Source organism: Arachis hypogaea, chromosome 15, assembly GCF_003086295.3.
Source record: "Arachis hypogaea cultivar Tifrunner chromosome 15, arahy.Tifrunner.gnm2.J5K5, whole genome shotgun sequence".
In the NCBI taxonomy this organism is placed as follows: domain Eukaryota; kingdom Viridiplantae; phylum Streptophyta; class Magnoliopsida; order Fabales; family Fabaceae; genus Arachis; species Arachis hypogaea.
The window spans coordinates 5,025,413-5,169,591 of NC_092050.1; the positions used below are offsets into that span (position 1 = coordinate 5,025,413).

Here is a 144,179-nt window from a genome sequence, read left to right on the forward strand (position 1 = left end):
GATAAAGTATAATTTTTATCTTTTAAAATTTATTAAAATTTTTTTAAAATATTTTAATTAAATTTTATTTTATTTTTATTTTTATTTTTTATTTATATTAAATATATTTTTGATAGTTAAGTTTTCAAAAAAATTTATGATTAATCTAATAATAATATATATGATAATTATATCTGATTTATTTGTATTAAAAATTATTTTTATAAAATTATTATTAAATTGATTATAAATTTTTAAAAAAATTAGTCATTAAAAATAAATTTGATGTAAATTAAAAATTTTTAGAATAAAATTAAAATAAAATAAAATTTAAAAGTATTTTTAAAATTTTTAATAAATTTTAAAAATAAAAAATATATTTTACTCTTATTTTAATGATCTGATGAGTGGCCTAACGGTTAACATACTTTTAAGAATGGTATTTAGTATTTACTTTAGAAAATGAGAGAGAATTGATGATATATATTACCTTATATTGATTTCCATATAGTAAATATCCTCCTAACTCAAGATTTAATATATATATATATGGTTCGGTTGAAATTTATATATAATATTCAAAAACCATTTAGAAACAATATTATTTATTTAAATTCTTTCAAGTTTTAAGGGATTGAGCATCTCATGTTGGAACAAAAAACAAAAAGAGTTAACCCTCTAAATATGAAACAAATCCTTTGAGATGATAAACATCTATTTGAAGTTAAAATGTTATTTTTTTTCTTTTTAGAAAATTTATCATTCCCCAAATTATATTCACACTGCTTTTGAGTTTTAAAAATATCTTTCAAAGATATAAGCAATTGGACTTTAACTGTCATTTATATTTATAAAAAAATGATAATGCCTATCACACTTATTTTAATTTTTTTTTATAAATTCATATAAAATACAATTCACAAAATTCATGTGAAGAATGACATTATCATGTGCTAGTTAAATAAGATAAGCATTCTCATATTTTAAAAAAAGAGCTACTTAGATCAAGATATTTAAAATATTTTTTAAATATTTTTTATTAATTAAATTTTAATACATATAATTAATTAAATTGTGTTATTTTTGTCAAAATTGGATGATGAATTGATTTGGCTAAAAAATTAATAAACCAAACTTTGAATCGATCTAAATTAATATTCTTTTTTATAGAAAATGACTACAATAACTCTATTATAGAAATAACTAAAATATTTTTATTATATATATATATATATTAATTTTAAAAATCCTAAATCCTAATTTTATAATGACACAGAAAAAAAAGGGTTAAAATTTAAAATTTTCAATATATATATATAAGAATATTTTAATCTTTTTTATAATAGAGATATTATAATTATTTTTTATAAAAAATATTAATTTAGATAATTTAAAATATAATTTATCAATTTTTTTTAAATTAATTTATTTGATCTAATTTTAATAAAAATAATATTATTTAATTAAATATATGTATTAAATTTTAATTATTTAAAAATATTGTTAAAAAATATTTTAAGAGTCTTAATCTGAATACATTGAATATATATAAACTGTGTAAATATATCCACGTGTATATATATATATATATATATATATATATATATATATATATATATATATATATATATATATATATATCCACGATAAAAGATTGATAATAATCAGTTAATCACACGTTGGATGGGTATATCACATATATTTCACGTGGTCGAGTGAAGTGTTCAAGCGATTGCTCCAATCCACCTAAAAAAGAAGAGAGTATGTTGCACCAGCATTATCATCGTCATTATCAAACTTTTATCGTGGAAGACTCTGGAAGTGGAAGTTCCATTAATCCGAGTAAATGTATAAAATAAGAATTAACGACGAAATGCTTACATTAATCTGATCTAAAAGATCATGTTTCTTATTCTTTTGCTCTACTATTCTCAATCTTATCAACTCTTTATTACTTGACTAGAAAATGTGTTATTTACTTTTAACGTACAAATATAATGGGTTGAAATGAGTTTTAACCCGTTAATATGTTAGAATTTAACGAAATAAATTAATTGTAAAAACTAAAATTGTCATTTTCAAATTTTACGGAAAGAAAAGAGTTACGGTGATTAACTCGGTTGGAGAATTATTTAAGCTCATTTTTTTTCATATAGAAAGAATGATGGTGTAGTACAATAAAATGGAGGTGTACAAAAAAATTTTGCTGTTATAAATTTATAATGTCAGCTCGGATCGCAACTTGTGTTTTACTTTTCTTATTGTTTTTTATTTTTTTTTATTTATCAAAAATAACCAAACGCAACTTGCGTTTTATGTTTTTTAGAGTTTTCAAATTTTTTTTGTTATTTTATTTAAGTCTAACCGCAGCCTGTATTTATGAATGCACGAAGTTTAATGTGTTTTTAGGTGTTAGAAGCCTTTTTTTTTTTGAAGCTTCAAAATGCAGAAAAAAATATTTTAATCGAAAACTTTGCTTATAAATACGAAAGGAGACTCATCTGAAGCTCCTCCCTTTACTTCTATTCCTATTACTCTTTCTTTCATATATCTCATGAGTTTTTTTTTTCATTTACTAGTGTCAAAAAAGTCGGATTAAGTGAGATTGAGATTATGAAAGGTATTGCAAATATGCGTGTGTATTATAATGGTGAGATTACACCAAACATATACGAAGGAGTGACTTTTGTATGTGAATATTCGTTTTCATTTGCTATTCCATGTATCATGAGTTTTGTAAAGTTGCAAAATGGTCTTTGTGAGAACATAGAAAATCACATTTCGAAAAGGGTGAGCAACAATTTGTACAGAAATCCTGTACAAGTATTTGGTAGGCTGATACAGTTTCAATTAATGTCCATCGCTGATGACGCATGCATGCATAGTTGTAAAAACCGAACCGGTGATCAAACCGGTCAACCTACTGGTTTACTGGTTTATTGGTTCAACCGATAAATTACTGGTTGAACCGATAAAACCGGTCTCATATAAATAAAAAATATAAAATAATCAAAAACTTAAAATTAAAATTTGAAATACATATCTACATTAACATTTTAAGAAAAATCAAGTCTCAAATTCTAAAAATAACTAATAGAAAAACGTAGAATTTATCAGTACTACTACAGTAGTATCTTAATTTGACACAATAAGAGTAACAATTCATTCATAAAGCTTGTCATCTAACTATAATATCAGTAGATTTTAACACTAGCATCAAAACAAATAATTTTAATAACAATACTAGCATTTAAATAGATCAAGCAAATTAATAAATTTTTAGTAAACTTTATATTTATATTAATAATGGCACATAATTAAAATATAATTAACACAAAAAATAAAAAATTAAATTAAATTAGTTATTTATAATATTATATAATTGAATGTATACTATATAATTATTATTTGACATACGTAAGAGTAAGGAACATGGTAGCTTAGTGGAAAAGGAAAGAGGTTGCATTCCCAATGCTCTAGGTTCGAACCTTTGCTTAAGCATTTTGACAATTTTCACAACAAACCGGTTTAGTTAGACCGGTATTTCGATCGATTTTTTTGGTTCTTACCGGTTTACACCGGTTTTCTTCCTTAAACGGTCCAAAAGGTAAATCGAACCGACCGGTCCGGTTCAGTTTTTACAACTATGCATGCATGCAGTGGATGTTCTATATTTATTAAGAAACCCAATTTCACATGTCGATGATAGAGCTGTACGTTGAGTTTGAGCAACATATGGGGATGGATGCGGTTGGCAACGATGTCAACGTTGATCAACTCAGGGATATAGATTGGGAAGAAAATAACGACAATGAAGAGGAGTTTGAAGCCAACTATGAAGTATTGAAGTCGATGACAAAAATGATGACAGAGACTTGGCAGGCAATCCGGCGGTACAAAATGAGACGCATGCGATTGCAAGTCAGCACCCCTTGGCGTTTCGTCGTCTTTTATGCGGACTCTAGATCTCGAAACCATGCATGCCTCGGCATTTTTTGAGTATGCGAATATCAGTATGTTATCTTATGGGTATTAATTAAAGTTAACACTACCATTTATTTTATTTGCATTGTCCGACTGACGGTGGTTTGCATGTTGTAGGTGAAGGCAACATTGCGGCTGAAGACGGTGAGTTTAGTGTCGGAATGAAATTTGGTTTTAGAGAGTCGGTCATATCTGCAATCAAAAGCTACACTATCTCTAGAGGAGTTGATTACACTGTTTATAAGTCTGAGCCGCAGACATTCTATGCGAAATGCAAGGGTTATGGTACAGGGTGCGATTGGCATATACGAGCTAGCTTGATTCGAAAGAAGGGGTGTTGAGAGATCAGGAGACACATCTGTGGTATGTAGGGCTCAGCTGCCTGAGGTGGTTGTGGTTCCGGTATGTACGGTTGTTGTTGATCCCACGCCGGCCACTACTTTTGTTGCTCATATACCGGAACATGTTGATGGCCATAGGCCGGTGCCTGAAATTGCTGGGCATATGCCAGGTCCTGAAAATGCTACTCATACCCTAGCATCTGGAACTGGTGCTCATATGCCGGAACCTAGTTTATAAATAGTAATAATTAATAACGGAGTCAATAATAACAATTGACAACGGTAACGTTAATGATAATAAATCTTAATGATACCTAAAACCCTTGGTCATAGTCCAGTGCCTGATACTAGTGCTCATGACCCAGCACCTGAAATTGCTGCTCATGAAGGGAAATTTGCTGCTGAGGTCCAGCTGGTTCTTCCTGTTGTTCATGTGGCTCATTCGCGTCAGCCTCTTCACCTGAAACTCTATTTGACAGTCGTAGGTGATGCTCGTACTACTGTGTGTACCAGTCGTAGTACTAGTACACCTTGAGAGGATGAAAGTCGACAATCTCGTCCCCTAACTGCAATGTGTTATAGTGGCCAGATATCCACAAGTTAACCCATTGAATGTTTCTCTCTTTTTCTAGTCATGGTTCTGTGGGCCTGTCAACCGCCTGTAATGATTATGACCAATCTCGAATGCTGAGTTTGTTGGAACCTGTTGCAGGCCGAATTGTCGTCTAACTCGGTCTGTCGGGTGCCACTCTATACACTCGAACGACACTAATGATGACTTTGTGGAGCACATAAACAAATTTACAATGAGGTACTCCAGAAGCTCCACTCCCATATACGGCCGCCATAAAAACTACACATTAGTAACCACGAGGTCGATTAGTAAAATTATTATTCTAAATAAACAACCTAACATAAATGGTTAAAACTTACATCGTTGATGTCAACAAGTCCTTGCCTAAAATGCGCATTAGGATTCCGTATATATCTTGTATGCGGTGCCAATGACTCCACCTAAACAAAATCAGAACGATTGCAATAAGAACAACAACAGCGACAATAATAATAATAATAATAATAATAATAATAATAATAATAATAATAATAATAATAACAATAAAAAACAATACCGTCGTGCAAGTGGAACACTAACCTGGACAACCTGATCGCGGGGAATAGGCGCTAGGAACGGCATACGCTCCCACGTCCAAACAAAAAGTAGTATGAGTGACACATCCATCTCTCTATAATTGTATCGTGATGCATGACACAACGATCTGTATAGATGTGTCAGACTGGCTGCCCCCCAACTGTATAGTGAAATCCGGTCAAAATTTCGAAGTAGAGACAGAAACTTCAACTTCAATGAAGTGGTAGACTTATCTAAAAACACAACCGTTCTGAGCACGCAGAAAATGTGAGCCCAGACGTACCGCTTAATGGACTCCTGCGTGTCACACGGCTAAGTGTCTCTGCACCGCCGAACCCATGCAAGATTCACCTTACCCAAGACGTGATCTTGCGGACCGAACTCCCGACCAAACAAGTGATGCAGTTCTCCAATAAAAACTGAAAACTGCTGTCTGTTCTATCCGTGACAAACTCTCCATTAACCGAGAGGTCAAGAATATGTGTCACGTCTTCCAGCGTTACTATCACTTCACCGACTGAAAGATGAAACATGGAAAGTGAAACGTGTTGAAACTTAGTAAATGCTAATGACGTTGCAGCTACTTCATTAAAGGCTTCTGACGAGTCTAATTTTCTGAACAATAAATTTTTGATAATCTACAAAAAGAAAAAAATAATTATTAATATTGCTTCATAACTATTAACAACAATAACAATCACAATAATACTAATAAAAATAATTTCTTAACAATAACAGTTAACATAAGATATCCAAAAAATAATAATAACAACAAAATAATAATAACATAGTAATAATAATAGTTTCTAACTAATAGTATCATAAAAAAAACTATTGTTGTTGTCATAGACATTATTATAAACATGTGACAATATACTAATCATAACTAAAACATTAACTACTCCCATAAATCGAAAACAACAACAACAACAACAACAACAACAACAATAATAATAATAATAATAATAATAATAATCATAGTAATAAATTATTAAAAAAATAAATTAGTACACAGTACTATTTATTATTAAAAAACAATAATAAATTATTATTATTATCATAAACAGTATAATAATAATAATAATAATAATAATAATAATAATAATAATAATAATAATAATAATAGTTAATAGCGTACATGACGATAATATTCATAATAAGGTTACTATGATAATAATAACAATAATAATAATAATAATAATAACCATAATAAACTTTCTAAAAATAATACTCGGTTAATAATCTATTAATTATTACAGTTATTATTATATTAAAATAATAATAACAATAAGATAACGATAATTTATTAAACAGTATTATTATCTTAAAAAATAATAATAAATTATTAAAAAATAATAATAAATTAATAAACAGTATTATTTGTTATTAAAAAATAATAATAAATTATTATTATTATTATCGTAAATAGTATTACAAAAATTAACAATATTAGTTAAAACATAAATAAAATTAACAACGAAATTATTAGTTAAAGCATAAAAAAAAACATAGAAATAAATATATTTATTCATTATAAAATTAAAAAAAATGGGTAAGTGAATTTTTTTCAATTATTATAAAATTAAAAAAAATTTATTATCGTAACTTGTGTTTTGCATGTTAGTGACTTTAGTAGATCCACATTTGTGAATTACACACCGTGCAATAATATATTTAGAGATTACTATTTTTACTTTCATTAATTAATTAATTTTTAAATTATTTAAAAGCTCCACAATAATTATGGTCGAAATCAAATAAAAAAAATGAGATCAGTATATATGTATAAAATATTTTTATGTTTAAGTTAGTAAGTATTTTAAAAATATAATAATTTTATGAATATATATAAAATATTAAAAGTAAGAATATAAAAATAATATATAAAATATAATATCTAGAATTTGATATTTCTTCTTTGTTAAAAGGTAAAAATTAAAGGTGTCTTTTAATTTATAGATGCAAGATAAATAGTATTGAAGTTATTATATGACTGTTTGATTATTAAGTTAGTAATGATGGTTATTAAGTTAGTCCGCATAAATCCATTTATATGCATCTTGAATAATAATTAATCAAGTCAAGTTATAGTTCATAATAAATAAAAGAAAAATAACACTAACAATACAAAATTTTAGTTACATTTCGTTTCCTCATATGCTAATGCTATTTTTATTTTATTTATTTAATTTTCTATTTTTTATTAATAGTATAAGATCAATTTTTCACAATAAATTATAACGTCTATATATATATATATATATATATATATATATATATATATTTGTCAATGTTCTGAAAATCGGTTCGAACCGGCCGGTCGAACTGTAAACCGTTGATAAATACAGTTCGGATAGACAACAAAATCGACAAATTCAGAAATCAAAATTAAACCGTCAAACTGGTTGGAAACCGGTCAGTCAAACCGAACCATGATCCGGCCGATTTTTGAAATTGGCTAGCATTAGCAAAATGTTGCGTTTTGCATGCTGAAGAAGGGGCCAAGGGGGATGAATCCGAGTCTCACCCACAAACCCACTCACACCTCTCCTCTCGAGCCTCTACAGTCCACCCTCACCTCTCGCTCTCAGTTCGCACATCTCCGGTCTCCACCTTGAGCTTCCGGCGCAACTTCCATCCAGCCCCGCCGTCGCAACGTCCGTGGAGCCACTACCACTGTTCGCGCAACCACACTCCATTGCCAAGTCAGCCCTCGAAAATCACAGCCATCGCTAGTGCCACTTTTCGTCGCGCAGTTAGGGACCGCCGGCACTAGCTCTGTTCAACCATTCCACCCCCTTCGGCCTCCTCTTGCCAGCCACTGTCCCTGTCCCCGCCAGCTTTGCTTTTTTCCAGACTTCCAGCTTCTAACCCTAGGTATGAATTTTGATTTTTGTAATAATAATTGTTGAAGCATTGATTAATTGTTGAAGGATGATTAATTGAATAATTTTTTATAATTATTGTTAGTTCAGTTCTGTTCAAGCCTGTTCGAAGGTTACTTTGAAGTTTTGTGAAATGTGAAGTGTGAACTGTGAACTGTGAACTGTGAACTGCGATTTTTTTATTTTTCTCCCCTAAATTTGGTTTTTTTATGCTCTGTTTAGAAATTATTGAATGATTATTGAATATTTTGTGTTTTTGTTGAATGATTATTTGATTGTTAATTAGCATTGGATGCTCTGCTTTGTTTGTATACTATTTCTATACTGTGTTTGTGATTTTTTTGGGTAATTCAACAAATTAAAAATAAACTAGCTGTTTAATAATATTTTCTTCCATTGTTAATCTAGGTAATTCAATAGGAAGCAGATATAAAAGCAGAGCTTTCAAGTCTGCGCGAGTTGCTGTCCATGTCCTGGTAAATGGATTGCAAGTTAATGTTATTTCCTTTAGTTTTAATGTTGGATTTTGAAACTAACCCTAATTTCTTCCTTTTCAGAAATCAAAAATAAAAAATCAAAGAATAGAAAAGAAGCAGGTATTATCAGTTAAATTCAATTCTGAGTATTATTGGTTGGACAATTATGAGAACATTATTACTGCTTGTGAGCTGAAAACTTTAGATTTAATTGATTTTTGTCTGGTAATTATTGGTTGGACAATTATAGTGTTTAGAATTTTTAATTTGTTCTGTTTGGAATATGAAGGATGAGCTTAAGAGAAGCTTGCTAGAATCTATTGTTGAGATAATAGTATGCCCAAGATCCAATCTATTATGATTGGCTCTCGTGCAAGTGGAAGATTGTTGGGAATAAGTAGTATGACCACAATCCAATCAATCATGTGTCAAATAATTTGTTATTATTATTATATTAAAATGTTAATATAATAAGGTTCTTGATTAAATTTAGAGATTTATTATTGTGATAGTGATCATAATATTGAGAGATAAATCTTTTATAATTTAATCTAAATTGTTTTTGGTCATAGGATTATTAAAAAGGACATTAATAATCCGGAAAGACCAATATATATATAATGGTCCTCATTGGATGAAGATTAATAGATCTCATTTATTAAATTATATATATAGATGGTGCATATAGAGACATGACTATTGAACTGACTCACTTTAAACATGAAGTACATAGAGTACTAATATTTGTGCGTTGAGAGAATCTCATCCTCTATCCAATAGAATATCAATTAGATAATTAGAGATTTTACTTTAAGCTCTTATAATAAAAATACTCAATATCTTTATTATTGGTCAAACCAACCCTTAAGAGCAATTTTGATACGCATCCTCAATACTCATATTGAGCTTTTTCAAAAAGATCACAAACCTTAATCATATTAAGGCCAATTATAAATTGTTTGTAATAAAATAAATCTCTAAAATTGCTTGTAAAAACAATTCTCACTAAAGCCATTTGGCTAATGGCATTCCAACTTCTAAAGTTGTTTAATTCAAAATATATTGTCCAATACTCCCACTAGTTTAAATAAAATATTTGATAGTCATACTATCTTACTTTGGGTACCATACATCTTCTCAAGATGTTCAATAATAAATAGTGGGTATATGCATTTGAAAATAGAACTCATGGTTGTTAAAACAACCTATATTATAGTAAAATAATATTTTAGATACTTTACAAGTATTGACTATTCCATCACCAATTTTATTAGACAGTATTATTTCAATAGGATTATCATGTCCATGAAACCCTTTTATACATAAGAACAATTATCAATGTATAGCCAATTTATTACTTTCAAGTATGCCATACGAAAAATGGACATATTTAAAAAATTTAAAATATGAAGGTAAATCAAGAAATCTATATTTCTGATAAAAAAATTATTTAGAATCGCGAATGAGTACCTTGGTTGTCAAGTTGTTACTCATATCTATTCCAAATAAACATGATTAAATTATATCCCATATAATTATAATCTCAAATAATTATCTGGTTGTCAGACAATTATTTAACTGAATTATATTTTATACCCCTAGATTGTCTAAGTTCAAGTATAAAATTAATTATCCTTAACATCATCATATGCATAAATAAACTCTATCTTTGAATACAAGTCTCCTGGTTGTCAGGTTCTTGTAAACAAGAGATAAATTTATTTTTGACAAACTCCTACCTTTTAGGATTTATCACAATTGTTAGAGAATTTCAACTAGTATTCATGGATTAAATTTTATACTCCCAGGTTGTCTAGGCAAAATATAAAATTAAATCCCTAATACATCAAATGTATATACTGATTATTATCTTGAAAATAAAAATCCTGATTGTCAGGCCGCTCTTTATTATCAAGAACATTAGAAAAAACTAATTTCTAAAACTATAGTGTTCAAAACACATCAATCAAATCAAAATTTGATTTTTCATGTACTAACGTTTAGCCTTAAAAAATTATCATCAAATTTGACCTTTATATATATAAGAAACAAACAAAAGATATTTTTGCATCTTATTCCTTTTATTGTGATCAAAATCACAATAAATTTAATAAATAAATAAAATCAAACAAAATATTTGATTATAAATATAACTTTTATATTAAAAGAATAATAATTTAATCACAGTTAAATAATTAAAATAAATTAACTATTAATTTATTAGAAAACCATCTCAATGGAAATAAATACATCACATGCTTAAAAAAATAATTTGAATTAATTCTATTAATTCACAAACTTTAAGAAAATAGGAATAAAAATTTAAATACAAAAAAGCCAAAGCTCTGATACCACTGAAGGATTACCATGTGTTCATAACACGCAGCAGAAGAAAAAAAAGTAATCCTTAAAGATCTATTTTGTGCTTAAACTTTATTCCAATAATAAATATATAGTAGATCGGATCTAAATACCTGTGTACGCTAGTAAAAATCACTTTCTCCTTCGATAGTATGAAGGCGCTATGCTATCCACATCGAGACCAACCTTTGCTGTCAACTCTTTGACTAATGGATATCTGATCTAAATTGAGAACCTATTTGCAACTCTTTGCACGTCATAAAATTCTTTTCCAAGAATTAGGCTCACATACATTTATGTGCGTAGAGGTAAAGGAATAAAACTCTTGTTATTCTCTCTGTTTCCTGTATTCTTGGCATACATATATATAGTATGAGATTTGTTACTGATTTTAAATTTGAATATCAATTCAAATTTAAATCATATATTAAAATTCTAAATATGAATCCTTCAAATTTATGAATCATATCATAACTCAATTTGAAATAAAATTAGTTAGGATCTCATCCAAATTTAGAAATAGAATAACTAATTATTCTCAAATCTCATTTAATATTCTCAATTATCATATTATTATTATATTCTTGGTGCTAGCAAAGAATATAATAATATTCAATTTGAATTAATATAATTATTTATTTGATCAAATCAAAATAATAATTAAATAATTCTACAGCAAAGATTAGAACACTCGTTAGTATGTGACCCCATAGGTTCAATACTAAGCGGATAGTAAATTAGTCATACTAAATTTGCTAATCAAGGTTGGCGTCTAACAACACTCCTCAATGACCCGATAGTATGAAGTAATATATTTTTACTAAGAACCTCAGAAGAACAAAGTATAATTCCTTCCATCTTTCCAGCTCTTGGTTAACCTTTAGAGTATGGTTTAATTGTCAAACTCTAACTTGTTACCATTATTATAATGAAATGTGAATGACCTAAGAAACTCATTTCTTCATTCATTCAATCCCTTTGGCCAAGGTTTTATTCATTTCATTCATTATAATCATAGAGCTCAAACTCTTTACCGAGAGTTGACGGATTCCTTATTGACTGATCATTAATTCTACAAGTATTTAAATCATACACAATATCCATTCAACTACCACCATAGGTTATTAGGTGTCCGGAATCAAAGTATAATAAATACGTTGTTAATTACTATGATAGTCGCAGGTCAAAGAAAACTCTATTACCATGTTCATCTTGAGAATATCCTATTGACAAATATACGGTAATTATAACCATTAGGAATTCTCAAAGTGAGTCAGTTCAATAGTCATGTCTCTATATGCACCATCTATATATATAATTTAATAAATGAGATCTATTAACCTTCATCCAATGAGGACCATTATATATATATTGGTCTTTCCGGATTATTAATGTCCTTTTTAATAATCATTATGACCAAGAGTAATTTAGATTAAATTATAAAAGATTTATCTCTCAATATTATGATCACTATCATAATAATAAATTTCTAAATTTAATCAAGTACCTTATTATATTAACATTTTAATATAATAATAATAACAAATTATTTGACACATGATTGATTGGATTGTGGTCATACTACTTATTCTCAACATCTATGATGTTAAGGACCCCAACATTGAGTTCATGTTCAAGTTTCGCACCCATTTCGGAGGGGGCAAATTCACTGGTTTTGAAAGTCCAAATTCTTTTGACAATGCATATTATAAGATTCTTTTGGAGAAGTCTTGGGCAAATTCAGGTAAGCTCATAACTAAGTTAAAAGATTGTTCTATGAGTCAATTATTTGTTTAATGAAAATGAAGGAGTTGAAGGCATAACATGCCTTCAAGATTCAATAACTAGCTTATTTTGATGATTTGTGCACGGATCTTAATGTTAGAAAAAAATTTCAGTTTCTTTGGCATCATTTTTTTTGGTAACAAGCTATAAATGACATGAACATCTGTAATTGATTTGATTGTGTGCTCAATTTTTCGGGTAGACCAAATATGTTCAATCTTTTTTGTTACCTTTTGGTTTTATGAACTTTTCTTGTCATTCTCAAATGCTGGTTTTGTTCTCTCAGGTGGTATGTCAAGTATGATTGGCCTTCCTTCATATCTCAAATGCCGGTTTTGTTCTCAAATGCTTCAATATTAGGATTAAATTATTATATAAATGGGTAAAACAATTTAAGATTAGAAGCATAATGTTCAATTTTAATATTTAGATATTTTTTTATCATTTAACTTTTGAGTTTGTATTTTGATAAAGATCATATGGTTTTAGTTGATGACATTTCATGTAGTGTTTTAAATTTGAAAGATATTTAAAGATTTATATTAGACTATAATTATATTGTAGGATGTTTATTTATAAGTTATTTATTATTTTATTTTAAAATGATTTTTCGGTCAAACTACAGTTGGATTGGTTGAACCAATAAACCAATAAACCAGTACTTAGAGCAATTCAATGATCGGTTCGATTTTCAGAACCTTAATTTTTGTTACAAAAGTATTAATAGAATTCACAATAGGATAATATTATAATAATTTTAAAATATTAAAAATTTAAATAAAATATTTAAAATATTATAAAAAAAACTTTGAAATTTAATCTAAACGTTAAGGATAGAAGTCACGTAACCATATTTTACTCTATTTTATTTTGCACAAACAACTAATTATATATACCCAATGTGTTAAACTAAAGATTGCATTGATGTGTATATTTCATAAGAAAAATAAAAGGTAAAATATAATTTTTTATTTCATAATGAATTTTATAAAAAGGCTTTGGTTAATAAAAGAGAAGGAATATATAAATAGAATATAATTATTTATTTATTTTTAATTTTTATTCAATACTTTTAATATTTTAAAGCAGTAAAAATTCAAATAAACAAATTCAAATTCTTAAATTTTTTAATGTTTGTATTTTCATAGAAAAAAAAATTCAGTTTGGCTTCTTGCATCAAAGATAAGTATTTTGCTAACGCGAATAAAATCATAAGTAGGGCCATTTAGATCAACAAAAATAATCCAAATAAAATTATTCAACAAAATTGCAAATACAGTAGTACTTGTTATTTTATAATATTGACCAGATAAAATATCAGAATAATAGGAAAATTTGGTCCTAAAGAATTTTGTGATAAATTTATAGATTTCTGAAAAAATAAAAGTATTAAATAAGTTAAGAAAATTTGATGATAGAAATATAGATTTATAAGAAAAAAGTTGCTAAATAAATCCTTGAAAAATTACAAAGATATTCTTGTAAGTCTTTAGTAGAATTAGATTAAAGAATAAGAAGGATAATAATGTTGTGTCCAACGTCAAAAGTGTTGAATAACCTATACAAGATTGCAATTTGTGAATAGAAAGTTAAGGATGAGATGTGTCCAATTTTTTTTAGGAATTTATAGATCTACTATTAAAATTCTATTACAATTTTTTAAGATTTTGTACTTGTTTTTCTTCAAAAGGCTAGTATAGCAAAATTTTCTACAAACATATTTTATATTTTATTGTTCTAAAAAAAATTAACATTTTTATTATTAGTTTTATTATTCTACATGTTTTTATAGTTTTATTAAATTTTTTATTATGGAAATTTTATATCTTTTCTTTTTAATTGAATCTCTATACTATTTAATTTTTTTCAATTAAGTCTCTATTAAAATTAAATGTCAAAAAAATATTAATAAAATATAAATTTACTTATTTACTCGTACTCTACACTTATAATATAGTTCATATTAAGTGAGGATTCCTCCCCTTCTCATTTCTCTTCTTTTATTATTATGATAGCACATATATAGGTATATAAATCTAAGCCAAGAAACATCTCTTCTCTTCTCTTTGGGATGCTCTATATGAAGTAGTTCCAACCTCAAAAAAAAAAAAAATACCTATATTTATGTGGAAAAGCAGCAACTATATTCTCTTCATATGCTACAACCGCCACATCCATCTCCATCTTCTATTTTTACTTGTTCTTATTCTTCTTGTGCTTCTTGTTCTTCATGTTTTTGATATACAATCATTTTTTTTTGCGTACTTTTACTTATATTTTTTTGTTGACCATAAACACCATTCCCAACCTTTAATCTATTGAATTTCTTTTCTTGTTGAATTTCTGTTGAATTTCTAGAGAGGAGCTATATTCGCCAAGACAATCGGACACTTCTTCAATTTCATCTGAAATCAGATAATCTTCATCAGAATCATCGGAACTACCTTTCTTTGACTAACCATATTCATAAAGCTGCGTTTGCCACTAATTTTTCTTATCTCCTTATCATTTGTTCTTCCACACTAAACAAAAACTTAATCGAGTGTATAAATAATGAAAATTTCTCAAAACAAAAGAACGAATGAAATCACATCAAATTAAGTCATCCATTTTTTATACGCATTGCGCACTACAAGAAAAACGCTGAACACTGTCGAATTATTTTGTCCGACGATAATTATCGATAGATTTTACGTCAGAGTTTGCAGTAAATACAATGAAATAAGCGGTTTGTTACTAGGGGATATTTACGACGGTAATTTTTGGTGCTATATTATGTTTTGTGACTCCCATTTACTGTCGAATTTTTTCACTGGTAAATCTATTGCAAGCAATTTTTTCACAATTAATAGTCAAATTAAATTTTATTTTTATAAAATTAGTGTGCAAATTCTAAATACCAGAAATCAACTAATGATTTTATTAGATATCAAGGGTCTGAATATAATAAAAAGTCAAAGAAGTAAAATACAATGGCATAGATATAAAATAAATAAAATTCCTAAACCATACGGATCCCGGTAATCATCGTTGTCGTCGTCGTTTCCTGCTGAAGCGGCGGACTAGGTGATGATGTCAGTGCTCTAGTAGCATCATCGCTGCTTCCAGCGCGCATTTGCTCGTTGTACACCACCATTTGGCCTCGCAAACGTTCTAGCCGCTCCAGGTCCTCTCTCACCTGCAGCTCGAGGGAATCGGTGGCTCCCACGCATACAAGAAACTCATTGTATCTCACGTCAGACTGCTGAGTTTGTTGGTGAAGCTCCTGTGTGAGCTTTTGCACTTGCCCCTTCAAATCAACGACTTTCTCAAGATCGGCAGGGCTGGTGGCAGAGGTAAATGAAACCGCTAATATGGAGGTGTAAAGGCCACTAATGAATAACGACCCCAACCCGTAGACACGATTCTTTTAGGGCTCAGAGGCGGAGTTGCGCCAAACCCTATCAGAATTGATGACTGAGGCCTCGGAGCTTAGATCGTCGCCACTAGGATGGGATTGCTGGGTCTCAACCTCCATTCTATGCGTGTAGTCCTCCTGTGTATAACACATTGTGATTAGAATGACAGTTAATTAACTTTAAATTGAATACATTTCAAACTTAAAATTAATTGAAAACTCACATAATAAGCCGCAGATCGCTCATCATCAAATCTTTCCTTGTTGAATGTATAGGTATACTTGAAGGTCTCTACTAATGTCACCTCACGCTCTAACTACTTCGACTACATATATTGAAACCCAATAATAAAATAAATCAAGTAACAATTAATTCAAGTAATAATTAACAAAGATTAGCAAACTATATACCAGCCTACTCTTCGTTTTCATGAAAGTCACCAATCCACCGGTATACTTTGATGACCTCAGCGATACCTTATTAGCTCTGTTCGTCAGACAGCGACGCCTAAACCTCTCATCTGTACTAAAATAGTTGTCCAGTGCCCTTTTAATATTCAGACGGATCCAAATCGTGAGGTAGTTGTGCCCCTTATGAACGTCCCACATCATCTGTTGAAGTCGTCTAGCTATCCAGTGGTCATAAATCTTCCTAATCATGAGATTACATTCCCAATACCATATAAAATTTTTCTTCACAAAGTAATTCAACAATATTAAAATACAGTTAATTCAACAATATTGGGTTCTTGTCACCCACTTTTGAAACCATCATTCTCTGGTTTCAGCAGTGATCTTTATGTAGCTCAGTCATGCATTGTCGTACATGGACTTAATCACATTAGAGAGTTCATATGTACATGCATTGTTGTTTGGTGCAAATCTATCAATAAAAAACTTAAAATTAGCAAACACATAAAATTTAACAAATTCAAAATAGATTTTGAAATAAAAAACATTAAAATAGCACTCATGCCGACCTGCCATCAGGCCAAATCCTGATCCATATAGGTGGTGGAGGGACATCCGGTTGTGACGCATTAGAGGATTCCCGCGCTGTGGTCTCTGTCACTAGAGTTGGAGGAGGTGTAGTTAGGAGTGGAAACAGGCCAGGCCAGGCCAGACTTTGTTCTTAATAGGCCTGACCTGTCAAGTAGTTAATTGGTTTGAGTTTGGCCTACAGTCTACTATAGATTTTTTTTTTAAGTACTAAACCTGACCTGTTATTCAATCTGGCCTAACCTAAAGCCTGTTAAAAGGCTTGATAATTTTTTTTACAAAAATAAAAATATTATTTAAGAAAATTATTTTTTAATAAACATATTTATATGTAATATGTCATATTTAATATTTATAACAAATTTTAAATTTTAAAGTATTTAAAATATACAAAACTATTTATAATTAAATATAATAAATTTAAAATATCTCATAATTTTGTTAATAATAAAAAAATTATTTATATATGTAATTATGTATTAACAGGTGCAGGCAGGCCTGACATGCCAATAAGACTAATTAGTGAGTCTGAGTATGGCCTATTAACATAATAAGGCTTTTATAAGAGTTTGAGCCTGTGTCTATTTTATAACAGGTCAGGTCAGGCCAGGCCAAGCTAAACACAGGCCAGGTTACAAGTCCCTGGCAGGCCGCCTGGCCTTTTTCCACCCCTAGGCGTAGCAGAAGGAGCCACGTAGTTGGGGTTTGGGACCATGATGAACTGTTGGTTTGGTAGACCTGCTTGTGACATCACAGGTGTCGACAGGGTAGTCGGAGTAGCAGATGATGACTTAGAAGTCCTAGGTATACTGGTGAAAATCCTCCCTCTACCACGACCATGAGGCCAATTCATGACACATATGCTACCTATCGTCATGTCTACAAAGAGAATACCAATTAATACTAATCAGTATATAGAACACAAATCGTTCAACATTTATATTATTTAAAAAAAATTGACATAACCTAAAATTGGACATATATCCACCTTTACGATTTTCAAAAATCCAACCAACCTCAATTCACAACATTAATAAAAATTCAATTAAATTCACTAAATCTAAAAATATTAATACATATACAAAAGACAGCAACAATTTATGGTGAATTTGTGCAAAAGTAAAGTTTTAAGGTGTGATATGTTGTAATTGAAAGTAAGTTCACAAACAAACCAATGTGACATTATATCACTATATACATACCAAAAGCTCAATTATTACAAGAGGCATATTATCGAATACTTTGGCATTCAAAAATATCAAACATATCAAATAGCACAACCAAGTATTCTTTCAACTTTAATTGACTATAGAAGTCAACATTAACAATATACTAGCTGCAGTAATTCACAGTATTTTCAGTGAAATGTTCAAACAAATAATTTTAATCGATCAATTCATTCACAATTCCAAACACTTTTCAACAACTTGAAACCTAATAGTTTAAATCTAACCTATCTTATAACTTAAATCCTCTAAAACTAAAAATTAAATCTAACTCGAGCATAATACTAATTAACAACTAAAATCTATAATAATACCAAGGATAACTAAAACAAAGATTGAAATTAATATTAAAATGAAGAAGAACCTGAAATGCACGAGTAGAGAAGAGAACAGAGGGGCGGCGGCAGCGACGACAGTAACGGCGGTAGCAGCGACAACAATATCAACGGTAACAACGACAACGGGAGAATGTTGGAGGGTTGGCGAAAGTGGGAGAGGGTTAGAGAGAGAGTGGGTTATAAAGGAGGAGGCAGCGTGGGCTGCCGGTGGCAGCCGGGTTGATGGAGGCAGGGATAGGGTTAGAGAGGGCGGGAGAAGAGAGGGTAGAAAAAGAGAGAGAGAGGGGCCGGGGATTCGAAATGAAGGAAAAAATATTTCGCATTTTGAATTTTATGACTTGTTATCATCGGATTTACTGGTCGATAAATCCGACGGTAAAGCATTACGGGTCACCAAAACACCGCGTTCCACTAATTGAGTTTATCGGCAGAAAAATCCACCGGTAAATCCCACGTTAAATTTCGTGTCTATTTTTTTTCCGTTTTTCTTCCACTTATTACCGGCGAATTTACCGTCAAAAATAAAAATCCTCCGATAATATTTTGACTTTACGAATTCAACATCTAAACTGTCGGTAAAGCCAACACTAATGTGCGACATTAAATCTGACCGTATTTAACGTTTTTTTGGTAGTGTACGGTTTCATAGATTTATCCTTGATGGCAGCTTCATAGGCAAAAACGCAAAGCAGAGGTGGGGTTCATGGCATGGTCTTCTACCCTTAATCTTTAAATATTTATTTTTTTAATAAAATATTCTATTATTTCAGACGTTTTTTTGACGGTAGAGACTTAGTTAAAAAAAATTAAATAGTACAAGGACCCAATTAAAAAGAAAAAATATAAGGACTCAATTAAAAATTCGATGAAACTATAACAGAATAATTAAACCTTCATTATTTATTAAAAATACTAGTAGACTATCAGAATTTATTATGTTTAGTCATCATTTAATTATTAACTAAATTTTTTTAGTCTAATAATCTAACAACATACTTTATAATATATTTTTAAACATAAATAATTAACTGATGGCAAAAAATAATAAATTCTAATGATCTTTTAATATTTCTCTTATTTTATTACTCAAAATATTAATATTTCAATGTCAACGCCGTGTCTTCGATTTCGTCTGAATGAAGTTAGATATAATACTAGCTCGTAGTAATAGTAATATATATTATTAGTTAACTACCTTTCATTGATGGCCCATATGAGACTTTGGAGTATGAATGTATGATAAATGTGAATAAGATGAAGAATAACAGCTCCCTCTCCAAAAGTCCACTTAAGGAAATTTTTTGTTTAATTATTTGTTTTCGTACGGTGACCTGGTGAAGCGATGCTCAATATTTAAGTAACTAAATATTTCTTAAATGAATACTTATAATCTAAGTCCACTTTATACTTTATATTTATGGGGAGCATGTCGCACGATCGAGCTCATGAAACTTCAAGAAATTTCTCTCCTATATATATACATTTAATTATAACTAAAAATTGAAAAAAAATAAATAAAATAAGAAGTTATAAACGTACAACATATTATAATTAATTTGGATTGATTGATAGACTTAGTTAATTCATTTATTTATTTAAATAAATATAAAAAATTTGAAATCTTATGCATGTAGTTATTATTGTCAATAATAAATCTTTAATTAAAATTCAGATTTACGGTGAATAATTAGTCCTTAATTGTTGTTGGAGAATACAATGAAAAATAAAAAATCAGGCATACTATAGGATTTTTTTCTTTAATTTCATGAGATTGGATACTTATATAATATATATTTGATTATTTTCTAAAATTACTGTTATTTCATTTAATTTTCTATAAAGTGTTTTTTTTTTCAAATTAAAATTTTTTAATTAAATTGTTATAATAGATACAAATTTTTTTCAACCTAATTTCTAATCTATTTGTCATCAAAAGAAATGATCTAAAAATATTTAATTTCTTGTAATGACAATTCTTATTATTAAGAGATCCGAACTGAAATTTTTATCTAATTATTACAACCTATTATAATATACAAATCTAATTAAAAATTAGTAAAACCATAAGAATATATAAAGTAATAATTAATCCTATAATGGACGTATACTGTAAATTTGTAAAGTTGTGTTTATTTACAAAAAGAAGACACTGAAATAGAAATACAAAGACACAAAATCGAATTTAATAGAAGAAATATTGATAGAAATAGTGTGTTTAGAAACACTGAATTAGTATATTTTGTGTCCATTCTAAAAAGAAAGACACAAAAATACTAACAAATGACATAACTTATTTTTTATTTTTTCTTTTATTATTTTTGTTAATTAATTTTTTATAATTATATTTTTTATTATTATATTTTTTGTCTCAAATTTTTTGAATGAAAAAAAAAGAAAATAAATTAAATTTTCATAATTTATTTTATTTTATCATCAAATAGAATACAATAACACAAAATTTTGTATTTCTATTCTTTAATTTATATCTTATTCTCAGTGTATTATCTTATCCTGTTCTCAGAAATAAACACAGGCTAATTGATTAGCTAGCACATAATTATTTGAAAGAACAATTAATAAAGACCAATTAATATCCATGACTTGTATGATCTATTTTTTTTTTTAATCCTAAACCAACTCTTTCCCTAATTTAACGTGTTAATATAAGTTTCATCTTACGGTCAATCTAGCTAGCTAGTATATATGCTAGGGACTAGGGTTTTAAAGGTTGATAATGAAATCTACTACTTTTAAGTTTTAATATAGTTAGTATAATCAGTTATTAAAGTATATTTTTTAAAAGAAGTTACAAATTAACACATAAATTAATTAACATAATCTTTTTTATCCAAGCTGATAACGAAAACCGTTAATTAACTTCCATCACAAAGAAAACAAAATAAAAATGAAAATGCTGAAATTAAAGAAGAAAAAACGAATCTCATTGATGGTATGTGATGGGCTATAATTATAACGCTGAATTATTGAGTAGAGAAGTGTCGTGTATGGCCGGTGGATGTAGACATTTCATTTTAGACATTATACATGTTTTTCATAATTCTTTATGTACGTTTATACTTTATACTATATTTAAATTTTTAGAACAAATTATTTTACTATATGATAAGAATTTTAGCATAAAACAATAAAAAAACATACAAAATTTATATAAATTTAAAATCAAAAGTTTTACACACACATAGATATAATTATTCATATATCTTTATCTTTTATAATAAATGATTTCACGAATTTAATTAGGTAGTGCTGCAAAACTAGTGGAGCTAGCAATGCAAAAGCGAAGAGCACTATGTATAAGAAGTGGCGGAATGATAATTAAAGTGAATATAATGATTAAAGAAGAGAGCCAACCAGTGAGGAACTTGTTAGGTGTTAATTTTCGTCCAATTATTTATATGAATTGAGCATGTGTTTTATTTTACTCGAGGATCGATTATACCCATGATATCTACTATTTGATTTATTTATCACTGTCTTTTAATTTGTCCATGACAAAGAATTGTTTCTAGACTTCAATCTGTGTAGGATGTTAAATTCTTAAAGAGAAATGTAAAAAAACAATTACTAGAAACAAGAGACTAAATTAAAAGAAGAATCTGTATATTATCGAGTATATTGTGAAAAATATAATATACAAGAAGTATATATAATTATTAACAGGATTAAAATTATAAAAGTATAGAATCTTATAATTAATACACAAATACAGATACGTTATATAAATACAAATGATACTAATTAATCTAATTTAATTTTAATTATTTTCTTAACAACAATAATAACTAATATATATGGTGAGTTTAAATGAGTTAATAGTAGTAATTATAAAATTTATTAATATATTAAAATTCATATATAAATTTTATATAAAAATATAAAAATGTTAAATATTACTAAAAACATATTATTTATGTAAAACATCTATTTTTTCGCTTGTTAACTTCTATATATTTGTGATTAAAAATCAATCACGTAAATCAAATGAGCGTAAGTGACAGCAACTATTCCAATGAACAAATATCTTCTGTTTTGCAAAAGAAAAATTACATGTACTAACTCTATATGTAGCTAATTTATTAATAATCTCTTAAAATAATTTTATTTTAAAATTTTAAAATATGTGACTTTTTCATTTCTCTTCACCTTCTTTTAAACAACGTAAAAATTACCGTATTTTGAATTGTTCTATTACTATTTTTTATCCTTTTCTTCTTTTTTTTGAAGTAGTTTTCATAAGGAGTAGATCTTTTTCTGTGAAAAAAAAATTAAATGGTGTGAAGTGTTTAATTTAATCTTTCATTATTCTTTTTATCCTATTTATTTTTAGTCCTACTTATAAAATTAAAAATGAGAGACCACATTTTATTTTTTTAAGTGTCAAAAAAAATAGAAAAGATCCATTTCCATTTTCGTGCTCTTTCTTATTTTTAGATTTTTTTTAGTAGTTTGAGATGTTTTTTTTTGTCTAAATTTTAAATGTGTCTTTTTTTTTATAGATTTTGGATATTTATTTTTTTTATGCTTTAGATATTTCTTTTTTTTAGTTTTAGATGATTTATTTTAATGATTTTAAATTTTTTTTATTTTCGAATTTTTTTCTTATGTTTTAGATGTTTTCTTTGTTATGTTTTAAATATTCTTTTTTCAATAATTTTAAATGTTTCGTTTTATTAAATTTTAGATGTTTTTAAAACGATTTGGATATATTTTTTTTATTTTGTTTGACTTTGGATTTTTTAACATTTTGGATGTTTCTTTTTATTAAGTGTTTGTTTGGGTGTCATTATTTTAATAAAAAAAATTTCAATGAAAAAATATCTTTTTTATTTTTTAGCGTGTTTGGCAAATTTTTAGTAGTAAAAGTAAAAGCACTACAAAAATAAAAAACATCTTTTTTGAGAAGCTGTAATTTACATTTTTTTTAAAAGATTTTTTTCTCTTAAAAAAAAGATGTTTTTCATGTAATAAATAAACAAAAAAGTACTTTTATATTATTATACCCAAACATAATTGATAGATAAAAAGATCTTTTTGCATGAGATATCCAAACATAAAATTACTTTTACTTTTTCATAAGATCTTTTAAAAAAAGATAACTCAAAAAAAATTTTTTTAGAAGCTCACCCAAACAAACTTTAAATTTTAGATGTTTCTTTCATTAAATTTTTAGATATTTTTTTAAATAATTTTAAATATTTTTTTTCGTGATTTTTTAGACATTTCTTTTAAACGGTGAGACAAAGAGAGGGACGGTGACCAACGACAAGACACTTGTAAACGCAATAACGACGACGGTAAATGAATGAATCGGCAGCGATATTCTCCGATGACATAAATAGAATCGTAGCTTCATTTACGCATTGTGGTTGGCAGAGCAGGATCCGACGCAGCAGAACGTTTTCTTAATAGTGCAAAGTGGCTCAGGACGTCATAAATACTTGTTGTGGTAGAATAGTGTCCCAATAAAAAAAGTAGTGAGAGAAGAAAGAGAATAGAGAGTTTCAGGGCACCCAATTCGGTAGTTTCAGAAAGTTTAGACTATTAAATAGTTTCATAATAAAACATATTTTTTAAATTTTTTAATAATTGTTAAGTAGTCTTTATTTAATTTTAATTACAAATTAATCTTTTATATATTATTTAATTATAAAATCTATTTTTTTATTTTATAATTTATTATTTTATCATTCATCTATCATATTTATTAATAATCAAGAACAAAAACAATAACGGATTAGATCTTCCATTAATTGTAATAAATATTTTGGCAATCTTAATCAATTAGAATTTTATCATTGATCTGTTACATCCGTAAACGCTGGTGAAATCGTACTTTTTAGAAATTCAATAGATTGGACATACAACATAATTAGTTGAATTTCTGGATTTTCCAAAATTCAATCGATTGGAATTGCTACACAATCGATTAAATTTTGCAAGGCACGTAAGTTTTTTCTAATTCAATCGATTGTTCTTGTTACCCAATTCATTGAAGTCATCAAAGCAATATGAGTTTTCACAATTTAATGGATTGGTTGTGTTACCCAATCGATTTAAGTTTTCAAAACAATATGGATTTTCACAATTCAATCGATTGAATTGTGCATTGCTTTATATATTACACAATTCTAAATTTTCCTGCTTGTGTTATGAGATATTCTCCACATCCAAGTAATTTTGGCATCCAAGTTCATCCAAACAATTTTAGGTCACGCACTTTTTTCGCTTTCTTCTTTCCTCACCTTCTTCTCCTCCTCCTCCTCTTCTTCTTCTTCTCTTCTCCCTCGCGCTCTTCTTCTTCTTCTTCTTCTCATGCTCGTTTATGCACGGAACGTCTTCTTCTTCGCCTTCTTCTTCGCGTTCCTCCTCCTCCTTCTTTTTCGCGACCCCTTTTTCTTCATGTGTTTTTTTCTTATCGTCATAATTTTATTGTTATTGCTGCTGTATTTTTTGTCTTTTCCTCCTTCTCTCCCTAGTGAAGAAGCAGTAGAAGGTGAGGAGGAAGAGTTTTGAATTGTACAGAACAGAAATGAACCGAACATGTTATTATGGTGAAATAATTGTATAGTACTAAATGAATGGAATATTATCCATTATATAAATTCAAATTCGAATAGCTTTCTGCATAATAAACTGAAACACGTACTCATGGTGAAACAATCATATAGTACTGAATGAACGAAACATAATCCATTATATAAAATCAAATTCAAATAGTTTTCTGTATAATGAACCGAAACACGTACTCATGGTAAAACAATTATGTTGTACTGAATGAACGAAACATAATCCATTATATAAAATCAAATTGAAACAGCTTTCTGCATAATGAATCGAACACCTACTCGTGGTAAAACAATTGTATAGTACTGAATAAACAAAATATTATTTATTATATAAAATCAAATTTAAACAAATTTCTACATAATGAACTAAACATGTACTCATGGTGAAACAATTGTATACTATTGAATGAACGAAACATAATCCATTATATAAAATCAAATTCAAATAGCTTTCTGCATAATGAACCGAACACGTACTCGTGGTGAAACAATTGTATAATAAATGAACGAAACATAATCCATTATATAAAATCAAATTCAAAACAGCTCTGTCTATAATTTAGAGATTATCAATTCAATTCAGATTCATAACACCTGCGTCCATTCAATTCAATTAAATTCAATTTAGCAACTGCATTTCATTGAATTCGATTGAACAAATAATCCATTAGCAAAATGTTGGTGTTGTTGGTGATGATAATAACAAAAGAGGAGAAGAATAATAGAAGGAGGAGGAGGAGGAGGAGGAGGAGGAGGAGGTATACATGAATTTGAAAGAAGAAAAAGAATAAGAAGACGAAGAAGAAGAAAAAGTGCAGGGAAGAAGAAGAAGAAGCGCGGGGAAGGAGAAGAAGATAAAGCGCGTGCAATGACGCTCTTTTAATGAGAGTAGTTTTTGTTGGTGTTGGACCTACTTGGATAAAACTTTGATGAAAAAATACTTGGATATGTAGCATAGCTCAAAAATTATTATCCTATTATTCATCTATCTTATCTTTAAAATTCTATCCTTAATTTTTAAATTTTTATTTTGATTTAGATACTACTCTAATCTTATCTTTTTCTTTAATATTAAGATCATAACGTGGTGAATAATCCATCATCAATACTCAATCCTACAATTGGAGTCGTTTATCAATCTCTTTGATTATAAATTTTTTCATTGTTTTTGTTCATCGTTTATCCATCTACTTAATATCCCATTTTTCTTCATTGTTTATCTATCTCTTTAGTATCCAATATCTGTCGTTGATTATGCGATCATTATAGTTGTAATAATCAATAGAGATCCAATTACTTTTTTTATTGTAATGTTCAGAATAAACACTATAATAAACTCTCAACGTTTTGATAGTATTTATATAGCCAAATAGATTATATTCCATGGTAAATCGAATTAGATGAATTCGATTTTTGGAATTGGTTGAGCGTTATAGCAAATCGAATCAATTAGTATTTTATCAAATCTCTAAATCGAAGCAACTAGTTACGAATTATATCACAGGTACTCACCTTTGAGAACAAAAATATTTAATAAATATTTTAGGACTAACTTAAAATATTACTCAAAATTATAATATTTTAAATATTATTAAATATTTAACGACCAAATCTAGCAGCAATTCAAACACTAATATTGGATACGTTTATTTGTGCTTCTTAAAAAATAAAAAATAAAAAACACAACCAATCAATTAGGTAACACAATCAATTGATTGAATTGTAAAAATTCATATTACTTTGATGATTTCAATTGATTGGGTAACAAGAACAATTCATTGAATTAGAAAAAATTCACATGCCTTGCAAATTAAAATTCAATCAATTGTGTAGTAATTTCAATCGATTGAATTTTGGAAATCTAGAAATTCAATCGATTGTGTTGTATATCCAATCGGTTGAATTTTTAAGAGACACAATTTCACTGGCGTTTACGGATGTAACGGATCAAGGATAAAATTCTAATTGATTAAGATTGCCAAAATATTTCTTACGATTAATGAAATATCTAATTTGTTATTGTTTTTGTTCTTTTAATTATTAATAAACATGATAAATAAATAATAAAATAATAATTTATAAAATAAAAATAAATTTTATAATTAAATAATATATAAAAAATTAATTTATAATTAAAATTAAATAAAAAATATTTAACAGTTATTAAAAAATTTAAAAAAATATTTTATTTTAAAACTATTTAATAGTTTAAATATTTTGGGACCATCCAATTTTGTGTCGGATTTTAATGTATTTTTCCACTGTAATATTAAAGTAACTTTAGGTGATGAATTTGAATAATCATTTATTTTTAGTTAATTTGTTTATAATTCAATTAATAATTAATTGTAGAATTGATACTTTAATTAATTACCTAACATGATTGTTTACAAAATTTTTGGTCTACCACTTCCCATGGGACCGCCATCGTTACAAGAAATATAATCATATATTCAACTAAGTAATATGTCAAATAAGTCAATACGCAATTCTATCCAATATCATATTTGATGGCTGCTGCTGCTAGCTGGTCTTATCCGGTGTTAAATAAATGTATTCAGTGGCGGATAATTAAGTGTGTGTATATACATAGCAAGAAATGGAGGAAGGGAAGCTAGGCTTGAACCTATATCTTGAAAGTAAATAAGTATATTTAAAGTTCACATAGGTAGCATTTGAAAGAAATAGAGATTGAAATACTGAGATTGGGAGATAGAGATTAAGAGATAAATATTAAAATAAATTTTAGTATTGTGTTTGATATAAAATATGAGACAGAGATTGAAATAAGAATGAAGTTCTAATTTAATTTGAACAAAAAATAAAGTTAGAATTAATTAATTGAAATTAGGGTATTTTAAATATAAAATATTATTAAAACTTCAGTCTCTATCTTAAAAAATTCTAATCTTTTGTGTCCTCACTTTTTCGAGATAGTAAAATACTGAAATTTTAAAGATACAAATTAAAATTTTAGTATTAATCTCTAGACTAACAAATATAATATTGAATACCAATTTTCCAGTTTCTGTCCCAATACCTTAAAACAAATGTTACCATATAGTTTAATGACTTAATGGAAAATGGATCATCTCTAGTAAAAAAACATTTGAGAGAATAAAATGTGATCTTTCACCTTTAATTCTCTAAATGGGACCAAAATTAAAAAAAAAAAACAATAAAAGATTAAATTAAACACTTACCAAGTATTCAATTTTTTTTTACACTGGAGATAATTCACTCCCTCTTTAATGCTACTTGTTTACTTTTAACTTTTAAGATATAACTTTAGAAGATAATTCACTCCCTCTTTAATGGCCCGTTTGAAAAACTTTAGAAGTAATTTTTTTTAACTTTTGACTTATGAAAAGTAGTAGTATTAATGTCTGGTGCAATTTTCAAAACCAAATTGCAACTTTTTAAGAAGCTATTTAGGAGCTTATAGAGAAGTTAAAAAATGACTTCTCTCATAATACTTCTACTTTTCATCACATTTTTATAAAATAAGTACTTATAGAGTTAAAAATCCAAACACAAAATAACTTATTTATAAGTTATTTTTAACAGAGTCATTTATTATTTAAGTTATTTTATCAAAAAGAACTTAATTAAATTGGTTACCCAAACTGAGCCTTAGTCTTTTTCTTTTCGTATTCTAAGCGTTCTTTTATTTTTAAGATATAGGTTAGTTTGCAATTCTAACTATATAAAAGAAAAAAAGTTCAACTACATAATTACTTTTTTTCAATTAATATCAACTAATTTTTTTAATTATATATTTTAAATTTTAAATCTTAAATGGCATACCCTAAATTTTATGTCTAAATTCTAAGTTCTTTAAAAATAAAGTTTTAAAAAATATTTTATAGTAAAAGATTTGACTAATATTTAACTGCTTAAAATTTCGTTCCCTATATTTTTTCCATATAAAGATAGTAACATTGAAAAATAAAAAATAGACATTCACATTATTTATCATGTAGAAAATCAATAGGTAAATTTATTATTATCTTAATTTTTTATTTGTTTGACTTAAATTTACGTTTTATGTAAAAAAAAAAAAACTTTACTTATGATTAAAAGAGAGAACTTTTACTTTATTCTTTTAAAGAGAGGTTGGTTAACAAATACCCTTTAAATAAATAAAAAGAAAAAATTATTTATCAAAAAAAATCAAATTATTTGTATTTTTAGTATCTCTTTTAATATATTAAATATATTAAAAAAAATAAAATATTATTTTTATAATTCTTTTTCAATTCATAGATTTTTAGTGTTGTCTATACTCCATTTAACTTTTCTGTAGCCACTCCCTCGTTATTTTCCTGTTTTACCCTTTACTGTTTCATCACTCTCACTGCATCATTTTCTATATTAGTGGCGTTCTTTTTCACACTCTGTTACAGTGTAATCGTGTCTATTCTATTCTCTTCTTTGCTGCCACGTCCTCTACCTCATCTATTGTTCTGTATTTTGATTTGCCATGCTATTCTCTATTGTATTATTTTGAAAGAAATCACTGTCTTATTGTTTAGATTTTTTTATATAAAATTTTACTGTTTTATATAATATGAATACTTTTAATTCTATTGTTATGAATATTATTAGAGAAATAGAAATTAGAAGGCCCACAAAAAATAGAGCCCTGTGAGAATAAAAAGCAATATTCTCTCATGATAAAAAACGAAAACAGGGATAAAGACAAAGAACAAATCAAAGAATAAGATAAAGAGCCAATTTCACTTTGTCCCGTTGACATTCCTATCTTAAACATCTTTTTACCCCAACTTAAATTATCTTCTTCATTAACGTTGACAATATACTCTTCTTCCTTCATATTTCTTCTCTATCTGCCTCTCTATGAACATACAACATTCGTTGCCATGTTGAGTTTGGATCTACATTTAGACTGATCAATCAATTGAAATTGTAAAATTTGAATAATTAGAATTACTCTTGCTTAACCTTAGCAGAGTACTTGAAATCCTAATAGGATACTTAACATATCTTCTATCATTAACAATAAATCAAGACATTAATCAAAAGACACATGGTTAATAATCATTGCGCGCAAGCTTTAACGATCCATGAAAATATTGGAGTCAAATATAAATAACAATCTAAAAATAAATATGAGCTGTCTTAGTTTTTATATTATGATAAAATTATGAAAAAAAAATATTATACTTTATATTTTTTTATTGATTGAATCGTAAATTATGAAGATAAAATTAAATATATATAGAATATTAGTCTATAAAAAATAAAAATAAATAAAGATAAGAATAAATAAAGATAAGATAAAATAAAATAATAAAGACTAAAATTATAATTGAATTTTTATATATTCTATTAGGTTGAATTTGTGGACTGTAAAATTTTTTTATTATTATTATAGACTAAAATAAAAAAATGGTTTAATATTTTTTTCCTTAAAATACTAACTCACCCCAATAAAAGCCAATTTTTTATCCAAAAACCACAGTTGAAATATTAAATTCTATATAGTGCACCAAATTTCAATCCCCCTAGGAAAGTTGGACTAAATTCAAATATCCGCCACTCACTGTGTTGGCCGATATGCCTTTTGAGTTTTGACGAAAATGAACAAGAAAGGAGAATAATAAATATCTCTTTTTATTTTCTTTTGACGGGAATAACTTAGTTTCATTGTTCTCCCTTTTTATATAAGGCAAAGTATGCAGCATATATTAAGCGCTTGTTGTTCAGAATTCAACGGCACCCCGGCGGCATTTTCAGAATGTCAATGCCGTGCTCATATCCTCATAAATGCATTAGCAGTTATCATGATCTTAGATTATCTTCGATACTAGATCTAATTTTAATTTTATTTTAAATTTTATATAATGATATATAATATATAAGATCATATGTTATGAATAATAATTTAAAATTAAAAATAAAATTTATCTTTTAATATTTAATTTTAATTTAGTTAAAATTTTATATTATTTTTAAGAATGTAGTTAACATGATAAATTTACTATTTATAAAAATTTTTAAATATTTTTATTTAATAAATATAAAATTAACACATTAAAAATTTAATCTTTTTATATTTTTAATAATTTTTTTTGAACTTAATACATACTTTTAGGGTACAAGATAGACAAATTTTATTTTTAATTATTTTATCAATATAATTATCATACGAGTGACAAAATTTTATTGGTTTTTCATCAAAGTGATATTAATAATTTCTAAAGTGATACTGGTTTTGTTTTATTAATAAACTCTAATAAAAATTTCAATTCTAGATCAATTCTTTTTTAAAACTATTAAAAGTGATACTCTAAAAATACTATATCAAAAATGCTCTTAACTACAAAAAAGTTATTTACACTTTTTTTTTACAATATTTTAATGGATTTGGCTGACATATATTTTAAGTTTTTTATTAAGTTCATAAAAAAATAGACACACAAAAGAAAAAAAAAAGTTTCGTGTAATATTAGAGTTTATAACCAAGTTTAGAAAAGATTAATTAATTAAAGTATGGTCATAATCAATTTGAGTGGTCAACTCACTCGTCTGCTTAAACAAGTGTTAGATGTTTGAATTGTCTCGTTTTGCGCATGTAGCAATTCGTTGGTCAATAATAAACCCTTAAATGAAACTCAGATCTGTGACAGAACGGTCATTAACCTCTCAAGTTAGGGAATAATACGTAGTGCAACAAAAAATATTAAAGTATGGTCATCATCTACGTACTAGATAACGAAACTAAGATAGATTTTCCGGTTTGTTTTTCTGAGTTTTGGCCTTTGACGCAAGTAATTGATTTGAATTGTTCTATTTATTATTGTGGTGTTCAATGTTCAAACCCTTTTTAGTGCAATATATCTAACGGATCAAACTTTTGCGCCTAAAATATGAAATGTCTAATGTATATATTGGATGCTTAGGTTGAGCTATTGAAATATGTTAACTTTAGAAGTGACATGTCAAATCTCCTCCCTTTAATCAGATTGTTGAAGGAACAACGAAATTGCGTTCTTACGTACTGACAAGGTCCGATTAGTTTGGAGTGAAAGCAAAGAATGTAGTTTAATTTGACTTCAAAACATTTTCAATAATAACGACCAAAACAATATCACTATTAAATGTTATTAATATGTTATTGTTTTTTACGTAAGCAATATCTCATCAGCTATGTATCTATCAAAAGAATATCAATAGCTTTGAGATTTTATTATATTAACTTGCCCTGAAAATATACATTATTTTAAATTTAAATTACACAGTTTATGAATAAGGTTTATAGGTCATATCTTCTGATTGTATTGTTGTTGAACTTTGCTAAGAGGAATAAAAACTGGAACTCTTTCCCGTTTTTCTCTAAAGTGCCGGTTATTCTGAAATATGCAACATACCAGCTGTTGATTATAAAATAAATTGTTTGAAAACAGCTTTGTTATGTTTTTTTTCCTAATCAATCAGAGTTCTGCTGGATAAATAATGGAAATACGAATAACATGAATAATAGCACGCCTTATCTTTTATAATTAGAGTTTTACTATTTAAATTTTTTATTAAAAATATCGTATTATCCTAAAACAAAAAAGTTAAAGATTAAAATAATTTTTTTGATTTATTTTAATGTTAATACTGTGATAAAAATTATTTATTTTAATGTTAGTGTTAAAATCTATTGATATTATAGTTAGATGATAGATTTTGTAAATTAATTGTTATTTTTATTGTGTTAAATTAAGATATTATTGTAGTAGTATTAACAAATTTTATATTTTTTTATATTAATTATTTTTAAAATTTGAAACTTAATTCTTGATAAAATATTAGTGAAAATATATATTTTTAATTTTAATTTTTTATTTTTAATTATTTTATATTTTTAATTTACATAAAATCAATTTTATTAATTTAATTAATAATTTATAAATTAAATTAATAAACTAATAAATCAATAATTTGTTCGATTCAACTACCTGACAACTATAATTGATGAGATCTTTTTTCATTTTTAGGAGGATTTTACCAGATAGACAATAACTTTTACAAATAATATGAACAATAGGCTTTAAAATTCACCTAATAAAATAAAAAATATTATACCCCAAATTATCTCCTAAATCTTAACATTAGTATAACTATTTGTACGCCTAATGAATTGAATATCCAACCATTGTTAACATAAATAAATTAAATAAAAAATCATCCAATTAAAAATAATAAACATAATCATCTGTATACCTATTAAATTAAACATGCAATATATCCATTATTCACATTATTTTATATTCTCATTATCAATTTATATTTTTTCTTTTTAAAATTTTTGGAGCAAAGAAGGAGAGGCCATTAGTGGCGTCCTCTGTGTAAGGCAACACTTCAATTTGATGACGCGAGCACCCCAGTTCTTAGGGCCAAAAAAGTCATTTGATGTGAAAACGAGTAACAGCGTTATGTGGTCGCAGACTTTCGTGAATGAGACCCACACCCAAACTTAAACTCGGGACGCGGTCCATTTTACTTCAAAACACTACTCTTATTTTTTTAACCACCTCTAATTATTCAAAATAAAGTCAGACCCCACCACTAATTTCCAAATTCCCATACACACTACCATTTCAAATATGTTCGTTATAAAAATCTATCTATATGTACTACGTAATTATGACATAATTGAAGGGCATTGACCAAAACACGAAATTATACACCCATCTCTTTAAATACACCTTGAAACATTCACCTTCTTGGATTTCAAGCGCACACTAGTTCATTCATATCATAAAATCTTATTTGACGCTGTCTTCCCCCACCTCCATTCTCAACAACAAAACTAAAACAACGAACTCCATCTTGTATCAAAGAAGAAGAAGATGATGATGATGCAGATGTGCTCCACCGTGCCATCAGTTCACAACATCCATAACAAGTTGCAGGCAACAAGGTGCCCCAGTTTCAGATGCCGCGCCGCCTCACCTCTCAACCCTGCAGCTTCCGTCAAGCCCTTCGTTTCTACCGAGTCAACTCGCTTGCACCTCTCTAACCTCGAAAAGCTCCTCGATACCCAAAAGCCCCTCCAACAACAACACAATAAAATCACAAGCACTGACGATTTATCATCGTCCACGGAGAAGAAAGCAAAAAGTTTCCTTGAAGGACTCAACTTAGGGAGATTGTGGAGTTCGGAAATGAAAGCAGCCGCCGAGGATATGTCCCCGCGAAACCTCCACCGCCTGCAGCGCCTCCTCTCCAAGACAGCCGAGTACTCGCCGCGAAACGTCCTCGGCAGCCGGTGGAGGGAGTACCACGGCAGCAATGACTGGAAAGGGATGCTCGATCCGCTCGATGAGAATCTCCGCCGGGAGGTTGTCCGGTACGGCGAGTTCGTCCAGGCCGCCTACCAAGCTTTCCACTCTGACCCCGCCATGTCCACGGAGGCCCCGCCAGAGCCCCGCCACGTAGCCCTCCATGACAGGACATATAAGGTCACCAAGAGCCTCTACGCCACGTCATCTATTGGGTTGCCCAAATGGGTCGATGACGTGGCACCGGATCTCGGGTGGATGACCCAGCGCTCTAGCTGGGTCGGGTACGTCGCAGTTTGTGATGACCAAAGAGAGATCGCACGGTTGGGAAGGAGGGACATCGTGATTGCCCTTCGCGGAACTTCAACTTGTCTGGAATGGGCCGAGAATCTTCGAGCCCAGTTGATTGATCACCCTGATGATAACAAGGAAGATGATAACCAAGGAAGGCCCAAAGTGGAGTGCGGGTTCTTGAGCCTGTACAAGACACGTGGTGCTCACGTGCCTAGCTTAGCCGAGTCTGTGGTGGAAGAAATTAAGCGGTTATTGGAGGTTTACAAGGGTGAGAGCCTAAGCATCACAATCACAGGCCACAGTTTGGGGGCAACGCTGGCCTTGTTGGTGGCCGATGAGATAAGCACGTGCAGCCCAAACATGCCACCAGTGGCTGTTTTCTCCTTTGGTGGGCCTCGAGTGGGTAACAAGGCCTTTGGAAACAGAGTTACGGCCCGTAATGTGAAAGTGCTGAGAATTGTGAACTCGCAAGACGTGATTACGAGAGTGCCTGGAATATTTGTAAGCGAGGAGGTAGAGGAAAAAATAAGGAACTCCAAGGTTGGTGGTGGTGTCATGAACATGCTTGAAGAGAATACACCGTTGGCTTACTCACACGTGGGGACCGAGCTACGTGTCGACACCAAGATGTCGCCTTATCTAAAGCCGGATGCTGACATGGCATGTTGCCATGACCTGGAGGCTTACCTGCACTTGGTGGATGGTTTCCTGGCATCTAATTGTCCATTTAGAGCAAATGCTAAGAGAAGCCTGGCTAGATTGATGCAGGATCAAGGCTCTAATGTCAAGAAATTGTATGTTAGCAAGGCAAAAGCCTTGACTGTTAATCTTAAGAGACAAGGATCTATGTCCATGTCCATGTCCACTTGTTTGCCGAGTCCATCTTAAACCACTCCAATAATATTTATGTGTAATTCTTAGATGAAAACAAAAAATGTGAATATATTTTATTTGAGGATGTTACACATACACACAGGTTGTGCTTTTTGTCTTCCACATAATTCTGACAAATATGTTATTACTAAAACTCACATACATATAGTTATTTTTAGACGAAGATTATAGTTAAAAATTATTAAATAATTTAATATATTGACTAAATTATCATTTAAAAATTCTCAACTTTTAAATTTCTTTCATTCATAGAGGATGACAGAAACTCCAGATATGCACTTTAGATAAAGTATATGCTGCTATTTCCCTCAGTTGAACTAGTACGTACTTGCATATCAGCTTCCTATACTATGCATGGCGAACAACAAGGGTTAGGTTTTTTCCCACTTAAGTTTAGGAATCTGGAATCTCTCACGAGCAAATGTGGTTCAGGGTTTATCAAATTAGGAAATGGAAGGCGAAGCAAGCACAACATTTTAGTAGCCAAGAGAGCATCGTCGAGTGTTGATGAGCCACATGTAGTGTTACGTACTTGTAACTAATTGCGCCATTAAGGAGACTCACGGAAGAACTAACGAAACTCAATGTAAAAGGTTCTAATAGCTAGATTTATATGACATTTAAAATTTTCCAAAGCCTTAAAATTAAAAAAATAATAATTGAACTTACATATCCTTTTATTCTAACATGTTAAATTAATAGAATAATTTTTTGCATTTGGGAAACTTATATTTCAGTATTGCGCTTATATATATATAATCGCAGCTATATCTAGTACCCTCCAAAAATTTGGGTGATTATAGGTCTAAAAACGGCACATACTTTAGCAGTAGAAACAAACCTAAAAGGACAAGCATATTGTGGTAGTTGAATTCTTTAAGGGGAATTAAGGAAGGAACCATACATGCCATTTTTTGATTGAGTAGTTTAGTTTCTACATGCCTATGGAAATCCTGCACGTGAAAATGAGATGAAAGAAGTAAAATAATGCGAAGAAGAGACTACAAGAGGAGTGGCATCATGATTACTGTGACGTACTGGGTTGGATTCGCACTTGAATCGGAGCGTTTTAAATGTGAGGTTGGCTTCTACGGTTATCGGATCAATCATCTCTAACTTTTTCAAACCTGTCTCCACATGCAAAACACTAGGCCTTTAATTAAGGTTGTGAATATATTTATGATTTTGTTAGATAGATAATAACTTTTTGTAAATAATGTGAATGATAAATTTTAAAATTGACCTAATTAATAAAATGAAAAATACTTTAATCTTAAATTATTTTATATATTTTAACATTAAAATAAACATCTGTACACTTAATAAATTGAATATGAATAAATCAAATAAAAAAATAACTATCTAACTAAAAATAATGAACATAATTATTTGTATACCTATTAAATTAAATATCCAACATATTCATTTTTCATATTGTTTAATATTCTCATTGGATACTTATATTTTTCTTTTATTTAACTGTTTACAATGTCATTTTTTAGGTATCAATGGTTGAAGTATCTACCTTTAATTAATTCCTTCACCCAAACTCTACCAACCGCCGCGTGAAAGGAAGCAGAAATGTAATATTTTGATATATTCAATAGAAGACTTTTTATATTATTTCAAAAACAGAAAATAGTTAGCAGTATATATAGTTTTTTTAGGAAGTTACTTTTATTTTTGACCCAAAGTGGGAACATTACGAAGAATTTCCTGTACATGACATCACCAAAGTAGTTAGGAGGATATATCGTTACAAAATATCATAATAAGAAATGTAATATATGTGTGTGTGTAAATTTTTTATATGTTTCAAGAGAAAATGAATGTTTTCCTTATGTACTATTTATTTTGTTAGTTTAATATTAATTTCAATTTTATTAATATTTTTAAAATTAAAATAAAAAATAGACTATAATATTGATGTAAAAAAACAATTAATTGATCAAAATAACAACACTTACTTATTCTTGGAAGTTGAAACACCTGTAAAATTTCTCACACATAATTTATTTTGATACACCTTTTATATTTTTAAATAGAATTTTATGATTTTAGCATGCAAACATTTTATATAAAAAATGAATTATATTATCATTTTCATTAGTATTAGTATATACGAGACACGGTTGAAAAAACCTAGAGTAAGAGTCAAATATTTCTACTTATATGACTCTACTAAAACTTTTTAAATAACTTTGAGTAATTTCATTTTCTTAGATCTAAAAAAGTTGACGTTTATTTAAATATAAGAATCTTGATTACAATAGTAAACTTAAAGAGGATAATGATTTAGGTGTAATTTATTTGTCAAATGTGAATAAACAATATACCTATATTGAACAAATAAATATTGTTGAATATGATGGCACCTTCCTAGAAAAAGTGGTAGGAAAGGAAGAAAGAAAGGGATATAGGAAAAAGAGAAGAAAAATGAAGTTGAGAAAAGACTGAAAGAGTTGGACTCATTCTAAAGCATTCAAGATTCAATAACATCACTCGGCTGCTTCAGGCTGAGCATGGAAACCGATGAAGACCTTCCCACATATGATCCCCTCTCGTGTGTTTCAAAGAGGGAGCGCTCTGGTCTCAGATCAGCACAGAAGGCTGTCCACCTCATCCCTCTTCTCGTTCTTCTCTGCGCCATCATCCTCTGGTTCTTCTCTGCTCCTACTCCTTCACCGCAAAAAGGTTCGTCTCGGATTTATTTATATATGTTCGCATGAAAGTTCGTTGGAATTGGATTTTTATCAACAGTTGTTAACTGATTTTGAGTTTTGACCTAAGTTTTTTCCTTTCCTTTTATTTAATTTTTTCAGCCTGAGGAAGCTGAAGTGGAATCCTGAAGATGACAAGAGCAGTTGAAGTGCTATTTCATTTTGTCAAATGATTTTGTGGTTCGCTTTTGATTAGATTAAATGATGGCTTGGATGGACTAGTTTAGTTTTAAAATGTAAACAAAGAAAATCATAGATATGGTTCTTAGTTCAGAAATACTCCAATCTTGATTGTATTCTTATCTATAATATATGGCTTTTATTGTGTTGAGATTGAAAGCTTGTATTTGAGGTGTATCTGAGATATTTCTGGCAACTGAAACAAAAGCTTGCAATTGCATTAATGAATACAGGCATGTCTCTATCTTTACATTGATTTAATGTATTATACATTCAGGTGTTGGATTTAGTAGAAATAAACTACTATTTTCTCCCATTATCATTCTTCTTCATAGACTCTCAGGAGTAAAATTTGTATGCTCCAACAATGGTCCAAGCCTTACTAACTTAGGTATGACAATGTTGTTCCTAACAGAACACACCAATGGATTCTCCCACTGCAATATGGAACCCACAAAGTATGCACGAACAGTGAGAGGAAACACTCGGGGCCATCTTTCACTGCCATATGACCTCAAAGCTTCTTCAACTGATGAGTGGTCCTCATTAGACTTGATGGCCCTTGCAAGCTTCTTAGCAAGAACCACAGCATCCTCAAGTGCACAACATGCTCCTTGCCCCAGATTCGGAGTCATCGGATGCCAAGCATCTCCGACCACCACCACTTTACCAGCAGAAGCAGGTGGACTTACGGCCGGCCAAAGCCACCGATCTACCAGCGGAGTCTTGCTGACAGTCTCGTCGGCTGTAGCGTCCACTATGTCCAAAAGCTCCGAAGGCCAATTCTTGACTAGTTCTTTAGCTTCCTTCTTAAGAACACTTGGATCAGTTATTTTTGGACCTGCCATTCAACTCAAACTATTTTTCAAATGAACCAAGATAACTTCAAGATTCAACTTTCATAGATTGTTGGTATAAAATATGTCTATATAGATAATCTAATTATGTATAGAGCTATCATTTAGGACCTGGGGATGAACTGTTAAAGCAGATGAACCAGTAAACTTTTGTTGGAGAAACAGGAACATATCCTGCACGCACTCCTCTACCGTAGATATAATTTACTCTTGGTTCATAAGGCTGTCCTTCTGAATAAGAAGCAAGTCCACGGAAAGCACAATGACCAACATAATTTGCCTCAGAAAACCCCATCCACTTTGCTATTGGTGATCGAATCCCATCACAACCTATCAAAATCTAATTATTCATGAGATTAACTTATTAGAGAGAATCATAATTGGCCATCATATTTCAATCACATAACTAATTACTCATTTCGTTGTTACTGCTACTTTTTGTTACATTCTTGGATCAATATATATGGAATTTAAGCTGAGCTAATTAAACCAGAATATACACTACTAACCTTTGCAAGAAGCTTAGACCCATCTGCAAGTTCCAACAAGGTTTCTCCATCTGGATTTGATTCAATCCTTGCTAGCTTTGAAGAAAACTGAATTACATCGTGGGAGAGCTGGGCAGCTAAGGTTTCCAAAAGTACTCGCCTTTCCACAGCTCGCACCTCTTGGCTGCAGCATACCCCTTCTTTAACAATTTGATAAACAGAGAAACTTATAGTATAAACTAAGCCACCAAAAGGTAAATTAAAAAAGCTTGGGATTTTTTAGTCGAGCCTACCTTTGATCCTCTTGTTTAAAAGTGAAGGAGCGTAGTTCTCTGCCATCTTCAGACTTCACCACCATCCTGTACAGCTGATAATATGAACCAGATCAAGCTCAGCTAATAATAATTAAGATTGAATAATAGTGATTACTATAATAATGTACCCTTGAATTTCCAAGAAGTGAGGTCTGAGATAATGAGCGATTCCAATAGCATCGAGTACCCTCCAGCCGTTCTTGAAGAGGGTGAGGGAAGTGCCACCGGTTCGAAGGGAGTCAGCCTGCTCAAGAACGAGGGACTTAACTCCAAGCCTGTGAAGGGAGACAGCAGTTGCAAGGCCAGCAATGCCAGCACCCACGATAACAACATCTTCCTTCCGGACTTGAGCCTTCATTTCAGATTTGCTTCTGTGGTGGTTCTGGTACTTCTGTTTTCGGAGTTGGAAGAACAAATTAGATGTTGTGGCGTGAGAAGAAGAAGGTAGAAGAGGTTTGGGAAAGGCAAGAGACGCGGTTGTTGTTGATGATGTGGCCATGGATGAAGCAAAGGATGATTGTTGAATCGTGAATGCTGGCTATGCCAACCAACATACAGAGGTCATAGGAGATAGTAACGGTGCATGTGTGGCTGCGTGTTCAGCCTTCCGCCGTAGAAACGAGTGGTGACTGCTCACTCAGGATCATTTCTTCATTTTTTTTTCTCTTTTGGAAAATACTATTATATTTACCAGCATTTCTCCATGAAAAAAATTAGAAATTATTTATTTATTTATTTTAAATAATTAATCATGTTATTAAACAAATTATATAAAATAATATATATAAATATATGTTTTTTTTCATGTTTTTAAGTTTTAACAATTCTTCATAATTTCCTAAGCTAACAAATACTTTGGAATTTTTTATTTAAATAAATAAAATAAAATTATTAATTACCGAAATAAATAATTTTAAAATGTATCTCGTTTACACAGAGTTGTGTCTCACCGGCTATAAAAGGATGTCTAATCATTGGTATTTTTCACAAACTTTTTGTATCATATTCCTCACAAATACAATGCATGGCCAGTAATAGTCCGTACATAGTTGTGCTTGTGTATCCCAACTGCCGTATGAGAAATGGCGACAACGGGGTGACCTATGTGCCGGACGACCTACCTCTCGCACCACCGCCCATTCATGTTGCCATTCCAGTGGATGAGGCAGAGGAGGGCGACGAGGAGTCGGACAAGGATTACGTGGCGGACAGTGGTGAAAGCGAATCGTTTGGTAGTGGGGATGAGAATGAGTGTTCCGGAGACACCCGTTCCGCTGCGAACCGCCATGTCCTGCCTCCACCTCTTCTGATACCGGCGCTTTCGGCAGTTCCATCTCACTATCACAGTCTTGATTTGCACGCCATGCACGAGAGGACTCCGGTTCTTGACACGGGTGAAGAGGATTACAACCTAGATGGAAGTGGAGAGTTTCGGGTTGGCCACAAGTTTAGAAGCCGAGAGACAGTGCTTCAGGGTGTGAAGAACTACAGTATTCGGAGGAGTGCGGAGTACTGAGTGATAGAATCGGACTGGATAAAGTTCCATGTGCAGTGCCGACAAACTGATAATGGGTGTCAATGGAGCCTCCGTGTGGCACTTCGACAGAACCTTGAATACTGGTAATATTAAGTTTATATGTGTCTTTCAATACTTCATTACGATATCGTAAGTAGTTGTACAAAGTGCCCAAAGCAATCATGTGTTTTTGTGTTCAGGGAGGTTCGGAGGGTGGGTGGAGTGCATGCTTGTCTAGCCCCCACCATGTCTCAAGACTATTGTCAGCTAGACAGCAGTCTGATATGCCGGGTCATCTTGCCATTGATTCAGTCTAACCCGTCTGGCAGCATTCCAGTTTTGCAAAGTGCGATCCAAGCGAGCTATCACTTCAAACTATCGTACAGAAAGGTGTGGATGGCCAAGTAGAAGGTAATTGCACAACTCTATGGGGATTGGGAGGAGTCGTACAATAAGGTTCTCAAGTTGCTTCAGGCCATGCAGAGCTATTTTTCTGGTACCATTTGTGACCTCCGCGTCAAACCATTCTACGATGGGCACTTCCTGGTACGTGACTGCAGTATGTTCGACAAGGTATTTTGGTCTTTCCCGTCATGTGTAGAAGCCTTCAAGCATTGCAAGCCCTTTGTCTCTGTAGATGGTACGCATTTGTATGGCAGGTATGGTGGTGTCTTACTTATTGCGGTGGCGCAAGATGTGAATAGCAACATTCTGCCTATTGCCTTTGCCATTGTGGAGTCCGAGAGCACCGAGTCATGGTCGTTCTTCCTAACTAATCTGAGACGCCACGTGATGATTGGATTTTTTACGGTTTAGAATTTCTCAAATAAAATCTCGTCGAAGTATAGTTTCTAAACCAAGCAATAATCCTTTCATACAAAAATTTGTTTGTCACAAGTACAAACCCCTAAAATCTATAAACCGAAGTATTTAAACCTCGGGTCGTTCTCCCTAGGATTTACAATAAAGTGTCTTGTTATTGGTTGTGAGTTATAATTGGGGTTTTTAAGATTTTAGACAAGAAATATAAATGGCAAAGAAAATAAACTAACAACTAGCAAAGCTCTTGGCAAGATATGAGAACTAGAAGTCCTATCCTAGTTATCCTCCTCAATTGTGATGGCAAATTGTCCATTGCTCCCACTTAGTTAACCTCTAACCATGGAGGAAAGTCAAGTGGATGAATCAATTTGATTCCTCAAGTCCTAATCAACTCCTAAAGGAATGACTAGCTTTAGAGGCATTCAAATCAATTAGCAACTTCTAATTATCAATCAACAAAGGAATTAGATAACTCAAGAGTCACTAATTACTCTACCTAGGCCAAGAGGAACAAAACCTACACTAAAATCCAACCAAGCATTTCATCAAACACTTGGAAGGCACAAAAGAAAAGCATAGTAAATTGAGAATAAGAATAGAATCTAACAACAATTATTGCAATGAATTAACAACAACAATCAAGGAAATCACAATTATCATGAATTACCTCAAATTGCATTATTGAAAGAAAATAAAAGAACAACAATCTATCCAAAACAAAATGAAGAATTACAATTATTAAAGCACATAACTAGAAAGAGGAAGAGGAGAAGATTAAGAATTGGTAAAGGAAAAATGAATCAAAGCATGAATTAAATCTAGATCTAAGAAGGGAGATTAACCTAAACCTAATCCTAATTCTAGAGAGAAGTGAGAGAGCTTCTCTCTCTAAAACTAACTCTAAACTAATCCTAATTATGCTATATGCTTCCTAAGATTCAATAATGATGATGATCACTTCCCCTCAATCCTTGATCCTTTTATTCCTTTCTCCTAGCAATTGGCGCCAAAAATGGGTTCAGAAACCCTCTCAAATCGCCAGGCACGTGTTACTTTAATGAAGTCATGTGCGGTCATCGACGCGTGCGCCGGTACGCGTGCGCGTCCCTGGCCGATTCTACAATGTGCGCGCGAGCGCCTTGTGCGCGTGCGCGTGCTTGGCTAAGATAAATTCTTTTGTCTTTTGTGCTTCTCTCCATTTGCATGCTTCCTTCCTTGCTCCTTTGATCCATGCCTAGCCTATTTCAATCCTGGAATTACTAGCAAACACATCAAGGCATCTTATGGAATCAAAGAGAAATTAGAATTCATCAAAATAAGGCTTAAAAAGCATGTTTTTACACTTAAGCATAAATATGGGAGAGATAACAAAACTATGCCAATTCATAGGCTAAATGTGACAAAAGGTTATCAAAACACTCTAAATTCAATACAAGATAAACCCTAAAAATGGGGTTTATCACCACGTCACCCCATAAGACGGCTCGCTAGTTATCTCCGACAAATCTCAGGCTATCAAGGTAGCGCTTAGTGCCGATGACAGCGGTTGGCATCCCCCTAGAGCCTACCATGCTTACTGCATAAGACACATGAATGCGAACTTCATGACACGGTTCAAGTCAGCCGAGGACAAGAGGTACCTCATTAACGCTGCTTATAGTCCAAGCAAGGCCGGTTACGAGTGGTACATAGATGCGTTGAGAGGAGTCTCGCCAACCATGGTTGAGTGGGCTTGTAGCATCGGGCATACTGTCAAAGGGTCTCAGGATCGTCGATGGGGGGGCATCTGTCAGACACGATCATGCAACCAGACCAGCTTCAGCGTGAATGACTCCTTCCTCTGTGCCGCCTGCTTTGCCGCCACTGGAGGCCTGGCACCAAGCAGCTGCTCCACCATCACCCACGTCTCAGTGTTGTACCACCGACCAAAGTCATGAAGGCACCCCCAACGGAGTTTTTGTGTGCACGTAGGCTCAGGTGGTACGCCACGTCCTGCAGGGTGATAGTGACCTCACCCCACGGGAGATGAAACATGTGTGTCTCCGGACGTCATCGCTCCACAAGTGCCGAAATCAGGGAATCGTCAAATGTGAAGTCCCTGAGCGGCACCGTGTCGCCGAATCCGGCCTCAACCAGATACGGGACGATGGCGTCAGGTGGAGGAAGGGTATGGGTGACTCGCCTGGGCAATAGAAGGCGAGGCCTCTGCAGAATGAGAAATAAATTTTTTACCTATAAGTAGATAATAATACATTTTTCTACTCTACTTAAGAACAAAGTACTATTCCTACTTAGGAACATACTACCATGTGTCTACTCTATAGCTGTCTCTAACTTACTTATGTCGGTAAGCAAATCATAATTAAGTCATACAAATCTTACATAAGCAAATATTATTCTAGTTTCATCATACAGTCCAACCCCTAAAGTATCTTACTCAGTGCTTGTCACTACGTCACTACCCTAACAATGTTCACATGCTATAAGATTAACCAAACATAACGCAACTAACCTCAAAGTCGGCCGTCCCAACGTAATGCGAAGTCTCGTTTAGTCTGTTGATGTCACCGTCGTTGCCCGCCTGGCGTGCCATCACCGTATCGGACTCAAATATGGTAGAAAACGGTTAAAAGATGGGAGAAAGAGTTTGACTAAGTCAAAGTAGGGTACAGGAACAAACTATAAACAACTTATACTTATAACCGCCGTTCAGCTCGTTTACAGTGTAAACGAGATACACCTAATGTCATCTCATTTACAGTATAAACGAGATATGACTGGAGAACGTAAAATGGTAAATATTTTTAAAATTATTTATTTCGATAATTAATAGTTTTATTTTATTTATTTAAATAAAAAATCTAATATCTTGAGATTACTAAACTTTTTATACCAATGAACATTCTCTAGTATTTTAGACTATTACAAAGTGAATATAATTTATTATTTTTAGTCCATTATTAATTAATAATATTTAAATATATTGATTAAAAATATAATATTAGACTGTTAAACTAAACATACTAATATAAATTAAAATGGTTGATCTTAAACTCTTTTATTTTAGAGTTTAGATTATATACTTTTCAATTTTACAAAATAACATGAATATATAAAAGGAAGCATTACATAAATATTAACAAGCATGTCAAAATATGAAATAATGATTATTTTTTATATCTATACCCATATATTACCATAATTATTAATTAAATCTTCATGTTAGAAAATAAATTAGAATCAATTAGCATCATTTATATTTATATAGAATATCTTTATATTAATTATAGAATTATATGTTTTTATTATTTTGATTCTTCTAGTGCGTATATATATATATATATATATATATATATATATATTATATATATATATATTATATATATATATATATATATATATATATATATATATATCATCACATAATTCAATAATATACAAATTCTTTTTTCAGTTTACTCTCTTGTTTCTAACATAGTATCAGAGTCATGGTATCTTTCTTGAAAAGGATAGGTTATTTTTTTAATATAAAATTAGCGTATTTTTCATACTTTTTTTTTTGTGCCATTTGTTTTCCTTCTCTTTTGTCAATACTTTGATACTTTCTCACCTCACCGATGAGTTCATTCACTACTTACTTATTCTCATTAAGAAATCATATGTTTTTCGTCACCTTCCGATAATTTGTCATCTCTGCACTTTGTCACTTTTTCAGGCAGTTTGCCATCTTTTTAGTAGTTTTTCAGCAATTGACCACTCTTGCGGCATTTTCGTCTGCCCTTTTCTTGTGGTAGTTTCGTCTGTGTTCTCTTCCAACAGTTTCATCTACACTTCCTTTCAACAGTTCCGTCTACACTTTTCTTGTGCCAGTTTCATCTGTGTTTTTTTTTGCAGTTTCGTCTACGTTTCTTTGTAGCAGTTTCGTCTGCATTTTTTGTGGCAGTTCCGTCTGCGTTTCCTTCCGACAGTTCCGTCTGCACCCGTGCATTTTATCAGTTTATGCATTTTTTTATTTCGTTGTTTTAAATAAGTTTCAAACTTAGTTGTCACTCGAGTTTGGGAGGATGTTAGAGTATAATTCGGATCAATTAGTATTATTTAGTATATCTGAATATTTATTATAGAATATTACGTATTTATTTCTTTAATTTTTTTAGCACCTATAAATACCTTTTTATATTGTATCATTCTATACAACTTAAATACACACAAATATTTTTCTCTATTGTTCTCTCTTATCTGATGGCTCTATTGACTGCTATAGGGCACGCTTGGTTGCTCAAGATTGTACCCAAGAGTATGGTATTAATTATTAAGAGGCTTTTGCTCCTGTTGCTCGTCTCACATCTGTTCAAGCTCTTCTTGTCATTGTTGCAATTAAAAAGAGGTCTCTCAGTCAGATGCACGTGAAGAATGCATTTCTTAATGGAGATTTGAAAAAGAAGGTCTATATGAAATCACTTCTAGATTATCCTTGTCCTTTTAGGAAAGTCTGGCTCATTTGCAAGACACTTTATGGTCTTAAGCAAACTCCTCGTGAATGGTTTGACAAGTTTAGCACCACTATCTACAATCTCGGTTTCACTTGCAGCCCTCATGAGAATGCCCTTTTTATTCGTAAAAGTGAATGTGGAGTTGTTCTTCTACTTTTGTATGTTGATGACATGATCATTACTGGAGATGATGTTGATGGTATCTCTGATCTCAAAACCTCCCTTCATCGTACTTTTGAGATGAAAGATGTTGGTTCTCTGATAAACCCCATTTGTATGGCTTATCTTATGCTTGATTTAGGGGATTTTATAACCTTTTACCCACATTTATGCAATGAAATAGCATGGTTTTGTATATTCTCCTTTAATTGTGCTCAAGAGTGAAAACATGCTTTTTAGATCTTAAAATAGCTAAATATAATTTACCTTGATTCCATTAGATGCCTTGATATGTTTGTTAAGTGATTTAAGGTTTAGGAGGCAAAGATTGGATCAAGGGGATGAAGAAAGAAAGCATGAAAAGTTGGAGAACTCATGAAGAAATAAAAGAACCGGAAAGCTGTCAAGCCGACCTCTTCGCATTTAAACGACAATAACTTGAGCTACAGAGGTCCAAATGATGCGGTTCCAGTTGGGTTGAAAAGCTAACATCCGGGGTTTCGAAACGATATAAGATTTGCCATTGTTGCATTGCGCATAGAAACAAAATTTTGTTTGAAAGGATTTGTGTTGGTTTAGAAACTATACTTCGACGAGATTTCATTTGGAAAATTCTAAACCGTCAAAAATCCAATCATCAAAATGGCGCCGTTGCCGGGGAGATGCAATGGTGTTGTGTTATTGGTTATTGTACATATGTGAATATTGTGAATAGGTTTATCTTTTGTTTGTTTCTTAATTTTTGTTAGTTTTATTTTGTTCTCTTACTATGAATTCTCACTTTGGCTTTGAATTTGGTTCTAATTGTGTTGTAGGAAATATGGACTTTAATGGCAACATGTACCATGGATGGAACCAACAAAGATGGGAGGAGCCTCAAGGAATTGATCACTCCTATTGGCAACAACCTCCGGATACTTATAGGTATAATTTCTATCCTAATGCATGTCAATTTAACGGCTATGATGACTATTTTTGTGACACTCAACAACCACCATCATATGCCTATGAATCTCATCCTCAACATGAACCTCAACCATTCTCACAAGCCTTTCCATACCAAGCACCTTCCTATGATCCATATCCATCATATGACCAATCATCCATACCATATTTTTATGGCCATTATGAGCAAGAACCTCTAGAATCACCACAACCATATCAAGATTACTCCCAAGAACCACTTCAATACTCACCATCTCCATACCTTTACCAAGAAGAACCACCTTCCTACCATGAACCCTCTCTCCAAAATAATGAACCTTCCTATTCACCCCAAGCCCCAATAGACGATTCTCTCACTTTGTTACTTCAAGGACAAGAAGCCATGAAGCGGGATACACTTGAGTTTGTGACCAATTTGACCAAGGTGGTGCACACTTTAGCCCACCAATGTTTGAATACTCAAGGTGCTTCCGTAGCCCCATTTGAAAAGTCAAAAGAAGAACAAAGCATGAAGGAGAAATTGGAAAATCCGGTGGAGAAGGAGGAGTCGAATTTTGTGTTGGAACAACTAGAGGAAGCCATGATTGTTGAAGAAAAGGAAGAAGTGGTTGAAGATTTAGGAGATGTTGAAAGTCCAAGGGAATGTAGCATCATGGAGCACTCTTCCAAGAAGCTTGACATTGATATTGAGGAGGGTGCGCAACCTCCAAGGCATATCATCGTTGGAGACTTGGAGGAGGCTTATCAAGAGATGGATTCAATCATGGATGAATTTCTCTCTACAATGGAATCTTCTCCCATTGGACGTGGAGTTGAAATTATAGAAGAGTGTGCACAACCTCCCATACCCTTGGTGAGCAATGAGAAAGAGATCTACCAAGGAGAAAAAGTTGGCATGGTGTATATCGAAATTGAAGAATATGAAGAGGATGATCAAGAGATGGATTTGTCCATCAATGAATTCCTATCCAAAATTGAATCACCTCTCATTGGGCAAGAAACTGAAGCTCTTGAAGACAAGGTAAAAGGTTGAAATTGAAGAAGTTTGTGAAGAGGTGGAAACACATAAAGAAGAGCCTAAAGAAGTAAACCTTGCATTGTCTAAGTGTGGGGAGGTCCCCCTTCCCAAGTCACCATCCAACACAACATTCAAGTGGGTAAAATTCTTATCCCTAAGCTTTACTTTCTCACTTGAATATGGTTTAATTGGAAATGATGGTCAACTTAGAGCTCTTTGTGGAGTTAAGAGTAGGAAAGAATTGTGTAGTGGTTGGAAACGTCATTTTAAGCTCATGATGGTTGCAAGTCCAAAATTCAAGAGCAATGGTTGGTATAGAACCGAATTGCATGGGTCTAGGAAGTTGTTTGGAAGCCTCTTTGAGAATTCCAAGGCCACACCACCCGGATGGAATAATGATGATCAATTTAAGGACGGGTGTCAAAACAAAGTGTGGGATCCCGGATCGCACAATGAAAATCAAATTTGGGAGCTCATGGTTTGTGGAGAACTCCATCAAAGCTTGAAGATATTGAAATTGAAGAATGGAGCTTATTGGAGATTCAAGCATTGGTGGAAGTTCCAAGATGAGTACAAGCACAAGCCACCTTGAGAAGAGCTCCCCATAAGTCCAACTTAAGGACTTAAACTAAAAGTGCTAGGTGGGAGACACCCCACCATGGTAAACTCTTTCCATCATCTTTTAGTTTTGTTTAATAAGTGATTTGAGTTGCCATTGTAGGTAGATTTTCATTTCATATTGATTTGTTTGTAAAGATTGGTTGTTAGTATGTTGTATTCATTAGTAGTAGATGAATAAATCCTAAAATCAAATTGCATTTTTGTGAATTGTTTGATATTTGATTGAATAAAGAAGAGTTTTAGACATTATAAGGAGCTCTTGGGCATTTTTTCTGCTTTTTGATAAAAAAAAAGGGCATTGCACGCGCGCGCATTGCACTTCTGCAACTTCTAGTACAAAAACCAGAGAGTTGTGCGCGCTTTGTGCCAGCATTGTGCTGGGAGCACAAGCTCATCCACGCGTAAGCGCGCTGTGCGCGCGTGCGGATCGTCCCTGCTGCATCCACGCGTGAGCGCGCTGTGCGCGCGCGCGCATTGCACCCTGCTTTTCTCCTTCCTTCTTTCTCCTTCTTTCCTCTTCTCTTCTTCTTTCTTTCTCATTTTTTTTCTTCTTCCTCTCTTGAAAGATTTTTTTTCTTTTCTCTTTTAATATAAATAAAAAAAAATTTTAATAAAAAAATATAATAATAAATAAATAAATAAATAAATAAAATACTAAATAAAAAAATTTTAAAATATAAAAAAAAAATTTCTCTTCTTCCATTTTCTTTTGTCTATTACATTTGCATACTTTTATTCTTTGCATTTTAATTTTGTTTCTATAATTTGTTCTCATTTTATTTTCTAAATTTCTCATTTTAATAATGGTGTTGAATTCTATCACTCAATTGTTGAGAATTTCTTGCATTTGTTTTGGTGCTTCATGACTTGTTACATTAATTGTAATATTTGTCAACACACAAGATTAGTGCTTTAATCATTCTTATTTCATTACCCTTTGTTTTTTTTCTTGTACCGCTTCATCATTGAGTTAGGATAGAATCAAATGCTTTCATGCGTATCACTAATCTTGTTTGTGTCAATTCTTATTTGATCTTGATGCTCAATATACTCTCCATGCTTTAACTTTACTCTTGCATCAAGTATCAGTTGATATGCCTTTTGCTTATATTGATTTCTCACTCACATGTTGTAGCTACCATGTAGTAGGGAATCGTACTCTTATTTGGCATTATCCCCCGCCTATGTCCTATTTACTTTGATATCTTTGTTGTAGGCTTAATTTTCTTTCTTTTTCTCTCCTTTTAGGCTGGCCACCAAGAAAGGAGGAAACGGAAAGGCTTTTAAATGGGGCAACGAACAAGTCATCCGCACAACCTTTCGAAGAAGCTCATCAATTGTAGCAACCCATCCACCTTGCTCTTCTTTGCATGCACCGAGGACGGTGCAATCTTCAAGTGTGGGGAGGTCGTTCGACCGATCTCCATGGGTAAAGATTTTCTTTTCAACACCAAATTTTTTATTTTCTTTGTTAGAGTAGCTATTGTATGATAGGTTGCATGTTAGTTAGAATTTGTACATATTCTTACCACTTCCTTCATATTAGGACTACTTGGTTATGGTGATGATTTCTTTTCCAAAAAAAAACTATGTTTTTAGGGCGCCCTACCAATTTGAAAATTTTTGTTGAACTTGCTTGAAAGAATTTATTTTGGAACATGATTTTTGAGCTAAGAACACAAGCTTGTGAGATTTGAGCCTAATTGTGTGGTTACATCTTATAACCACCCATTTTTCCTTCTTGTGTGCATTATTCTCTTTCTATGATTGTAATCTTTGATTTGTTTGAATCTATATGTCCCATTATTCCTTGTATTCATGCATTTATATGATTGAGGCCATCATTTCATTAGCTCACTTATCCAGATAGCCTTACCTTTTACTCTCCTTTGTTAGCCAATTTTGAGCCTACACTTAACCCATTTGTTCTTTAATTTAGCACATTACAAGCCTTAAAGTGGAAAATAATGAATGTCCTTTATTTGGATCTTTGATTGGCTTAGGCTAGTGAGTGTGAGTGTCATTCAAGAGTGGGAAAATTTTGGAACATTGGTTGGGATAAAAGGGTGTTTGTGTTTTGAATTTTTATATTGGGGAATTGGGTACATACTCATGTATTGATTAAATGTATAGACCTTATGCATTGATGTTCTTGTATATAGTTTGAAAGAAAAAGAAATAAAAGTGAAAAAGAAAAAAAGAAAAGAAAAGAAAAAAATGTAAATAGAAAAAAAAAAGAAAAAAAAAGAAGAGCAATAAAGGGGACAAAATGCCCCAAAGTGAAGCTCAATAAGAATCAATGCGTAAGTGTTGTGAAATGAAAAGAAAATGCATGAGTATGTGAAAAAGTGAGGAATGGGTAGTTAGATTAGTACTTAATTGTATAGGTCATTATATAGGTTAGGTGGGAAAGTTTAAGTTAATCAAAGATTCAAATCCTAAGTCCACTAGCCATATATGATCCTACCTTAACCCTAGCCCCATTACAACCTAAAGAAAAGACCTCATGATACATGTATGCATGCATTGAATAATTGTTGATTGTTAGAAGAAAAAAAAATCTTGGAAAGCATGATTAGGGGAGAATTGAGAGAATCAACCCCAAACACCGAGCGACTAGAGTGCAAACACTTCCGGTGAGGGTTTGATGCTCAACTCCTTGATTCCCGACTTTCATGAGCGTTCTTTTTGCAAGTCTACTTGAACTTCATTTTTATACTAAAATTGGTAGGATTCATGAATCGTCATATGACCTTAGCCCTACCGGTTTATACATGCTCTTGGAGGATTGATTTATTTTTAACCAAGTAGGTAGAATCATTTTACATCTAGTTGCATTTATGTAGATAGGATGCATATAGATAGGTTACATTGAATAAATGTTGATGCCCTTTACTTTCTCTTGGCTTAAGCATGAGGACATGCTTGGTTTAAGTGTGGGGAGGTTGATAAACCCCATTTGTATGGCTTATCTTATGCTTGATTTAGGGGATTTTATAACCTTTTACCCACATTTATGCAATGAAATAGCATGGTTTTGTATATTCTCCTTTAATTGTGCTCAAGAGTGAAAACATGCTTTTTAGATCTTAAAATAGCTAAATATAATTTACCTTGATTCCATTAGATGCCTTGATATGTTTGTTAAGTGATTTAAGGTTTAGGAGGCAAAGATTGGATCAAGGGGATGAAGAAAGAAAGCATGAAAAGTTGGAGAACTCATGAAGAAATGAAAGAACCGGAAAGCTGTCAAGCCGACCTCTTCGCACTTAAACGACCATAACTTGAGCTACAGAGGTCCAAATGATGCGGTTCCAGTTGGTTTGAAAAGCTAACATCCGGGGCTTCGAAACAATATAAGATTTGCCATAGTTTCCTTGCGCATAGGGGCGCGCACGCGCATGGTACGCGGACGCGCCGATGGTGGCACATGACCCACTTAATGCAACACGTGGCCAGCGATTTTAGAAGCCTTGTGGGCCCAATCCAACTCATTTCTGATGCTATTTAAGCTAAGAATTGAAGAGGAATCAACATACTTTTAATCATTAGTCATAGTTTAGTTTTAGAAGTAGTTAGAGTTAGAGAGAGAAGCTTTCTCTTCTCTCTAGAATTAGGATTAGGAATTAGGGTTAGATTAGGATCTCATAGTTCTAGGTTTAATTCAAGTCTCCTTCTACTTCTACCTTCAATTGATGAATGCTACACTTTGGTTCTTCTTTCTATCCCTATCCTCTTGTTGTAATTTCTCTTATTTTGTTTCTAGGTTTTGTAATTGAGATACTCTTGTTCTCTTTGTTTTCTTTTAATAATGCAATTTGAGGTAATTCATGATAATTGTGATTTCCTTAATTGTTGCTGTTAATTCGTTGTATTCAATTGTAGTTAGAATTCATACTTGTTGTGATTTACTGTACTTTTCTTTTGTGCCTTCCAAGTGTTTGATTAAATGTTTGGAAAAATGTTAGACTAGAATTTTATGTTCTTGGCTTGAGAAGGTAACTTAGGATTTCTTGAGTCACTAGTGTCCAATTGATTGCTAGTTGATAGCCATTAACTCTAGCCTTCATTAATCCAATTAGTGGAAAGCTAGGATTTATGGACTAGGATTGATATAACTCACTTGACTTTCCTTTGTTAATTGATTTAAGGATGACTAAGTGGGTTTAATCCTTGCAACTACCATGCTTGTGGCTAGTGATAATGATGAAGACCCTTGACAACCAAATCTTGCCAAGACCATTTTGTTAATAAAGTTTTCTTACCATTTACTATTCATGTTTCTCATCTAAAACCCCAAAATAAACAAGTCTGTAACCAATAACAAGAACACTACCCTGCAAGTCCTTTGAGAGACGACCCGAGGTTTAAATACTTCGGTTATTAATTTTAAGGGTTTGTACTTGTGACAAACAAATTTTTGTATGAAAGGATTTGTGTTGGTTTAGAAACTATACTTCGACGAGATTTCATTTGAAAAATTCTAAACCGTCAAAAATCCAATCATCATTCTCTCAGTTATTTTCTTGGTCTCGGAGTCATATCCACAGATGATGGCATCTATCTCTCTCAGGCTAAGTATGCCTCATATCTTCTTGCTCGCACCGGGATTACAGATAGTCGCACTGAGTCTACTCCCCTTGAGCCTAATGTTCGATTTACCCTTGTGGATGACACCGTTTTGGATAATCCTACTCTTTATCGACAGTTAGTTGGAGGTCTCGTCTAGTTGATTGTCACCTGATCAGACATCGGCTATCCAGTTCATGTACTTAGCCAGCTCTTGTCAGCTCCTCGTACTACTCACTATGCAGCAGTTTTTTCGCATTCTTCGCTACATCAAAGACACCCTATTTCATGGCCTTTATTTTTCTGTCAATTCATTTTGTCCCTTCAGGCGTACTCAGATGCTGATTGGCTGGTGATTCCACTGATCGCCGTTCTACTACTGGTTATTGTTTGTTTCTTGGCGACACTCTCATTTCTTGGCATTCTAAGAAGCAAACATTCACTGCTGGATCAAGCACAGAAGCTGAATATCGTGTTCTCGTTGACACCATTGTTGAGGTTGTCTCGATTCGATTCGTTGGCTTCTTGCATATTTCGGTTTTCCTCGGTCATTCCCAACCCATGTCTTTTGTGCTTTGCGCAATGCTATTCAGATTGCACATAGTGATGTGTTTCATGAATGCACCAAACACATTGAGATTGATTGTCATTTTGTCCGACAACATCTCTTTATTGATGTTGTTCGTCTCGCGTCACTGTTAAAACTCTGGATCAGACTGTTGATATCTTAGTTGAATTTGAAAAAAGATGTTATAGAATAAATTAAAATTAATTTAGATCAATTATTATTATTTATATTTATATAAAATATCTGTATATTAATTATTGAATTATATATTTTTATTACTTTAATTCTTTTAGCGCTTATATATATTCTTATATATTGTATTTTTTATTACACAATTTAATAATATATAAATTCTTTTTCAATTTAATCTCTTATTTCTAATATTCCAATTAAGTGGGAGCGAATAATACTACTGATTCTTTACAGCTCTAAATAAACAATTTCAAAATAATGATGGTGGAAAATTGAATCTAGTATCTTCACACTATGAAAATTGCTCATACATATGATTTCTGATAACTAGATTATATTTGATTTATTTTATGTTTAACTATCATAATATTTGTCGGTGGTGCTGTGTCCTCTATTTTATTTCATTTTTGCTGCAAGCATCACAATACTTTTGAAACCAGTTACTAAGAATATTATCTAATAATATAAGAAAGTTATTAGGTGTATCTAAAAATATTGGTGTTTTAATTATTTTAATAATTAATTTTAATTAATATATATTATATATATTTTTTTTATAATTTATTAGATCAATAATTATAACAACTGAAATACCAATATTTTTGATACACCTAATAACTTTCCAATAATATAACGTAGTATGTGATACGGTCTAACTCTTTATACGCCTTCAAAATATAGAAAACAAATTTCTCCAATCGTGTGTCTTATCTTAACCCTTAGCTTAACCATCATACATATAACTTAAAACAATACTATTTGTATATTAAAATTAATAATTAAAATTAATTATTAATATATTTATATATAAATATATGGATAATTTAATTTATTTTTAAGTAACCATTCTCCTAATTGTTAAGCTATTCTTTTGCTAACTATCAATTTGCAGTTTGCCTAATTGACCTCAAGTCGGCCAACATCCCTCAGCACGTTTTCTCTTTGTTTTTTTATTTTTTATTGCAATTAAAGATATTTGTTGGTGGTTTGGCTCTCAACTCCACCTTCCAAATTAAAACATGTTGGTGATCGTCTGCTCGCTCCTATGTGACCTTTGAATTAAAAAATGTTAATAAATTATACTAACGTATCTCGTAAGTAATAAGATAGCTCTAACCTGAAAACAGTAGTGTGTAGTTGGTGGGAGGGTTTCAGATAGGAGCAAGTAGGAAGAAGATATAGATATCTGTATAATTTAGGATTTTTTTATCTTAATAAATTAGAAGAGAATCTTTATACAGGATTGTCTTAATCTAATTTTTGTAACAATTTTATCCTTTTTTTTTTTGTGTTAAATATAAATGGTTACTGTGTATAAGGTTTTAAGATTTATATACTTAATACATAAATTTTGGGAATAAGTAATTTTTAATAATTTTGGCCGGTATTTGATCGATATAAACACTAAATTATTTTTTATCAAAAAATTTTATAAATTTATATATATAAATTTTAATAAATATAGGTATAAATTGTGTTGATTCATATATATAAATTCTTATCAATATAAATATAAATTATATATTTTATACGTATAAATTTTTCTATATATAAATATAAATTATTATTGATTAAATATCGATCTAAAATAATAATATTTATTGGCCATATAATATTATAGTTGATACCCTAAATTCTATTATAGCGATTTAGTAGTATATTTTGGTCAGAAATTGCATTAGTAAATTGTTGCACCCTAACTTTGAAGTCCACAATTTATTAATAATAAATCTCTCAAATCTGTCTAATTAAATTTGAGGAATGTTAGGTGCATCAATTTTTAATGTTTTGTAACTATCAATTGGTTATCAATAGTGTTTTTAATGGTGTGAGATTACATCTAATAGTAGAAAATCACTCATTTTTCTTTTGACACAAAACACAAAAGTTGCTGGCCTTTAGACTTTTTCATTAAATTTATTTAAATATTTATAATATATGTTCTAAATATGAAATTATTTTTGTAGGTTATTTAGTAACAAAAACTAAAGGTACAAAATGTGGCGCAATAAATAACGTCATTCCTCTTTGTTGCAACCCCCACCTCCTTCCCAAAATCTCACCCATAATGTATACAAGATGAACAATTGTCCTTATAAATACATGCCCTACGTAGCAATGAACTCAATGCCAACCATCTATTACGATACAAACAAAGGTTGCAACTTCCAAGGGAAAAGGAAAATGGATCTGCATGACAATAGTGCCATCCTGATAAATCAGCCGCAGGTGGTAGCTGTGATGAGCGTGCCACCTCTCAAGGTGACTGAGCCACGGCTAGCTCTCCAAGTCCTCGCGGATGATGATGGTATCGATGCGAGGACCATTGGAGGGTGCTACCAAGTAGTACTATACTACAATCAATGCAATGAGGAGGACAACGGTTGGAATTTGGCTGGTTGGTTTGTTGAATCACTTGCCAAGGCTCTCTTGGACCACCCTCTACTCGCTGGCAGGCTCCAAAGAAGAAGCGATCATCACAATACTTGGCTGGAAATTGTGTCTAATGATTCCGGCATTCGCCTCTTGGAAGCGCGCTGCCCGTTGAGCTTGGCGCGCTTTCTTGAGCAGAACCAAGAGGAGAACCGTGAAACTCAGCTTGTCTTTTGGAAGGAAATTGATCACCAGAATCCTGAGTTCTCACCCTTGGTTTATGTTCAGGCAAGTTAGATGTACATACATTAGTACTGTCGTGAAAAACTATTAGATAATTTGATATGTTTGACTAAATTATTATCCAAACGAAGACAATTTCATGTGCGTAGCTGCTGCTATTTCTGATTTAAGACAACATATGAGTAGAGATATATAGGCAAAAAATTGTTTCTTAAGTAGTACAGTATGAATATTGGGATTGAATCAACTTTATCATTTAATAAAGAAGAAGGAAACACATCATGGAAATCAAGGTGGTTGAACATGATGAAATTTTGAGTGGAATTGTTTCTTTGTTCTTTGTTTTGTTTTTGATGTTTTTTAGGTGACCAATTTTGAATGTGGAGGGTACTCAATTGGCATTAGCTGCAGCCTCCTATTGGCAGAAGTTTTGGTAGTTGACAACTTCCTTAAGAAATGGGCAAAGATACACGATGAGATGTTATCCAAAAATGGAGAAATCAAAAGGCCCATATTTTACCAACCTTGTCAGAAGAATGTTGATGAGGCTCTTGCTAGTGATGTAATTAGCCGCTCCCTAAGCAAAAATGGCATACAAAGCATGGTGTTCAAGATCACTTCAAATGAGGCAAATTTCAACAAAGAAAGGTTGAGGGAACTAGCCATGTTTTGTATCGAAGAAGCAGAACAAAAACTCAACATAAAAATGGGTTCAAAATTTTCTTTTGTGGTGAAAGAATCATCTAAAGTCACAAGGGTAGAAAGCTGCTCAAAATCAAAGAGGGGGCATAGTAGTATGCAGGGTTTGGCCCTCAAAAATTGTATTCAAATGACACCGACAACATGGAATGAATTTGGATTGTACGAGGTAGCGTTTTGCAAAGGGAATACAGCTGTCCATGTTTCTTGTTGGGTTGCTTCGGTTCCTGATGGACATGTTTTGGCAGTGCCATACCCGAAGGAGAATGTATCTGCTCTGATTATAGTCTCACCTCCACGTTGAAGCAGAGTGCTTAATTAGATTATAGGATGTTATTTATTTGTTTGTTTTATTATTGTTTTATTATAGTTTCAAGGACTGGCTTTGCTTAGTCGGTTTAGTCCATTCATACCTTGCAACACTAATTACTCGTTGAGAATTCTTGAGATTTATAGTAATTTATGAAATCATATTTTAAAGGATTTTATTATTAGTAGTGTTCCTGTCTAGTAATCTAAGCCGAGGTATAACTTCTTCTTCCGTGTGTATGGAGTTTTCTGTCCTAAGAGTGTACACACCGAGCTATACTTCAGCCGTCAAGGAACACCGGAGGAGGTTGGGACCTGCAAAGAGACTCCAACGCTCAAGTTAGTAAGAGTATAAAATGAATATCAAATGACTCAGAATGAATCGTGTTGTGTACCTAAGATTGGGAGTGGATGTATTTATAGAATTACTTAGTGAGTCTGATATTGTGGAGCTGTTATTGAGTGGGTGATAACTGCTCTTTAGTGCTCTTCTTCAGAGAGATTTGCAGAGAGATTCCTGTGCCCATTTGGGTTGGCACGTAGTTGTTTGATTTAATAGGATAAGTCTGTTAGGAAATCAAAGTACGTACTCTCCACGTACTCCTGAAATATCACGTGTTTATTTAGTTTTAATTATATTCCGATTTATAGTTTTACCTGAGCCGAATTATAGCCAACGGACGGAACAAGTAGTTAATATATTGAAAATGTTTAAATGTGACTTTTTTTTCTTATTTTTTTTTTTTGAAATAAACAGCTCAACACAAATAGTAGACCATACAAAATCCAAAAATTAAAAGTAAACTGAACATAAAATTTCACTAACAATTGAAGCAGGTAAATTAATCCTAGTCATTTTTGGTATTGTCATTAACAATTAAAGAATTCACCACCAATTCATTCGTTAGAGAACCCAAAGAACCTGTGAATGATTTCTGCTACTCCTGATCCTTTATCCTAGAACACGCGGCTATTTTTTTCTAGCCAATGCTAGTACGTGCTATAGAAAAATAGAAAATGCAATATTCTTTAAAAATGAATATTAAAGACAAGTTATTCTTTTTTATACTAACATTCAATCATTATAGTAGATTATAGTCATTATAGTCAAGTTATTCTTTAAAAATCATGTATTACTATACATAGTCATTATAGTCAATTTTGTCATATAATCATCTAAATAAATGAACTAAAAGCTTGACATTGGAAATAGATTTAGAAATTTTTGAATTTATTTTAATTTATATTTTTTTATTTTAATATTTATATATTGCGTGTATGTACCTGCTTAATAACATCATAAATATTTATTTTCATAATATAATTATATTTTAGTAAAAATTTATATATAATTATCTTTATATAAAATTAATAATTAATAATAATAAGATGATCACCCAAACCTATTAATCTGAATTTTTACCAGACATACTTTGTCTGCGTATATGATTCTATGAATATATGGTATGCAGCTGAATGTGGTGACTATTTAGTAAAGTATAGTGGGCCAGTATGGGCTAGGTTCAGTTTTGATAAAGTTAACGGAGAAATTCGGGTGCTGCGTTTCCTACCAAGTTTGACGTTCAGTTCAGAACTTGAGATACAAACCTCTGATGTCAGTTATGTTAGTTCGGCTGGCATTTCATGCGTATTAGGAAGGGCCCCCCGGTAATTTCACACCTCCGATGATGCGGAGGGAAAATTCTGAAGAAAGATTTTGACAGAAAGCAGAGAAAGAAAAGAAAAGGGTTTAGCTTCTGTAGGAATGGATAGCAGAAGCGGTGGAGAAGAAGAAGGGTTTAGATTAGAGAATCCGTTTACTTTGAAGGTGGGTCAAGTGTTCACCGGTTTTGGAATCGGATGTGGAGTAGGAATCGGCGTTGGTCGCCCTTTAAATCTAGGTAACCTCCTCCTCCTTCTTCAAAGAATCGCATTCACATTGTACATCATGGACTTGGGACGCTTCTTCAAACCCAAGAATGACCAAAACCCTACTCACTCTTCTCCCAATAAACCATGTATCTTTTATTATTATTTTAATTCCCCTACTCTCTAATGTGGAATGTAGTAGTAGCACTCTTATGCTATTCGTATTTGTTTTGATTTTTTAAGGTTCAGTGAGTCAAGTACTAGTAGCAGTTTCACATTTATGTTCTTACTTGATAAAGGCCTAATGCATTGAGAAATGTTACTAGAGAGTTTTATTATTACTATTGTTTGGTGTAGCTGCAATACCAATGTTGAATCAAGTGATGAGTGCAACCAGAGGTGCAACTGATGCATTCTCGGGTGTTACCAGGCATGTTAATACCTCTGTAAGTCAAAATTCGCCATTTCATGTTTAAAGTTTCATTCTTATTTTGATCTTACTTATGTTTCTTTTCTCTCTTGATGGTGGGGGAGCAAGGAGTTTAAATTGACCTGCTTCTCTCATCAAATATTCCTTTCTCATATTTACACAGTTGAAGAAGTTGGGAGCTAAGAATATTGAAGTCGGTGTTGGATGTGGAGTTGGTTTTGGCCATGGTTTTGGAGCTGGTATGCCATATGTGTTAAGTATTTCAGCTGCAAAATATTGACATAGCATGAGAAAATCGATATAGCAAATAAACTTCAATGCTAACTTGTACGTTCATATCCATGGTACACTAAGAATGAAAATGAGGGAGCAGAATACTTTGTTATGAATTGCCTCGAGATGCTTTAGAATGCAAGGCTAGACGCAAGTATTGAGCTTCAATGAAACTTAGCTATCATATGTTTATTCCAGGCCAAAATGGATTCTTCTTGTTAATGTTACTTGACAGAGACTTTCCATGTTTTATACTTATTCTTCAATTCATTGTTGAGTTTGTACCTATTTGTTATGGCAGGCGTTGCTGTGAAACCAGGGGTGTTGAATCAAATTCAATCTTGTGTTATGGTACGTAAAATTTCTGTCATCTCAAAAGTGTTGTTCTGTATTTTGTCCATTATGTATTATATCTATAATGTTTGCAGTCTTAATTTGCTAGGTAGCAATGACAAAGATGATGATGAAGCTTGGAATTGTTCCCAATTTACCCTTCAATCCGGGTGCATTTTCAGCGTCCTTTCAAAGTGGTATAAACATGGTCAATAAAAACCAAATTTCACCACCAAGCATGATGCAGCTGGCAGGTAAACCAGCAGATCAAGTTACTCAGGGTCTTGCAGGGTCCCAATCTATGCAAATTGGGTCGGCTTTTGAAAGTACTAACATTAAAGGAAATGCAATTGACCCCAAAGTTGGCAGCCGAACCGAGAAGGTTATTAGCAACTTTCTGCAAAATCCATTGCTAAATGGGGAGGAAGGAGGACTTGATGAATCGGTATGCACTCATTTCCATATGTTACCATTAGGTGTTATATGCCTTTTCTTGCATTTGATAAAACTTTCTTCTTTTTTCCAAACTTGGGAATGCTAATTGTGGATCAAATGATCAATGCCTCCCCCCACTTATTAAATTTTTATTAACACTGCATTGACACACCCAGCCCCCTAGATCGGCTTGAGTAACAGAATCTTGTCTCTTGATACAGTGCATCTGGAAAGATATGATAGTGAGGAGAATGAGTAGCATCAACCTATTTATGTTTTATGCCCCTTGCCCTGTCATCTGTTGGATTAAACTACACATGCCATTCTTGCTTCCATGTTTTAGAGCAATAAATGAAGCTTAGATAGTGTTTCTTTATATGCACTTTTGAGATATCTTTGGTAGTTTAGTACATACTTACCTTCCAATTATGCTGTTATTGGAAGTCTTGTCCCTTCTCTACAATAATCACACCTTTAAACTTTTTCTCGTGTTCTTTCTCTTTGTTATAGGGGGCTGGACGCCTGCGGTCGGAGAACAATGTACTTCAGATGGTAATTTTTCGTTCTTTGTAATTGGTGTCAACGACCATAGTTAGATTATCAACAGCTAACCGGTCATTTAACCATTTCATTTGTTTTGACTTTGTTTTATTTTATTTTATGGATTTAGGTCTTGAAACACCAAAGAATCATTGAAGAACTTGTGGAGGAAAATGAGAAGCTTCGACAGATACTAGTGGAGGACCTGAAAGTACCACCAAGCAAACTTGAAGCAAATTCTGCAGGTAGAATTAGAAATGAGTTGCCATGTACTAATTGTTTTGAGTGCAGAAGAAAACAAAGAAAAAGAGTACGTTGAGAATAACTTACCGTGATACACATTTACGGTTTCTTTTTTTTTTTGGTATCCTTTTTTTTTTTTTTACTTTTGAAAGAGTTGCGAAATGAATTAGTGGATAGATTATAAGCCCGAAAAAAAATATCACATTTTAAATTGGATCACCATAAGATGCTACATATTTAAGGAATTTTCATGACAGCATATTATATCCCCTCCCAAGAAAAGTGAACAAATGGCTCAGCAAAAACATATTTAGAAAATTTAAGAAGGATCGGTACTGGACTACTGGTTACTCTAACTCGGCCGCATATGTCTCTGTTTTTATTTTATTTTATTTCAGGTTTATTAGTGAGCTTAGGCCCAACATAGACTAGGGGAACTATTGTTCTATTTTGAAAATTTCAGATTTTGTTTTTTTTTTTTGTTTTTTTACCAGAAAATAAAGAAATTCAAACCCACAACCTCTTAGGTGAGTATGGAAAGATTATGCTATTTGATCTATAACTCATTGACAATTTCAGATTTTGTTGCCATTTGCGTTTTTTTTTTTAAATGATTAAGTAAGGTGACCTTTTGTCTAGGCTCGACACGAGATTTTAATTAACGATAAAAGAAATTAACATATCTTCGTGAAAAAAAGAATCAATACTTTATAAAATCATATAATTAGGTTACGTAAAATTTTCATAAAAATAGAGATCTATTCTGATAATTAGGTTATGTAATATTTTCATACTTGTGTTTGCAGATTGTAACATACCCAAGTCCAAAGGAGAAAACAATAAGAGAAAAAAGGGAGAGAACCAAAAGTAAAATAAAATGGTCCACGCTTACCAAATGTAGGAACTGGTTCGTGTATTACTATACTCAATAACAAGTCTTATTACGACGTGGTATGCAATATCTATGATGCCTAATTAGTAATGGACATCTACCTTATCTTTTCTTTTTAATTGTGTATGTGATGTGGAACATTCCATCAATAATTGTAGAAAATTAATTTTTATAGTGCTGATCGTTGATCCCTTTTGTAAGTAACTAATAATGAAAGGCAAAAGGAGAAAATGCTAGTGCTTGATAAGTTTGCACTCACATTGGTACACATAAGTTTTATGCCCACAAGTCAGCGTGAATCTAATGCTTTATTTGGTGTGGTACTAAATTCTCTCCCCTTTTTATTTTGTTGGTTGCCAAATTCTCCCTTTGTATTTTGATCAGAAATGAATAAATTCTTCAGCTTTATGGCACGAAGGACCATTTATATGGCTACAGCTAGAATTAGTTCCTTTTTTTGTGGTTTTTTTTGTGGGGGGGTTAGTTGTTTCAGAAGAACAAGTAAAAGTCTAAATGCTTTGATTTCATTGTGTCAAAAAAGTGAAGTATGAGGAATGATTAGGGTGCCAAGGACAGCGTGTCCTTCTCTAATGCTCCCCTCATTATATGGTGTTGACTGTGTCAAGAGTTTGTATTTGTATTGTATTCAACAAAATATAATGGCCACATATTCGGATTGTAAATCAATCAACACTCACTCCTCTAAGGTGTGTGAGATAATAATAATAATATGAATGTGACTAAATTCATGTAGAGACAGCTATACAGGCAGATAAAGGTCTTCTATCAAAGCTATAATATAATTAAACGACGATCAATATCAAAAGAGGGAATTAGATTCATCAGAAAATCGTGTCTTCTAAAATCATTTTCCTTGGATACCCTTTAGTTTAGACTATCTGAACCCTAGTTTAATCTGATCTCTTTTGTATATAAGTTGGATCAAGTAACATTTTTTTTTTAACCACAAAGAAAGCCGCATCAATTATGAGGCTCTTGTTATTCTTGGAATTCCATTATGTTGAGCACTCACAAAATTCCAAAAGCATAACATGTTGCTCTCTTAAACAGCTATCTCTACTACCACCTAACCTTTTTTCTGCATCTCTCATTCCCCACCACCACCACCAATTGCACCTATCCCATTACTCTCTTATCTCTTTTGTATTTACACACCAACAAAAAGGCTTCAGTTAACAACATTCATCATTATTTAACTTCCAACTACACACTAATTACTAGGTATATGTGAATGTCATGCCATTGACTTGACTCAAAAGACTTATGTTTTGTGTTCTCAAGTGTGAATAATATTAGAGATTAGAAAACATAAATAGAAATAATGAGATCTCTCTTATTCAGTGAGCTACAAAATGCTACAATGTGACAAGTAACATAAATACACACACATGTCTGTTATGTAAATAGATGCTCATCCTCCCAAACAAATCAACAATGAAGCACTCAAAAATCATACACCAAATCTATGAAACAAGAAGCTAAAAGGAACGAGTGTAAAACTAGAGAGAGAGAGAAGGAAGAAGCTACAACCAAGTACACACCATCCTTTCTCTTCAACCAAGAAGCACTGCACCACCACCCAACAATGCTGCTACCATCACCAAGCTGAAGCTGCTTCCATGAACAAACGCGTTTGAGCTTGGGGACTTCGGAGGCGCTCCGGTGGATGGTGACGGTGACGGTGACGGTGACTGTGACGATGACGGCGTGGGAGATGGTGGAGAGTCCATGGCTGGTGATGAAGCAGGGGAAGGAGCAGAGCCTGAAGGAGGTGTTGACGTCGTGGAAGATGGGCTTGGGGTTGGGCTTGAGGAAGTTGGACTTGGGCTTGACATTGGTGGGGGCGGTGAAACCGGTGGTGAGACCGGAGATGCGGCAGGTGGTGGAGGGGTGGTGGTGGGGGCCATTGGTGAAGCTGGCGATGGTGTTTTTGGTGTTGATGGTGAGCTCTTGGGTGAAGCTGAAGGTGAAGGTGACGGAGCTTGTTGCGCTGTGGACATTGTTGCCACCAGAATTATGGACATAGATAACACGAGCATGGCACGTGACAGTGCCATGGCTGAACAGAAACCGAAACCGAAGAAGAAGAAGAAAACAGAGAAACAGAGACAGTGCTGTTCTGTTTTTTGAAGTAGAACAGAGGAATGAGAATGGGGTTGTTATTGTGATTGATATATAGTAACAAATAATAATAATAATAATAATAATAATAATAATAATAATAATAATAATAATAATAATAATAATAATAATAATAATAATATAAGAAAAGTGAAAAAGAATGAAAAGGCTTATTATTATTATTATTTTTTTTTGGGGGGGGGGGGGGGGGACAGTGAAATAGGAGAATATTTTCATGCAATGAAGATGAAGCGTGAGGTGGACACGTATGGATTATGGAAAGGCAGAGATAAAAGAAGCATCTTTCTTTGTGAGGTCCAACACCAATGGAATTGGAATTACCTCATTCATGAATATTTTACAATATCTTGCATTCTTACCATTATTAATCATTAGGAAACTTAGATCACATCAGATTTTGACTTAAAAATGCTTCTAAATAACATAACTTTGTTTTGACTTTTGTGAGTTCAAAGTACCTTTGGTTTGTATTATAGCACATAATTTTAGGCATCATTTCGTGTTACAATAAAATAGTATATGTTCCAATAAACAATTAGTATAATAACGGTGTTAAGTTGCTGTTGGTAACACAATTTAGATGATTGTGTTGGAGCTTTAGGAAATGTACATATGCACCCATCACTTTCTCATTAAGAATGGTAAGCTTGTGTCCCCATATCCCTCCAATGGAGGGAGAGAAAGAGAAAATTGCTAGCAGACAGCTTGCTCCAGGCGGGTGGAGAACAACGTCTTGTCGTTTTGGACTTAGAAATTTAGTCATTAGAATAATCATGTTGTTCAAACAAATAACATCATTGTTTGAGCAACAATAACTTACATGGCTGCTACACTGATATTTTCTTCCTACTTAGCATTGAGCCATTCACATTGAGCCAAATGTATGATTATACACTTTCCCATGTGATTCCAGGACCACTTATGCCACACTTTTTTGTTCTCTTCACCCGAGAGAAAAAGAATAGGAAAGAAAGAATATATTTATCTCGGTTTCTTTTGTTTCTTTACAATTTATTTGTGAACAATGAATAGAACTTTTTAATTTTAATATAGAGAATTAATATGGAGAGAAGGTTGGTGTATAGTAGAATTATGAAGGTATATGGTGTTTTATCAGGAGGATTGTATAAGATAAATCGGACCGTTCGATTAGAGGTACTGAAAACTCTCGGTTCGATTTGTGTACTGACAGAAAATTTTGGGTCTAATTTGTGTATTGGCAAAAAATTTTGGGTCCAATTTATATACTGGCAGAAAATTTTGGGTCCAATTTCAAAAAACTCTCGACCTGATTTGTGTCCCTCTCTCTGCAATGAAATCGGACCATTCGATTTCTTTCCACTAAAACAAAAAATTAAAAACCGTCACAATCATGTATATCTCTCCGATACTCCATAACTCAGCATAATTCACATATCAATTTCACATAAAAAAAATTAGCTCAATGAATAATGATAGTAAACAATGTTCCATGTCTATCATGTTTTCCTCACTTACGAGTAGTGATGCCATACAAGAGATAAATTAGCGAAAAATGTAACCGAAAGAAATCAAGGTATGATTCATATTCACAAGCTATAAAAAAATACAATTGTGGAACGGTAATTACCATATTATGAAATAAATTGTTACTGTTAATTTAGCCATGCTTATACAACATGGTTAATTTTAAAATGTTAAAAAGAAGTAAGCTCCCAACAAAATTTTTAATAATGAAACATGATCAGAAATATCATGTTGTAGAACTCTCCAAATTACGTCGTGAGTATAGAAAAGTGAAGAATGAAAATAGAGTTGGTGTCCTTATCCGAGAGCTACATATATTACCTCCAACTGAAGCTCCATGATGTTGGTGTTCAATGTCTTCACATTGTTTAAGACAGATTCCTTAGGAGTGGGAATGGTGTCGCTGTATCTTCATGAAGATAGCTGCAGATTTTACATCAATAATGTCATATTACTCAACTGCACTTACATCTCTACATTGTTGGTTTGGTATATATACTAATCAGATATTGAACATTTCTATAATTAAATCAAATTGGGTTAAGTGTATTTATTCCTAATCAAGTTAGTTGCATATCGATTAAAATGATCATATTTATGTTTTATGTAAAAAAAATTAAAAATAATTAGGACAGTGCTAGGGAGCCAATGGCTTAAGTGTACAATGTATACAATGGGTTAAATTTTTGGTCCATGAATAAAATAAATATCACCCACACTATCCAGAATAACCATCCGAATACCAGGGAGTTTACCAAGGATCGAACCCTTGACCTTTCGGATCTAGAACTTTAATACCATGTAATGAACCCACTCATCCCAAAAACGTAACTTGACAGGACAATGTAATACTAATGGTCATATCTCTAATACTTTCTAAACCTCCATTGTACACATTGTACGTTTAGACCATTGGCTCCCTATACTTTTCCAAATAATTATTATTTATTTTTTAGTTGTGAGTTTATTTGATAGGTATGGTGTATTTAATTGTTCGAATAAATTATAGTCTATTTTCAGAAACAATTAAATAATATTTTGAGAGTTGGACATGGATTTTTATAAAAAAGGAAGAACCCACTATGTGATTGATTGATTTTTTTATTATTATTTAAAATATTTAATTAAAAAAGAATGACAGAATTTTTAAGAATAAAAAAATAAGTATTACAAAAATTATCAACAAATCGATTAAAAATTAAAAATGTCGAATGAGTTTGATTCCTTTAATTAATGGTAATACCAAAAATAACTACGAATTAATATCTTATTATTTAACTTTTAATTCTATGCTTTTAAAGTACTTCACCTTATTGTATTAAATTTTTGTTTAAAAAAAAACATACGATATATATATGGATTTAGATTCTCTAAATTTTAAATTTTATTTAAAAAAAAAGTGTAATCTCTCGCTATTTATTTTATAAGATAAAAAAATATAAAAAAAAATTATTCAAAAATAAAATATCACACCTTATCTTCTAAAATAAAAATTTAAATTTTAAAATATATATATATATATATATATATAGTGATATCGATCAAAGACATATGTAATTGCTATTTATGGCTTCATGAGATTGAGAGTTAAACATGACACATTGTCTCTCTTAATTACTGTCAGCTATTAATTACACGGATCCAAGTTATGTCATAACTATATGCACCTATCCATCTTTCTTTCCATCAACACTAATTGAATCTTAAATCTAATTAAATTGAGATAATTTAATAATTAATTTATTTAAATAAATATTATGAATTTAAATTTTTTATATTATACAATAATTTATTAATTAACGAAAAATTTTTAAATAAAATTTTGATACACAATAAATTAATTTTTAATTTGTTAAATTAAAAAATATTAAAAAAATTAAAAATAAAAAAATTTAAATTTGATTTATTAGTTTAAAAAAAGAGAGATGCTCCCATAAAGACAGAGAAAACATCTTTTTTTTAAATATTTTTTAATAATTAAAATTTAACACATATAATTACTTAAATTATATTATTTTTGTCAAAATTAAGTTAGACAAATTAATTTGACCGAGAAATAATAAATCAAATTTTGAATCTGTCTAAACTAATATTATTTTTTTATAAAAAATGACTACAACACCCCTATTATATAAAATGACTAAAATACTTTTATTATATATATTAATTTTAAAAATTCTAAATTCTAACTATTTTCTTTTCTATCGTTATAGGGTTAGAATTTAAAATTTTTAAAATTAATCTCTATCATTATAGGATTAGAATTTAAAATTTTTAATATATATATATATATATATATATATATATTAGAGATATTTTAGTTGTGTTTTATAATAGAAATATTGTAATAATTTTTTATAAAAAATATTAATTTATATCTATTTAAAATTTAATTTATTAATTTTTTTGCTAAACTAATTTGTTTAGTCTAATTTTAATAAAAATAATATAATTTAATTAATTATATATATATTAAATTTTAACTTTTAAAAAATATCTTTAAAAAATATATTTTTAATATCTTTATCCAAATAATTCTCTAAAAAAATACGTATAATAATATAACTCCTTACCCCCAATTTGACCATTACTACCGCTTCAATTAACATAGGAGCTTGGAGTTTGGACAAAACTACTGCAACATGAGAATACCTGCAATTAACACGGTCTCTCTCTAGTCTCTACTCCGATCTGACATCAACATGTGTAAGCTATGGTCAACATGAAATGTGATGAAGGAACAGTCAGAATTAGTAAGTACTATGATTTCACTAAGAAATATGAATTAATTAAACATTGGGTAGTATGATTTTATTTTGATATATTTTTAAATATTAATGAGTAATTACCATCATTTATATATAATTAAAATAGAATGAAAAATGTTATAAGGGTAAAAAGAGGGGAAGAGAGACTGGTTGTAGAAAATAGAAAGAGCGAGAGATCCGGTTAGTGGTTAGGCTACTTCTAAGGCATAGGCATCCACTCGTCCCCATGGGTACCCCCCTTCATCCTCGTTCCACCACATATTCCTTCCTTTTCCTCTCCTCTTCCTCTTCCTCTTCCCCACTTTCCCCCTCTTTCTGCCTTTTCATTCTTCCGCCATGTCTACTCCCGCCGCTGCTTCTGCCTCCCCTCTCATCTCCGTCAGTCCCGATGAACTCAGGTTCCCTTGTACGTCTCTCTCTCTCTCTCTCTCTCTCTCTTGTTAATTAATTTTATTCTTTCTGATCGTCTATGCAAGCAAATTGCATGATTCATTTTTTTACTCTTTTTTCTGCGGATCATCATTAATAATCCTAATTTAACATAAAAACAACGTTCTAAATTCTAATAGATTGGACATTCGACATTTATGTATATCTTTTTTGGAAATTTAATCCCTCACTTCTATTCATCTTAGATTAGTAGTTGTACTTATTAATTACAAGGCTTAATAAGAATTCAGTGAACCATTAAGATATGCTTTTAGCCATTTCTACTTCTTATGTTTCTAGAGCGCATTATTATGGATTCATGGTTCTCCCTGTTTGGCAAATCGAAGAGCACGTTAGGCAACATATTGCTCTAATATATGGTTGTACATGTTTTCAGTTATTCTGATATTCAACAGAAGAATTTCTATATTATATAATGTAAACATGAATTCTTATTCTATCTTTTCCTCAATAAACTTGAGCTCTTATTCAAAATTTTCTTATGTTATTCTTGTAACCAGTTGAGCTGGAGAAGCAATCATTTTGTGATCTTAAAGTTGTGAATAACACAGAGAACTATGTTGCTTTCAAGGTACTTTCTTAAACTACACATTCTGGTATGAACTTCATGTTGCTTGTATCTGATTGGATCTAATTTCAATGTTATGTTATTGCTGTTTTGTAGGTCAAGACTACTTCGCCAAAGAAGTACTTTGTACGGCCTAACACTGGTGTTATACAGCCCTGGGACTCGTGTATCATCAGAGGTGCTCCTTGCTAATATTGCTTAGTCATTTTTAAGTCCTTTTCTTTATTCCTTCACCAAAAACTATTGTCTAGTTCTTTGATAGATATATTCTTATTTAACTTTCTGGTTTTTGAAATGTGTATAAATCACATGTTACGGACTACAAAATTATTATACGAAAGGAACATGCATTTAATGTCCTGATTGAAAATCCCAAGCTAATTATATGAAAAGTATTCTGTTGAGTAATTAAGGCAATTTAATGGTAGATAATTTATTTTAATACTTAGAATGTACCCTAAAGGTGCACTTGTTGACAAAAGCATTTTTCTTTTTTCTTATAAATCATTAAGATTTTTGATGGTCCAAAAGCTTAAGCTGCTTATGACAACCCAAATGTTTCTGTCAATTCCTTATAGGAGTTATGCTTGTGAACGAATAACTTAATGCCTGCTCTATTCTAAAGATAAAATTTAGAAATATGTCGTTTCATCTGAGATATGGTTATAAGTTATAACCTGTTTCTGAGGTCTATGTAGACTGGTAATTTCAACTATCATCAATGGTCAGAAATCAGGTGTTTTTCTTCACAAATCCCAATATCATAAAGATTTTAGAACCAGGGAAAAGAAAGCGATTTGGAGCTTATTAGCAAACATGTGTTGCACAATTTCTGGATTTTATAGTTTCAAGTGACCCATTTTTTGGTTAAATACTGTGGGACCTAAAACCGATAACTTGTTGTCAAGCACCAAGCTTTTGCCATTCTGTTTCATAGTGGTATCAGCCTTTGTCATATTGTTCAATTTTTTGTATTGTACAGTCACTCTTCAAGCCCAACGTGAATACCCTCCAGACATGCAATGCAAGGACAAGTTTCTACTACAGAGCACAGTAGTGAATCCAAATACTGATGTTGATGATCTTCCTGCAGATACTGTAAGAGTTTCAAGACTGTCCTTGTTTTATGGGATCAACTGTATAATTTGGAAAGAAAAAAAATTAACCATGAATGCTGCTAATTGGCTTGTAGTTTAATAAGGAAAGTGGAAATACAATAGAAGAGTTGAAACTAAGAGTTGCGTATATTGCTTCTAACTTAACCCAAGGAAGCTCTGAAGATGATGCATTGAAGAACTCCGCACAAAAACTTGATAGTTCTTATGTGAGTATCTTCTTCCCCCTACATTTGTGGAATCGGTTTGAGTTTCTGTTTATTCTTCTCTTTGTAGAGTTTTTAATTTTGTGTGTTTAGCTCTATGTTATATGATACATTCAATCTGCCAACCTAGAATCTTCATCGGCTAGGAGTCTCTTGGAATGACAAATAAACTTAATATATTTCAAAACGAGTACAGGCTATTAGGCTAAGAAATGATATAAGGGTATTAATCACTCAGGACCAATTCTATCTTATAGATGCATAAACTTTTAATGTAGACAAACAATGCGATTGGAGAACACGACCTTTCATTTTTTTAAAAAAAAGAAAAATGCAAGTTAGCCAGAAAAATTATGTGATTGATAAGGGAAAACAGAAAACATAATTTTACTCAATCAATTACTAAAGAAACTTCCAATTGTATAACCCTTCTCCTGTAAAATATAAATCTTTGCCTGCATCGTATTTCTTTGTTTAGAATAGACCTAGCATCTGGCTACAAATGCCATAAAGCATCTAGCAGCTTATGCCATGTAGAATAATTTGCCGATGACTAGTGTGTGGAAGAGAAAATATGTTTGGGTATCAAACTGGTTTAGGAAGATTACTTTCTGAAACCACATTTAGAAGTTTATTTCTTATTGGACTGTCTATAGATTACTTAGTGGAGTTGAAGTTCACTTCTGTCTTTGTGTCGCTGGTTTCATTTTTCTGTAATTAATTTTTTTTCCTTAGCTAAGCAAGTTATATGAGCTTCTTTTAAGGACCCATTTAATAGGCTTTAGTTGAAGTTAAATCTCTCCCACTGCTTTGAATCATGGTTCCGTTTTCTGTATTTGAGTGATAGTCTCTGCCTAAAAGATTACCAATTGTTGCATGATAATTAGGTTCATTTGGAAACAAGTTTTCTTCATTATATCATTCAATGCCCCATAATTAAATTTCCTATTTTTTCCCCTCAAGAATCAGGCTTTACAGCAGCTGAAGGAAGAAAGAGATGCCGCCCTGAGACAAACACGACAGCTGCAACAGGAACTGGTAATTATGCAACATGTTTCCCTGTATTACTTCATTATCACAGGATTTTGGCCAAGTCTGCTCTCTCTTTAGTTCTTTTGTTCTATGGAAAACTTGAATCTACATTATAACTTGGATATTTTACTTTTGAATTGAGAATTCATTGGTTGGGTTGTGTTTATATGCAGGACATGCTGAAAAGGCGAAAAAGCCAAAGAGGAGATCCTGGCTTTTCCCTTATCTTTGCCTTTTTTGTAGGTCTCATTGGACTTGTGCTTGGCTTTCTTTTAAAACTTCTATTCTCTTCACCACCACCATCACTATCACCATCTACGGAATGATTTTTATTGTGGAAACCCTTTGCATGCAAGACCTTTCTCGTGTTAACACTGTAAAAGTGTAAAGTTCCTATATTCTTTTCAATGAGATTTTTGTTCTTTATTTTTTATGCCTTAACTGCCATATGGTATACTGGATAGTACTTTTCTTTTTTCTTTAGAAAGGCATACACATTAGAATGCAGAGATAAGAAGGGGATGCTTGTTAATAATTTACGATATAACATTATAGCTATCAACAATTGAAATTCTCTGAATCCTTCATCTCAAAAGGAAAACAAAAACCGAAAACATAAGTAAATAAATTCTGATCCTTGATCTATACTGCTACTCACCCCAAAGCAAATTAGTAAAATATGGTTTTAGTTAGCCGTGTATTATTTTCTCTTCAATCACGATTCAAGAAAGATGTTCTTTTCTGGGTGTCTAACAAGAAAACAATGGAAAAGAGAAAAGACAGCAGCAAAGCTAAACAGGATTAGACTAGTCATGTACAATAACAGGAGACAACTCGGCCCAAGGCTCTAACCACTCGAGAAAACCACACATGGATTTGGTAGCTATTTTGGCCACACTACAGAAAAAATGTATTACTTAATAATACCACGCGTCTCTTTGTTGTATCTTTACATGATAAATTATATTTTAAACTGATTTAATGTGATTGAAATTTATGTTTTTGAAATTGAATATAAAGATGAAATTGGAAAATAAAAGGAGAGTCCAAATGCGGTTATTTATTCTATCTCAAAAGCTAGTAGTATATATCTATAGCAAACAATTATAAAGATTGATTGTTTTGAACAAAACTATATTTTTATATGTAAGTGCAAGTGCTATAATAAAATAACTCATATGACGGGACTCAAGAAAAATCTTAAAAAACAAAAGACTTCACAAGTAATTTAACACTAAACTACAATAATAACTACTAGGTGAATTTGAGCCAGGGAAAAGTTGATAGATAAGTCCATTTTCCAAGTATACTACACCATAATCGTGACCACCAACAATATAAAGAATATCATGATCGATCACATTATTAATAATAACTATACTATATGTACACTAAAATCAACTACTAAAATTAGTCATTAATATAACACACGTATATTTAATAACTGATTTTGATGTACAAATAATATTTTTGTATTAATAATTACTAAGGTTTGACGCACCACTTGATAATTTGTATAACAATAGATCAACATGCAAGCAGGTGAATTATATCCGAGTATTGTCGCGTAGTTCTCCAATGTATTTATTCTTGACCGTGTAGGTTGATTCATCTTATCATTGTTCAACATATAAACATCTAACTTATAATCCAATCAGATACTTGCGGCTGAAGGCACAGGATCGGGAACAAGATCATCGGGTGGTGTCACCAATGTTTTGAAACCAAGGAATGGAACCCCTGTCTTGGCATCATACTCGTGCAGTTCAGAAGCGAATATATATATATATGAAAGAGGAATCAACGAAGAGAATCGAGATAAGAGTGAAGTGTGAGGTGCGGTCAGAATTAGATATTTACACGGCTATGGATTTCAACTAGGATACTAGCTAACTGTCATCTAGTGTATGGACGATGAAAAAAAGGAGAGTGTTAGGTAAACAATGATTATTTTGAATAATATGAATAACTACCAAATAAATAAAAATACACTATATCTTAATTTAATGTTACCAATTAAATTTAAGATTAATTTACTCTTTTAACCCTATCAATTTACATTATTTACACATTGTACAAAATGTTGTTAATTATCTATACTTTTCTTAAAAAAAGCCTACAAAAAATTAAAAAAAAGTATAAATAGCTAACTTAATATGCTTTCAATTAAGTCACCTAGAAGCCAACTTTCAAAATATCTTATTTTAAATTTTTAAAAACTAATTTTACACTCAAAAAACCTGATTTCAAAAAACATGACGCTGCGACCTTCTTCTCTTCCTAATTTCAAATCCTCTCCTTTAACCTATCGCTGCGTCGCGTTCCAATATAAACTGTCGCAGTTACATCACACACGATGTTTTTTTAAGTTTTGGACGCTTCTATTTTTTAGGTTTTAAATGTATTTTTGTTATATGTTTTGAATGTTTTTTTCTTATTTTTTATGTTTTTTTATTTTGAATAATTTGTTTAATAGTTTTATATGTTTCTTTTCTTAATTTTCACATGTTCTTTTTTCAATAATTTTAAAAATCTCATTTTGTTAGGTTTTTTATTTTTAAAATAATTTTAAACATATCTTTTTTGTTATGTTTTAGATGTTTTTATATTCTAAAGTGATGTATTTTCTTTATCATAATTAAAAGACTTTTGAATAATCTTTTATAATAATTTTAGATGTTTCTTTTTATTACGTTTTAAAACATTTTTTGTTGTTTTTGTTTATAATTTTTCTTTTTGCATCACCTTCTGTCATCTGCAACTACTCGTGACGTCACAAACGTGGTAATGCAATCCTCTCTTTTTTTTTTTCTTCCTCCATGTGTTGTTTTAGATGATTATTTTTTTAGATTTTGGATAATTCTTTTTAACAGTTTTAGATGTTTTTTTCTTAGTTGTCGAATATTTTTTTTATGTTTTAAAATAACATCTAAAATTTAACAAAAAAATCTAAAATCATAAAAAAATAACATCTAAAATAAAAATAACATTCAAATTCGTTAAAAAAAATTATCTAAAATCTAACCAAAAAAATATATAATTATTGTACTTTATACTAAAACTTTTACAAGTGATCTAGAAAAAAAGAAAAAAAGTATGGAGAGAGATGAAAGAGAGAGAAACAGAGAAAAGAGAAAGAGAAAAAGAGAGGTGAATGGAGTAAAAAAATACGTGTTATTTAAGTGTAAAATTAATTTTTTAAATTTTAAAATAAATTTTTAAGAAATTAAATATTTAATTTTATATAAAGTTAATTTTTTAGACTTTTTCTTTAGGAAAAAACAAACCTAAACAAAATTGCAATATTTAATGGAATTAAAAATTATTTCTGACAAATGATACAAAACGAGATATGAATTTAGCACATAATTCCCTTAATTAATCCGCCTCTAGAAACCATCATAGATACAAACAAAAAGGAAACAAGACAGCTTCCCGGAAAAAAAAAAAACTGACAGCTAAAAATATGATTTTTGGTGAAAAGTTAGTTTCATTTCAGTCTCCTTTTAGAAAAAAATAGAATTTTAATGAATCTCAGCTCAGCTCATCTTTAAACTTCTCGCTATCACTTATTAATTAAATAAATCTTAATTATTTATTTATTATAATTTGTATTAATAATTCTAATTTAAAAACATAAACTATAACAAAAAATCATACTCTTTTATATAAATATGAGAATAAGATACTTCACTATTAAAAAATAATTAGTTGTTTAAATATAAGGATTTAGATCCTCTAAAGTTTGAATTTCACTTTAAACTTTAAAAAATCCAAATCTTAAATATAGCACCAAATTTCTAATTTTTTTAGTCTTTATTTAATTATTATTTTTTTATTTCTCTTTTTTTTCTCTTATCATTTTTCTTCTCAAATAGTTAAAACTACCACTATAGTCACTCGAATTATAATTTTTGTTTCTAGTTAAAAAAATCATAGAAAGAAAAGATATTTAATAATAATAATTTTAAAGTAGAGGATTAAAATAAGATAAATAAAATATTTAAAATAAAAATAGAACACTTTAAATATTAAAGACAAAATTAAGACTTAGTCCAAACGATAAAAACTAAAAAAAATATTTTATTTTTTCAAAATTAGGAGTAAGACACAAACTTGCGATCTTTAGGTGAATATGGAGAGACTAGGGTTAGGATTCGGTGGTCCCAGAACCTTTGGACCACTTAATGGTCCTATTAGAAAACATGTTTTTAGAGTTTTTTTAATAATTGCTACATAGTTCTTGAACTAATTTTAATTACAAATTAACCCCATATATTTTATTTAATTATATACACTATTTTTTATTTTATAAATTATTATTTTATCAATTATCTATTATCTATTATATTTATTAATAATCAAATACAAAAAAACAACCAATTATATCCTCTATTGATCCTAATAAAGCTTTTGGCCATTCCAATCGATTAAAATATTAAATTTGATCTCGTGACATTCGTCCATGACTTCCAAATCATGTTTCCTTGAAATTCAGTCGATTGGTTTATCAAAACAATCGATTGAATTACAGTGTATCACAAAACAATCGATTGAAAATTGTAAGGTAGAATAGTTTTCACTTAAACCAATCGATTGTTTATACTTTCCAATCAAATGAATGCCAAAAACAATCGATTATTTTTGTTACTCAATCAATTGAATTCACGAAAACAACATGAATTTGTCAAATACAATCGATTGGAAAGTGATGACATTGAAGTTTTAGCCAAATTCAATCGATTGGTAATGTAATCCAATCGATTGGAAGGTGATGAAGTTGAATTTTTTGCCAACTTCAATCGATTGGTAATGCTACCCAATTAAAAGTAAATAATATTTAAACTTTTTTGTTTAACAAAATTAAAATAAAGCACAAAAACAAGAATAAATTTGTATAGGAGTACATTCATTATGTTATAATTTTAATAATTAATGTAAATTTTAAAAAATTGAATAAATTTATATTTATTTTGATTATATTCAAAAGTGAATTATATGTAAAAAATTGAATAAATTTATATTTATTTTGTGTGAGGATATTTTCGATTGTTAGAGCCGATACAGCGGTTATGATAAAAAGTGTTGCAAGAAGCTACTAAAGCAACCTATGTATTTAAGCCTTGTTACAGGAAGGTCTGGATGGCAAAATAGAAGGTCGTTGCACAGATCTACGGAGATTGGGAAGAATCGTATGCCGAGTTGTCCCATTGAATCCTTGGTGTGTAATCCACAATGAATGAAACCGTGGCGTTGTTGAAGACTTCTCCGGTGCGTGTTGGTAATCAGGTTGATGAATCTACCCTGTACTTTCATTGTCTTTTCTGGACATTTTCTCATGCATTGAGACATTTTGACATTGCAAGCCACTGGTCAGTATCGACGGGACTCATTTGTACAGAAAGTACGGCGGTATTTTGCTTCTAGCTATTGTGCAAGATAGTAACTCGAATATCTTGCCCATTGCTTTTGCACTTTTGGAAGGGGAGAATGTAAAGTCCTGGGTTTTTTTCTTATCCAACTTGCGTTAACATGTGACTCCGCAAGAAGGTATTCTGGTGATCTGTGATAGGCACCATGACATTAAGGCGGCACTGGAGGCACCTGACAGTGGTTGACTACCACTTCATTCATATCGAGCGTTTTGCATTCGTCAAATTGTAGCTAATTTTCCCCCAATTTCAAGGGTCAGGATGCGAGACGGCTAATTTATGAATCAGTCACTCTCTGGATACTTAAAACATAATCAACTTTGTTGTCCCAATGCAAATGCCATGTCTAAAAATAACTCAGGAACCACCTATCTCCATCCCTACCGTCCTTGTCATGAAGCTAGTCTGTGTTCAGGGTTGGTTCAGGCACATGCTGTATGCCATCAAACTATGGGAACACCCTATCCACTTGATGTCACTCATTCAAGACAAAATATATCAGGCTAGTGACCACCCACCATAACCGACTATGCCCCTCAGCTAAAATCTTCAAATGAACAACCACAAACATGTCAAGCGCAATATAAGGCTCCGACACAATCTGCAAATGACAACAGAATCTACCATTAGTACACCATATACAGCTATGTCGACGAACGAGTAATGAAACTTCGAAACAGATACAAACAACTTACATCTCAACCACCCAACTGGTCTAATGCAAGGCGAAACTAGATGATTTTTTGCTCCTTTCGGTCAGATGTCGGTAAATAAGTGGCCCACCTGAAGAATGACAATGTCATACGAATAAATAATCCAGGATCTTAAAATTTAATAACTGGCAAATAAATAATGAAAGCCTAAGTGCATAAACCGATACCTGGATGCCAACGGAAAAGAAAAGTCGTCAAATCCATGCGGTTTGAGAGTAGGGAACTGCCAGAATATCCAAGACTGTAGTAGCTGGAGGGGGCCTGCCAAGTTCGTGACATTTCTATTGGTCACCCAACACATGCATCGATATAGCCATGCCAACATAGCCGAACCCCAACTATAAATTCCCAACTCATCAAGCCTCGCCACAAACGGCAACCACCATATATGTACTTGATTTGCACTTTTGTCACCAAACAACTGAGTGGATAGCAGCATCATAATGTACACACATGCGTATATGCGTACGGTATCCTCAGTCACATCCGTCGGTAGCATCTTGAACCTCTCATAGAACCATGTGAAGTAGACTGTGAACTGCTTTACCTTATTTGGCAACGGAAGCTCGCCAAATAACTCTTGAAACCACTCCCAAACCGGTCTGCCATCATCCATCAACTGGTCAAAATCTGTGAGGCATCCAGATACAGCCTTTTCATCAACAGACAACCCGAGTTGATATGTCATAACCTGCAACGTGATGGTATACTTCTCGTTCCCGAATGGCATATGAAAGGTGTGCGTCTCAGGACGCCACCTCTCAATGAATGTGCTGACCAGGAGCTCATCCAACCAGAACCAACGCATATTCAGCCTGCTAGTCAAATGGTACAAATCAGCCCTCTCCAAATAGGATATGATCCTATTATGCAAAGGCATATTCTGTTGCCTTCGAATACTGTAGATACACCTACTTAATTGCATGATGTAAAAAAAAAAAATCACACCAAATGAAATTTTAATACTTACAAGTTTAAACCATAAATTATCATCGGACACAAAAACTACAAATTTTTTGTTTATCTAATTTTAACTAAAATTTTAGATACACTTCCCTTAACATTATTTTTCAAACTAATTTTATTAAAATAGAGAAACAACACTTATGAACTTTTACACAAAATTTTGTTTAATAAATCGTATTTTACAACAAGCAAAAGATCTCCAACTTTTTTAAATTTATAAGTCCTATGTTTTAAAATTTAAAGTTTAAAATTTAAATTTTAAGACTTAAATCTTAAATTTTAAATAATAAAATACCAACCTTAAATTTTATTTCTAAAATTTTAAACCTTAAAATTCAAATTCTAAATTACAACTCTTCTAATTTTAAAATTTTAAATTTTAAATTTAAAGTTTAAAATTTTAAATTTTAGTTTTTAAATATTATATTTAAAAAACATCCATTAAAAGGACATTTGAAGATTTTTTAGGTTTAATTAGAATTTTTATAATTTTGTTAAATTTTTAATTAAAATTTTTTATTTTTTAACTGAATTTTTATATTATTTTTAGTTTTATAATTAGATTATTTTTGTGTTAAAAATATTAAAATTAATAAAATATTTATTTTAAAAAAATATACTGTGAAAGATTTAATTTAAATATTAATCATAGATATTTTTAATATATAAAAATTTATTTTATTAATTTTAATTTTTTAATGTTGATAATAATTTAATTATATAGAAAATAATAAAAAATTAATTTTAAAAAATATATAAAAATCTAGTTATAAATTTAATGAGGAGCGACTAATTCTTTTTTTAAATATAAACAGGAGTTTCCTTCAGTTTTGCAATTCCATTCTATTTCGTTTTGTTTCTGCTCCTTTGTGTGTAATTGGAGAAAAAGAATCAACAATGGATTCGTTCACTTCGTTCTTCGATTCAAGAAGCCGCCGATGGAACTACGACACTCTCAAGAACTTCCGCCAAATCTCTCCCGTCGTTCAGAATCACCTCAAGCTGGTAACGCTATATTAAACCCCTTTCTGCTTCCCCTAACTCCTTGTTCTTTTCCACAATCACCAAATCGTTTTTCCTATATTCCGTTGAAATCTCTATCATAAAGCCTGATTTCTTATGCTTTTTGCATTAGGATTCTATCAATTTAGTTCTTCCGTTAATTACCGCTTTGAAATATGCTTATTTCTAGGGTTTGAAGATTTGAGAATCACTTGTTCCCGATAATGTTCGATTCTCTTTGGATAATATTGGGTATACCTATATTTTAGAATTGTGCGACCCATCAAGTTCCTTTCTTTTGTACCACATTTAGAACGAGACCGTTTCTCGCAATTTGTATTCAATTTGTTGAATTTTCTAATTTCTGCTTGTCAATTCTAATTTATGTATGTGTTGTGTTGTGATTCATTGATTGATTTGTAGGTTTATATCACACTCTGTTGTGCCGTGGTTGCTGCGGCCGTTGGGGCTTACCTGCATGTTCTTTGGAACATTGGCGGTTTTCTTACGTCAGCTGGATGCATGGGAACCATGATCTGGTTGCTCTCAACTCCTCCATCTGAAGAGGCACGAAACATTTTGCTCTTGTGATCTTCTATTTGTTTCATTTCATGTTTTTTTGCAATTTATTGTTACTTACAGAGCCGTTTGTTATTTTTTAATATGTGTAGCAAAAGAGGGTCTCTTTGTTGTTGGCATCAGCCCTGTTTCAGGGAGCCTCCATTGGCCCGTTGATTGATTTGGCCATTGAAGTTGATCCAAGGTGTGCTACTGCTACCATAACATTGTGTCATTTTTTACTATGATCTTTTGGGAACGCTTTTTTATCTTCGGTTCAATATCAATGATGAGGTTATTGAATTACTTTAGGGATTGTATTCATATTCCCTACTAGAATTTTTATTAGAGCAATTCCCCAACAATTCTCAGCTTTATTTTTTCCTTCGTTTGACAACTATTTTTCTATACTTAAGAGTATTGTGGCTATTGGGATAAATTCATGATATATTTTTCTTTGCTACAGCATCATCTTTACTGCATTTGTGGCAACTTCTTTGGCCTTTGCATGTTTCTCGGGAGCAGCTTTGGTTGCAAGGCGCAGGGAGTATTTGTACCTTGGTGGCCTGGCTTCTTCTGGTTTGTCCATTCTTCTCTGGTTGCACTTTGCGTCTTCTATCTTTGGAGGTTCATTAGCTCTCTTTAAGTTTGAGGTGAGCACTTGGCGATTTGAATATCTTTTTTTGCAACAAAGTGAGGTTCTTATATAGTGTTTGTTTTGCAACTTGTGCAGTTGTATTTCGGGCTTTTGGTGTTTGTCGGCTACATTGTGGTAGACACTCAAGAAATAGTTGAGAGAGCACACTCTGGCGATCTCGATTATGTGAAGCATGCTTTGACCTTGTTCACTGACTTAGCTGCCATCTTTGTCCGAATTCTCATTATCTTGGTGAGTTTGATCATTGAACAGCTCGCCCTTTTCAAGTTTTACCTCTATTCTTCGTTTTCGATTCTGTTGTTGAATTCGTACTGACAGAATTGTTATTATTATTTGTTGTGCATATTTTTTCAGGTGAAGAATTCAGCCGAGAGAAATGAGAAGAAGAAGAAGAGAAGAAACTAAATCAACCAGGAGCGTATATGTGGAGATGTCCATAAAAGCTGTCTAAACGGCTACCCAGTTAGAACTTGTTACAGATGTGAAGTTAATTTGTCGTTTTTATCTGACTTGACCATTAGCACTACACGTTATGTTTTTTTTTTATGATTTTTAATAATGGATAACCAGATGTAGTAGAACCTTAGTGCTATGTTTTTATCGTGGAACATGATGTAGAGATATTTGTGTACATGTACACACTAATGTTACACATATGGATTAAAAACTCCTATACAAAGAACTTGCTGCTTATTTGTGAATTAGAAGTAGAACACATCCGATGCCTATTATGAAACAGATCGTCTGTTTGCGTTAACTATTGAAACAGATGTTCGTATGAATGTGTATTTTACATAATTAATTTTGATTAAAATGGAATTGGTGTCAATGTGATTTGTGTTTGCATTTCTTTTGATTTTTTGTCAGAGAAAACGAGTATTATTTGGCTAAAATTAAGTTGAAATGTATAATTACCAAAATGGATATAATTTATATGATATAGGTTAAAAAATAAGAAAACGTGTATGCAATTTTCATAAGGTAAATTAATTTTGAAATAATTAAGATTAAGATGTATGAATAATGCAAGTATCATGTGTAATATTCTAAACTACTAAAATCATCCGCCAATAACTAAGTATTGCTAATTTGATGGGTTATTGTGGTAATCAATTGAGCCAGTGGACGAGACAGGTCACCTTGGCAGAATTTATAAGCCCTTCTTCCAATATTGATCTAGCTACAACTACGAGTTTTAACCAGATCTAGATCCCTCATTATTTCTCTAACCGTTGCAATTCGATCAAGCATACCATGAGACTGATAGATGCCACATAGGGCTATGTAGTGACTAGTATTATTTGGTTCTAACTGAAAAAGATGATGAGCTGTAATCTTTGCAATCTAAGCATCTTTGTGTGCATTACAGAACCAGCAAGAAAGGCACCCCAGATGTTTCCTGTTCCTAATGATTTCATGCTCTTCAACAATTCAAGTGCTTCAACAAGATACCCAGAGCGGCTCAAAAGATCCACCATACATGCATAGTGTTCAATCAGACCAGAGTGGCTACAACTGGCTAAGGCTGCTGTAAGTGCGACAGAATTTGGTGTAATTCCTCCATCAACCATCCTCTGAAACTGCAAGAGTGCTTCCTAACTTCCTCCCCATTTCCGTGCATCCCATAACATGATATCATGGTAGTCCACGTAACCACGTTCATGTGGCGCATTGTCCTGAAAACCTTCTCTGAATCATTCAAGCATCCACACTTCCCATACATGTCAATTAAGGCATTACCAACGGGAGCATCCACATCAAACTCAGAGTTCTTACAAACGTAACCGTGAACTTCTTTGCCTTTCATCAAGTCTCCTTCCCTCCCAGAAGCAATCAAAACGATAGGAATAGACATGGAATCCATCTTCCCCCCATTTGCAAGCAGCATTTTTCTAAAACAATGGATAACACGCAAATATAATCCAACCCTTAGAAACCCCGAAATCATCAAATTCCATGCCACAAAGTCCCTACAATGCATCTTGGAAAACACCCGAGTATGCCTCTGTTATCCCTCCGCGTTTCGCATAAAACTCGAACAAAGAACTAGCCACAACAATATACCTTTTATAGCCAAGTCTTATCACCCAACCGTGAACCATGACACACCTTACCAAAACAATAATCACCTACTCCTACACAAGCCTTAAAAAGCTGAGGCAATGTGTAATGATCTAGGCCAAGATTACAGCTCTTGAACTCGCCAAAAATAGCTAAAGCATTGGAATACAAGGAAGCTTCATTGTATGAGGCAATCATGATGTTCCATGAATGCATGTTTCTTATGGTTATTGTGTCGAACACCCTCCGTGCATAATAGAAAAGACGCAATCTACAATAAGCTAGCAAGAGATTGGTCTGAAGAGTGAGATGTAGAAGCAATCCTTTGAGAATAGTTTGGGCGTGACATTGCTTAGCTTGCAAAACTGCGGAGCAAAAACGACAATTTCAAAGCTATGTTACAACATATTTCGATTGTGTCATAGATTCTTCCTATAACAAAAAAAAAAAAAAACTTATGACTATGTAAAAGATTGGTCAATTATATCAAAAAGTCTAAGTTTATCATTCAATGGTATTATAATTGGAAAAGAATAGAGCTTTTTTTTAATTATTGATATCCATGATAGGCCTGGCACTATTAATTAATAAAATTAAAGAACCCCAACAATAACTCAAAATGAAAGTGCATAAAAAAAAATTAAAAACAAAAATCACGCAATAATAATTGATACTAAAAATCAAACAATCAAATCCATCCTAGCTGTATTCAAGGGAGACAAAATTATATTATACATATGTTGCAATTCTACAACTTAATTTCCTTTCACCTAAAACAAAATAAAAATAAAAGCTTAATTGATTTTTACTTTTTAAGATGAAAAGACGAAGCACATATATATAGAGGGCAGGTTTTATGTGGTTGAAATAAAAACTCGTTCAAAAATCAAAAGTGTTGCACTCAGGTATAGTGCGTGTTGATACATGTATTTGGACATCCATTTAAAAAATTAAAAAAATTAGTGGATGAAGACGAAGCTAACGATGGGTTAAAGTTAACTTTTATGTCATTTGTGGAGTAAGACCATAGAATATTACCATGGTATGAGGCAAATCCGAAAAAAGCTAAATGCTTCGGATACATCATATATATACATGCCATTTATTTCGTATTGGACAAAGTCTATTTTTGCATTTATTTATTTATTTCATTTGCATAATGCATAGACTGTATATTTTATTTATTTATTTATTCGTTTGGATGGGTGGTGTGTTGCATTACATCATTGCATTAACTCCAAATTGCAATGTTTCAAAGATGATGTAGCTTGGCTTTAGTCCTTCCGTAAAGTCACTCCCACGTTGGTCCGTTGGATGGAAAAATAAACCATGTACTGGTGGAATGGAATATATGTAGACGAAAGAATAAAGGGGCACTAATATTATGCAATTTTTAGGTACAAAAGAGTCATATTAGGTTGCAAAAGTTGGCCAATAATAACTTAAATTATAAGAGAAAAATGTTATTTAATACTGTTCTTGTGTTTAATACATTTAATGAACAACGAGGGTAGGGCGTGTATTTTTGCCATTTTATAATGACACCTTATTTTGAAATCCAAGTTAAGATTTTCTTTTTAAAACTATTTTACAAGACTTCAAATACATATAATTTATTTGTAGTATTGGCGAGATTTTTTTTTTCTCACTAAAATTAGAACCTATATAAGTATATATGGTAATATTATTGAAATTCTAGTTTTGTGGGAAAGGCCACCATCAATCTGACTCAATCTTGCTCATATATATATACCCAAATGGACCTAATATTACTTTAATTTATAGGGCGGTTACATCTAGTTTGTCCTTTATAATTGGCCAACTATTCCAACCCCAAAATCCTATGATTATGATTAACACTCCTGAATAAATAATTTTTATTCATCTTCATCTGATACTCTTCTTGTCCAAATATATACAATTTATCCGTTACATTCATTAATCAATTAATTATACACTAATTGTGAAATATTAAACTAAATAAAAAAATCATCAAAAGTGATAGCTAAGCATAGAAAAATAAGATTGATAATTGAGATGAATGAAATTAGAGTAATGATTAATTATAAGTCTTAATTTATTCTTTAATTATCTTTTTAATAATTAAAATGAGTATATATATATATTTTTTGAAAACAAAAAAGATAGAAAAAATTCAAAACTTTTGTTATTTAAAAAATAGAAAGATAATCAGAAGATGCATTAAAACTCCTAATCATTTTTCATAAATTAATTACTCAAAATAAAAAAATATATTTTTGTTAAAGTGAATATTGAATGGGATGGAAATGTGTGAAAGATGCCAAAACAGTTTGTAATAAAAGAATAGAAACAAAACGGATGAAAATGAAATACAAATATATTGATAGCATTTCTATAAACAACACATACATATATACAGTTGGTTAGAGCGATAATTTTTTTTCTCTTATTTACTAATCTTGAGTATTTAATAGCTATATCAGGATATCTTGAGTTATGTCTTCCGTAGAATTTTCAATATTAGTAAAAAGTTGTCTCTGATAATAGAAGAATATATATATGTAAGATAAAATAAATAAAAATAAACAAATAAATAAAAGCCACTCTTCACTCATAGTTTCACAATGCAGTGAAGGGGTAGGTGTAGAGTAGCGTGAACCATGATGCTTAACCAAGAAAAAAAGATTTAGTGTGAAATATGCCACATTCATATTCATGATATAAGGTGGGTGCCTACGTAATATATGTGGGTTTTAGATTGTTCACATCTCCAACCCAATGAAAAATGACCACATTGCATTACCTGTTGATTGTTAATGAATTGCTTTTTTTATCTTATTTTTTATTTTTTATTTAAGGGTTCGTGCTACTGTTCCACCTATTTTTGTTTAGACTTTTGTTTTAAGAATTATTTGAAATTGGGTTGTTTTGGGTCTGAACGTGAGGTTCACACTCTTTTTAGTTTTTAGCACAATGTGCGACGTCTACTGTTATCGAGGTACTGTGGTTTGAGTTCCTCGTAGGAAGGTGGGGGGTAGTACTTGCAAGAGACTCCGATATTTAAGTTAGCAATAGTTTAAGCAGGTTTTTAGTAGATTGCATTGGGTTCGAAAAATATTGGAAGGTGACAGAGTATTTATAAGTGTAGATGTAGAGTCAATAACCACCCTTCGAATAATTCCACCTTTGGTGGTAGGTCGGTTACTCCTTTTGAGGTTGTTGAGATCTCCTTTTTAAACGAGTAAGAGAGTTTGTAGTAGATGGTTGAGATTTATCTTATTTGAATGAGTTGGGCCAAGTTGGCGCCGTGTGGGTCGACCTTTATGAGGTTGGATAGGTCCCAGAGTGTGGTCTGGACTCTTGCTTTGTAGACTGGTGGTGCACGAAATTGTGATCATCAATGGCGCCATCAACATGGTACGCTCAATTGCAATCTCAACTCTTTATCACAACTTCGCACAACTAACCAGCAAGTGCACTGGGTCGTCCAAGTAATAAACCTTATGCGAGTAAGGGTCGATCCCACGGAGATTGTTGGTATGAAGCAAGCTATGGTCATCTTGTAAATCTCAGTCAGGCAGATTCAAATGGTTATGAATGATTTATGAATAAAGCATAAAATAAAGATATAGATACTTATGTAATTCATTAGTGAGAATTTCAGATAAGCGTATGGAGATGCTTTGTCCCTTCCGTCTCTCTGCTTTCCTACTGTCTTCATCCAATCCTTCTTACTCCTTTCCATGGCAAGCTGTATGTTGGGCATCACCGTTGTCAATGGCTACAGTCCCGTCCTCTCAGTGAAAATGTTCAACGCGCTCTGTCACAGCACGGCTATTCAGCTGTCGGTTCTCGATCATGTCGGAATAGAATTCAGTGATTCTTTTGCGTCTGTCACTAACGCTCCACAATCGCGAGTTTGAAGCTCGTCACAGTCATTCAATCCTTGAATCCTACTCAGAATACCACAGACAAGGTTTAAACCTTCCGGATTCTCTTGAATGCCGCCATCAATTCTAGCTTATACCACGAAGATTCCGATTAAGGGATCCAAGAGATATCCACTCAATCTAAGGTAGAACGGAGGTGGTTGTCAGGCACACGTTAATAGGTGAGAATGATGATGAGTGTCACGGATCATCACATTCATCAAGTTGAGGAACAAGTGATATCTTAGAACAAGAATAAGCTGAATTGAATAGAAGAACAATAGTAATTGCATTAATACTCGAGGTACAGCAGAACTCCACACCTTAATCTATGGTGTGTAGAAACTCCACCGTTGAAAATACATAAGTGATAATAGTGATCATTGGCTTCGGCCCCATAGAGGGAACCAGAAGAACCAAGATCTGATCTAAGATCTAAAGTGATCAAAAGATATAAATACAATAGCAAAAGGTCCTACTTATAGAGAACTAGTAGCTTAGGGTTTACAAATATGAGTAAATGACATAAAAATCCACTTCCGGGCCCACTTGGTGTGTGCTTGGGCTGAGCATTGAAGCATTTTCGTGTAGAGACTCTTCTTGGAGTTAAACGCAGCTTTTGTGCCAGTTTGGGTGTTTAACTCCCATTCTTGTGCCAGTTCCGGCGTTTTACGCCAGAATTCTTAAGCTGACTTGGAACGCCTGTTTGGGCCATCAAATCTCAGGCAAAGTATGGACTATTATACATTGCTGGAAAGTCCAGGATGTCTACTTTCCAACGCAATTGAGAGCGCCCAATTGGGCTTCTGTAGCTCCAGAAAATCCACTTCGAGTGCAGGGAGGTCAGAATCCAACAGCATCTGCAGTCCTTTTCAGCCTCTGAATCAGATTTTTGCTCAGGTCCCTCAATTTCAGCCAGAAAATACCTGAAATCACAGAAAAACACACAAACTCATAGTAAAGTCCAGAAAAGTGAATTTTAACTAAAAACTAATAAAAATATAATAAAAACTAACTAAAACATACTAAAAACATACTGAAAACAATGCCAAAAAGCATATAAATTATCCGCTCATCACAACACCAAACTTAAATTGTTGCTTGTCCCCAAGCAACTGAAAATAAAATAAGATAAAAAGAAGAGAATATGCAATGAATTCCAAAAACATCTGTGAAGATTATTATTAATTAGATGAGCGGGGCTTTTAGCTTTTTGCCTCTGAACAGCTTTGGCATCTCACTTTATCCTTTGAAACTCAGAATGATGGGCTTCTATAGGAACTCAGAATCCAGATAGTGTTATTGATTCTCCTAGTTAAGTATGATGATTCTTGAACATAGCTACTTTATGAGTCTTGGCCGTGGCCCAAAGCACTCTGTCTTCCAGTATTACCACCGGATACATACATGCCACAGACACATAACTGGGTGAACCTTTTCAGATTGTGACTCAGCTTTGCTAGAGTCCCCAATTAGAGGTGTCCAGGGTTCTTAAGCACACTCTTTTTGCCTTGGATCACAACTTTATTATTTTTTTCTTTTTCTTTTCCCCTTTTTTCGTTTTTTTTAATTCAATACTTTTTCTTGCTTCAAGAATCATTTTTATGATTTTTCAGATCCTCAGTAACATGTCTCTTTTTTCATCATTCTTTCAAGAGCCAACATTCATGAATAAAAAATTCAAAAGACATATGCACTGTTCAAGCATACATTCAGAAGTTAAAGTATTGCCACCACATCAAAATAATTAATCTGTTATAAAATTCAAAATTCATGCAATTCTTCTCTTTTCCAATTAAGAACATTTTTCATTTAAGAAAGGTGATGGATTCATAGGACATTCATAACTTTAAGGCATAGACACTAAGACACTAATGATCATAAGACACAAACATAGATAAACATAAGCATAAAATTTCGAAAAACAGGAAATTAAAGAACAAGGAGATTAAAGAACGGGTCCACCTTAGGGATGGCGGCTTGTTCTTCCTCTTGAAGATCTTATGGAGTGCTTAAGCTCCTCAATGTCTTTTCCTTGCCTTTGTTGCTCCTCTCTCATGACTCTTTGATCTTCTCTAATTTCATGGAGGAGGATTGAATGTTCTTGGTGCTCCACCCTTAGTTGTCCCATGTTGGAACTTAATTCTCCTAGGGAGGTGTTGATTTGCTACCAATAGTTTTGTGGAGGAAAGTGCATCCCTTGAGGCATCTCAGGAATTTCATGATGAGTGGGATCTCTTGTTTGCTCCATCCTTTTCTTAGTGATGGGCTTGTCCTCATCAATGAGGATGTCTCCCTTTATGTCAATTCCAACTGAATAACAGAGGTGACAAATGAGATGAGGGAAGGCTAACATTGCTAAAGTAGAGGACTTGTCCGCCACCTTATAAGGTTCTTGGGATATAACCTCATGAACTTCTATTTTCTCTCCAATCATGATGTTATGAATCATGATAGCCCGATCTATATTAACTTCGGACCGGTTGCTAGTGGGAATGATTGAGCGTTGGATAAACTCCAACCATCCTCTAGCCACGGGCTTGAGGTCATGCCTTCTCAATTGAACCGGCTTCCCTCTTGAATCTCTCTTCCATTGAGCGCCCTCTTCACAAATGTCTATGAGGACTTGGTCCAACCTTTGATCAAAGTTGACCCTTCTAGTGTAAGGGTGTTCATCTCCTTGCATCATGGGCAAGTTGAATGCCAACCTTACATTTTCCGGACTAAAATCTAAGCATTTTCCCCGAACCATTGTAAGCCAATTCTTTGAGTCCGGGTTCACACTTTGATCATGGTTCTTGGTGATCCATGCATTGGCATATAACTCTTGAACCATTAAGATTCCGACTTGTTGAATGGGGTTGGTAAGGACTTCCCAACCTCTTCTTCGGATCTCATGTCGGATCTTCGGATATTCACTCTTTTTGAGTTTGAAAGGGACCTCAGGGATCACCTTCTTCATGGCCACAACTTCATAGAAGTGGTCTTGATTCACCCTTGAGATGAATCTCTCCATCTCCCATGACTCGGAGGTGGAAGCTTTTGCCTTCCCTTTCCTCTTTTTAGAGGTTTCTCCAGCCTTAGATGCCATAAATGGTTATGGAAAAACAAAAAGCAATGCTTTTACCACACCAAACTTGGAAGGTTTGCTCGTCCTCGAGCAAAAGAAGAAAGAAGAGAGTAGAAGAAGAAGAAATAGAGGAGATGGAGGTGGCTTTGTGGTTCGGCCAAGGGGGAGAAGTAGTGTTTAGGTTGTGTGAAAATGAAGAAGTAAAGATGGGTTTATATAGGGGTGGAGAGGGGGGTAGGGTTCGGTCATGTATGGGTGGGTTTGGGAGGGAAAGTGGTTTGGATTTGAATGGTGAGGTAAGTGGGATTTTATGAAGGATGGATGTGAGTGGTGAAGAGAATGGTTGGATTTGATAGGTGAGGGGTTTTTGGGAAAGAGGTGATTGGTGAATGGGTGAAGAAGAGAGAGAGTGGTGGGGTAGGTGGGAATCCTGTGGGGTCCACAGATCCTGAGGTGTCAAGGATAATTCATCCCTGCACCAAGTGGCGAGCAAAAATGCTCCTTCTGCCGATTCTGGCGTTAAACGCCGGGCTGGTGCCCATTTCTGGCATTTAACGCCAGCTTCTTGCCCCTTCCTGGCGTTTAACGCCAGTCTGGTGCCCTTTTCTGGCGTTAAACGCCCAGAATGGTGCCAGACTGGGCGTTAAACGCCCATTTGCTGCCTTTACTGGCGTTTAAACGCCAGCAAGATTCCTCCAGGGTGTGCTATTTTTCTTTCTATTTTTCATTCTATTTTTGCTTTTTCAATTGATTTTGTGACTTCCCATGATCATCAACCTATAAAAAAAACATAAAATAACAAAGGAAAATAGATAAATATAACATTGGGTTGCCTCCCAACAAGCGCTTCTTTAATGTCAGTAGCTTGACAGTGGGCTCTCATGGAGCCTCACAGATACTCAGAGCCATGTTGGAACCTCCCAACACCAAACTTAGAGTTTGACTGTGGGGGCTCTGTTTGACTCTGTTTTAAGAGAAGCTCTTCATGCTTCCTCTCCATGGTTACAGAGGGATATCCTTGAGCCTTAAACACAAGGGATTCTTCATTCACTTGAATTATCAATTCTCCTCTGTCAACATCAATCACAGCCTTTGTTGTGGCTAGGAAGGGTCTGCCAAGGATGATGGATTCATCCATGCACTTCCCAGTCTCTAGGACTATAAAATCAGCAGGGATGTAATGGTCTTCAATCTTTACCAGAACATCCTCTACAAGTCCATAAGCTTTTTTTCTTGAATTGTCTGCCATCTCTAGTGAGATTCTTGCAGCTTGTACCTCAAAGATCCCTAGCTTCTCCATTACAGAGAGAGGCGTGAGGTTTATGCTTGACCCTAGGTCACACAGAGCCTTCTTGAAGGTCATGGTGCCTATGGTACAAGGTATTGAGAACTTCCCAGGGTCCTGTCTCTTTTGAGGTAATCTCTGCCTAGTCAAGTCATCCAGTTTTTTGGTGAGCAAAGGGGGCTCATCCTCCCAAGTCTCATTACCAAATAACTTGTCATTTAACTTCATGATTGCTCCAAGGTATTTAGCAACTTGCTCTTCAGTGACATCTTCATCCTCTTCAGAGGAAGAATACTCATCAGAGCTCATGAATGGCAGAAGTAAATCCAATAGAATCTCTATGGTCTCAGTGTGAGCCTTAGATTCCCATGATTCCTCATTAGGGAACTCATTTGAGGCCAGTGGACGTCCATTGAGGTCTTCCTCAGTGGCGCTCACTGCCTCTTTCTCCTCTCCAAGTTCGGCCATGTTGATGGCCTTACACCCTCCTTTTGGATTCTCTTCTGTATTGCTTGGAAGAGTACTATGAGGGAGTTCAGTAACTTTCTTACTCAGCTGACCCACTTGTGCCTCCAAGTTTCTAATGGAGGACCTTGTTTCAGTCATGAAACTTTGAGTGGTTTTGATTAAATCAGAGACCATGGTTGCTAAGTCAGAGTGGCTCTGCTTAGAATTCTCTGTCTGTTGCTGAGAAGATGATGGAAAAGACTTGCCATTGCTAAACCTGTTTCTTCCACCATTATTGTTGTTGAAACCTTGTTAAGGTCTCTGTTGATCCTTCCATGAGAGATTTGGATGATTTCTCCATGAAGGATTATAGGTGTTTCCATAGGGTTCTCCCGTGTAATTCACCTCTTCCATTGAAGGGTTCTCAGGATCATAAGCTTCTTCTTCAGATAAAGCATCCTTAGTACTGCCTGGTGCAGCTTGCATTCCAAACAGACTTTGAGAAATCATATTGACTTGCTGAGTCAATATTTTGTTCTGAGCCAATATGGCATTCAGAGTATCAATCTCAAGAACTCCTTTCTTTTGATTCGTCCCACTGTTCACAGGATTCCTTTCAAAAGTGTACATGAATTGGTTATTTACAACCATTTCAATGAGTTCTTGAGCTTCTGCAGGCGTCTTCTTTAGATGAAGAGATCCTCCAGCAGAGCTGTCCAATGACATCTTGGATAGTTCAGACAGACCATCATAGAAGATACCTATGATGCTCCATTCAGAAAGCATGTCAGAGGGACACTTTCTGATCAATTGTTTGTATCTTTCCCAAGCTTCATAGAGGGATTTACCTTCCTTTTGTCTGAAGGTTTGGACTTCCACTCTAAGCTTACTCAATTTTTGAGGTGGAAAAAACTTTGCCAAGAAGGCATTGACTAGCTTTTCCCAAGAGTTCAGGCTTTCTTTAGGTTGTGAGTCCAACCATATCCTAGCTCTGTCTCTTACAGCAAAAGGGAATAGCATAAGTCTGTAGACCTCAGGGTCAACCCCATTGGTCTTGACAGTGTCACAGATTTGCAAGAACTCAGATAAAAACTGATGAGGATCTTCCAATGGAAGTCCATGGAACTTGCAATTCTGTTGCATTAGAGAAACTAATTGAGGTTTAAGCTCAAAGTTGTTTGCTCCAATGGCAGGGATAGAGATGCTTCTCCCATAGAAGCCAGGAGTAGGTGCAGTAAAGTCACCCAGCACCTTCCTTGCATTGTTGGCATTGTTGTTGTTTTCGGCTGCCATGTCTTCTTCTTTGAAGAATTCTACTAGGTCCTCTACAGAGAGTTGTGCTTTAGCTTCTTTTAGCTTTCGCTTCAAGGTCCTTTCAGGTTTAGGATCAGCCTCAACAAGAATGCTTTTGTCTTTGCTCCTGCTCATATAAAAGAGAAGAGAACAAGAAAATATGGAATCCTCTATGTCACAGTATAGAGATTCCTTGAGGTGTCAGAGGAAAAAGAAAAATAGAAGGAAGAGGTAGAAGAATTCGAACTTAGAAAGATAGAGTTCGAATTGTACATGTTAGTCCATAAATAGAAGAATGTGAGAAGAGGGGAAGAAATTTTCGAAAATAAATTTAAAAAGATTTTAAAAACATTTTGAAAAATTGAAGAATGATTTTCGAAAAATATGATTGGGAAAGAGATAAACTGTTTTTTGAAAAAGATTTTGAAATTAGAAATCAAAAAGATATGATTGAAAACTTATTTTTGAGAAAGATGTGATTAAGAAGATATGATTGAAAAGATATAGTTTTAAAAAGATATGATTGAGAAGATATGATTTGGAAAAACAATTTAAAAAGATTTGATTTTTAAAATCAATGACTTGGCTAACAAGAAAAGATATGATTCAAACATTAAACCTTTTTCAACAAAAAAGGCAACATACTTGAAATGTTGAATCAAATCATTAATTGTTAGCAAGTATTTTTGAAAATGGAAAGAAATTGATTTTGAAAATATATGATTGAAAAGATATGATTTGAAAAAGATTTGATTTTGAAAAATTTTGAAAACTTCAAAAAAATTTGAATTAAAAACAAAATCTTCCCTCTTGTGCCATCCTAGCGTTAAACGCCCAGAATGGTATACATTCTGGCGTTTAACGCCCAAAACGCTACCCTTTTGGGCGTTAAACGCCCCCTGGCTGGCGTTTAAACGCCAGTTTTCCTTCTTCACTGGCCATTTTGAGCGCCCAGCTTTTTCTGTGTAATTCCTCTGCTGTATGTTCTGAATCTTCAATTCTCTGTATTATTGACTTGAAAAGACACAAATTAAAATTTTTTTGGATTTTTAATGATGAGAAAAAATCAAAATGCAACTAAAATCAAATAAACAATGCATGCAAGACACCAAACTTAGAAGTTTGTATACTACTGACACTAACAAATTGAGAATGCATATGAGAAACAACAAAACACACAAAACAAGAGAATTTCAAGATCAGAGCAAGTAAATCATCAAGAACAACTTGAAGATCAATGAAGACACATGAAAAATGCAAGAAGAACAGAAACATGCAATCGACACCAAACTTAAAATGAGACACTAGACTCAAACACGAAATATTTTTGGTTTTTTCGAAAATTATATGGAGAAGAAAATAAAGAGATTCAAAATTTTTAATAAGAATTCCAGGAATCATGCAATGTTAGTCTAAAGCTTCAGTCTAAAGGAATTAGACATGGCTAGCCAAGCTTCAGCAGGACATTGCATTCAAGAGCTAAATTGATGAGAATCAATCAGCTTTGGTGATGATGAAAACATCACCTTGAAACACTAGAATTCATTCTTAAAAAAATCTGAAAAATACCTAATCTAAGCAACAAGATGAACAGTTGTCCAAACTCAAACAATCCCCGACAACGGCGCCAAAAACTTGGTGCACGAAATTGTGATCATCAATGGCGCCATCAACATGGTACGCTCAATTGCAATCTCAACTCTTTATCACAACTTCGCACAACTAACCAGCAAGTGCACTGGGTCATCCAAGTAATAAACCTTACGCGAGTAAGGGTCGATCCCACGGAGATTGTTGGTATGAAGCAAGCTATGGTCATCTTGTAAATCTCAGTCAGGCATATTCAAATGGTTATGAATGATTTATGAATAAAGCATAAAATAAAGATAGAGATACTTATGTAATTCATTAGTGAGAATTTCAGATAAGCGTATGGAGATACTTTATCCCTTCCGTCTCTCTGCTTTCCTACTGTCTTCATCCAATCCTTCTTACTCCTTTCCATGGCAAGCTGTATGTTGGGCATCACCGTTGTCAATGGCTATAGTCCCGTCCTCTCAGTGAAAATGTTCAACGCGCTCTGTCACAGCACGGCTATTCAGCTGTCGGTTCTCGATCATGTCAGAATAGAATCCAGTGATTCTTTTGCGTCTGTCACTAACGCCCCACAATCGCGAGTTTGAAGCTCGTCACAGTCATTCAATCTTTGAATCCTACTCAGAATGCCACAGACAAGGTTTAGACCTTCCGGATTCTCTTGAATGCCGCCATCAATTCTAGCTTATACCACGAAGATTCCAATTAAGGGATCCAAGAGATATCCACTCAATCTAAGGTAGAAGGGAGGTGGTTGTCAGGCACACGTTAATAGGTGAGAATGATGATGAGTGTCACGGATCATCACATTCATCAAGTTGAGGAACAAGTGATATCTTAGAACAAGAATAAGCTGAATTGAATAGAAGAACAATAGTAATTACATTAATACTCGAGGTACAGCAGAGCTCCACACCTTAATCTATGGTGTGTAGAAACTCCACCGTTGAAAATACATAAGTGATAATAGTGATCATTGGCTTCAGCCCCATAGAGGGAACCAGAAGAACCAAGATCTGATCTAAGATCTAAAGTGATCAAAAGATATAAATACAATAGCAAAAGGTCCTACTTATAGAGAACTAGTAGCTTAGGGTTTACAAATATGAGTAAATGACATAAAAATCCACTTTCGGGCCCACTTGGTGTGTGCTTGGGCTGAGCATTGAAGCATTTTCGTGTAGAGACTCTTCTTGGAGTTAAACGCCAGCTTTTGTGCCAGTTTGGGCGTTTAACTCCCATTCTTGTGCCAGTTCCGGCGTTTTACGCCAGAATTCTTGAGCTGACTTGGAACGCCTGTTTGGCCCATCAAATCTCGAGCAAAGTATGGACTATTATACATTGCTGGAAAGTCCAGGATGTCTACTTTTCAACACAATTGAGAGCGCGCCAATTGGGCTTATGTAGCTCCAGAAAATCCACTTCGAGTACAGGGAGATCAGAATCCAACAGCATCTGCAGTCCTTTTCAGCCTCTGAATCAGATTTTTGCTCAGATCCCTCAATTTTAGCCAGAAAATACCTGAAATCATAGAAAAACACACAAACTCATAGTAAAGTCCAGAAAAGTGAATTTTAACTAAAAACTAATAAAAATATAATAAAAACTAACTAAAACATACTAAAAACAATGCCTAAAAGCGTATAAATTATCCGCTCATCAACTGGGCTTTTAATCATTTTGAGCCTGGCTAAATTATAGGCCAGTGCATGAACAATACCCCCATTCAAGGTCGAACTTTACGAAGTTGGGCTCAAGCAATCAGATTACCAAGTCGAAATGTTGAGCTGTGGAGAAGTTGTTTAATAGTTTGAGGTCTGAAGCCAATAAGATCGGTTGACTTGACGTAACTTGAATGTTGTAACGTTTTCTTAACGTTACTCTGTAATCATATGTGCATTTTTTTTAGCGTTAGTTTCGTACAACTCGTTCAGTTCGAGTTGTTTTGAGGATGCATGACTTGTTTTAATACAAATCACCTTTCTGAAACTTATTATGATTTTGTATAACTCGTTTTATACCGAGTTGATTTGAAGGTTGTAGAGTTGTTGCACGACTTTGTTTTTGGTATAAATCGCTTATTTTGAGATATGATTATTTCTTGATCTAATTTCATGCAACTCGTTTAAATCTGAGCTGGTTTTAGGACTTCACGACTTGTTTTAAGTACAAGTTGTTTACTTTGAGTCCTTTTAAATTATCAGATCATCTTTATAACCATAAGACTTTGTTGCTTTATCCATTGTGCCCCTGCTCGAGGTCGCGCATCATGAAGTTGGACTCGAGCGATAAAGTGGGTCGGATGGTTAAGTCGGATTTTTGAAGTCAAATTTTCATAAAGTCTTTCAATGATTTGTTCAACTTGTTCGATTCGAGTTGTTTCTAGAGTGATAGAATTTTGTACGATTTGTTTTCAATACAAACCGCTTATAACATATGGTTATTTTTTACTCGATTTCATTCAACTCATGAGTTTGAGTTGTTTTAAATCATCAAACCGTATTATAACCATTGGACACCAATTTGAACCTCGTTGCTTTATCCGAGTGACCGTTTAACAGGTCGGCTCGTGATTTTTGCACTTTGTTGAGCATAAAATTGGTGTCTTAGGTGAAGGGATTATATACTTATTCCATCTCCTTTCTAGTTTTTATAAGGTTGTCATTCTTGTGTATGATACAACTTGTTTTACCCAAGCTATTTTGTTTGGAGGATTGTTTTTAAGTTTCGATTTTGTTCAAAATGTTTTTACCGTCCTTTTATTCCTTTTCAACTCTTTTTTTGTACAAGTCATTTGGTTGGAAGATTGTTTTTATATTTTGATTTTGTTCAAAATTTTTACAATCCTTTCTTTCCTTTTAGACTCGATTCTATACGAGTCGTTTGGTTAAAGGATGGTTTTTCTTGTCATTTTTTGCTTTTACCCTTTTTATGGCTTTCTTAGCTTTTACAATACATGCTTTGGACTTATCATTTTCGACATTCTCCTAACTCGTTTTTCGTACGAATTTGCGGGTTATAGGATTGTTTTTACGATTTTGATTTTATTTCAATTCGTTTATACAATCCTTCGTTGAACTCAAACCTCATCGCTTCAAGAAAGTCGGATTAAATCTCTTTTTTTGAGACTCGATTACGACCATGCCGCCTTTTAATAGGTCGGTCGTGTTTTATATATTAAGTTACTTTTGCGATTTGTTTTAGGATTGCCTATTCCCGACTTGTTTTTCGTACAAGTGATTTGATGAGGTCGGTATCGATTCGCTTATGTAACTTCTTACACCAATTTGAACTTCGTCGCTTTATCTTGCCGACCAATCAGGTCGGGCAATAACTTTCACGCTTTGTCGAGCTTAAATTGGTGCATTTTAATTGTAAAAAATCAATTTTTATAAGAAATTGTAGTATTCCCTTATGTTGGAGGCATGTCACGGCCTGGGTAGTTTGTCATCCTTGAGGTCGGACATTTCGTTTCCTAAGACTTCACGGTCTTTTCCAGTATGCTGTCAGTTTTTCTTCGCCCGACCTCTATAACCCGATATTATTTCTTATCAGGATGAGGTCTTCTGTGGCGAATCTTGTCGTACCTCGTAGCCATCCTTTGTCTCGAAACATCTTTTCTTATCTGAGTTTGCTCTCGAATTTCTGGAAGGAGGTTAAGCTCTTCTTTTGTGCTCTGACTTTATTGTAGAATGTTGCTCCTAGTTTTTTTTATTTATGTCGATGGGAATCATGGCTTCTGTGCCACATGCATGTCGAAAGATATATTTTTCTGTGGTAGTTTGAGTTGTTCCATATGCTTATAGCATTTGTGTGAGCTCTGAAAAGTCAATTAGTAGAAGTCAACTCGTAATACCTTTTTGGCTAGTGACCATGCTACTAAGTGATTTTCATAGATGCCACTATAGACTTCTTCTAAGACTTCCTCAGTTTTGGAGGTTGGGACGCACTTCAGTAAGGGTGTAAGTATTCCTCTTCTATAGAAAACGCTATGAACCAAAGAATAGTTTTGTACTTTCCTTATGAGTCTACTTGCTTTCCTTTCTTCTTTAGTCTACTTGCTTTCCTTTCTTCTTTAGGGATGATTTCGAATTTGAGATATTCAATAATAGGAATCATCCATCCCAAGTTTAGATTGGAGATTGTCAGTGCATCTGACTTGTCGACTTCCTTAGCCATTGATGGTATGTGGGGAGTTTTATGGATCAGGCTTTTATTGTTACCCCCTGGTTTAGTGCTAGTCAATTTGGAGAGGGCATTAGCTCGATAATTGAGTTTTCGAGTTATGTGCCTCACCTCTGTTTTCTAAAATTGTCCGAGTTGCTCTAGTGTTTTCTCTAAGTACCTTTCATGTTATGATCTTTAGCTTGGTAATCCCCATTTATCTAGTAGGTTTCACTTGGGAGTCACTAAACACTATGACTTTTAATGCTTCCATTTCTTTGGCTAGCCTTAAGCAATAATCATGACTTCGTACTCTACTTGGTTGTTGGAGGTTGAAAACTCAAATTTTAATGAGAGCTCTACTAGAATTCCTTTTTCATTCTCAATAATGATTCATATTCCACTACCAGCTTTATTTGAGGATCCATCCACATACAAATGCCAAGTTGTTAGACTTTCTTGTTGTTCTCATGTGTATTCGGCGAACTATTGAGATTTGATTGCTGTACAAGTTTCGTATTTGAGGTCCAACTCGGATAATTTCACAGCCCATTGTAGCATTCGAGCTGCAATGTTAGTCTTTTGGAGAATATGCTTCGTAGGTTGGTTAGTTTGGACTATGATAGTGTGGGCTTAGAAGTAAGGTCAGAGCCTTCTAGAGACTAGGACGAGGGCATAGACGTTTTTTTTTATTTTTTGGTAGTTCAATTCTGCCCCCTGTAATGCCTTACTCATGAAATAAATAAGTTGTTGCCCCTCTTTATCGTCTCGGACAAGGGCTGAGGCTATGACCTTATCTGTAATGGCTAAGTACAGTACGAGTTCTTCTCCTTCTTTGACTCGAGTTAGAATTGGTGGTTAGCTCAAGAATTTTTTGAAATCTTAGAAGGCTTGCTCGCATTCTTTGGTCCATGTGATGTCGTGCCTTTTTCGTGGTAGGACAAAGCTAAAGCTACTCTATCTTCAGCAAGTCCTCTTGTGATAATGTGGACACACCGATCCAGAGCGTTTATAGGCTTTTGGCAATCTTTCTCTATCTTTGCACTCCTATCTTCTTTTGCAATCCAGCGTTATTATAGCAATGTATCTATCTAACCAACTTTCTCTAGCCACTTTTTTAATCACATTTCTTCAATCATAACACTCATTGGTAGAGTGGCCATATACTTGATGGTACTCATAGTAATCTTCGAGTTTTGTCCAAGCTGTTTTCCTTTTTTTCTTTGGTTCTTTCTCTTTGGCTTGGGCTAGATATGGGTTGTGCTGCCTCGGGGCAGGCTCTCTCAACCAAGCAGTTTCTTCCATGTTGATGTACTTCTTGGTTCGCTCTTGTACTTCGTACAAAGAGGTTGGGTATCTCTTTGATATGGATTGGGAGAAGGGTCCTTCTTTGAGGTCGTTGACCAGTCCCATGATGAGTGCTTTAGTAGGTAGGTTCTAAATCTCCAAACACACTTTGTTGAATCTTTTCATATAAGTCCGTAGGGATTCTCTGGCTTCTTGCTTTACTCCTAAGAGGCTTGCCACATGCTTGACCTTATCCTTTTGGATGGAGAATCGGGTAAGAAAGCTTCTTGCCAAATCATTGAAGCATGTGACCGATCTAGGTGGTAAACTATTAAACTATTTCATAGCCACCTTGGTTAATGTTGTTGGGAAGACTTTACAAAAAATTATATTCGACGCGTCTGCCAAGTACATGCGACTCTTGAAATTGCTCAGATGATGCCTCGGGTCGGTGGTTCTATCATCAAGATCCATGTCTGAGCTTTTAAAATTTCTATGGGACTTTACCCCACATGATTTCTTCTATGAATGGATCTTTGTTTGTGAGAGATGTTTTGTCTCGGTCAGCTCTAGTTCTTCTACCCTTGAAGTCAAACTCCAGTTTCGAGAGCTTTTCTTCTAATTTCCTTTGTCGTCGAGCTTCCTTTCTCATAGCTCTTTTAGTTTTTCGTTGCCACTCCAACTCCTGCTCGAGTTGTTCCGGCAAATCTTGATGTCCGTGGACAAGTTCCATGATATTGATAAACCCCATTTTTAAGGTTTATCTTGTGCTTAATTTAGGGGATTTTTATTACCTTTCTCTCACATTTATCCAAGGAAATGGCATAGTTTCATGATTGTCTCCTAATTTGTGCTTAAGTGTGAAACATGCTTTTTAAGCCTTAATTAGCTAAATTTAATTCACCTTTGATTCCACTAGATGCCTTAATATGTTTGTTAGTGAATTTAGATTGGAAATGTTAGGAATGGATTAAAGGGATGAAGAGGAAAAGCATGCAAGTGGAGAACTCATGGAAAATCAAGGATTTGGGATGAACTCATCGATGCGCAGACGTGGATTGTGGAGTCGCATGGCGACGCGTACGCGTACATGGCGCCTACACGTCGATGCTCGCACGTGACTCACTTAAAGGCAAAATGTTGGGGGCGAATTCTGGAATTCCCATGCCCAGATCCAACTCACTTCTGAGGCTATTTAAGACAGAATTCAAGGGGGAGTCAACACATGAGAATCACTTCATCGGATTAGTTAGTTTAGTTTAGTTTTGGAGGGAAAGTTAGTTTCTAGAGAGAGAAGCTCTCTCTTATCTCTAGAATTAGGATTAGGTTAGATCTAGATTAGGAATTCTTAGATCTAGGTTAATTTCATGCTTTGATTTACTTTTCCTTTTGTAATTCTAGTTCTTATACATCTCCTCTCTTTGGTTTAGCATTTAATTCCTGTAATTTTCTACTTTTATGTTGATGCACTTTTATTCTTCCATTTTTCTTTTATGCAATTTCATGTTTCATGTTCCTTTATTGCTTAATTGAATTGTTGTTGTTAATTTTCTTACAATTGAGTGGTGTAGATTTGCTTTTATTGCAATCTTATTATGCTTTTTTTTATGCATTCCAAGTGCTTGATAAAATGCTTAGAAGGATGTTAGAGTAGAATTTTATGTTCTTGACTTGGGATGATAACTTAGGAATTCTTGAGTCACTAATGTCCAAGTAATTGACGATTGGAAGCCGTGGAATCTAGCCATCACTAGTTGATTTAGTGGATAGCCAGGACTTATGGACTTGGATTGATATAGCTCATTTGACTTTCCTTTACTAGTTAGAGGATGATTTAATAGGATTGATCCTTGCCAATTCTCATGTTGTGGTTAGTGATAGGGATAGAGATCTTTGACCACCAAACCTTGCCAAGACCTTTTTGTCATTTGATTTTCATTGCAATTTACTTTTCTTGTTTCTTATCCAAAATCCCAAAAATATACAACTCATAACCAATAACAAGAACACTACCCTGCAATTTCTTTGAGAGACGACCCGAGGTTTAAATACTTCGGTTATTAGATTTATTAGGGGTTTGTACTTGTGACAAACAAATTTTTGTATGAAAGGATTAATGTTGGTTTAGAAAATATACTTGCAACGAGACTTCATTAGCAAAAATATATACCATCAAAAATCTAATCATCAGATATCTGTGGGATTTCTTGGCCTGGATGTTTCAAGTCGCTGTATTTTCGAGCTTATCCTGTGTCCTTCCGTGTTTGAAGTGTATGCATCTCTGGCCGTACCTCTCCCTCTATCATCTTAGGGAGGTATGACTAACTTCCGTTTGTCGTTGTGTTGTTCTTCTTCTTCGGCTTTTGAATCGAAAGTTGTGAGTCCGTCCTCAGGGTTATCGTCTGCCATCTTACGATCTTGATCTCCAGGTCCCCGACAACAGTGTCAATGTTCCGAGAATTATTGGAAACTGGGTTGCTTTGGGCCTGAACGAGTAGTTCAGACTCCTTTTGGGACAGCGTCCGACGTCTACTAGTACCGAGGTGCCGTCGTTCAAGTTCTTCATGGGGAGGTGGAGGCTAGTACTTGCAAGGGACTCCGATGCTTAAGTTAGCAAGGGTTTAAGCAGGTTTTTAATAGATTGGGTTCGAAGAATACTTGAGGGTGTCAGGGTATTTATAAGTATAGATATAAAGTTATAACCACCCTTTGAGTAGTTCCACCTTTGGTGGTGGGTTGGTTACTCCTTTTTGTTAGAGAGGTTGTTAAGATCTCCTTTCTAGATGAGTAGGAGAGATTGTAGTAGTTGGTTGAGATTTATCTTATTTGAATAAGTGGGGCGAAGTTAACGCCGCATGGGCTGACCTTTATGAGGTCCCCAAAGTGTGGTCTGGGCTCTTGCTCTGTAGACTAGACTTTTAATAATTTTGGGCCTGACTAAATTGTGAACCAGTGCATGAACAGTAAACTTAAAAACTTTCGTATTTCATGTTCATAATCCATATCACACAAGCACTCTACTCTATCAAATGAGTCCACTTTTTATATATTACATAATATTATCATACGAGATAAAACTTGACAATTTTTCCAGCACAGATCAATTAAATGAAAATTTATTAATTTTTAATGCGCTATAAAATCTAGCTAACTATCATACATCTTCTTAATTCGGTAATGCTAGTGAAACAAAAAAGTTAGAATTTGTCTTATCTATTTTATTAATTATTGTAACAATTAGTGAATGCTAAATAAGATAATTTTTTTTTTTGAAACAAAGAAAGCTCAACACACTAAAGTGGAGCAGGGAAGCCAAACAAAAGAAACAAAGACAACACAACAAAAACAATCTAAAGTTATCTTCGATATTATCATCAACAACTAAAAGGAATAATACTACTTCACTCCTTTTAACTCAAAACCGTCTTTCTTTGAATGCTCTCAACACCTATTTCTCTATTGTTGAATATTTTGCCATTACGTTCCAACCAAATGTTCCAAATCATTGCAAATATTCCAAAGAAAATCTGACGCAATCCCACAATATAACTCAAATTCTCCCACGCCACCAGTTTCTCCTCCCATACATGCGCCCCAAACACCAAACAACGCACTCTTAAAATTACTTTTTGCCAAAACTCCTACAAAGCATAATTATCTCTCTCCTTTATAAAAACTACTAGATTTAAATAACTCTTCATCCCAAAATACCAACAAACCCCCGAAACACCTGTAGATTTTACATATTCCCAATCCATTGTACCATACCCCCAACAAAGATCGTGCTACAACAAATTTGGGCAACACCTTCCTCTTAGTTTTAAGTAACCCTAACTTGTTCCATTTATAAGTTTACTTCAAATTTTCACTATACTAAATTTGCCATCACCCGTAACCCCCTAATATTCCAATCCCTAAAAATCATTTAATAAAATTTTTACACACCTTGTTATGCTTCTTAGGCTGACTCCTCCTTGCTTTCTCCGTTTGTTTCACCATTTTTTTTTCTGCGCAATATCTTCGTTTTGAGCTTGTAAGATTGTCATAATATCCTCTTCTTCATCGTATAGAATGGCACCCGATTCCACCACCGAATCCCAGGTTTTCTTATTTTCCTCTATCTGTTCTTCCTTTGTTAATTTGACAGCATCAGCCCCGCTCTGATGCTCTGCCTCCGTTTTTGACCCAGCATCAGCCAAAGCATTAGTGTCTCTGTTGGGTACATCATTGGTTTCTCCCTCTGTCGTCGTGCCTGGACCCAACACGCTTTCTTCCCCCTCACCCCTGCTAGGTCCTCCGAACCATTCAAACAAGTGTAACGGACCTCTCTAGCATCTTCTGGCACCTTCAGATCAGGCACCGTATCTACCGCATATCGCACCTCCTCCATCAACAGCCGCGACATCGAGGCTCCTTTGGCAACGCCATCGATGTTCGCGGCTTCCTGAATCTCTGGTACGTCCTAAAGTCCTCGGGGAACAGCCATATTCAGCTGCAGCTCATGCCATACACACCTCATCTTGGCGTCGTGGCAATCGCAGCAGCCGTCTGGGCGATAATGCAAGCAACGTGAAGATGCTCTTGGGCTACGCATGCCTGCCTCAACGAGTTCCAAATCCACCTGCGTTGTCCTTTCTCCTTCCACCCATGATGTTTGATGAAGCCTTTTAACCCGCTTTGTTAGACCCGGTTCAGCCTCACCCTCCTCCAAAGTCAACCCTTGAAGAGCCCCATCCTGTATAGGCCCATCTTCTCTTCTTGTTAGTGTTGGGCCACTTTTTAAAAGGCCTAAGCCACACCCATCAGAACTAAGGCTTTTAATAGTTAGCCCATAATGTAAATCCTTTTCGTTATTTCTATACTTCCTTATACCCCCTTTATGCATTCCACAAATGCCCACTTCCAATTCTTGTGTAACTGTTCTCTCTGACCCCACCTCCTCAATCAAATCAAATCCCCCATAATCTGCTTTCCCATTTACTCCAGTGCAACGAAAAGGAGTGATTACCATGAATGGAAGATTTTGTTGCAAACACGCCATATTTGTATCATTCAAAATCACATCTTAAATACCATTATATCCTTCACATTAAAATACTATCTACCCTCTATTGCTATCATGTCAGGTGCCAGATCCCATTGCACCGCCATCATCATCTAGCTGCTAGCACATAAACCATAGTTTCCAACCTTAGTGAATTCGACGTGACTCTCCTCCATACTGCCTGTACCATATACTTCCGGATTCACCTCCTTCATAAAGATATCAAAACTACTATCACCAAGAGTGATGTGGAATTGTGGATCCACTCTCTAATGACATCAAAAACACATGTATCAACTTGAATCCGTCCCGAACTAAATGATACACCTACCTCCGTCTTTGCACCACATGTAATCACTTTTTCCCATTGTCCACCTATCTTCTTAAAAGTTTCTGATGACCAGACATGTAGAGGCACACCATAACACTCTAACCAGACTCTTCGAATCCCACATCGTTCTACCTCCTCCCATCTCCATACGCTACAAAAAAAATTTAGAAGGCTATTTAGCTTGAAAGTAAAAATCTCATCCGCATTCTTCACGGTATCAAAGGTCAATAGCGCTTTATATGCTCCTAACTCTCTGATTTCAATCACTTGAAGCATATTTTTGCGAATTGATTTTCTTAATGATTGGAACTCTATGGCTGTCGACGTTTCCCTAACTAAGCTCTTCATCAACCAATCCATATTATCCTTTGCGACTGACACTTCAACCTTCTTCACCCACCCATTCCCATATGGGTCACCCGCCTATGTACCCTTCCTCATCACTTCCCCTTCTGCAGACGTCATCACAACTTTCCCACCACGATCTTTCATATCCTCCACCGCATGCCACACCCTTTTTGCGGCAGGCACCCTTTTTTCCATCTCCATAATTTGTCTTTTAAATTTAGCTTCTCCAACAGAGATTGAATGACTATGTACTCTCATATGAATCATCTTTCCAATTGCCTTCAAAGTCCCTCCTTTCGTCGTATACTAGACAAACGCAATGAGATAAATCTTGCCATATTTACACTTCCGAGAAAGGTAAATGTCGTTTACCCGTCCCGTCTAGTTGAACAAGTGATATAATTCCCTCTTTGAAATATCTTTTGATAAATTATCAACAAAAATGGAAAAAGATTCATTTTCCAAATGATGATACTCTTCACGATTCCAAATCTTATGATCCTTCGAACGTGGTTGTGAAACCCTACCCCAACTCCACCCATTGTTTCCTCCCCCCCTCTCGCCATCTCACAGCTACATATAAATTCTGACTGATTTTAACTATTTTCTTTTGTTATCAAACATTTTTGTTATTAATTAACAACTTTAGTTGATCGAATAGACATTCGTCTCCTTGAGCAAATGTTAGAATTCGAATCTCGTCATATGTATGCAACAATCTAATTCATTAATCTTTATTCTATCTAAAAATACCATGAACAACGGAATAAAATTACATCTTATTAATTCATTGCATTGAAACATCCAAAATTTAGGTTTAATTTTTCCCCTTAAATATTAAAATATATATACGTTAGTGAAATTGGTCTCTAATTTGCCTCTAATTAAGTACACTCCCCCTCTCCCCTCTTTTTTTTTTTTAAAAAATTGAAAAAGGAGACAAAGAAAATGGTTGATGGCTGTGGCTCCTAAATTTGATGTGTTGTAATAGAGAAGAATAATTCCATCATTCATGTGCGCACTAACAATGTTATGAAACATCGCAATGTCACCCTTTAAAACATTGTCTCCAATAAATTAACATTATCCTATAATACAAGCATACTGAATAGATAACACATCACACATACATTAACAATTTAACATGAGACAATAGACTTGTTCGATTAATTGCTTCACTCTCTTCATAAATCACGCCATTTAATTAATTAATGATTCATTCACAATTTAATTAACATTTGAGCTACACTAGAGAGCAGCTCTATCCTCTATACATAGCAGTTAACATATTATCTAAAATAGAAAAAAACAAGAAGCCAAAATGAACTCAAAAGCAATATGCGAGACACTTATAATCTAATTATGACGGACCTAGTTTAAGGACTTTTCATTTGGTTTAATCTAATTAGTTAAATTCTTTTTATTAGAATTTCCCTTAGCTGGTAACATTTAGCTCCAAAATTCAGATAAGTATTTCTTATCCACGTTCCCATCTTTCCCACCGCCGCCAAAACAAGATTAACCAGTCATGCAATGAGTTATTCTTTTGTGCATTAGTTACTGAAAATGTAGTCGTCAAATTAGTAATACCCGAAGACAGGAACAAAATTAAAGCAAAAAAATTAATAAAATATAAAATGAGAAATTAGTTAATATTAATTTATAATTTTTATTATATAATTTTTATCATCTTAGTTTGAGAATAATTAAATATTTACTTTTTACTTTATCTATCCTTTCAATTTAGGAAAAATGATTTTCAAAGACAATGTAATCTATTAAAGATAAAAAATAGTATAAAGAACCAAAAGTTTATCAGCAAAAAACTAAACAAAATTATATTAATTTATATCAATAATTAATTAATTTTAAATTTTAATTAGTTAATTTTAAATTTTATAGGTTTTAATTAGGTTTACTTAATCAATTTAAAATTTTTTAAATTTTAAATTTAAAAAATTTAAAATTAATTAATTATTAATATAAATTAATATAATTTTGTTTAGTTTTTGGCTAATAAACTTTTGGTTCCTTATACTTTTCCATTAAAAAAGGACTGAAAAATAAGAAAAGAAAGGTAAATTTTACATGAATTAATCAAAAATATGTCGAAGTTTAAGTTCTTCTTTTAAGAATTTAATTTTAATATACATATTTTTTAATTATATAATAATATATTAATAAAAATAATTATTTTTTATATTAATTACGTGAATAATTATTAAAAAATAATTATATAAAATAATTATTTTTATTAATATAATATTATGTAATTAAATACAGGTGTAAAATAATTTTACACTCACATCGAAATTAAATTCTAAGAATAAACGGTGATTGGTTTATTGGATAGATTAGGTTTGTAAATTGTGATTGCAATGTTCTATTCTTCTTCCACTGTATTAAACGACACACAACTTTATACGTTTCGGCACATGAGTCCAGTCATACATGCTCACCAAGTTTGCAGGACACGTGGAAGATTGTGATGTCATAGCTCTGGTCAGAGGGCCCCACATCTATCTCGTCTTGGGGTGCACTGATCCAACAGTATGAGGAGTCGCACAGGATAATCGTCCCCTTTAAGAGAAACAAACTAGGAAGGAGGGAAGTAAACAAAGGACAACAACAGGTTGATCTACGACAAGCAGTTATGAGTTTCTAGTGGGACCCACCTAGCCTATCACCCCTCAAACCCTCACCGTTATGTTTCTATATTTAATTATTTATTATTTTATTTGTTTTTCCTCAAAAGACTTTCTCTTAAGAAAAGATCTAAAGAAGTAATTTAGCTTTAACAAACCCACCAAATACGAATGGATTATGGATCCAATAGTGTTTTTTAAAGTGAGGAGTGAAGATGACTACTTTTATTATAGACAAAATATTTAAAAATAAATATATGATGTGTAATAGACATCTATCAAAATTTTAGTAAATTTTTATTCTCCATTAAATTTCATTCTTCGTCAATTTTTTTTTTCATCGATTAATATTGAGTAAATTATCAAATTCTTCCTCGAATTATCAATAGCTAATAGAAGTACTTTATAAATTTTCTAATGATAAAAATATAATTATATTATGTATACAAAATAATATCAAATTAACTATTCATATAAAATATATATTAAAATATAAAATATATTAAAAATAATTAAATAACACATATATACAAAAATATATAAAATCTAATTTAGTAACTAATAATACTAATTAACGATAATATGATTATATTTATTTACAGAGATAAGACACTAAAATAAGGATATCGAAATATAAGATTATGTTTAATAGATAAAATATAGACAGAGACATTATATCTAAAAATATTAAATTAATATATTTTGTGTTAATCCTAACACAAAAAACACAAAAATAATAACAAAAAGACAATTTATTTTTTATTATTTTTATTAATTTTTTATAATTATATTTTTTATTATTATATATTTTTTAATTTTTTAAATAAAAAATAAAAATATAATAAAATTTTATAATTTATTTTATTTTATTAATAAATAAAATACAAAAATATTAAATTTTATATCTCTGTTTTTTATATTTTATTTTTAATATCTTATTTTATTTTATTCTCATAAACAAAGTCGGCCCTATAGGTATAGATTGTGTTGCCATTCACAATTGTAAGTGATTGTTTTGTAATTTTAATGCAAAAAGTTAGCCATGTTCCACAGCAAAAAGGAGAGGGTGACTTGTGAACGGTCTAAATGCAAGATCTGACTAGTAGGTTATGAATTATTGTGAGTTACTAAAAGTCACTATAAGTTCTTTGCAAATTGCAATGACTTTGATCCATTCGATTTGTCATTCACTGGGCCTTCTTGCCCTTTGATTTGGTTAACTTCTTCAGAACGGGTGTGGATCGCATAGGAAAGAACAATTTTTTAATTTCATTGCATAAATGTCTGAATTAGAATAAATATAATTAATAACTATATAAAATATTTTATGCTATTAATATATTAAAATTAGTTTTATTATTTATTTTTGCTTATAAATGTAGAGACTAGAGAGTAATAACTCCATCATATCCTAGGAGACTGGCAGGCTGGTTGGACCAAATTTCTTTACACAAGGTACACGGAACAAGAAAATACACAAGGCACCAAATTAGTCAAATTCATTAGTAGATACCCACTATGTATCATGGACACACTGTATTTAATTATGTGGTCTAACTAGAATTTAAATTAATTCATACCTATCAATAATGAGAGTTTTATTGTGTAAATCTCTTTTCAACTTTTTTTTTTTTATATTTCTTTAACTATAACCATAAATAATAATCTCTATAATGACCTTTTCCGATTTATATTTATAAATAAATGGGTTTAGTTAACTTGTGAGTTAAAAGCACATTTTAATATTAAAAAAAGTTATATAAAAAATATAAAACTTAAATTTTTAATACATTTATTGTTTATTTATTAAAGTAAAATATTAAAAAATTTATACTAACGACAACTTTAATATGTGATAAACCATAAAAAATACATTTAAACTATCTTAACATTGACAAAAATATCTCTAAATTTTGTTATGGAGTTTTTAATATTTTTAAAATGTGTCAAAAATATCCAACCATAATAAAAAATATACTTTTTTGATAGAAAAATGTAATGTGACTCATTTTTTATATAGAAAATTTTGTATGCCACATCATTCTTTTACGAACATAAAATATTTCAGTTCACTATATGTATTTTTATATGTTTTTAAATAATTTAAGATATTTTTATCAATAACAAAATTTAAAAATATTTTTGTTAACGACGAAATAATTTAAATACATGTTTTATAGTTTACCCGTTTAATATGTGTTCTTAGACTCAAATTAACTAAACCTTACATAAGTTTATTATTTCACCATACCTCTCTTTTTCCATTATATTGCACACTTGAAGGAAAATAAAAATGAATAAATAATTTTAAGATCTTTGGTTGATAAGTGAAATCCCAAAATAAGGATTATGTGTGATTTACGCATATATAAGAGCAAATCGTACTTTTTTTTCTAATTTTTGAAAAGTGAATTTGTGAGGACAAATAACTTTTTTTAAAAACTTTTTTGAAAATACAATTCACTATGAGCAATTTTTATTTTTGAATAATTAAATTATATCACTTTTATAAAAATCATCTCACTTAATCACATTAAAATTAAAAAGTGATAAAAAAAATTGCTCGGTTAGCTTTTATATTTTAACGTTAACCTACTTCTTTTCATAATTATTTTTAACCATGTATTTTACCAGATCATGTTATATCTATGTAATACACGTACAGCTTCGTGAACGTAACTATTATCGTTAATCTTGCTCTCATCGCATCGTTGGTCCGTCGAAATCAATCACCCGTCGCATAGAGTTGTGCCCTCCGCCGCACCTCATCTATGCGCTGCGCCGGGCCGACCTGCATTGCATTCTCATCGCCACGAGTGGTGTGTTCGGGTCGTTGACGTTGAGGTTTCTTCCAAAAATATATAAAGAAGAACATCCAAAATTTGTGAAAGAAACACCCAGTAACTAAAAACAGAAAGAAACATCTGCAATTCCATACTAAAAAACATCCATGTACAATACAATGAAATATTCATCTAAAAGCAAAGAAACATTTGTTTAATGAGAAATAAACTTCCGAAAAATCATTCCAATGATGAATATAAGCCAATTTTCTTGTTACCTTGCGAAAGATTTCGTTGCAATCGGTAGCGAGGGGGCTAAGGGCTGACGAGGAATCAGAATTGGGCGCACCGCAGTGACAAACTACCAGCAACCCTTCGCGTGCGTGTTGACTTGGTTTCTGGCAACGCGGATAGTTGCTTCATAGGGAGGACGTTCAGCACCGGGTCGACGTCAAGGGGTTGGATTGCACGGCACAGTGACGGTGCGATAGGTCGGGTTTCATAGGGGTAGTGACGGCGCGCGAGACTCCCTTCGTGAGGCTTTGGTTGTCGTCGCTGGCAAGCTGACACGCAGCTTCTTGCTGCAGCGGCAAAATCGTTGAAACTATTTAAGAAGTAACAACACAATTGTTTGGACTCCGGCAGTAGCATGGGTGGGAGTGAAAGGAGAGTGGGTGTGCGATTGTTTTTTAAATTTGATTATGTGTAAAGGTAAAAAGTAAAACTAGAGTTAATTTTCGATAAAGCGGTGGGATAGGTTTTTGACTTTTTGTCATTGGGCTTTGTTGTTGGAGCCTACATTAAAGTTGCTTAGAATCGACTGTTAGTATGATTAGTTACATAATAAAATTGGATATCAAAAAGTATAGAAAAATATTATAATATAAGAAGAGAAGTCTGAGGCGATATAGTTTCTAAAAATATGTGTAACATTCATTTAAAACATATATTTGATATCTATTTAGTTTTTTTTTTTAAAGATATCTATCTTTTAATATCTATTTAATTTTTAGATTATAATATTATAAATTTGATTTTACCATTTTTTTAAACCAAATTAATCAAATTGTCAATTTTATTTTTTATAAATGTTCTGCATACAAATTAATTTTTTAACGAAATCTTAGTATCTCACATCGTTTTTTCTCTCTTTTTTTACTCGTGCACTCAAGTCCTACTTTTTATGTCATATGCCTTTTTTCTTTTTTCTATTCTCTTCTTCCTTCTTTTTTTTACGTTTCATCATCTTCACATTCCTCTTCTATACCAATATCGTTTTTTTCTTTTTCTTTTTCTCTTCTTTTTGGATCATTTTATGTTTTCTCTCATTCTTTTTCTATTTTTTTATCTATGATATTATTATTTATTGAGATATAAAGTTTTGAAATTCGAAATTTGTAACATATTACATTTAAAAAAAAAATAAATATAATAAAAAAGATAAATTATTTTTGACAAATTCACTTTTAGAAATAAAAAAAATGAGGCAATTCGTCTTTCGGTCAATTCACATTTTGAAAAAAAAATTGCAATTCGCCCAATAAATTTACTTTTTAAAATTTAAAAAAAATTACAATTTGTGCTAGGGAATTCTATTTGTTCCCATATTTCTAAACATTACCAATAACCATATTTTTTGAGATTTCCCCTTTCAACAAATCATATAAAAATATTTTAACTAAAATTCATTGAGAGCAAGAAAAACAAGCAAAAAAAATATGAAAAATAAGAAATAATAAATTATAAAAAAAAGTAACAAGAGATAAAAAACAATAGCTAGAAAAAAAAGAAAAAACCACAAGTACAACATAAGAATAAAAAAAGTTTAAATTATTTTTTTAATTATGTTCTGGACCCGATCTCTAGGTCCTTCTTTGAATGGTCATTGAACTTAGAAATTTTAAGATTGGGCCATCCTCACGGTTTAAAGACGGATCAATAACTTCCAATATCCTAACCCAATATTTGAATTCAAATACCTCTCTTTTCTTAGCCAGATAAGATAATATGGTGATGCCCAAACCGGCTCTACAATCTCTAACTAACATTCGTATTCAAATACCTCCCTTATCTTAGCCAGATAAAATAAGATGAGATAACGACCATTAGTTATATAAAGGGGATCCAAAGGTCCCCTCAAGTACTCACTCGTTCCTCATACCTTATGCCTGTTAGATCTATTCTGACTTGAGCGTCGAAGTGTCTTTACAGGTACCCACCTCCATTGCTCTTGTCAGATAATTGGGCAACCGCCTCGACTCGCAAGTTCCCAATCCATCTCACAACCCGTACCAGAGACTTCTTGTACGTTAGCGTCGTCTGTGGGAAATTGCCAAAATGTGGCGGCATGACAGAGAATCTCGAGTAGCAATCCTCAAGTCATCACCATGACTCAGACCCGCGAAGCCCAACTCCCGAACTCCATGACAACACTCCTCCCACCCACGGGAGGATAATAAGCACTGTGCACCGCCACCCGACCCCGATCCAGCAGCAACCAAAAGTGGACAACCGTAAGCGACGACATAGCAAGCGACTTTTAGGACCCGATCGTACCGCAATACAAGGAAGAACATGTCACCTTAGCGGCGACATAGCAAGCGACACGACCATAGCATTTCCCAATACCTAGAATGCTGATGCGAAGAAGATGACCGGCAGCACCAATGGGAAGCCAAACGCGCACAAAACGAGCACGTGATAATGGGAGCCAATCCGTTCACAAAAAGAATCTTGAGAGCCAAACTCTTGAAGGGCTTCGACAAGCCACTGACATAAAATACAACAGGACCAAAGATCTCCAAGAACACCTAACGGCCTTCAAGGCCAGGATGAACTTGGAAGGGGCAGCCGATGCGGTCCGGTGCAGGGATTTTCCAATAACCCTAGCTGGCCCCGCAATCAAATGGTTCAACGCCCTCCCGAACTGCTCCATAGCCAGCTTTCACGATATCTCTAGAAAGTTTATGACCCAGTTCACCACTAGAATCACCAAAGCTAATCATCCAATCAACTTGCTTAGAATCACCCAAATACAAGATGAATCCACGAGGAAATACCCCGATAGTTTCAACGATGAGTGCCTAACGGTCAATAGACTCATGGACTCAGTCACCAGTCTTTGTCTGACCAACGACCTCATGAACGAGGACTTTCGGAAACACCTCACCACCAAGCCGGTTTGGACCATGCACGAAATTCAAAGTGTCACAAGGGAATACATAAACAACGAAGAGGTGAGCCAAGTCATGGTTGCCAACAAACGGCAGCATGGCAACACAGTACCTCGTATTAACCCGCCACCAAGAGAGACCCAGAAAAAACACCCTAAACCCGTTAACACCAACTGAACACCCCGGGTGGGAAAGTTCTCGAACTACACCCCTACTTGCTCCTATCACGGAGATCTACGACCAAATAGGGCATCCTCCCAAAGGCACGACAACTGAAGGAGCGAACAGGCAGCAACAAGACCCTATATTGCGACTATCGCCAAGGCAGGTATAAAACCCAAGATTGCTTCCACCTAAAAAATTCGAGCGAACAAGCCATCCGAAACGGCAAACTCCTGAGTTCGCCAAAATCATCCAAGAACCTAGGAGAAATGAAAGAAAAAGGTCACCAGAACACGAAGGACACAACCCGATGACAATATGGCAGGCAGCCCAAGAAAGTCTAAAAACTGACCCACCATAATCGTAAACGTCATCACTGGAAAGGACGTGCCGGAAAAGTCAAAATCAGCACTAAAAAAAGATCTCAAAGTCCTAGCCGCAAGAAACCAAGCACCAATCTCCTTGGTTCCAACGACAATCACATTTTTCCCCAATGACTGCCAACACGGCACCTCGGGTGAAAACGCCCCATTCGTCATCTCGACAAAAGTTAGAACCGGGCTTGTGACTGGTCGACACCGGAATTGATTCCAACATCCTCTTTAGAGGAGCCTTCGATAAACTAGATTTCCAAAACAAAAATTTGCAAACCCACGCAACAGGGTGACTGGACTCGGAGACAACTTCCTCAAATCGGACGGTTCCATAGTGTTACCAATAACCATCGGAACCGAAAGCTAGAGGAAGACCATCCTCTCCGAGTTTGTGCTCTTCAAGGATTACACTGCCTACAACTTCATCCTCAGATGAAAGACGATCAATGACATATCCACTGTTATCTTCACCAAGTTCCTAATCTTGAAGTTCCAAGCCAATAACGGCACCATCAGAACGATACACGGGATCAGGAAGTCGCGGTAGAGTGCGACAACACTAGCTTGGCCCTCTGCAAGAGATTTGGAGATGTGGCAGGCATCTTCCTCGCCAACCTCGATGCACGCCAAGACCCAGCCCACTCAAAACTGTGGGAGAAATTGACGAAGAAGCAGAGAAGGACCTCGCAGACAAGGTCAGGAGCATAGCGCACGTACGGGAGCTAGCCCTAAAACAAAGAATAAGCCTAAGGTAAAATCGCAGCACGGTACGACGAGACTTCGGACAAGGAGGCCTTGTCTTATGACAAAACGACATCGGTCCCCCCACTCCCGGGGAAAGAAATCTCACACTGACTGGGAGGGTCCCTATCGAATCAAGACAGTAATCAGAAAAAGAGCCTACAAGCTCAAAAAACTAGACAGTACCAAGCTTTCGAGATCTTAGAATGCCACCAACTTACGACGCTATTATACGTAGAAACATCCTTCCAAAAGAACAAGATCGAGTCCGTTTAAGACTATCTCTTTACCCTTTATTTTTTGCTTTTTTCACTTTCATTAATTGCTTAAGTTGTTTAATCTTATATTTTCTTACTGAGCACTCATTCCTACACACATCGGGAAGTTTTAAAGAGACCCAAACCTCAAATGAAATTCATATTTTCAAAAACATTGCCTTGTCCAACAGCACGAACTAAATACGGCTACTCCAGAGATCGATCACCCTAAGACCAACAAAACAGATATCCAAGTAAATAAACGACTACCCGAGAATCGATCACTCCAAGGCCAACAAAACGGATATCCAAATAATAAAACAGATATCCAAATAGGTAAACGGCTACCCGGAAATCAATCATCCTGAGGCCAATAAAACGGATATTCAAATAACAAAATGGATATCCAAATAACAAAAAAGGCGACCTAGGGATCGATCACCGTGAGGCCAACAAAACGGATATTCAAATAACAAAACGAATATCCAAATAAGTAAATGACTACCCGGAGATCGATCACCCCAAGGCCAACAAAACAGATATCCAAATAAGAAAACGGCCCCAGGATCGATTATCCCGAGACCAAAGCAACATATATCCAAATAACAAAACGGATAACCAAATGAGTAAACGGCTACCCGGGAATCGATCACCCCGAAGCTAACGAAACAGATATCCAAATAACAAAAAATGCCGAACCGGAGATCAATCACCCTGAGGCCAACAAAATGGATATTCAAAAAACAACAAATATCCAAATAAGTAAACGGCTACCCGGGGATCGATCACATTGAGGCCAACAAAAACGGATATCCAAATAACAAAACGGATATCCAAATAAGTAAACGACTACCCGGGAATCGACCACCTCGAGGACAACGAAACGGATATCCAAATAACAAATTGAACATCCAAATAACAAAAAACGGCGACCTGAGGATCAATTACCCCGAAGTCAACAAAACGAATATTCAAAAAACAAAACAAATATCCAAATAAGTAAACGACTACCCGGGAATCGATCACCCCAAGGCCAACGAAACAGATATCCAAATAGCAAATCAGATATCTAAATAAAAAAACGACGACTCGGGGATCGATCACCCCGAGGCCAACAAAATGGATATTCAAATAACAAAACGAATATACAAATAAGTAAACGGCTAACGGGAGATCGATCACCCCGATACCAATAAAACGGATATCCAAAAAACAAAGATATCCAAATAAATTAAATAAGCAAAGGATGAAAATCGGCACACCAAAAGGCTTAAAATAAATTCACAATAACGGCCCAAAAAGGCCACACAAAACAAGTATGAGACGATGGTCTTCTAACTCATGGAAAGCCAAACTCACCAACATCCCATCAATCGGCGTAGGACGACGTCACGCTCTTTCCAAGTCCCTAACAGTCTCTCAAACTACAGAAAATCGGGCTTCCCTTCAACTCAGTATTGAGACCAAGCAAGCATGCTCTCATGCTCTGGGGGCAACTGTTCCGGACCCGATCTCTAGGTCCTTCCTCGGAACGGTCACCGAACCCAGCAATCCCAAGATTGCGCCATCCTCAAGGCCCAAAGACGGATCAATAACTTCCAATATCCTGACCCAACATTCGAATTCAAATACCTCTCTTATCTTAGCCAGATAAGATAAGATGATGATGGCTCAAACCAGCCCTACAATCTCTAACCAACATTTGAATTCAAATACCTCTCTTATCTTAGCCAGATAAGATAAGATGAGATAAATACCACTAACTATATAAAGAGGAGGCAGAAGTCCCCTCAGGCACTCAATTATTTCTCACACCTTATGCCTGTTAGATCCATTTTGACTTGAGCGTCGAAGTGTCTTTGCAGATATCCACCTCCATTGCTCCAGTCAGATAATTCGACAACTATCTTGACTCGCAAGTTCCCGATCCATTTTACAACCCGTACTAGAGACTTCTTGTACAAATTATATATCTTAATCTAGTAAATTAATGATTAATTCATTCTAGATTGAATCTTCATTTAAAGTGGATATTTTGTCAATGTATTTACGTAAGTGAGTTTTATTTTACCAACAAATTATTCAACCAACTGAAATAAAATTAATTCCTAAAAAGATATATTTATAAGATGTTTTTTTTTCTAGTTACATTTTGTGTACAAGTCTTTCAGCTGATACCGAAATTTTAATTTGCCTAAGCAAAAAAAAAAAAAAAAACACCAACAACAACGTTTCTTTTGCCTAAAAAAAAAAAAGCCACCAACAACAACGTTTTTTCAGTAAATAAAGTCAAGAGAGAAATTGTGAAGAATTTCAATTCAGCAAGAAGCTCATTGTACAATGGGCTATATGAGTTAAAAAATAAACATCACTCATATTATCCGGAATAACTATTCGGGTATTAGGGATAATAAAATTTAAACCCTAAAATGGTCATTGAGATTGGCATCGTGCACTAAAATCGTTCTTGAGATTCCAATTGCACCAATTACATTCCTGAGATTGAAAAAAGTGCACCATATTAGTCATTGACCCATTTTTCATTAACGACGTGATGACATGGCTTGATGACGTGGACTGTAAGTGACACGTGTCACTTCATGATATGGCCACGTGTAATGACATGATGATGTGGTGACCAATGACACGTGGCATGCTGACGTGGATGGTTGTGCCACGTGTCACAATGTTATTTGGCCACGTGTCCGTTTGTGCCACGTGTCATCCATTATGTCATCATTGTAGATGCACCAAATTAGCCCTCACTTTGCATTAACTGACTCATTTTAGTCCCTGAAATTGAATGTCGTGCACCAAACTAGTCTCTTTATCAAATTTTTCTCATTTTTTTAAATTTAAAATTTTTAATATCTTAAATACCCTAATTCCAATTCTATTTTTTCATATATCGTTTAAATACAAGTTTTCATAAAAATTTTTAAGATTTTAGTTTTAGTTATATAATTTTTTTAATAATTTAACATTGATAAATTTTGTAATATATAAGTATGTTATTATAAAAAATAATTATATGATTGATTAGACACATTTTTTCATAAAAAAGCATATGTTTTTAACAAGAAATTAATAATTAAAATAAACATTTTTTTCTTATAAAATACACGTTTTTGTTATGTATAAATGAGTTAGATTGAAGGCACTTCAAGCACCCTCGCTACCATCTCCGACCTCTGCAGTCTAGACGAAAGAGGTCAGAGATGGTAATAAGGGAAACTTGAAATGTCTTCACGTCAACTCTAAGACGGCGGTTAGGGGTATCCGCAAGAGAAAAAATATTTTATAAGAGCACTGAAAGAGGTTGGAGATGGTAGTGAAAGTGCTTGAAATGCCTTCACGTCAACTCCAAGACGGCGATTAGGGCAAGAGAAAAAATATTTTATAAAAACAATTTTATTTGAATAACATGCGAAAAATATAATTAAAATTAATGCATTAAAAAATATTGAGAATTTTGAATTTATAGAAAAAATGAGAAAAATTGGTGAAGGGACTAGTTTGAGCCAAATCATAAAGTGACATGTGTCACTTACAATCGACGTCATCAAGCCATGTTATCTGGAAAATGAGGGTCAAGGACTAATATAGTGCATTTTTTTAATCTATCTCAGAGACTATTTTGGGGTTTAACTTGGGATAATAAACATCTTATCCCAAAAACTTAAGTTGATTTTGGGATTTATTAAAGATCGAACTATTGACCTTTCGAATCTAGATTTTTGATACCATATCATGATATTACTCATTCTAAAAACTTCAATTGATAAAAAAAAGATAACACTGGTAATTATATTTTTAATATTGAATTGGACATTTCTAAATTTTTATTGTATACTGTACATATTTTATTAGCTCCTTATAATTTTTAGTTGGTAAATCATGTTACGGGGCGTCGCTTAAAATGATAACCGGAGATTTTTGTGGCCATGTCACTATACTCCTTAATCACCGCAGGATTAACATCACAATTAAAACATAGTATTTTGTAATATTCAAATCAAGACGCGTAGGACCCTTAGATCAATCTTATTAGCCTAATCCAACGGTGATAATTAGATTTGTGACCACAAATAGTCACAGACACATGAATGTTTATTCCCTTATTATTTTCTCCCAAAAAAATAAAAAAACTCACCCAATATTTATCAACATCATGTCATCACACACGGAAGAATATTTAATAGTGAGAGTTAGTATCCTCATCAAATTATTAATTTAAAAAATATATAAATAAGAGGAAGAAATTGGAATAGGCCAAATACACCTTGTTTCTTTCTCATTTTTTTTTGGGTGTGAGCTTCAATTCCTTTTTATCTTTAACCTCAAAATATTCAGTGTATATGAGTTCTTATTAGTATATAATAGAAAACCGTCTTGAGGCCAAAAATGGATGGTGAACATGAGATACTTCTAGATTTTATTTGATAATGATTTGAAAAGAATTTAATTTATTGTATTAATAGTATAAAAAATTCATTAAATTATATAATTAAAATAAAAAAATGTACAATCATATAATTACATTCATTTTTTCGTTTATACGATCAATATAAAAAATAATTATTTTTACTGACGTAATATTACATAATTAAATATACATATAAAATTATTTTATATTCATAATACATTAAAATTAAATTCTAATATTAATAACATAAAATATAAGTTGTTTGAAAAATTGATGACAAGCAAAGGAGAAAAGTCCATAGTCAAAAGGATATATATGAGAAATAATTTTCCTCATCCTAACCCTTCTGTTTACCTTATAAGTTAAGCTTAAACAAAGTCTAAAATTTCTTTCTGATTTAACACAAAAGCAAGTTGAAATCTTTTGAAATAACATTCAACAACAACAGGGTAATTAAGTTAAGAAATATAGAAAGGGCAAAAAAAAAAAAAGTCAGAAAAAGGCACACACAAAATAAAAATAAAATAAAAAATAAAAAGTTGAAACATTTACTTGCTATGCACAACACAAAGAGAGGTCACATATACACAAACCTGTTCCTCCTTCTCTCTCTTTTCTTACCTTCCTCCTTTCCTCTTTTCACAAACCATTTTCTGAGATTCCTCCATTTCTGTTTTTCTCTTCCATTGGATTGTACAGATTCCCCGTTACAATACACACATCAATCTCTTCAATTCTACTTGTTCTTTGGTTCTTCATTTGATTTGTTTTCCATTAAGACTGTGTAAAGACAAACTTTTTTCTGGGTCTATTGGTTACTGCTTTTATACCATTCTGGGTTTGTTGAAGAACAAGATAAAAAAACTAGACTTTCATAGAACTATTATAATTTTCAAAGAATTTTCATTTTTTAATTTTTTAATAAATAAATTATTTTCCCCTTTTTTTTCTCTGCTCTTTTTCTTCATATTCCTTTTTTTTATTCATTTCTGGAAAAAAGATTGAGATATGGGCAAGCAAGGACCTTGCTATCACTGTGGAGTTACAAGTGAGTTCTTGTTTCTCCAATATATATTTTTTCTTTTTTCTTTTTTTTTTTTGGGTTTTTTGTAATAGTTATTGACCAATTTAATGGAGAGTGTTCTGCAACTACTTGATAATTTTGAGATGTGTCAAAGAGAGAGTGCTAGCCAATCAATATAAACTAATAAAAAATATTTATGTGTGGTCTGAGTAATATTCTGGATTTATCCTAATTGAAAAGTTCAATTAGTGTTTGTTGCCAAGAGCATTTGGGATTGAAAGGTTGTGAAAACATTCATTGATTTTTCCACTTTCATGCGTTTCCTCATTCCTTGTTGGTTTTTGTTTCCATTTGAGTCTGTTTGAAGGATGAAGAAATGTAACTGGAGCTAAATTAAGCTGAATTCAATCAAAACCAATTAGATGGGACTTGATGATAGGATGACTGAACACTATTGCTGTTAAGGTGTTTATCAAAATGAGTCAACCCACAGTTCAGGTCTTCACATTTGCATTGTGTGAATTTATATATGAAAGGACAGAAGAGAAGGGAATTATGCATTTGGGAAACTTGCCCATTGTTTATCCATTCCTGTCTTCTTAAATGTTTTCACAATGTTGTGTGCATTTTCCATATGAGATTGATTTCTTGTTGTATCAGAGGTTCTTGGTCTAAGCATTGTTATTGTATTCATCCCTCAGACATGTCTCACTTCAATAGAATCTTGCAACTTAATCCTTGAAAATTTCTGTTGCTTCTCTTGTAATGTCGATGTGGTTTCCTAGTGTGGAACTCATTGATACCAGTTTGCTTTCAACATTTCAACATTTACTCATTTCAGCTCAAATGCAATCACTGTGTTCTGTTTGAGTGTAAATGAATGTTATCAGTTTGTGTCTGAACATTACCTTCTTGAGGTGCCTGATCAATTCAAAATTTGTTTCCTGGGGAAAGATTATTGATATGCATTACTACAACATCTGAAACTAGTGACGGATAAAAGGAAAACAGTCAACTCTTCAAACTTGAGTTACTAATGGATGATGCTGTCTCAGCCTTGAAGTTGTTTGTTATGCATCATGAATTTGATTATCAGGAAATATGAATATATGAATATGCGTCTTTATAGACTATCGAAACCGAGATAATTCTGTATTGTTAATGAGAGTGCTTAATGGATGTAGATAGCTTACAATTGAGCATTGCAACAGGTACACCACTTTGGCGCAATGGGCCACCGGAGAAGCCAGTGCTATGCAATGCGTGTGGATCTCGATGGAGAACAAAGGGAACACTTGCAAATTATACCCCTCTGCATGCTCGGGCAGAAGCTGATGATAGTGAGGATCAAAGGGTTTCCAGGGTAAAGATTATATCATTACATAAGAACAAAGAAATGAAATCTTTAAAACGAAAGCAGAACCATGATAGTGTTGTGGTATCTGGTGGCCTCACCCCTGATTACAAGTACAACCAAGGATTTGGAAAGGCTGTAGATGAAGATACAAGCAATCGTTCAAGTTCAGGATCAGCTATCTCTAACACAGAGAGTTGTGCTCAATTTGGTGGCACAGATGCTAGTGATTTGACAGGTTGGAGTTGGACAAATACTGTGCTGATTTCACTGTCTTCATAACTAATTTGGAAGCATTGGCCAATTCTTTGGAGTTATATTAAATTTATAGCCTCTAACGGATAATGAATTTGGATAAACCAAAGTGAATCTTCCCTCTAATTTACCTCATGTTTTTCACCAAGAAAAGTTAATCCAATAAATAACTTATATACATGAGTGAAGGGTGAAGATTGCTAACATTCACCCGATAGCAGTGAAGGTTAGAATTCTCTTAGAGGGTTTGCTAACCTTCACTCCTATAGAGTGAAAACATTAAAGGTGATATTGTTAACCTTCACCATTATAGCATTCCCCATACATATATATCCACCAAGAAATTCTAATTATGTCTTTCAACATTATAATGGGAAGTTCCAACAATGGATAGGTTCATCTATCTTTTAACTATTGTATAACATTCTTAGGTAATACTTTTATTTAGTGGATAATAGTAGAATATCATGATACCTCTGATTTTTCTGTCTTGTTTGCCATCAGTTGACTTAGCTAAAGAACTTGTAATATGATGTTATTTTAAAAAATATGTAATGTGCTGCATATCAAAGATGGTTGCTATATGTATTTTGTAAAAACCATCATTCTGATATAATGGTTTGGTTATTTAGGTCCTGCTCAGTCAGTGGTTTGGGAAGCCATGGTGCCTTCCAAAAAGAGGACTTGTGTGGGTCGTCCTAAGGCTTCTTCTGTTGAGAAGCTAACAAAAGACTTATGCACTATACTTCATGAGCAGCAATCTTATTTTTCTACATCTTCTGAAGAGGAACTTCTGTTTGAAAGTGAAACACCTATGGTCTCTGTTGAGATAGGACATGGAAGCGTTCTTATAAAACATCCTAGTTATGTAGCTCGCGAAGAGGTGTCTGAGGCTAGCGCTGTTTCAGTTGATAACAAACAATGCCTAGTGAGTGAAGCATATTCAGATTCTGGTCCCTTTCTTGTGTATAATGATTTGAATGGTATGAACTTCTCATCCTATGGAGTCGACAAGGTTGAGAATTCTGCTGACCAAGAAATGCAGGAGGAGCAACTTAAAAGGCATGCGTTCTTACACAAGTTTTCTTTCTTAATTCCCAGTCCGTTATATTTTATTTTTGTTAATTAACATGATAAAAGAAAATTTCATTAACGTGTGTATATTATCGATTTTATTTGAGATTGTGACTTGGGGAAGATGTAATTGAGAGTTTGAGACAAATGTGCAGAACTTGTTTTAAAGTAGTGAAAAACATACCATGTGTTCATTGATATATCTGTTCCAAAATTTCAGTGACAAATCTCAGCTTGAGAGAGTACAAATACTTGGAGACCATAATTCCCCATTGTGCTCAATAGATTTAAATGTGAGTGTCGTCCTCCTTTGGTATTTCTCACTTTCCTATACATTGGTAGGTAGCATCTTGTATCCATGAAATTGTTGAATGCTTTACATAATTGCTTCTTCAATAGGATGTAGTAAACTACAAGGAGTTTGTGAGAAACATGACAAATGAAGACCAACAGCTATTGCTGAAGTTTCTTCCTATGGTTGATACTGCTAAACTTCCTGATAGGTTAGAATTTCTTTTATTTGTGGTCAATAGTGTTTCTTCAATGTTGCAAGTTATAACATAGCAAATCTAATGCAAAATTGCCATAATTCGAGCATGCCAGTAAAATCAAAGCCATTTATTTCAGCATATCATAGCAATTGACACAGATATTTCAATATTTATGTTTAAAAAATGATCGAAATGTATACAATTATTGACTTATCACGGCTGGTCATGTATGTGCAGCCTTAAAGTCATGTTCAATAGCTCTCAATTCAAGGAGAACTTGACTTATTTTCAGCAGCTTCTTGGGGAAGGTGTCTTCGATATCTCTTTCTTAGGGGCAAAACCTGAGGACTGCAAAACTTTGAAAAGGCTTGCATTATCCAATCTGTCAAAGTCAAAATGGGTAGAACATTATAGTTACCTGAAGGTTTGTGCCAATTGATTATCTCAATTCAATGCTATAAATAAAACTATGTATAGAGAAGCTTAACTGAAATCACATCCTTGTATCTTATGGATGCAGAGATGTAAAACCACAGCTGCGAAATCTGTTAGTCAGGGATCAACTGGTAAAGCATCATCTAATTTTGCGAATGCGAAGAGATTGCGTGATGGCCAAAATCAAAACTCTCCAGGTTAGCCATTGACTTCAGTTAAGATAAAAGCACATCAGATGCCACGACTTTGCTAATATTCATCCCCTAAAGAAATAATACAATGTTGTGATAGTTGGGTAATGGAATAGGTAAAGTTGGATCCTCTCCATAGAGTAGTTTAGTTTTTCATAAATTACCAGTAAAATAATTTGGTTTATATTCAAAATTATAGAATATTAGGTTTAAAATAATATGTACATACAGCATGCTATTTTGATCATGGTTATCTAAATCACAAGTTAACATGAGAGTTTACGAGTTTAGGTCCCCAAATTGACTTTATGATTTCAGCTTTATGGTTTAGTTTACATAAGCACCCCAAATTTAGGTAAACTCTCGAGTTTGATAATGTTGATTTTAGTTATTAATTATAATTTTATTTGTTAACTGGGGAGAGGGTTCCCATTGTTAACACTCATCCCTGCAAATTTCAGAACTGAAGACCATGATGAGGAGCCCCAAAGGAATGACCATAAAGATTGGCAGTGAGGGAAATGAAGTTGTAGAAGATGGCTCTTGCTATAGTCCAAAAAGCCTGTTTGCTTTGCCCCCTGATGCTGCCTCGCTCTTGCAAGTTTCTTCGAACTTTGTTGAGGAGAGTTCTGATCATGATGTTTTGGTAGAGGTCCCATCTAATAGTTCATTCCCACAGGCAGAACTTCTGCACCCAACATCAAGCTTTGGTGCTCAAGCAAGCACAAGTAGTAGCTCAGTGTACTCACATTTTGTCCATAATTAAGTACTCTTCACTGGTTTTTTTTTCAGTTCTGAGAGTCTGCAGCACATTTTGCAATATCTTAAAACACATGTTGGTTGTGTTTTTTAATTTCCTTGCAACCTCTTTGAGCTTGGATTGCCAACTATGCAAGTTGGTGGCTTTTTTTTTTTGTCTTATTTTTCCTTTTGGGTATAGGCAGATTGTAACATATAGCTTGAAATTCGGAGTCACAATCTCCAGAGTTTTGTATGCTATTGTAGCTTGTTTTGTGAATAGTTTTGACCTCCAATTTTCCCCTCATAGAAGCCTTGCATACCCCAACTTTTTTATAGGCAAATAAAATGAGAACACAGCTTTATGGCATAAGCATCAGTGCACATACTAATCTGTGGTGAGTCAGCATAATGCAACAACGCATTCTTTAAGTTTGAATTAGGCTTTGGTTTAGACGAGTACCAGCTGAATTCTCAATATGACTGAAGTCTAGTTCTCTTATTTGATATTCACATTTTTGGGCTGTAGTTGAATTTTCTAAAAGTCTGAATTCATCAATATTTACCTGGACCAATGGATATGATAATAGAAATTCATTCTATTAGGATTATATATATATATATATATAAAACAGTTGGCCATTTCGCTAACTCATACGTTGGCTATTATTAAATACTTCCATTATCATTGTCATTACTATTTCAATAATATAGTAAATAAGTCAATCTTTTAACCCCCAACATTTTTTTTAATAGCCGATAACCTATTTCATTTAAGCAAGAAAGCTTTTTTAAAGGATATGCAACAAACTATGAGGTAACTCGAAATTTTGAACAAGCTATAGTGGTGTATATATAATAGAGATCAAGAAAAAAATTTGTTTAGAGTTGAAATACACAAAAAACTAATATAAATAACAATAAACTACTTCATTAGAGTTGAAGCTTTTGCCACAGATAAAACGTCAGGGTCCTTACATGTCTTCCCGGCATTGAAATCCATAACAGAATATACAATATCATTCACAGCATTCACAGCAGGTTTGGTTTTCATTTAGAAATCTGCAAATCATAAAGTTTGAACAAAGTTTCTCTATCACAGTTCTAGTCCAAACCTTGATAGAAAATAATCTGCATGTACTAATAGTTGTAGTCTTCTTACAAGATTCATGACAAGGTATGGCATTTGATCATATAGTTGATCTCACCTACTGGGATAAGACTTTGTTGTTATCATCGTCCGGCCACCGCCTTAGACGAGGGAAATCAATGCCACTAATCTCCACAACATCCAACAAATCAGCATTTCCAATATCATCATCATCAGCAGCAGCATCACCACCACCACCCGCTTCCTTGTTACCAGAGCTCAAGTCCTCAACTTCTTTCTCTGCTAGAAAACTCAAAACATAAAACAATAGAGCTCTGAACATTTTCTTCTCTAGGAATCTCCAGTGCACAAGCCGAATTCTCCATGTTTTGATCTTCTTCTCCACACATCACTTCATGTCCTTCATTCTCCAGTATTGAGATTTCATTGGCCCCACACACTTGTTCCTCAGCAGGAACAACTTGCAGAAGTTCAACATCAACCATGCAATTCTCATTACTCTCTTGGGTTTCAGAGATTCAATCCCCAAATAAGCCCTAGAAAAATCACTACCTGATTGTGGCTCTGAAATTTTCGATTTTTTAACCTGCAACTCATCATTATCTTCATCAACACCATCTCGTTTAATTCCCCGTGGGCTCCAAGAGACAAATTCCCTTTCATCCCTTTCCGTCAGCTGCACCTCCCAGAACCCTAAATCAGAATCCCTCTCCAAATTGACGCTCCCCGCTCCTTGGGAATCACCAAAATCGACGAACTCCAGCGACTCGTTGAAAGCCGGAAATGACGACTTCTCAGGCGGCGTGTGAAAAACGTCGTCTTGCTCCTGAGTGCTTCCACCGGCGTCAAAGCTTTCGGAGCTCTGAGTCTCCGGCAGCGAAGACATGAAGATGCCGGCAGATTCCGTCTGGAACATGGCGAAACTCGGTGGCGCAGCCTCGTCTGCCGGTGTTACCAGATTCCCCCTTAAAGGCACAGAGTCGCAATAAGTCTTCCTGTGCGGGCGGAGTTTCACGAAATTGGGAAAGGAAGTGAAAGGGATCTTGTTCTTCCAGTTTGCGAAGCCAAAGCTTCAAGGTTCAAACTCTCTAACCAGTAATCACAAACATCAAAGATTCAAAGCTCGTTTGCTGGTGTTCGTTCTTCGTAATTGTCATTCACATTTTCCCGCCAAAACTTCCACACGTGTTGTATTGTGATCCACTGATCCTTTCATTTTTTGGGCCTGCAACATTTTTTCACAATATTCCAGCTCAATATTAATGGGCTTTGTCGTCAGACAAAAAATCCAAATAAAAAAGTGTGCTCTTTTACCAAAAAAAAAATCTGTGCTCTTCCCTATATATAAATGGCATAGGCTTAGTTTGGTAAAATTTCTATTTTTAAAAGTAATTTATAAAAGTTAACTTTTAAAAGATGGTTTTTTAAAAATGGTAGCATTTATGTTTAGTAAATCAAATCAAAAATAGCTTTTAATAAACACAAGCAACATCAATTACGTTTGGTAAAATAACTTTTAAAATTTAAAATACTATAATAGACATAAATGTAAGCATTAAAATTGAAAATTAGTTAACATATGAGATTATATTAGACTTTTAAATTTTGATAAACACAAATCAAAAAGGTGTTTGCTACGGTACGATGATAAATTCATACGTACCGATATAATAAAAATGTGGACAAATTAGAATAAGACATGTAGATTATGTTTTCCACGTTAATAATTAATTTTTCTTTTTTTAAATATAAATTATATCAATACTTTTACTAAATCACCCTTATACCTTAATAAAAATAAAAAATAAATTTTATTTAATTTTAATAAAAAGACTTAAATATCTTTTTCTTTTCATTTGGACAAAAATCACCCTAATCCTTTTAATTTAATCAAAATTCAATTAACTTTAGTTTATAATTTTATATCTGAATTAATTTAAAAATTAAAACAAAAATACATTTCATTATTCATATACACTACAAAATTATTTTACTTCCGATGAACCCTAATCTAATTTCTCCTTCCCTATTGATACCCAGAAAAAAACAAAAAATTCTAAAGAGTAACCTCACCCTAATTCCCTACCAGACAGCCGTATTCTATCATCATCATCTCCCTTTCTCGTAGCCGCGCCTCCTCCCCGTCGGTATTCACGCATAGCAGCACGCACCAGCAGCCGCTAGCCGTTCTCCGTCTTTCTCCTCTCCTTCTGGACAAAGAAGAAGAAGAACCCAGTTCCTCCAGCAAAGATTTTTTCTGACGGCACCGTCGGCTCCGTCGCCGCTGCAGCTCACGGCACCGCTCTCGTCGTGTACTTGCATTTCTTTGCCAACATCATCCAGGTTCCTCAGCAAAGACTTTTTCCCTGTTAATTTATCAAATAATTTCTCACATTCTTCGTGCAACCTCTGCAAAATATTGAATTGCAAGATAATTTCTCATTCTCATGTTAACAACGACATTATTAATACTAATACCAGTATATGGTCCAGCTCAAACACCCCTATTATATTTTCTATGCACCACTTGTGTTTGTGAAAATGGGGTAGTGAAAATCATCCTCATTTGAAACTTGTGTTTTGGGGGCATGTTTGGTTTGGTGGGGGTGAAGCTTATGTGAAGTTTTTTTTTAAGGTTGTTTATGAAGGAGTAGAAAAAGAGGTTCTTTTTTGGGTGGTTTATGTTTAAAAACGTAGAGAGTGGTGTAGCATTAATGACTTTCTTAGAAGAAAAGGTTAAAACTTGTGGTGTTGGTGTTGTTGCGGGGTGAAACTCTAGTTGCTGGGATGAAGCACCTCAAGGAAATGCAAGAGCACTCTGTTTTGTAATCTTTGTTTTATCTTTTCACTTAATCTTTTCCTATTAATTAATCATGGATGGTTAATTATATGGTTTCATCATTCATCAAGCTCAATATTTCACCCTTAACCTTTTTTGCCTTCTTTTTATGATGATGGTAATTTCAGGGGTGAGAAAGACTTTGAATTCAGAACTGTGGCATGCTTGTGCTGGCCCTCTTGTCTCTTTGCCTCAAGTGGAAATTCTTGTTTATTACTTACCCCAGGGACATAGTGAGGAGGTACATCTCTTCTTCTGATAGCAAATGTGTGAATGTTTTTTTCTATAGCAAATGTGTATTCATTTTAAACATGGGTTAGGGTTGAGTATAATGAGTCTAGTACTATGATTAAGTCATTAACAGAATAGAGTTAGAATGGTAAATCGCATTAAGCTTTTGCTTTTAAGTAATTTACACAATTTACACGTGTGTTCATATTAAAATGACCTGATATTATCTCCTACTGTTATAGTGTTAGGCAGTATTTTTCTATAACTTGAAGTAATTTATGGATGAGACCTTTCTATGGAGATTTTGTTTTAGCACAAAGCTGAATTTTTCTCAAGTATATCACTATTTTAATCCTCGAAAGATTAGTCTGCTAAGAAAAATACTCCTGCAAATATTGATAATTATCCTATGATACAGAAATTGATTAATAAAAAAAAGTGATAAGTTCTCATCTATGATTAACAATGATGTAAACAAATTGTTTCTGCAGTTCTCATCCATGTTTTTTTCCTAAAATTACTTTTTTATTAATCACCCATGTACAGATTATATATATATTTGATATGATATATAGCTTATATACCGACCATAGATACTGTTTGTAATTTATATTGTTTTGGTTGTTTACTAGAGTATGTTTCTATATGATAGTTATCAACTTATCATTTTGTTTCTGCAGTTCTCATCCATGTTTTTTCTTGGTAAATTCCTAGCTTCACCGATGCACATATTATCAATGATATAAACTTATTCCTAGTTTAGAATGCATTTTGTGACTATATAGCATGTACTACTATATTATTTTAAGAAGATATACGTGCTTTTAAAAAAACGAAAAAAAAGAAGGTGTTATGTACATATACCCAGCCATGACATGAAGCTTCCCTTTTAGTAGTAGTTTTAATTTTGTGCCTTGTGTGTGGATGTGAGAGTTGCAGAATTAAATCTGAATCGGAATAGCTTGATTCTTTAACCTTCACTTTTTATTTATGTATTTATTTATTTTCCTTGTCATCAATTGCTTGTCTCTTGTACCAAAATTAAAGGCAACCAATTAACACTTTTTGCCTCATTTTCTTTTTAAGTCACATTCTCACTTAATTCCCACATATCATTTCTCATTGCAATTTGCAACCACCACGGCATAGATTGAAATAATAATAAGACCAAGGAGTTTATTTGACTTTTGAAGATGTAGTAAAACATGTCTTAATCTGTTGATGTCACGCATTAAGCTGCTGCAAAACGAGAGATACGCAATTGAAGCAAATGCTTCCCAATTCTTTCAGGCTGGCTAAGAGGCAATTGCTAGAATTCGGGTAATTATTCAGTGTTTCATATTGCTTGTTAATTTTATTCTATCTTAGCTCACTCTGCATTTTCTTTGCTGTATTTTTGATTGCATTGATTTAAATAAGTGGAGCATATCATTCGAGAACAAAATATATGGGAGGCATATGAAATTTTAGAGTTATTCTGTGAATTTATTCTTGCTTGTGTACGTATAATTGAGAGCCAAAAGTAAGTCCATACAAATATAAGTATTTGTGCTTATTGGATGGTGTGTTTTCTTTTTAATTAGCTTACATGAAGTTAGTTTAAACTATAATCATACATGAAGATAAGTGATTATGGATATTTTTTCTTTGTTGTCTGTTTTTTTGCAGGTGCTAGAACAACTTGAAGGCAACCACCTCTCCTCCGCAGTAATCCTCAGCCAAGACGGCAGTGTTTGGATTCAGCTCTAATTTCCCTCTGGTTATCTTCAATACTTCTCAATTTCTCTCTCCAAAACTCTCCTTCTTTCTTAGTGCTTTGTTTTTTAGAATCATCTCATTCTTTCTTTTTCCGTTAATTTTTCTCTGATTTATCAGATTTGATTTGCATGTGACATATCCTATGGTTTTGGTGTTAATTCGATATATTCGTGCTTTAACCATAGCTGTTTAGTTTTATCAACTGGAGCTAATTGATTAATTTTTCAGGTCTATTTTGATGCTAATTTATATATTAAGGTCTGTTTGGTTAAAATATATTTTAGGTGTGGGAAAATTGAGCTTGCGTGGAGGGTGTTTGATGAAAGTTCTGAGAGAGACCATGTAGGTTCAGTTCATTTTGACTCTACTGTTCAAGGAACATGCTCATGCGTTCTAGCAATTGTGCTGCCTTCCTTTTTCCTCTATCTATGCCATTTTGAGCCAAATCCAACAAAGGATCCATCACGCCTGAGCCAGATATTGTTGATCTGAAGAAGAAAGATGAATCAAGATAGCAGCCGATTTTGATTAGAATTAGGTGTTTTCATATTGCTTTCAAGAATTAGGAGGAATATTATTCTTTACTTTAGCATAGGTTTTATAGTTCATACCTTGCATAGAACCATTTGAGTTCTTACTTTAGGTATAGCTTTAGGATTTGAGAGAGTGTATTGTTGGATGAGGTTGTATATTATTTTTGTAACTTGTTAAAGGTAGGATAGATATGGGCAATGTCATAAAAGTTTACTTTGATAAAAGATACCAAATTAAATATTTTCCTCGATTGATATGATATGGTGTAATATATATTTTCTGCATAATTCTCCAGCCATTGAAGTGCCTAATCTATTTGTTTAGAGCGTGTGCGGAGAATGAGATTCATATATCTGTATTTAAGAAACAAAAATGCTTCATAAATGCAGCACTATGATACTTTGTTTCGGCAGTCTACTATTCAGAATACTCAACAACTTTACAACAATAACTGATTTAAGCATGCTCCATTGTAATTAGAATATACCAAGTGAGACCAGTCTACTATCATCATGCATAGAGATTTTGTTTACTCTTTGAATCAATCATCTTATAATACATTTTCTAAATTTTATAGTTAAAACTAACAACATTTTACAAAATCTACAATATAATTTACATTGAACTGTTGTAGTGAATGGAGATGATCAGATTTAGATGGCTCCTACCAAAATTTTCATTCACAAGCCGAAAAAAAAGGGGTTCATATTCTCTTCTAAATGCCTTGACTTTACTAGGATAGGAATCTTTGGATAAGCAGTTCTAAGTAGTTCATTAGAAAGAAACCGAATCTATGAAATTTTCAAATGGAGTTGGTCATGGCATGATCATCCCCTAGCAATGACAATCTTCTCTTAGCTACCTTAGACCTATAGCACTGTACTTCAAATGCCTCAGTTAGGTCCGGATACCGAATACACTCATTTTCCAACCATTCAGTTAAAACCTTTGCCTGATCTGCAGACGACAACGCAAGAATAATGGAAACAAAACAAGACTCTAGAGATTGCCATAGCTCTCCATCCATCTTAATCACCATGCCATCTTCACCATCTGCACTTTCTCTTGAGAACTGTAATCCCAATATTCAGATTTCTTAAAGCTTCTACAATTGGCACATCAAAATACTTGACCAAATCTGGTAAAGCAATTTTCGCTATGTGGTCGCTTTGAGCCCTCCTTTTCTTTGCTCCAAAACCTGCAACCATTCATCTAATCAAATGAGATGATTAACTCTACAATTGGAATCTTCAGAAATGAGACGGAGGATTTAGCATAGGCTGGACAAGCAGAGATCATCTGGCTAACATATCTACTGCACTATAACTTTTATCTATATCGAGTGAACTGTGCTAGACAATTATGCCTGTCACTATTGGATTAAGAGAAGACTAACTCTGAACCTGGTAAGCTTTCAACATTTGTCTTCTTGTTGATCAACTCAGTTGTGTAAATTGTGTAAATTACTTAAAAGCAAAAGCTTAATGCGATTTACCATTCTAACTCTATTCTGTTAATGACTTAATCATAGTACTAGACTCATTATACTCAACCCTAACCCATGTTTAAAATGAATACACATTTGCTATAGAAAAAAACATTCACACATTTGCTATCAGAAGAAGAGATGTACCTCCTCACTATGTCCCTGGGGTAAGTAATAAACAAGAATTTCCACTTGAGGCAAAGAGACAAGAGGGCCAGCACAAGCATGCCACAGTTCTGAATTCAAAGTCTTTCTCACCCCTGAAATTACCATCATCATAAAAAGAAGGCAAAAAAGGTTAAGGGTGAAATATTGAGCTTGATGAATGATGAAACCATATAATTAACCATCCATGATTAATTAATAGGAAAAGATTAAGTGAAAAGATAAAACAAAGATTACAAAACAGAGTGCTCTTGCATTTCCTTGAGGTGCTTCATCCCAGCAACTAGAGTTTCACCCCGCAACAACACCAACACCACAAGTTTTAACCTTTTCTTCTAAGAAAGTCATTAATGCTACACCACTCTCTACGTTTTTAAACATAAACCACCCAAAAAAGAACCTCTTTTTCTACTCCTTCATAAACAACCTTAAAAAAAAACTTCACATAAGCTTCACCCCCACCAAACCAAACATGCCCCCAAAACACAAGTTTCAAATGAGGATGATTTTCACTACCCCATTTTCACAAACACAAGTGGTGCATAGAAAATATAATAGGGGTGTTTGAGCTGGGACCATATACTGGTATTAGTATTAATAATGTCGTTGTTAACATGAGAATGAGAAATTATCTTGCAATTCAATATTTTGCAGAGGTTGCACGAAGAATGTGAGAAATTATTTGATAAATTAACAGGGAAAAAGTCTTTGCTGAGGAACCTGGATGATGTTGGCAAAGAAATGCAAGTACACGACGAGAGCGGTGCCGTGAGCTGCAGCGGCGACGGAGCCGACGGTGCCGTCAGAAAAAATCTTTGCTGGAGGAACTGGGTTCTTCTTCTTCTTTGTCCAGAAGGAGAGGAGAAAGACGGAGAACGGCTAGCGGCTGCTGGTGCGTGCTGCTATGCGTGAATACCGACGGGGAGGAGGCGCGGCTACGAGAAAGGGAGATGATGATGATAGAATACGGCTGTCTGGTAGGGAATTAGGGTGAGGTTACTCTTTAGAATTTTTTGTTTTTTTCTGGGTATCAATAGGGAAGGAGAAATTAGATTAGGGTTCATCGGAAGTAAAATAATTTTGTAGTGTATATGAATAATGAAATGTATTTTTGTTTTAATTTTTAAATTAATTCAGATATAAAATTATAAACTAAAGTTAATTGAATTTTGATTAAATTAAAAGGATTAGGGTGATTTTTGTCCAAATGAAAAGAAAAAGATATTTAAGTCTTTTTATTAAAATTAAATAAAATTTATTTTTTTTTTTATTAAGGTATAAGGGTGATTTAGTAAAAGTATTGATATAATTTATATTTAAAAAAAGAAAAATTAATTATTGACGTGGAAAACATAATCCACATGTCTTATTCTAATTTGTCCACATTTTTATTATATCGGTACGTATGAATTTATCATTGTACCGTAGCAAACACCATCAAAAAATACTTCGATCTTTTAAAAGTTACAAACACAAGCACATAGTGTTTTTTAATTTACCAAATATAAAATAAGGAGTTTGAATTTTTAAAAAGCACATACACCTCTTAAAAAAACTTTACCATGGTTTTGAAAATCATATTGGACCGGTCTAGTCGAACCGGTTCAATAAAAAACCGACAATACAAGCGGTCCGATTCTCTATCTATAACTGCTCAAAAAACCGGTAAAAAACCGTCGAACCGGCCAAATAAAACGACGCCATTTTTAAATTTGAAAAAAAAAAAAAAAAGAAAACGGATCCAGGTCATTCCCAAACACCCCCTCTCCTCTTCCCCCAATAATTCATTCATTCATGTTCTTAATCAAAGAAACCCTAGCCGCCTAACCCAGGTCCTCAGCGCCGCCGCCGTCCCAGGTCCTCAGCACCGCCGCTTCTTCCTCCATCGTCGCCTTCTAACCCAGGTCCTCCATCGTCACTGCCTAACCCAGTAACTCGGCAGGTCCTCTTCGGCTCTTCATCTTCGCTGGCTTCTCGGCACGGACCCAGGTTAGTGGCTTCTCGTCTTCATCTTCACTGAGGGTTTCAACTGTTTTAAGTTTGGTTCTGAAGGTTGGTTCTTCCATTCTTCTTTTGGTTCTGTCTTGTATTTGCTGGTTGCTAATGGTGGAAATTTTACAAATTTGCAAATTTGTATGTATGGTTCTGATTGTATGGTGTAAATCTGTATGTATTAAAATTTGTTTTACCAGTTGCTGATAGTGTTTTACTAGTTGCTGAGAGTGTTTTACCAGTGGACTACTTGCTTGTTGGCATGAGCTTGGTTGCTATCTGAATATAAGTATGAAGTTGTGTAACTAGTTCTTGAGAAGAGAATTTTCCCAGCATTTGGCAACACTCAGATGGATTCTTTTGTTTTCAAATACTACTTTTATCTTATAGTTGACTTCTATATATATATATATATATATATATATATATAAGACGATTGTGTACTTTTCGTATCTTCAGAAGTTTACTTCATTATTGGGAATGTGTGAAATGTTACATACTTGCTTCAATGAACAATTCTAATTAGCAATAACCAAATTGGGTTTCTTCTCTCATAAGAAAGAAGTTATTTTGTTGGGGCTATGTCAAATTGGATTGTAATGTTGAAAGCTTAAACTGTAGTATACCTGACCACTTGATTCTGGTCAAGGTCAAGCAGCTTCTGCTCTAAATTCAGATTGAAGTCTTCAAGCTAGACTCTTGGATAATAGCAGCCCCGATCAACCTTTAGACGCATCTGCTCACAGCACTGCTCAACAGTTATCAGGAGGAAGGTATGAGAGAGTGTTGAGCATACTTGATAACTTATGGTGGTTGTTTTATAAGCAAAATTTCAATGTGCTGACTGCAATCATTTTGTGTCAATACTAAGATGCTTATGGTGTTAAATGTTTGATAATTTTAATAGTGCCGTTTACTCTCAACATGAACAATTATGAATGTAAATGGGAACTATGCCAAAATCAAATTACAATTTTTCTCGCTTGGGCCAATTAATGATTACTATTCTATATTGGAAAGTTTGTGTTGTTGAGTGTTGACCTGTTAGAATGTTCACTTTATTTTTCCGATTCAATTCAGGAATTCAGCTGGTAATGTAGCAACAGTTGGCCATTTTGCTAACTCATACGTTGGCTATTATTAAATACTTCCATTATCATTGTCATTACTATTTCAATAATATAATAAATAAGTCAATCTTTTAACCTCCAACATTTTTTTAATAGCCGATAACCTATTTCATTTAAGCAAGAAAGCTTTTTTAAAGGATATGCAACAAACTGAGGTAGCTCGAAATTTTGAACAAGCTATAGTGGTGTATATATAATACAGATCAAGAAAAAAAATTGTTTAGAGTTGAAATACACAAAAAAAAACTAATTAAAATAACAATAAACTACTTGATTAGAGTTGAAGCTTCGTTGCCACAGATAAAACAACCAGAACACAAACCCAGTCAGGGTCCTTACATGTCTTCCCGGCATTGAAATCCATAACAGAATATATAATATCATTCACAGCAGGTTTGGTTTTCATTTAGAAATCTACAAATCATATAGTTTGAACAAAGTTTCTCTATCACAGTTCTAGTCCAAACCTTGATAGAAAATAATCTGCATGTACTAATAGTTATAGTCTTCTTACAAGATTCCATGACAAGGTATGGCATTTGATCATATAGTTGATCTCACCTACTGGGATAAGACTTTGTTGTTATCATCGTCCGGCCACCACCTTAGACGAGGGAAATCAATGCCACTAATCTCCACAACATCCATCACATCAGCATTTCCAATATCATCATCATCAGAGCTCAATTCCTCAACTTCTTTCTCTGCTGGAAACCTCAAAACATAAAAAACAATAGAGCTCTTATTTTTCTTCTGAACATCTTCTCTAGGAATCTCGAGTGCACAAGTCGAATTCTCCATGTTTTGATCTTCTTCTCCACACATCACTTCATTTCCTTCATTCTCCAGTATTGAGATTTCATTGGCCCCACACACTTGTTCCTCAGCAGGAACAACTTGCAGAAGTTCAACATCAACCATGCAATTCTCATTACTCTCTTGGGTTTCCAGAGATTCAATCCCCAAATAAGCCCTAGAAAAATCACTACCTAATTGTGGCTCTAAAATTTTCGATTTTTTAACCTGCAACTCATCAGTATCTTCATCAACACCATCTCGTTTAATTCCCAGTGGGCTCCAAGAGACCAATTCCCTTTCATCCCTTTCCGTCAGCTGCACCTCCGAAAACCCCAAATCAGAATCCCTCTCCAAATTTGCGAAGCCATAAGCTTCAAGGTTCAAACTCTCTAACCAGTAATCACAAACATCAAAGATTCAAAGCTCTTTTGCTGGTGTTCGTTCTTTGTAATCGTCATTCGCATTTTCCCGCCAAAACTTCCACAAGTGTTGAATTGTGATCCACTGATCCCTTCATTTTTTGGGCCTGAAACATTTTTTTCACAATATCGAGGCTCAATATTAATGGGCTTTGTTGTCAGACAAAACTCCAAATAAAAAAACTGTGCTCTTTTACCAAAAAAAAAATGTGCTCTTCCCTGTGTATGATGACGTCATGTCGCCATGACGTACCATCTTCTTCCTTCTTTGTGGTGTGTAGTGACTGTTTCGCCTTAGTTTTCGTTTTAGAGATCACAAGCTTCTCTCGACCAAAGGCTGTGTTACTTTAAACATTTTTGGTTTTCTGATCTGAAGATATGTTGTGAGAGAGTTGACAATCGAAGCTTCAGGATCTGATTTTTGCTCTGCTTCTTGCATTTCCTAAGGTACCTTATTCCCATTTGTTCTTTAATCTGCATGTTAGTTACTTCTTCTTCTTATTCTTCATCATTCTGAGCTATTGCGAATTGCGATACAAAAGTTTTCTATTAGAATCTATTAATACAATGAAATTGCTAGACACTGCGTTTGGTTATGTTTCCGATGGGATTCGTAACCAGCCTCGTGCATTCCCTGTTTCGTGGTGATGTTCTTTGATCATCTTTGTCATGAGTAGTAATTTGGTTGAGAAATGAGAAATGATTGTTTCAACATGTTTGAAGGAGTGGATAGTATCGATTAATATTTAACGCTCAAATGCAATATTAGGTTTTGGTATTTGGGTTGTTCATGGCCTTACGGGAGGTGACCTAGTTTGTGTGAAAGGCATCTGGTTGTTCATGATTTTTAATGTGTGTAATCAATGACGAGAAAGATGCTGTGAAGCGGTGTGTGGTGCTCTTGGCCCATTGGGGCTACTCTTCTTTGTCTTAACCAACGCATGGAATTTGAAGAAGCACCAAATTAAACAAAATATATTTAAACAAAATTTCTGAAATCGCAGACATCTAACCTGTATTTTTCCATGAAAGTTTTGCTGTAATTAAATTATAATAAAAACCAGTACAAAATGGTGAGATGGTTTGCTATTTTCCTTTTTCTGATGTCAATGCCACAAATCATGTGCTTTTTGTTTAAAGAAGAAAAGACTGTGCTGAATTTTGAGTCATCAGCAGGATGGCTGCATCTGTAAGTAATGGTTTTGAGAAGTCCTTGAGGGAAAATGGGGATTGCAAATTTCATGCCCCATCTGAGTATAAGCGACGTAAAGTTTCTGCCGTTCGTGATTTCCCTGAAGGATGTGGACCGTTTGCTCCAAGGATTGAAGCAGTTTTAAAGGTATATATTTGCTGGTTTTGATTCTGCTAAATTTGCAACTAGGGTAAGAATGGTGAACATTTCTAGGGCTGATACTGTTTTAATTTCCCAGTGTGAGGACAATAGCCAGCATCCTGAGTTACATGCCAAAACTCTTGTCCAAACTACTGATTGCAGTTTGAATAAGGAAAATCCAGTCGTCTCATCTGATCAAGTGGATAGGCCTCCTCTGGTAAATGACGAACCTGCAAAAATGTTGCTGGCAGACATGGAAGCTTTGGCAGATACAGAATCTGGAAGAGCTGTGAAGTTGTCTTCTCCAGTTGGTGAGGTGGCTGGTTCCAGTGCTTGGACGGAGAATATGCTAACTAGAAGCTATTTTCCTCGAAGGAAAGTTTCAGCTATTAGAGACTTTCCTGCTTTATGTGGACGCAATGCTCCATCTTTGCTGAATGAAAATAGAGGGGTTGAACAGAAGGCGACTGTAAATGATGACCTCTTGAAAAAAGTAGCTGCCACTGAAATGAAGGAAGCTGAAAATAATGCTCAAGATGATTCTTGCAAGAGAAAGCTTGTGGACATAGTTTTAGCTGATTCTGAAGGGAATGCTACAGAGAATGTGAACAAGCAGGATGTATGTGAACCACCTATTGGGATAAATAAGCAACACAAAAACCCCAGAGAAATGAAAATTGAACTTCCTACAGAGATTGATCATCATCAGGCTGAAATAAATTCTAGGGAAGCAGAAAATGAGGATGCTATACCAGTTGAGAAGACATTAGGAATGGAAATTATAGTGTACCCTGAAGTCCGGGCTCTTGAGGCAAAGCCTTTGCGGGCTGTATCAAACAGGAAAGTAGTGCTAGGGTTGAAGTCTGGGTCAGAATGTTTTCTGAGGTCTAATAATGGTCCCTCCAAATTTAAAGGGATTGATGGTGCAAAGGAAAGCAAAGGAAAGAAAGATGATGTCTTGGTACGGCTTGGCAGGACTAAGACTGCTACCAGGACTAAAGATGGCATACATAATTCTAGGTTGAAGCCTCTGAAGAAGAAAAAGGAAAATGCTGCTTCCCATGACAGAGGTCAGTTAGAAATTTTGGACAAGGATTGTGTTGATCCTAATCAAAATGGTGCGGACTTTCAAACTGTCACAAAACCATGTAGTTTCAATGTCAATGTTCCTCCTTTTGGTCATAGTAAGTTGAGTGATAATGAGAATGACTCAAATGTTACTCGACATAAAGTGCGGGAAACACTACGACTTTTTCAAGCTGTTTCTAGAAAGCTTTTGCAGGAACTAGAAGCAAAGAATGAGCGGGGAAGGGTTGACTTACTAGCAGCGAAGGTCCTTAAGGAGAAGGGGAAATATGTTAATGAAGGTAAGCAGATCTTGGGATCTGTACCTGGGATTGAAGTTGGTGATGAATTTCAGTATAGAATTGAGCTTAATATAGTTGGCCTTCATCGGCAAATTCAGGGCGGTATAGATTATGTGAAGCACAGTGGTAAGATTCTTGCAACAAGTATTGTTGCATCGGGAGGCTATGCTGATGATTTGGATAATTCAGATGTATTGATATATACAGGACAAGGTGGTAATGTGATGAACTCTGACAAACAACCTGAAGATCAAAAGCTTGAACGGGGAAATCTTGCTTTGAAGAATAGTAATGACGAACAGAACCCTGTTAGGGTGATACGTGGTGCTGATTCAGCAGATGGAAAGTCCAAGACGTATGTTTATGATGGACTGTACCTGGTTGAGTCATGTTGGCAGGATATGGGGCCACATGGGAAGCTGGTATATAAGTTTCGGTTGCGAAGAATCTCTGGTCAACCAGAGCTTCCTTTGAAGGAATTGAAGAAATCTAAGAAGTTCAAAATGAGAGAAGGTCTATGTGTTAATGATATTTCTTATGGGAAAGAGCGAATTCCAGTGTGTGCTGTGAATGTCAGAGATGATGAAAAACCCCCACCTTTTAAATACATAACCAGCATGATTTATCCTGATTGTGATCTCATTCCTGCAGAAGGATGTGGTTGCATTAATGGTTGTTCTGAGTTGAGATGTTCTTGTGTAGCCAAGAATGGTGGTGAAATCCCATACAATCACAATGGGGCTATTGTAGAAGCAAAGCCTCTAGTTTTTGAGTGTGGACCTTCTTGCAAGTGCCCTCCAACTTGCTATAACAGAGTCAGTCAACA

General features: G+C 33.3%; 8 protein-coding genes and 1 long non-coding RNA gene across 20 annotated transcripts in view; 8 read left to right on the forward strand and 1 right to left on the reverse strand.

The window, feature by feature from the left end:
• Positions 1-33,815: 33,815 nt before the first annotated feature.
• LOC112747791 (phospholipase A1-Ibeta2, chloroplastic-like) lies at positions 33,816-36,067 on the forward strand. Its single transcript, XM_025795978.3, has one exon. It carries the CDS (start codon positions 34,373-34,375, stop codon positions 35,984-35,986), a length of 1,614 nt encoding a protein of 537 aa, XP_025651763.1. The 5' UTR covers positions 33,816-34,372; the 3' UTR covers positions 35,987-36,067.
• A 2,823-nt stretch (positions 36,068-38,890) lies between these two features.
• On the forward strand, positions 38,891-40,038 carry LOC140179060 (uncharacterized). Its single transcript, XR_011872729.1, has 2 exons — positions 38,891-39,125; positions 39,308-40,038. It is a non-coding gene; the product is annotated as an uncharacterized lncRNA (long non-coding RNA).
• On the reverse strand, positions 39,079-41,347 carry LOC112747792 (monooxygenase 2-like). 2 transcript variants are annotated; one of them, XM_025795979.3, is made up of 5 exons: positions 40,680-41,347; positions 40,531-40,596; positions 40,259-40,421; positions 39,861-40,089; positions 39,079-39,733 (listed from the first exon to the last, which is right to left on the reverse strand). In XM_025795979.3, the coding sequence occupies exons 1-5, from the start codon at positions 41,048-41,050 to the stop codon at positions 39,222-39,224; spliced, it is 1,341 nt and encodes a 446-aa protein (XP_025651764.1). In that variant the 5' UTR covers positions 41,051-41,347; the 3' UTR covers positions 39,079-39,221. The 2 variants fall into 2 exon arrangements, with proteins under 2 accessions (XP_025651764.1, XP_025651765.1); XM_025795980.3 differs by having other exon boundaries at positions 40,531-40,604; positions 40,680-41,246.
• A 16,118-nt stretch (positions 41,348-57,465) lies between these two features.
• Positions 57,466-59,260, forward strand: LOC112747798 (acyltransferase-like). The gene is made up of 2 exons (XM_025795983.3): positions 57,466-58,115; positions 58,435-59,260. The coding sequence occupies exons 1-2, from the start codon at positions 57,534-57,536 to the stop codon at positions 59,071-59,073; spliced, it is 1,221 nt and encodes a 406-aa protein (XP_025651768.1). The 5' UTR covers positions 57,466-57,533; the 3' UTR covers positions 59,074-59,260.
• A 1,226-nt stretch (positions 59,261-60,486) lies between these two features.
• Positions 60,487-64,351, forward strand: LOC112747799 (uncharacterized). 2 transcript variants are annotated; one of them, XM_025795985.3, is made up of 8 exons: positions 60,487-60,979; positions 61,305-61,393; positions 61,541-61,616; positions 61,952-62,001; positions 62,093-62,428; positions 62,929-62,970; positions 63,089-63,203; positions 64,008-64,351. In XM_025795985.3, the coding sequence occupies exons 1-8, from the start codon at positions 60,844-60,846 to the stop codon at positions 64,070-64,072; spliced, it is 909 nt and encodes a 302-aa protein (XP_025651770.1). In that variant the 5' UTR covers positions 60,487-60,843; the 3' UTR covers positions 64,073-64,351. The 2 variants fall into 2 exon arrangements, with proteins under 2 accessions (XP_025651770.1, XP_025651769.1); XM_025795984.3 differs by lacking the exon at positions 64,008-64,351 and having other exon boundaries at positions 63,089-63,315.
• Positions 64,352-70,657: 6,306 nt separating this feature from the next.
• On the forward strand, positions 70,658-74,481 carry LOC112747801 (vesicle-associated protein 2-1-like). 2 transcript variants are annotated; one of them, XM_025795990.3, is made up of 7 exons: positions 70,658-70,936; positions 71,481-71,551; positions 71,645-71,726; positions 72,531-72,646; positions 72,741-72,872; positions 73,839-73,907; positions 74,075-74,481. In XM_025795990.3, the coding sequence occupies exons 1-7, from the start codon at positions 70,867-70,869 to the stop codon at positions 74,225-74,227; spliced, it is 693 nt and encodes a 230-aa protein (XP_025651775.1). In that variant the 5' UTR covers positions 70,658-70,866; the 3' UTR covers positions 74,228-74,481. The 2 variants fall into 2 exon arrangements, with proteins under 2 accessions (XP_025651775.1, XP_025651774.1); XM_025795989.3 differs by having other exon boundaries at positions 70,665-70,936; positions 73,833-73,907.
• Positions 74,482-81,798: 7,317 nt separating this feature from the next.
• Positions 81,799-83,931, forward strand: LOC112747802 (bax inhibitor 1-like). Its single transcript, XM_025795992.2, has 6 exons — positions 81,799-82,017; positions 82,438-82,581; positions 82,686-82,777; positions 83,039-83,225; positions 83,306-83,461; positions 83,585-83,931. Exons 1-6 carry the CDS (start codon positions 81,910-81,912, stop codon positions 83,633-83,635), a joined length of 738 nt encoding a protein of 245 aa, XP_025651777.1. The 5' UTR covers positions 81,799-81,909; the 3' UTR covers positions 83,636-83,931.
• A 39,130-nt stretch (positions 83,932-123,061) lies between these two features.
• On the forward strand, positions 123,062-128,563 carry LOC112747810 (GATA transcription factor 26-like). 3 transcript variants are annotated; one of them, XM_072218492.1, is made up of 9 exons: positions 123,066-123,676; positions 124,020-124,117; positions 124,864-125,244; positions 125,894-126,323; positions 126,556-126,628; positions 126,735-126,838; positions 127,064-127,250; positions 127,347-127,458; positions 127,914-128,563. In XM_072218492.1, exons 3-9 carry the CDS (start codon positions 125,049-125,051, stop codon positions 128,216-128,218), a joined length of 1,407 nt encoding a protein of 468 aa, XP_072074593.1. In that variant the 5' UTR covers positions 123,066-123,676; positions 124,020-124,117; positions 124,864-125,048; the 3' UTR covers positions 128,219-128,563. The 3 variants fall into 3 exon arrangements, with proteins under 3 accessions (XP_025651786.1, XP_072074593.1, XP_072074592.1); XM_072218491.1 differs by having other exon boundaries at positions 123,186-123,676; positions 124,020-124,150; XM_025796001.3 differs by lacking the exon at positions 124,020-124,117 and having other exon boundaries at positions 123,062-123,676.
• A 9,532-nt stretch (positions 128,564-138,095) lies between these two features.
• LOC112747816 (histone-lysine N-methyltransferase, H3 lysine-9 specific SUVH6-like) overlaps positions 138,096-144,179 on the forward strand; it is a 6,743-nt gene continuing 659 nt past the window's right edge. Inside the window, exons 1-4 of one of the 7 annotated variants that reach the window (XM_072218494.1) lie at positions 138,096-138,366; positions 138,956-139,079; positions 141,827-141,992; positions 142,084-144,179. The exon at positions 142,084-144,179 is cut by the window's right edge and continues 659 nt beyond it. In XM_072218494.1, coding sequence (XP_072074595.1) covers positions 141,831-141,992; positions 142,084-144,179 — 2,258 coding nt within the window. In that variant the 5' untranslated portion in view covers positions 138,096-138,366; positions 138,956-139,079; positions 141,827-141,830. Of the gene's footprint in view, positions 138,367-138,955; positions 139,080-140,831; positions 141,101-141,422; positions 141,993-142,083 lie in introns of those variants that run through there. The other 6 variants (XM_072218493.1, XM_072218495.1, XM_025796007.3 and 3 more) reach the window with 6 other exon arrangements.

Excerpts from the sequence above, each read along its gene's own strand:
- LOC112747810 (XM_025796001.3), top strand. The coding sequence starts at position 123,637 with ATGGGCAAGCAAGGACCTTGCTATCACTGTGGAGTTACAA. Across the intron at positions 126,629-126,734 it reads TGTGCTCAATAGATTTAAAT|GATGTAGTAAACTACAAGGA; the intron begins GTGAGTGTCGTC and ends CTTCTTCAATAG. Across the intron at positions 127,251-127,346 it reads AACATTATAGTTACCTGAAG|AGATGTAAAACCACAGCTGC; the intron begins GTTTGTGCCAAT and ends TTATGGATGCAG.
- LOC112747799 (XM_025795984.3), top strand. The coding sequence starts at position 60,844 with ATGGATAGCAGAAGCGGTGGAGAAGAAGAAGGGTTTAGATTAGAGAAT. Across the intron at positions 61,394-61,540 it reads CCAGGCATGTTAATACCTCT|TTGAAGAAGTTGGGAGCTAA; the intron begins GTAAGTCAAAAT and ends ATATTTACACAG. Across the intron at positions 62,429-62,928 it reads AAGGAGGACTTGATGAATCG|GGGGCTGGACGCCTGCGGTC; the intron begins GTATGCACTCAT and ends TCTTTGTTATAG.
- LOC112747798 (XM_025795983.3), top strand. The coding sequence starts at position 57,534 with ATGAACAATTGTCCTTATAAATACATGCCCTACGTAGCAATGAACTCA. Across the intron at positions 58,116-58,434 it reads CACCCTTGGTTTATGTTCAG|GTGACCAATTTTGAATGTGG; the intron begins GCAAGTTAGATG and ends GATGTTTTTTAG.
- LOC112747792 (XM_025795979.3), bottom strand. The coding sequence starts at position 41,050 with ATGGCCACATCATCAACAACAACCGCGTCTCTTGCCTTTCCCAAACCT. Across the intron at positions 40,090-40,258 it reads GGTCTAAGCTTCTTGCAAAG|ATTTTGATAGGTTGTGATGG; the intron begins GTTAGTAGTGTA and ends ATGAATAATTAG. Across the intron at positions 39,734-39,860 it reads CTTTAACAGTTCATCCCCAG|GTCCAAAAATAACTGATCCA; the intron begins GTCCTAAATGAT and ends GTTGAATGGCAG.
- LOC112747801 (XM_025795989.3), top strand. The coding sequence starts at position 70,867 with ATGTCTACTCCCGCCGCTGCTTCTGCCTCCCCTCTCATCTCCGTCAGT. Across the intron at positions 72,647-72,740 it reads ATGATCTTCCTGCAGATACT|TTTAATAAGGAAAGTGGAAA; the intron begins GTAAGAGTTTCA and ends ATTGGCTTGTAG. Across the intron at positions 73,908-74,074 it reads GACAGCTGCAACAGGAACTG|GACATGCTGAAAAGGCGAAA; the intron begins GTAATTATGCAA and ends GTTTATATGCAG.
- LOC112747791 (XM_025795978.3), top strand. The coding sequence starts at position 34,373 with ATGATGATGATGCAGATGTGCTCCACCGTGCCATCAGTTCACAACATC.
- LOC112747802 (XM_025795992.2), top strand. The coding sequence starts at position 81,910 with ATGGATTCGTTCACTTCGTTCTTCGATTCAAGAAGCCGCCGATGGAAC. Across the intron at positions 83,226-83,305 it reads TAGCTCTCTTTAAGTTTGAG|TTGTATTTCGGGCTTTTGGT; the intron begins GTGAGCACTTGG and ends CAACTTGTGCAG. Across the intron at positions 83,462-83,584 it reads TCCGAATTCTCATTATCTTG|GTGAAGAATTCAGCCGAGAG; the intron begins GTGAGTTTGATC and ends ATATTTTTTCAG.